This window comes from Leptodactylus fuscus, chromosome 5, assembly GCF_031893055.1.
Source record: "Leptodactylus fuscus isolate aLepFus1 chromosome 5, aLepFus1.hap2, whole genome shotgun sequence".
In the NCBI taxonomy this organism is placed as follows: domain Eukaryota; kingdom Metazoa; phylum Chordata; class Amphibia; order Anura; family Leptodactylidae; genus Leptodactylus; species Leptodactylus fuscus.
The window spans coordinates 150,145,699-150,289,877 of NC_134269.1; the positions used below are offsets into that span (position 1 = coordinate 150,145,699).

At 41.1% G+C, this 144,179-nt stretch overlaps 2 protein-coding genes across 2 annotated transcripts; both read left to right on the forward strand.

Annotated features, from left to right (window-relative positions):
• The first annotated feature begins 38,240 nt into the window (after window positions 1-38,240).
• On the forward strand, window positions 38,241-89,543 carry DCN (decorin). The gene is made up of 8 exons (XM_075274494.1): window positions 38,241-38,484; window positions 40,488-40,721; window positions 50,502-50,614; window positions 59,799-60,012; window positions 63,533-63,646; window positions 77,785-77,878; window positions 86,494-86,632; window positions 88,112-89,543. The coding sequence occupies exons 2-8, from the start codon at window positions 40,526-40,528 to the stop codon at window positions 88,304-88,306; spliced, it is 1,065 nt and encodes a 354-aa protein (XP_075130595.1). The 5' UTR covers window positions 38,241-38,484; window positions 40,488-40,525; the 3' UTR covers window positions 88,307-89,543.
• Window positions 89,544-101,551: 12,008 nt separating this feature from the next.
• Window positions 101,552-107,529, forward strand: LUM (lumican). Its single transcript, XM_075274472.1, has 3 exons — window positions 101,552-101,701; window positions 103,866-104,775; window positions 106,663-107,529. The coding sequence occupies exons 2-3, from the start codon at window positions 103,887-103,889 to the stop codon at window positions 106,812-106,814; spliced, it is 1,041 nt and encodes a 346-aa protein (XP_075130573.1). The 5' UTR covers window positions 101,552-101,701; window positions 103,866-103,886; the 3' UTR covers window positions 106,815-107,529.
• Window positions 107,530-144,179: the final 36,650 nt, after the last annotated feature.

Genomic DNA, 144,179 nt, shown 5'->3' on the forward strand with positions numbered 1-144,179 from the left:
CATCACTGACAAGCGCACCCGTCTGTCAGCTGAGAGTGCCGACCGGCTCACTTTGATAAAAATGAACCACCACTGGGTAGAGCCGTCATTTTTGTGCCCACCTGTGTAAAGCACCCCAACATGAAACTCCATGTCTGTACTCAACCTCTCCAATTCCTCCGCATCCTCATACTCATCCACCATAAGCGTTGCACAATTCTGCTAATACTAGGCTCCCTCCAACATGATTTCCCCCAACTCTGCTGGTTAGAGGCTCCCTCCACCCTGATTTCCACCAACTCTGCTGGTTAGAGGCTCCCTCCACCCTGCTTTCCCACAACTCTGCTGGTTAGAGGCTCCTTCCACCATGAATTTGCCCAAACTGGGCTGTTTAGAGGCTCCCTCCACCATGAATTGGTCCAAACTGGGCTGGTTAGAGGCTCCCTCCACCATTAATTGGTCCAAACTGGGCTGGTTAGAGGCTCCCTCCACCATGAATTTCCCAAAACTTGGCTGTTTAGAGGCTCCCTCCACCATTAATTGGTCCAAACTGGGCTGGTTAGAGGCTCCCTCCACCATTAATTGGTCCAAACTGGGCTGGTTAGAGGCTCCCTCCACCATGAATTTGCCCAAACTGGGCTGTTTAGAGGCTCCCTCCACCATGAATTTGCCCAAACTGGGCTGGTTAGAGGCTCCCTCCACCATGAATTGGTCCAAACGGGTTTTTAGAGGCTCCCTTCACCATGAATTGGTCCAAACTTGGCTGTTTAGAGGCTCCCTCCACCATGAATTGGTCCAAACTGGGGTGGTTAGAGGCTCCCTCCACCATTAATTGGTCCAAACTGGGCTGGTTAGAGGCTCCCTCCACCATTAATTGGTCCAAACTGGGCTGGTTAGAGGCTCCCTCCACCATGAATTTGCCCAAACTGGGCTGGTTAGAGGCTCCCTCCACCATGAATTGGTCCAAACTGGGGTGGTTAGAGGCTCCCTCCACCATTAATTGGTCCAAACTGGGCTGGTTAGAGGCTCCCTCCACCATTAATTGGTCCAAACTGGGCTGGTTAGAGGCTCCCTCCACCATTAATTGGTCCAAACTGGGCTGGTTAGAGGCTCCCTCCACCATGAATTTGCCCAAACTGGGCTGGTTAGAGGCTCCCTCCACCATGAATTTGCCCAAACTGGGCTGTTTAGAGGCTCCCTCCACCATGAATTGGTCCAAACTGGGTTTTTTAGAGGCTCCCTCCACCATGAATTGGTCCAAACTGGGCTGGTTAGAGGCTCCCTCCACCATGAATTTCCCAAAACTTGGCTGTTTAGAGGCTCCCTCCACCATGAATTGGTCCAAACTGGGCTGGTTAGAGGCTCCCTCCACCATTAATTGGTCCAAACTGGGCTGGTTAGAGGCTCCCTCCACCATGAATTTGCCCAAACTGGGCTGTTTAGAGGCTCCCTCCACCATGAATTTGCCCAAACTGGGCTGGTTAGAGGCTCCCTCCACCATGAATTGGTCCAAACGGGTTTTTAGAGGCTCCCTTCACCATGAATTGGTCCAAACTTGGCTGTTTAGAGGCTCCCTCCACCATGAATTGGTCCAAACTGGGGTGGTTAGAGGCTCCCTCCACCATTAATTGGTCCAAACTGGGCTGGTTAGAGGCTCCCTCCACCATTAATTGGTCCAAACTGGGCTGGTTAGAGGCTCCCTCCACCATGAATTGGTCCAAACTGGGGTTTTTAGAGGCTCCCTCCACCATGAATTGGTCCAAACTTGGCTGTTTAGAGGCTCCCTCCACCATTAATTGGTCCAAACTGGGCTGGTTAGAGGCTCCCTCCACCATGAATTGGTCCAAACTGGGTTTTTAGAGGCTCCCTCCACCATGAATTTGCCCAAACTGGGCTGTTTAGAGGCTCCCTCCACCATGAATTGGTCCAAACTGGGTTTTTTAGAGGCTCCCTCCACCATGAATTGGTCCAAACTGGGCTGGTTAGAGGCTCCCTCCACCATGAATTGGTCCAAACTGGGGTGGTTAGAGGCTCCCTCCACCATTAATTGGTCCAAACTGGGCTGGTTAGAGGCTCCCTCCACCATTAATTGGTCCAAACTGGGCTGGTTAGAGGCTCCCTCCACCATGAATTTGCCCAAACTGGGCTGGTTAGAGGCTCCCTCCACCATGAATTGGTCCAAACTGGGGTGGTTAGAGGCTCCCTCCACCATTAATTGGTCCAAACTGGGCTGGTTAGAGGCTCCCTCCACCATTAATTGGTCCAAACTGGGCTGGTTAGAGGCTCCCTCCACCATTAATTGGTCCAAACTGGGCTGGTTAGAGGCTCCCTCCACCATGAATTTGCCCAAACTGGGCTGTTTAGAGGCTCCCTCCACCATGAATTTGCCCAAACTGGGCTGGTTAGAGGCTCCCTCCACCATGAATTGGTCCAAACTGGGGTGGTTAGAGGCTCCCTCCACCATTAATTGGTCCAAACTGGGCTGGTTAGAGGCTCCCTCCACCATTAATTGGTCCAAACTGGGCTGGTTAGAGGCTCCCTCCACCATGAATTTGCCCAAACTGGGCTGTTTAGAGGCTCCCTCCACCATGAATTTGCCCAAACTGGGCTGGTTAGAGGCTCCCTCCACCATGAATTGGTCCAAACTGGGGTTTTTAGAGGCTCCCTCCACCATGAATTGGTCCAAACTGGGGTTTTTAAAGGCTCCCTCCACCATGAATTGGTCCAAACTGGGGTGGTTAGAGGCTCCCTCCACCATTAATTGGTCCAAACTGGGCTGGTTAGAGGCTCCCTCCACCATTAATTGGTCCAAACTGGGCTGGTTAGAGGCTCCCTCCACCATGAATTTGCCCAAACTGGGCTGTTTAGAGGCTCCCTCCACCATGAATTTGCCCAAACTGGACTGGTTAGAGGCTCCCTCCACCATGAATTGGTCCAAACTGGGGTTTTTAGAGGCTCCCTCCACCATGAATTGGTCCAAACTGGGGTGGTTAGAGGCTCCCTCCACCATTAATTGGTCCAAACTGGGCTGGTTAGAGGCTCCCTCCACCATGAATTGGTCCAAACTGGGGTTTTTAGAGGCTCCCTCCACCATGAATTGGTCCAAACTTGGCTGTTTAGAGGCTCCCTCCACCATTAATTGGTCCAAACTGGGCTGGTTAGAGGCTCCCTCCACCATGAATTGGTCCAAACTGGGTTTTTTAGAGGCTCCCTCCACCATGAATTTGCCCAAACTGGGCTGTTTAGAGGCTCCCTCCACCATGAATTGGTCCAAACTGGGTTTTTTAGAGGCTCCCTCCACCATGAATTGGTCCAAACTTGGCTGTTTAGAGGCTCCCTCCACCATTAATTGGTCCAAACTGGGCTGGTTAGAGGCTCCCTCCACCATGAATTGGTCCAAACTGGGTTTTTTAGAGGCTCCCTCCACCATGAATTTGCCCAAACTGGGCTGTTTAGAGGCTCCCTCCACCATGAATTGGTCCAAACTGGGTTTTTTAGAGGCTCCCTCCACCATGAATTGGTCCAAACTGGGCTGGTTAGAGGCTCCCTCCACCATGAATTGGTCCAAACTGGGGTGGTTAGAGGCTCCCTCCACCATTAATTGGTCCAAACTGGGCTGGTTAGAGGCTCCCTCCACCATTAATTGGTCCAAACTGGGCTGGTTAGAGGCTCCCTCCACCATGAATTTGCCCAAACTGGGCTGGTTAGAGGCTCCCTCCACCATGAATTGGTCCAAACTGGGTTTTTTAGAGGCTCCCTCCACCATGAATTTGCCCAAACTGGGCTGGTTAGAGGCTCCCTCCACCATGAATTGGTCCAAACTGGGGTTTTTAGAGGCTCCCTCCACCATGAATTTGCCCAAACTCTGCTGGTTAGAGGCTCAATCCACCCTGATTTTCAAAACAAATGTTGGTGCCAACCTCAACTTACTACAAGGGCCAAATTCACTGCTGGTGACAAGCTCTCCTCACTGCAAGTGCCAAATACACATGTTTCAAGGTGTTTTCCTACTGTCAGAGAGGTGGTATTGAGTGTGTAAAGTGTGTAGTTGTTAGGCTGTGATGTTGGGGTAATAGAGGGTCTTTGGTGTGTTAGATGCCCCCAGACATGCTTCCCCTGCTGTCCCAGTGTCATTCCAGAGGTGTTGGCATCATTTCCTGGGGTGTCATAGTGGACTTGGTGACCCTCCAGACACGGATTTGGGTTTCCCCCTTAACGAGTATCTGTTCCCCATAGACTATAATGGGGTTCGAAACCCGTTCGAACACACGAACATTGAGCGGCTGTTCGAATCGAATTTCGAACCTCGAACATTTTAGTGTTCGCTCATCTCTAATCAAGATGTTAGAAATGAGACAACTGCATTGAAAACATATGGCTCTAGTGCGTAACGTGGTCATGCCCTCTGACCTCCTGAGTTTTCTATATCCAAATGTATCAGTGCTGTTACTTTCAGCTATTGATACAAGTATACTGTCAGGTAGGGTCCGTCCTCTTCATCATTGCTGGGCAGTAGAGAACCGCCCACTTGACAGAACACTTCAGTACTACGTCGATAGCTAGAACAGCATTAGAGAAAAACTATATCACCATTAAGATGATAGGTTTGTGTCAGAACTATACCTAGAATGGATAGCAAACTCATTTTCAACTGACACTTGGGCCTATAGTGACTCAAACTAATCTCTGCCCCATATCAAAATTCCAGTGTCTAGTCTCTGTTCTCTGACATTATTGGGTTCATTATCTGCTAGTTTTCTCCTTCGGTTTATTACGTTTATGCTGTGATTTAACAGCCTTAATTATATCTATACTGTGACATCTCTATGTGCATTACTTCTATACTGTGACATCACTGTGCATTGCTTCTATACTGTGACATCACTATGTGCATTGTTTCTATACTGTGACATCACTATGTGCATTGTTTCTATACTGTGACATCACTATGTGCATTGTTTCTATACTGTGACATCACTATGTGAATTGCTTCTATACTGTGACATCTCTATGTGCATTGCTTCTATACTGTGACATCACTATGTGCATTGCTTCTATACTGTGACATCTCTATGTGCGTTGCTTCTATACTGTGACTACATAATGTACATTATCCTTCATCTATGATCAGTTACTTATTATTATTATTATTATTATTATTTCTGTTTTATCCCATTCTTTTAGATAACTGTGTACATTACTTCTATATCGCTATTTTCTATCTCTGTATTGTGACATTGAAGTATGTACTATACAATATATTTACTGTTAAATCTTTGGCGCAGACTCATGAAAGGGTGTAAAAGAGCACTAGAATATATCAAATCTGTGCAGAGAATACTTGCTAAAGGCAATAAAGCCAGTTTCACTTTTAGACAATTCCCTAAATCCTCCTCATTGTATTATTATTTGTACTGTATTGAGATATTGTATTACTATAAGCATACTCAAGGTTCTAATATTTTATGTGTAAATCTGACAACTGTACAGTAACATTACTGTGACTATTATCTACTAGCAGTTAGCTGACAATGGACAGTTCTTTACTTGATAACAAAGCGTAGTGGTTCCACCTTCATAACTAGAGATGAGCGAACACTAAAATGTTCGAGGTTCGAAATTCGATTCGAACAGCCGCTCACTGTTCGAGTGTTCGAATGGGTTTCGAACCCCATTATAGTCTATGGGGAACATAAACTCGTTAAGGGGGAAACCCAAATTCGTGTCTGGAGGGTCACCAAGTCCACTATGACACCCCAGGAAATGATACCAACACCCTGGAATGACACTGGGACAGCAGGGGAAGCATGTCTGGGGGCATAAAAGTCACTTTATTTCATGGAAATCCCTGTCAGTTTGCGATTTTCGCAAGCTAACTTTTCCCCATAGAAATGCATTGGCCAGTGCTGATTGGCCAGAGTACGGAACTCGACCAATCAGCGCTGGCTCTGCTGGAGGAGGCGGAGTCTAAGATAGCTCCACACCAGTCTCCATTCAGGTCCGACCTTAGACTCCGCCTCCTCCGGCAGAGCCAGCGCTGATTGGCCGAAGGCTGGCCAATGCATTCCTATGCGAATGCAGACTTAGCAGTGCTGAGTCAGTTTTGCTCAACTACACATCTGATGCACACTCGGCACTGCTACATCAGATGTAGCAATCTGATGTAGCAGAGCCGAGGGTGCACTAGAACCCCTGTGCAAACTCAGTTCACGCTAATAGAATGCATTGGCCAGCGCTGATTGGCCAATGCATTCTATTAGCCCGATGAAGTAGAGCTGAATGTGTGTGCTAAGCACACTCATTCAGCACTGCTTCATCACGCCAATACAATGCATTAGCCAGTGCTGATTGGCCAGAGTACGGAATTCGGCCAATCAGCGCTGGCCAATGCATTCTATTAGCCCGATGAAGTAGAGCTGAATGTGTGTGCTAAGCACACACATTCAGCACTGCTTCATCACGCCAATACAATGCATTAGCCAGTGCTGATTGGCCAGAGTACGGAATTCGGCCAATCAGCGCTGGCTCTGCTGGAGGAGGCGGAGTCTAAGGTCGGACCTGAATGGAGACTGGTGTGGAGCGATCTTAGACTCCGCCTCCTCCAGCAGAGCCAGCGCTGATTGGCCGAATTCCGTACTCTGGCCAATCAGCGCTGGCCAATGCATTCTATTAGCCCGATGAAGTAGAGCTGAATGTGTGTGCTAAGCACACACATTCAGCACTGCTTCATCACGCCAATACAATGCATTAGCCAGTGCTGATTGGCCAGAGTACGGAATTCGGCCAATCAGCGCTGGCTCTGCTGGAGGAGGCGGAGTCTAAGGTCGGACCTGAATGGAGACTGGTGTGGAGCGATCTTAGACTCCGCCTCCTCCAGCAGAGCCAGCGCTGATTGGTCGAGTTCCGTACTCTGGCCAATCAGCGCTGGCCAATGTATTCTATTAGCCCGATGAAGTAGAGCTGAATGTGTGTGCTTAGCACACACATTCAGCTCTACTTCATCAGGCTAATAGAATACATTGGCCAATCAGCGCTGGCCAATGCATTCTATTAGCTTGATGAAGCAGAGTGTGCACAAGGGTTCAAGCGCACCCTCGGCTCTGATGTAGCAGAGCTGAGGCTGCACAAGGGTTCAAGCGCACCCTCGGCTCTGATGTAGCAGAGCTGAGGGTGCACAAGGGTTCAAGTGCACCCTCGGCTCTCCTACATCAGAGCCGAGGGTGCGCTTGAACCCTTGTGCAGCCTCAGCTCTGCTACATCAGAGCCGAGGGTGCGCTTGAACCCTTGTGCACACTCTGCTTCATCAAGCTAATAGAATGCATTGGCCAGCGCTGATTGGCCACAGTACGGAATTCGGCCAATCAGCGCTGGCTCTGCTGGAGGAGGCGGAGTCTAAGATCGCTCCACACCAGTCTCCATTCAGGTCCGACCTTAGACTCCGCCTCCTCCAGCAGAGCCAGCGCTGATTCGCCGAATTCCGTACTCTGGCCAATCAGCACTGGCTAATGCATTGTATTGGCGTGATGAAGCAGTGCTGAATGTGTGTGCTTAGCACACACATTCAGCTCTACTTCATCGGGCTAATAGAATGCATTGGCCAATCAGCGCTGGCCAATGCATTCTATTAGCGTGAACTGAGTTTGCACAGGGGTTCTAGTGCACCCTCGGCTCTGCTACATCAGATTGCTACATCTGATGTAGCAGTGCCGAGTGTGCATCAGATGTGTAGTTGAGCAAAACTGACTCAGCACTGCTAAGTCTGCATTCGCATAGGAATGCATTGGCCAGCCTTCGGCCAATCAGCGCTGGCTCTGCCGGAGGAGGCGGAGTCTAAGGTCGGACCTGAATGGAGACTGGTGTGGAGCGATCTTAGACTCCGCCTCCTCCAGCAGAGCCAGCGCTGATTGGTCGAGTTCCGTACTCTGGCCAATCAGCGCTGGCCAATGCATTCTATTAGCCCGATGAAGTAGAGCTGAATGTGTGTGCTTAGCACACACATTCAGCTCTACTTCATCAGGCTAATAGAATACATTGGCCAATCAGCGCTGGCCAATGCATTCTATTAGCTTGATGAAGCAGAGTGTGCACAAGGGTTCAAGTGCACCCTCGGCTCTCCTACATCAGAGCCGAGGGTGCGCTTGAACCCTTGTGCAGCCTCGGCTCTGCTACATCAGAGCCGAGGGTGCGCTTGAACCCTTGTGCACACTCTGCTTCATCAAGCTAATAGAATGCATTGGCCAGCACTGATTGGCCAGAGTACGGAATTCGGCCAATCAGCGCTGGCCAATGCATCCCTATGGGAAAAAGTTTATCTCACAAAAATCACAATTACACACCCGATAGAGCCCCAAAAAGTTATTTTTAATAACATTCCCCCCTAAATAAAGGTTATCCCTAGCTATCCCTGCCTGTACAGCTATCCCTGTCTCATAGTCACAAAGTTCACATTCTCATATGACCCGGATTTGAAATCCACTATTCGTCTAAAATGGAGGTCACCTGATTTCGGCAGCCAATGACTTTTTCCAATTTTTTTCAATGCCCCCGGTGTCGTAGTTCCTGTCCCACCTCCCCTGCGCTGTTATTGGTGCAAAAAAGGCGCCAGGGAAGGTGGGAGGGGAATCAAATTTTGGCGCACTTTACCACGTGGTGTTCGATTCGATTCGAACATGGCGAACACCCTGATATCCGATCGAACATGTGTTCGATAGAACACTGTTCGCTCATCTCTATTCATAACTAGAGGCTCTTATAACTTGCCAGAGACAATGCTGGTCCCAGTTACATTCCATAGGTTTGATGTAGGGCAGGGATGACACTTTCTTCAATAACCTGCCTGACATTACCTTACTTATGAAGCATATATGTCTTTCACATGTATACAAAATGGCCACAATTACTCTGGCACTTTACTGGCTTCCTGCATTTTAAAATACATATTCTTATCTGACTGCTTTAGACTTAGCTGTAGCCAGGGCTCCCTATACTGTAGTGACACAACAAAAGACATTTACTAAGAGGTTACTTATTGAGAAGCATATGTCGCATCTACACTCCGGCACACAAAGGATCAAGACTAACATAGAAAACACTGGGCTGGATAAATTCTTCCCCACAGTGTCATCCCTAAAGCTGCTTACCATGAAGAATATATCCTCAGCTTATCCCAGCTATAGACTCCATTTTAAGAGTGTATTTTAGGATGCTTAAAGCTTTTTTTCCATTAATGACATTTATACCCTTTCTTCAACACTGGGAATAAATGTCTGCTATCTCAGGGTCTGACCACTGGGACTTCCAGCGTCCATGCTAGGGGAATACAAGTTCCTCTGAGCATGAATGAATTGAATGGAGTGTTGGTGGCAGCACCGCAGAGTATATGAATTATTTACAATTTACAAAAAGTCTGTAAGGTCCAAAATGATTCCAAACCAATGACAGTGCCATATAGGGACCTATAATAGTAGCAGAAACATATATCTGTGGCCACAAACTGATGAGGCAATGCACAGATAAACATATGTTTATATATATTGCGAGAGAGTGAAGGGTGTGGTCTGGGAAGACAGGTATGTCCCAGCCAGGCAGCTAAAGGGTGTATGGTAAAGATTCACACCAGGGAGGTCAGCTGACTAATCAGGCCCTAATAACAGTCTGAGTGTGAGGACTAGCAGTGTGGCACCACACAGACAGAGTTGAACTGTCCAAGTGAAAATAGATTTTGCTGCACACACTGTTTTGTGATCAAAGGAATATAGAGATTTATTTTACAATATAGTTAACGCCTTTTGACACAATGCAAAATATTGGCATAGAAAGACAGGCTAGATCAATTGGATATGACGTTTCGGTCCTTAGACCTTCATCAGACGCGATCTAGTGTGGTAGCAGGATCAGTATAAGTGTCAAGGCATGGCATGCCTTAAAATTAATCACTATATTCCTTTGATCATAAAACAGTGTGTGCAGCAAAATCTATTTTCACTAGTATATTTGGGTCGAAGGACCTTTTTTCGCTAGCACCACATATAATTTTAGAGTGTGCGGTACCATTGACTTTTTTGCTACTTGAGAGTTGAACTGTCCAGACCGGACCTCCAAAGCAGGTACTGTTGCCAAGGTAGGAGACTGGTAGCCAGTCTCCTGTATAGTCAGGGAAAAGTTTCCTTACGTTTAAGTTCGTTTTCTCAGCCGAGAAGGATTTTGTTTTGTTTATCCTGTGCCTTTGCAAAAGCAGTGTATGCGCTACATGTGAATAAAGCCTGAACTTGTGTGCAATCCAGTGTCTGTGTCCCTGTTTCCTGCACTGCTACAAGCATCAACCTGAGTGATTCCCCACAATATGCAAATCAGCCTGCAAGTGCACTAATTTGACAGATTTGCCTATAGACAGCTGTAAGTGCTCTTACTCTGGAAACACCGCTCAGTGCTGACTTTTTAGCTATGATTGACATTGTAACCTCTCTTTTAAGAACAGCAGTGTCTGTAGGCAAATCTGCCAAATTAGGCCCCAACCCTGTTACACTCACAAGCTGATTTGCATATCTGTAAAAATGGGATTATCTGTGCATTGCTTCATTGCTTTGTGACCACAAAAATATATGTTTAGATCTATTAAAGTTGCCTACATTGCACTATTATAAGATGTCCTTTATTATATTCCAGGGTATATCTATTAGCATATCTATAGGTTGTGTAAATGTTCAGTAATAGTTAAGGTTCCCTGTTATACTTTTTGAATTGTGGCCCAGGTATTTAAAGTTATGCCTCAGATTGATGTATTTCTATTGTGGGCTTACTTAAAGGAATTCTATCATTAAAATGGAATTTTTTCTGACTAACATGTAGGAATAGCCCTAAGAAAGGCTTCTTTTACCTTTAGATGTTTTCTCTGTGCCACCATTTGGTAGAAATCCCCGTTTTCTTCAGTATGCAAATGAGTTCTCTCGTAGCACTGGGGGCGGGCCCCAGCACTCAAACAGCACTGGGGGCATCCCCAATACTGTGAGAGAAATCTCCAGCACAACCTCCATCTTCATCTGGAATGGCCTCTCTCTGCGTCTTCTTCCCACATACCTGTGGGCATTTTTTTTGTGGCCGAAGGCGTAAGCAGCCACAAAAAAAATAGCCACGCACATGTGCAGTCGGCTCTGCCTAAGGTAGAGCAGACTGCACATGCGTAGAAGTTTGAACAGAGCGCAGGAAGTAGACGCAGAGAGAGGCCGTTCCAGACGAAGATGGAGGCGGCACTGGAGGTTTCTCTCGCAGCATTGGGGCCCGCTCCCAGTGCTGTTTGAGAACTCATTTGCATACCGGAGAAAACCGGGATTTCTGCCGAACGGCGTCGCGGAGAAGACATCTAAAGCTAGGAGAATAGCCTTTCTTAAGACTATTCCTACGTGCTAGTGAGAAAAAAAAATACCATTTTAATGATAGAATCCCTTTAAATAGACAGAAATAGGAGAAAAACATCCTTTTATGGAAGGAAGAGAACAGACCACAATGTTGTGGCAGACTTTGTTTTAGGCATTAGTAATTCCATTTATGGTGGAAAGTTAGGTAAAATAAATGTTGGTTCTACCGTAAATATAATTGAGGTCAAAAACGTAAATATACTAGGAAATATTCTCTGCTGGAAACCAGAAAGGTTGTGTGTGTCATTTGAGTCCATTTTAAATGACATGTTTTTCGTGTTTCCAGCAATTACAAAGACATTGTACAAAACCATGTAACGTCCAGACTTGTGAGTCATGTCTTACACGAGCACCTAAATGTCCGCCGTATGCAGAAGTAATGGCACGATGTTTGAGCTGCCCTCAATGATGTGGTGTCCAGCCTTTTGTGAATGTCTGTGTCTGGCTTGAAGTTTTCATTGTGGAAACACTGAAAACATCGCTCGAAATGCCATGCAGCTCCAAGTGTAGGTCTTCAGCTTTCATTCATTTCAGTTTTTCCAATTAAGAGAACAGTGAAGTCTATAAGGAACCTTATGGTAAGTATTTCCGTAATGGAACACAGAAGCCACAGGAACCTCAAATTGTGATCCATACTGTAGGCTGTAGAGTAAAATCTGCAGGATATGTAATAGACTGCGACATTGCAAACACATTATTAAATTCTCCTGATTTTGCATGGAGTGATTTATTAAGTATTGGATTAATATTAGGATGATTGAAGACGGAAATTCCTCAATACTACCATATATCCATGTATAGACTACAAATCAGAAGAAATGGTTTGGTTCTGGATTTATCGTTCATCATAGAGACATAGAAACATTTCCATGTATCTGTCACTTTACATGGAATTAAACTTTACTTTCCTATTTTTTAGATATTTGCTGGAATTGAGATGTCAGACTCTTCTGTTTTGAGAATGACAGTTCAGCGATCCCTGTATCTTCATTTAGGCAAAAGGAAAAATACTGACTAGAATACTAACATGTGATTGGGGCTCAAACCCAAGTTTAGATAACATTAAAAAAAAAAAAAAAAAAAAAAAAAAAAAACCAAAACATTTTCAGACTGAGGGTAAGTTCACACCAGTTTTTTAGACTGGAACCTGAAGTGGAGGCCACCTCAGGTTCCGGTCCAAAAGCCAGGTAGCCGTGTATTTAAAGCCGATGCGCTGCACTGGCATCCAGCCGCGCACTCCGCTCCGGATAAAGCCCAATGAAGCAAGGCGACTCGGCCTGAAGAATGAGCATCTCGCTTCTTTTTTCCGGGAGCCCGGAGGAAACAGCTCCCGGAAAAAACTCCTGAGCGACTTCCATTGATTTCAATGGGAGCTGTCTTTTTGGTCAGGATTTTGAGGCAAATACTGACCAAAAATCTCTGTGTGACCTTACCCTAAAAGGATTAATGTCACCTTTCTTGATGGTTGAGGCTAGTGAAGGTGTTAAGGGAGATTTCCCATGAAGCAAATAATTCCCATCTCACAGAAAAGCAGCAATTTCTGGTAGCTCAGGGATACAGAGTGTAGTATATACTGCAAGGACCTTGCTGCATATAAAATGAATGGGGGAGGGCTACAGATATACAAAGGATCCCATTGCAAAAAATACATATACTGCATTCTGTCATATGTAATAGCATAGTCTATTATCCCTTATCTTTTTTTTTGTTGTTGTTGAATACCAATGTATATCACCCAAGTGGAAGCCAAAAGGAACCTCTTTTGGTCTTTGTCGGGTGAAAAAATTTCTGATTTTCTGGTATATATGCTAGGTGTACATCACAAATGCAATGTCAAAAGGGTATAACATTATTAAGATTATTACAGTTCTTAGCAATTGGGACACAGGATACAGTTTAGCAGAAGCCTCTTATAAGTTGAACAGTGTTTTTTCAGTATCTGCCGAAGAGCTTCTCTCCAGTAAGCTTCTTGCCTAGAAAACTTTATAACCTTATTACATAGGTATACGCTTTTCCTTTTAGTGTTTAGTTTGTCTTAAAGGGGTATTCCCATGACGCTTGTTCACTAAACTGCAGGCTGTTGTGCTCTCTTCACTTCCTGCTTTTCTCGGCACATAGGTGGATGGGGTTTCACTTGCACGGGATTGCTTGTAAATGAATTACCACAGTGTGAAACTGATGTAACAGAGCTGGATTTGCCCTTATCAGCCAAATTCAATTAAACTGACTGACTCAGAAATCCCAGAGCTCTCACCTCCCCTATCTGTGTCATTTAAGTAGCGGAGCTTCTCAAACAGCTCAGAGCTGCTCCCAGCCCCTCCCTCTCCCCCTGAGAGCAGGCAGCTACATCACTTGACAAATGAGTAGATAATCCCAAGCGCCATAGAAACGGAGTGTAAACAATGAAGTGAATAAATTAAGATAGTGGCCAAACAAAGCAGTTTTGATAAAGCAGTGCATTTAGGAAAAGTCTTAAATCCACATAAACTAGCAGTATAGATAGGATCCTTGTGGTGGGACAACCCCTTTAAGTCAGCCAACACACTATTGGATCAGACTATGCTGTTCATATACATATATCTGGTGATCACAAACTTTGTATTATTTGCTATATCATCTTAAGTACATAGTCTTTCCAGGTTTCAGAACTTCACCAGCAGGAACTGTGATGCCATACTGTGATGCCACTCATGTTGTAACCGCCATGAGTGTATGAAAAAAAACAAACACGTACAAGCACCTTGCCTCAAACAGGTTAATTTCTGGAATGTTTTAACCCCCACATTAAAATTGCAAGAACCCTCCCGAAACTGACACTTTTTTATTGCAGATTTTGAATTTATGGCTGAGATAAATATTATTGGCACATCACTCGAGTGCTTTAAAATGTGCATTTTAACCCTTTTGTAATCTAACACATTTAGCCTTAAACCAGTAACATTTTATCTCTCTCTGCATTCCAGCTTTCACAACTTTTTACGTTTTATTTCAATGCCGTTTTATGACACCTTGTATTTTGTAGGTACATAAGATTTTTGATCAGAATTTATGACTTTTTGTTTTTATGAGGTGTGATTAGAAAACTTCAATTCTGGCATCTGAATTTTAATTATAGCGTTTATCACGTACAATAAATAACATATTGATTTTATTTTAGGGGCACAAAAAGAGTGTGTTTGGCATGACTGTTATTGGTTTTCTTGGACACACACAGTACAGGTTGAACCTATTTGACTCTGAGAATTGTGATTGATTCATGGTTTGGTACAGTTCACACAGTATAAATTGGATTTGAAATGGACTTTGAGAATTTGTGACTGATGCAGCAGCTGCAGCACACCTCAACTTACTACACGCACAGTCTACATCTGCAGTACACTGCTGGTTGCTGTAACAATGTTATACTTGTGTTGAGACACTTTGGAGTTTGGTCAAATACCCTCATCGGGTAAAATTCATAAACCTAATGTGATTAATCAAAGAATAAATGCAAATAATTCACTTTATTTTCATTTCACATCATACTGTTATTATTGAGTAATGCCATTTCTTGTGTAATTGTGGCTTTAAATAGGCATAAAACATGCTGTGATTACAATTATTTACATGGCAGATCTGCATAAAACATTGAATTTGCTGAAAACAAGTTTGGCAAAACACTGCAAAATGTGGATTTGAATAAACATAGTGTCATAGGACAGCACAAACCACACTATATATCACTCATGTTTCATAACCACAATTAAACAAAGAAAATTGATAGCATACATCTGCTTTACTGCTGTGCAACAGTGCTGAGCAGCCAATAAGACAAGGTGAACCACAATAAGAGGAATCTGCAGTGTTATTACAGAAGGATGACTAAAATGAAGTATCATTGAAATGAGAACTGACTATACACCACGCAGTAAACTTGTCATTATCTTTCACATTTTTGTCATACTCTGCTCTTCATGTGAAATATTCAAGAAATTGACAGAAATCAACATTCTACATTGTATGCAAAGAAAATACTTTGCAGGGGCTTATTTGACTATGCATACCCTGCTACGAGTTCTGAGAAAGGCATAAGCAAATAGTTCCTTCTTGGTAGAAAAGTGGAACTTGTGTTGATGTGCAGGACCACTGCAAGAATTGTTGGTAGTAGGGCCATTATTTTGCCAACTGCGAAGAGGTCAAAACTCGCAGCATCTGTGGGAAAGCAGACAACCTTTTAGCAGGCGTCCGCAGAGATGATGGTTAGTTATCGATCTCAGAGAACCTGTGACAACTTCTTTAGGAGTGACTTCTGCTCATATTGTAGCCAAGTTCAGGACCTATAGGACATTTCAAAGACATAGCTGCTAGATATGATGCCTCAAAAACAAGTGTGGCCCCTATGATGCCCCTTCAGTGCTTGTTTGAATAAACCAGTTGTTGGAAACCGGGAAGCTCCTGGTGGGGAGTCTGGAGAGTGTGAGACTGAGGATGATTTTGTACCAGCATCCCATTAGCAACATGGGAAGAAGAAGATGAAACCTAATGAGACAATGAACCTAGAGATGGAGAATGCCATGGTGGACAAAGTCAGGATCAACTAGGTAGACCTGTTATAGATACTATCAAAGATCTTGGGGATGGTGATGGAGGTGGACTTCTGGCCCAAGAGAACATGGTCTCCAGTGATTTGGAAGATTCCTTGGGAGCTTCTACTTCTAGAGGTCTGATGGATGCCAGGTGGAGCAGATGGATATCATCCCCAAAGGCAAGTGGGACAGGGAAGACACATTTGAAGATGTGATGTTCATAAAAGCAGCCTGAAAGGAATCAAAGTCCAGTTTGGAGGAATCAGGCAACATTGAGGACTTTTCTGACTCTGATGACTCAGGTTTGGAGGTGGTTATGTCTCCTGCTATTACAGATTATTAACACAGATTCAAGCAGGAGCTTTGGTAACTTTACAAGACTACATTGAGGCCTACTCTGTAACTATGAGGAACCTAAAGAGCGCTGCAAGGAGAGCTACTTTATTTATATAATTACCGACTTTGAACTTTGATGGGTTTTTTTTCCTGCTGCATGGACTGTTTTATGAGAATCTATAAAAAGACTGGACTTCAGGACCCTTACTGTGGTCAGGGAACTGACAATAAAGCTTCAAGGGTTCAGATTCTCTTTACAAGACATTCATATTGTTTTATGACTATACCGTATATGCTCCTCCAAAAAAACCAAAAAACATTCTGCTCTTTTTACTTATATTTATTTGTTTTTAGGCGGTCCTGCTTCTCTGGTGATGGGGGAGATTTTAACAGTGTAATGCTGGGTAAGGGGAAGGGTGGTGCTCGATGTCCAGAAGGCCTGACAAAACCTCTTGCCAGCTGAAGCATTTTTTAACAGATTTTAAATTTTACAGATACTTGGAGTGTGTTTCATGATATACACATGGGCTATACATGGATGACGCTTCTGTGTCTTTCAGTATTAACTTTTTATTGTACTCTGCAATTGACCTCCAGGCAACCTTGAATGGTTTGATTTTTTATTTATTTATTTATTTTTTTTTTTAGACCTGGTTAGAGATGAGCGAACAGTGTTCTATCGAACACATGTTCGATCGGATATCAGGGTGTTCGCCATGTTCGAATCGAATCGAACACCGCGTGGTAAAGTGCGCCAAAATTCGATTCCCCTCCCACCTTCCCTGGCGCCTTTTTTGCACCAATATCAGCGCAGGGGAGGTGGGACAGGAACTACGACACCGGGGGCATTGAAAAAAATTGGAAAAAAGTCATTGGCTGCCGAAATCAGGTGACCTCCATTTTAGACGAATAGTGGATTTCAAATCCGGGTCATATGAGAATGTGAACTTTGTGACTATGAGACAGGGATAGCTGTACAGGCAGGGATAGCTAGGGATAACCTTTATTTAGGGGGGAATGTTATTAAAAATAACTTTTTGGGGCTCTATCGGGTGTGTAATTGTGATTTTTGTGAGATAAACTTTTTCCCATAGGGATGCATTGGCCAGCGCTGATTGGCCGAATTCCGTACTCTGGCCAATCAGTGCTGGCCAATGCATTCTATTAGCTTGATGAAGCAGAGTGTGCACAAGGGTTCAAGCGCACCCTCGGCTCTGATGTAGCAGAGCTGAGGCTGCACAAGGGTTCAAGCGCACCCTCGGCTCTGATGTAGGAGAGCCGAGGGTGCACTTGAACCCTTGTGCACCCTCGGCTCTGCTACATCAGAGCCGAGGGTGCGCTTGAACCCTTGTGCACACTCTGCTTCATCAAGCTAATAGAATGCATTGGCCAGCGCTGATTGGCCAATGCATTCTATTAGCCCGATGAAGTAGAGCTGAATGTGTGTGCTAAGCACACACATTCAGCACTGCTTCATCACGCCAATACAATGCATTAGCCAGTGCTGATTGGCCAGAGTACGGAATTCGGCCAATCAGCGCTGGCTCTGCTGACGGAGGCGGAGTCTAAGATCGCTCCACACCAGTCTCCATTCAGGTCCGACCTTAGACTCCGCCTCCTCCAGCAGAGCCAGCGCTGATTGGCCGAATTCCGTACTCTGGCCAATCAGCACTGGCTAATGCATTGTATTGGCGTGATGAAGCAGTGCTGAATGTGTGTGCTTAGCACACACATTCAGCTCTACTTCATCGGGCTAATAGAATGCATTGGCCAGCACTGATTGGCCAGAGTACGGAATTCGGCCAATCAGCGCTGGCTCTGCTGGAGGAGGCGGAGTCTAAGATCGCTCCACACCAGTCTCCATTCAGGTCCGACCTTAGACTCCGCCTCCTCCAGCAGAGCCAGCGCTGATTGGCCGAATTCCGTACTCTGGCCAATCAGCACTGGCTAATGCATTGTATTGGCGTGATGAAGCAGTGCTGAATGTGTGTGCTTAGCACACACATTCAGCTCTACTTCATCGGGCTAATAGAATGCATTGGCCAATCAGCGCTGGCCAATGCATTCTATTAGCGTGAACTGAGTTTGCACAGGGGTTCTAGTGCACCCTCGGCTCTGCTACATCAGATTGCTACATCTGATGTAGCAGTGCCGAGTGTGCATCAGATGTGTAGTTGAGCAAAACTGACTCAGCACTGCTAAGTCTCTGCATTCGCATAGGAATGCATTGGCCAGCCTTCGGCCAATCAGCGCTGGCTCTGCCGGAGGAGGCGGAGTCTAAGGTCGGACCTGAATGGAGACTGGTGTGGAGCGATCTTAGACTCCGCCTCCTCCAGCAGAGCCAGCGCTGATTGGTCGAGTTCCGTACTCTGGCCAATCAGCACTGGCCAATGCATTTCTATGGGGAAAAGTTAGCTTGCGAAAATCGCAAACTGACAGGGATTTCCATGAAATAAAGTGACTTTTATGCCCCCAGACATGCTTCCCCTGCTGTCCCAGTGTCATTCCAGGGTGTTGGTATCATTTCCTGGGGTGTCATAGTGGACTTGGTGACCCTCCAGACATGAATTTGGGTTTCCCCCTTAACGAGTTTATGTTCCCCATAGACTATAATGGGGTTCGAAACCCATTCGAACACTCGAACAGTGTGCGGCTGTTCGAATCGAATTTCGAACCTCGAACATTTTAGTGTTCGCTCATCTCTAGACCTGGTCTTTTTGGTCTTGTGTTATCTCCTAAAATGCTCTGGGGAATCAAAAATTGACAGCAGTGCGAAGAGGTGGAATGCATAGATGCTTTTTGTCCAAGTATAAAATATGGAGGACACATAAGGATCCTGGTCAGTCCATGTTAAAGTAGTGGGAAGGCCTTAATCCTATGATAAGTGGCAGTATCTGTCTCTGGCATCCGTTGTAGTAGCATGACAGATGCCGGAGACAGATAGTGCCACCCGTACAAGCGCCGGGGCCGCAGCATCACTCCACTCCTGCTGCTGCAGGAAGCCAGCGGCGGCAGGAGCTTGGCGATGTTGCGATCCCACTCCTCCGCCCACCCTCCCCCGCCAAAACTACCTACCATTACCATATACCTGGCGTATAAGACGACACCCGACTTTTGGGAAGATTTTCAGAGGTTGAAAAGTCGTCTTCTACTCCGGAAAATACGGTAAATAAAAGAAAATGTGGTCTGAAACTTTAAATAGCAAGATTTGCTACAGGTCAGTGACTTCATCTTGCCCTCTTCCAAACCTCTTAAACTGAGAAACACCAGACAGCTCTGAAATTCACTGGTGACAGCAGATCTTAGAGCAAGTTTCAAAGAGTTTTGCCTCCAGCTTTGTATTCATAGTTCTTCAAAATGTTTGTGGTGTGGATATCGTGCTTTTAAACTAAAAATTAGAGAAAATCATCAAACAATACTATTGAAAGTAATATTATTTATTCTGATAATCTTATTGGTTTGTACCCCATATCACAATCGAAGGGAGCCTTCACACAGGGTAAACGCGCGTGTATTTTTGCAAAATACACGTGTAAAAATAAGACTCCCATTGACTTCAACGATATTTTTTACACGTGTAAAAATACGCCTGTAAAATGTCATTGAAGTCAATGGGAGTCTTATTTTTACACGTGTATTTTGCAAAAATACACGCGCGTTTACTCCGTGTGAAGGCTCCCTTGAGGAAACATGTACTGTATCAGTTGTATCCTCTGCCAGTATTTATCCGCAATTGCACCATTTATTATATGTGATTTAGCAATCACTATTAATACTGTGTTCATTTTATTGCAATGGTCATAGTGTTTACAGTGATAACAAATATGGCAACGTTATGTACTTTGTTTTATGATGGTCATGAGTTGTAAAATGGTTTATTGTAATATATTTTTCTATGTTATGATTTTAGTAATAGACATTACTAAAACTTTAAGGCTAAGGCCCCACGTTGCGAGCCACAGCCAAAAAGTGCTGCGGGAAAAGCTGTGGCGGAAATGCATCATGTTTTTTCCTACAGTGCTGTTCACAGAAAGTTCACAGAGGGAAACTCTGTGAACTTTCTGCTTCAATTACACTTATACAGAAAACACCACAATTTTTGCATGTAATAATATGTGGGGCCACTCTGGAGCATATAACAGTTTGGGGGTCACTGTGAAGCATATAATACTGTGTGTAGGCCACTCTGGAGCATATAATACTGTTCACTCACCATATTTTTGATAACCACAGTTGTGGGTACTAAAGCTGTACCCCTTTCAAATATGGGAGATATTGCTGCAGTACTCATAGCCATCATTTTCAAGAATTCACTCTAGGGAGGGGATAGGCGACCCCAGACAAACGTATGCACTGGAGTCCTTTAGTTACACCACTGCTCTGGGGTCTAAATAAACCTCAAAGTATAATTATATTCCTTCTAGTTATATCCAAACAAGTTTGGAACGAACTGAACCAGGGGTTCACTTTGTCCAAACACAGAAAAAAAACAATCTTCTTTACTTCAATTTTTTGCTTATTGTGCCTCCATGTTACTTGTAACTAGAAGAACTTAAGTAAATTCCACCACAAGCATCTCCTGTGCGACTGACACTGTGTCTCTTACATCTTATTTGCACCATCAAGGGCACCCAAAAACACCAACACACTTAAGAGACTCACAAGAAATAGTGCCCTAGAGGAACACACTATCATCACTCAAGTGCAACCCCATCATTGCTGTGAAAGCCCAGGTCCTGTAACTACCATCATGGTCCTCTCTACCAGTGTCATCTCCACCTTGCTTAGCTCCAGGACATTGCAGTAGCATTGAGACCTCATACAATAAAAACTGTGTGTGAGAAAAGATTTGGAATTTTATCTGTAAAATATTCCACAAGTTTGAGGTGTTAATTCTGTCTGGGGAAAGAGAATCAAAGATACTTTTTTACAGTTCCTCTTGAATTCTTGGTTACACCCTGTATGACACATGAACAGCAGAAATGTCAATGTCTTTGCTTTCCATTATTTACTAGTTATATATTTACACAGTGTTTAACCCCTTTTGAGCTGAAGATCTGCATCTGCAATAGCCTTCATATTCGGATCTGTAATAAAGCAATAGTTTCATACCATAGAAATAAGGAGCACAGTGTAAGTTTACTTTCAAATATGTGTTAAAATAATAGTCTGTGGCATTTACTAACAAATGCATTTTTGTCATGTTCTCCATTAGAGATGAGCGAACAGTGTTCTATCGAACACATGTTCGATCGGATATCAGGGTGTTCGCCATGTTCGAATCGAATCGAACACCGCGTGGTAAAGTGCGCCAAAATTCGATTCCCCTCCCACCTTCCCTGGCGCCTTTTTTGCACCAATAACAGCGCAGGGGAGGTGGGACAGGAACTACGACACCGGGGGCATTGAAAAAAATTGGAAAAAGTCATTGGCTGCCGAAATCAGGTGACCTCCATTTTAGACGAATAGTGGATTTCAAATCCGGGTCATATGAGAATGTGAACTTTGTGACTATGAGACAGGGATAGCTGTACAGGCAGGGATAGCTAGGGATAACCTTTATTTAGGGGGGAATGTTATTAAAAATAACTTTTTGGGGCTCTATCGGGTGTGTAATTGTGATTTTTGTGAGATAAACTTTTTCCCATAGGGATGCATTGGCCAGCGCTGATTGGCCGAATTCCGTACTCTGGCCAATCAGTGCTGGCCAATGCATTCTATTAGCTTGATGAAGCCGAGTGTGCACAAGGGTTCAAGCGCACCCTCGGCTCTGATGTAGCAGAGACGAGGCTGCACAAGGGTTCAAGCGCACCCTCGGCTCTGATGTAGGAGAGCCGAGGGTGCACTTGAACCCTTGTGCACCCTCGGCTCTGCTACATCAGAGCCGAGGGTGCGCTTGAACCCTTGTGCACACTCTGCTTCATCAAGCTAATAGAATGCATTGGCCAGCGCTGATTGGCCAATGCATTCTATTAGCCCGATGAAGTAGAGCTGAATGTGTGTGCTAAGCACACACATTCAGCTCTACTTCATCGGGCTAATAGAATGCATTGGCCAGCGCTGATTGGCCAGAGTACGGAATTCGACCAATCAGCGCTGGCTCTGCTGGAGGAGGCGGAGTCTAAGATCGGTCCACACCAGTCTCCATTCAGGTCCGACCTTAGACTCCGCCTCCTCCAGCAGAGCCAGTGCTGATTGGCCGAATTCCGTACTCTGGCCAATCAGCACTGGCTAATGCATTGTATTGGCGTGATGAAGCAGTGCTGAATGTGTGTGCTTAGCACACACATTCAGCTCTACTTCATCGGGCTAATAGAATGCATTGGCCAGCACTGATTGGCCAGAGTACGGAATTCGGCCAATCAGCGCTGGTTCTGCTGGAGGAGGCGGAGTCTAAGGTCGGACCTGAATGGAGACTGGTGTGGAGCGATCTTAGACTCCGCCTCCTCCAGCAGAGCCAGCGCTGATTGGCCGAATTCCGTACTCTGGCCAATCAGCACTGGCTAATGCATTGTATTGGCGTGATGAAGCAGTGCTGAATGTGTGTGTGCTTAGCACACACATTCAGCTCTACTTCATCGGGCTAATAGAATGCATTGGCCAATCAGCGCTGGCCAATGCATTCTATTAGCGTGAACTGAGTTTGCACAGGGGTTCTAGTGCACCCTCGGCTCTGCTACATCAGATTGCTACATCTGATGTAGCAGTGCCGAGTGTGCATCAGATGTGTAGTTGAGCAAAACTGACTCAGCACTGCTAAGTCTCTGCATTCGCATAGGAATGCATTGGCTAGCCTTCGGCCAATCAGCGCTGGCTCTGCCGGAGGAGGCGGAGTCTAAGGTCGGACCTGAATGGAGACTGGTGTGGAGCGATCTTAGACTCCGCCTCCTCCAGCAGAGCCAGATTGGTCGAGTTCCGTACTCTGGCCAATCAGCACTGGCCAATGCATTTCTATGGGGAAAAGTTAGCTTGCGAAAATCGCAAACTGACAGGGATTTCCATGAAATAAAGTGACTTTTATGCCCCCAGACATGCTTCCCCTGCTGTCCCAGTGTCATTCCAGGGTGTTGGTATCATTTCCTGGGGTGTCATAGTGGACTTGGTGACCCTCCAGACACGAATTTGGGTTTCCCCCTTAACGAGTTTATGTTCCCCATAGACTATAATGGGGTTCGAAACCCATTCGAACACTCGAACAGTGAGCGGCTGTTCGAATCGAATTTCGAACCTCGAACATTTTAGTGTTCGCTCATCTCTATTCTCCATCTGTAGTGGCATTTTCTCAAGCTATAGATATATGGACTGTCTAGTGACCCAATAATGCAGAGGACAGGCGGTTAGTTTTAGTTCATACCAATGTAGGTGAAACTATGCTAATCTAGACTAGTTTGGTGCACCAGATTTTTTGTACTAAATTAGCTTTTGTAAGTTATAGAGTGTTAACAAAAACTCCCCTGTTAAAATGAAAACTTTATTACTTTGTTACCTATTTGTCATCCTGCATCAACATGGTCTCTCCCAAAAAGAAATGTTACAGCAGAAAAAGATATCCAGATGTGTTCACTCTTGTGGCACAGAAGAAGGGTGTGTTTACATGGCCAGATTTTCAGATGCTGTTTTTGAAACTAGGAGATTTGGAAAAGAAAGCATTAGAAGCAGCTGTCCTGTATACTTTCCTTTCATTAATGGTCCACACTTGATTTTGGCTTCAAGAGTTCATTAAAATTTCCTTAAAGGGGTTGGCCACTTTCAGACCAATATTGACAAACAAATGTACAATAAAAAGATATACAATTTTCCAATATACTTTCTGTATCAATTCCTCTCGGTTTTCTAGATCTCTGCTTGCTGTCATTCATTCTGTTACTTGTAGAGGATAAAACTCTGACCATGGTCATGTGACTTACGGTCCATGGTCATGTGATGAGGACACAGGTGCCGCTCGTTATAGTCACAGCACAATATTCAGACAGCTGCCTGGTAATCAGCTGTGCACCTGTGTGCTCATCACATGACCATGGACCGTAAGTCACATGACCATGGACTGTAAATCACATGACCATGGTCAGAGTTTTATCTTCTAGAAGTAACAGAATGAATGACAACAAGCAGAGATCTAGAAAACTGTGAGGAATTGATACAGAAAGTATAATGGAACATTTGATATCTTTTTATTGTACATTTGTTTTTCAATATTGGTTTTTTGAGCAAAAGCCAGGAGAGAATTTAGCAGAAATGAGCTGTATTTTCTGCAACGTGTAGTCTCAGACCACTTCACTGTTATGTATAAGCGTCTTTTACCATCTACAGACATTTTGTCGGAAGTGACCTTAACTAAATAGTGACCAGTGTATAAACCTTCGAAGCTGATCACTAATGGGCACTACGTCAGTTGGGTCTGTGGAGAATGTCAGCTTGAGTATCCTCCATTTGGATGGATGACTGTAGCCATTTGAAACATTTTACTTTGTTTAGTACAGAAAGCTCAACCCCCCTTTTCCCGTGGAAGCTATAATGAGATGTGTCTCCTATATTGTGCCTTATCCAATAGCCATGTGCCAGAACAATGTTACAATTTTGCAGCCAATCATGCTGTGCTAATTATAGTAGTGCAACCTGTTCTTTGTCTATACACTGTACTTAAACTACATTTTTCCTGCCATTAAATCAGAACCCACTATATACACACAATAGCAGTGTGTGTGTGTGTGTGTGTGTGTGTGTGTGTGTGTGTGTGTGTGTGTGTTTCGCTAAGCTATCTTATACACCAACTTTATTAATATGGACTTCAACACAGATTGTGCTCACAAGTCCTACACATTCAGACATGGGTGTCCAGCTGCATACACACAGCTGTACACATGCTCCTACAAGATTGCAGGGGTCTGATAATTCCACTTCACATGGCAGCCAGAGGCTTAATATGTATAATCCTATTAGGTCATGCCTTTATTAGATGTTCCACTCATGCAAATGAATAGTCCCAACATCACCTGCAACATAACTGATATCTCAAACACAAGGTCAAGAGGTTGGAGTAAAGGGGTTATCCAGGGACTTTATTTATCTTATTATGCCTCTATGCATGTGTTCAAGCTGGAGCTGGGGGTTCCAGGCTGGCTCCAACCTCGAATCAAGTGATTAGAATAAGTCCCCAATTATCAGGTCGCTGTGTGCCTGCTCCCTCCTCTCCTCTTTTCACACTGTGCTTTAGGGGTTATCAGGCTATATTAAAGCCAAACTCTCAAAGCATAGGCAACTAAGATAACTAGGAAGGAACTGGAAATCTAAACTTCTCCCACTTGGCACACTCCTTCCCCTTTATAGGGCTGACAGTTTTTCTTCCCTCTCTCTAGGCAGGTAGTTTGAAAAGACCCTGACTTTTCTTTCTTCATGTAGTCTTGTCTGCTCCAATGCTGGCACTAAACTAAAAATGACCTCTTTGCCAACTTCCAGTCTCCTCCTTATAGCCCAGGTCAGTAATTGGCTGGAGATTAAATAAATCCTCTAAAACAGTGTATAGCTCTTAAATAATGGGAACAAAACAATAGGGAAAGCTGCAAAACATATAAAATATATAAGAAATACCCATAAAACAATATAAAACTAATATAAACAACACAATCGCACATAAAATCAAAATAAAACAATTTAAGCAGTGCCTACTGGGATTGTGCAATTGCTCCTGTGCCCCATCCCAGGACATATATATTTGGTCAAAATCTTATGCTTCTCAAGGGTTTTAACTGTAAGAACATGCTGCAGTCCCTATGCCTGAATTTTTGATTCTCGAGTCTATCCTATTCACCTTCCTATTCTCCTTTTCTCCTTCATATAGGGGAACTCTAAATATATGCTTAGTTTACACACCTTGCATAGACACAAATCTTAAGGGAGGTGGCTCTGACCTACTTCTATTTGTATTTTCTGGTAGGGTAGTTGTGGTTCCTTCATATATGGACACAGTCCCTTACCCTAGCTAGTCTGGAATACTACCTGTTTTTTTCAGCACTCTAGCTAGTATTGCAGAAACCAACCCTTTTCCCAAATTATCTGCTTTTTCACCATAGACTGGCGATTTAGGTGTGATTCAGTGCTAAGAGTGTAACCTAATACCATGGTCTCCCCAGTATGGTCACCCTGTAGCATTATCCACTTTCCTTACCTCCTCAAGCTGGTGGAAGTTGCTGCCTGGATCTTAAATAATGTCATGGTGTTGGGTGACATCTACACTGACAGTGCCCTCAAAGAAGACCTTTCACGTCCTCATCAATATGTGGTATTATATACTGCTAGAAAAGCAGACAGTGCACTGAATTTAGCGCACTGTTGGCTTTCCCAGTATGCACCCCAATGATAGAGATATTGGTGCCGTTAATTTCAGCACCGATATCTCCCCACTGTCAGAAGGGTGGGCCTTACAGCCTAGTGTCTTCGATGTGATGTGTACAAAAAGAAAAAATCATGGCCCACACATCCCAACCTTATACATTGATCTAGTGCTTCTCAACAAATTTTACAATACCGAACATGAGTTTTTTAGTATACATATTGATCAGTGTGCATAAGCCCACTAGCCACTTCACGGCGACCAATTTTATAGTGGGTCCCTACTCTACTGGGTGCGGTGCTGCACAGTGACCGCCACAACCACAACACAGCGCCCGCAGGGAGAGCGACCCAGTGGTTCGGTAACACCCCTTCCACCAGACCAAGCCCCCAGGCTCTGGGCCGCGCCGCCCCACGGGCACAGCGCCATAGGGGCAGCAGACACCACACAGCACCGCACAGTGTGAACAGATCTCAAAAATTCACCTTACCATATTGCCCCAGTCAGAGGACTGAGAGCTAGTAGGTGGATCCCTTTTTGCAGTCTCCTGCTAATTAAAAACACCTGGGCAAAATAGGGGGAGTGCTGGTACCAAGGCAAAAAAAAAAAAAATGGTGAAGGAAGAAACTTACCATATGTATAGAAAAAGAGAAAAACATGGCCAACACATCCCAACCTTATACATTGATCTAGTGCTTCTCAGCAAATTTTATAATACTGAAGATGAGGTTCTTAGTATACATATTGATCAATGTGCATAAGCCCACTAGCCACTTCATGGCAACCTCTTTATAGTGGGTCCCTACTCTACTGGGAGTGGCGCTGCACCTTACCATATTGCCCCAGTCAATACGGTGGTTGTGACTGGCTCACAACCCTCAAAGATAAGAGGCATTCTTCTACCCACTATTACCTCTGCACTTATCCTTGGGTACTACACTATGTGTCACTCGGTACTTTGTTTTTGTTTTATTTTACCAATTTTTTTTTTTTCATGTTTTAATAACTTTACAAAAATTCTAAATTCTAAATTTTGAAGAAAAAAAAATTATTTGAATCACCATATTCTAACCCCTGTAACTTTTTATATTTCAATGTATGGAGCTGTGTAAGACAATATTGCGAGACAATATGTAGTCTTTATTGGTACCATGATGAGGAATATATGTTGTTTTGATCACTTTTTATTCCATTGTTTTAGGGAGGTAATTTGGCAAAAAACAAAACAAAACACCAAATCAGCCAATTTTTCTTGCTACACCATTTACCGTATGTTTTTATGTTTAATAGTTTGTGCATTTTCTGACTTGGGGATTAGAGATGAGCGAGTACTGTTCGGATCAGCCGATCTGAACAGCACGCTCCATAGAAATGAATGGATGCTCCTGGTACTTCCGCTTTGACGGCGGCCAGCCGCTTAACCCCCCGCGTGCTGGCTACGTCCATTCATTTCTATGCGAGCATGCTGTTCGGATCGGCTGATCCGAATAGTACTCGCTCATCTCTAATGGGGATGCCTAATGTGTTAATGTTTATTTTTATTTATTTATAATTATATGTGATCTAGGGAAAGGGGGCTGATTTAAACATTTAGGTTTTAATTTTTTATATTTTTATAACTTTTTTCTTAAAGCTTTTTTTTGCTCCCCTTGGGATAGATGGCAGTGTTACTATATTGCAGTCTATGGTAGATTTCCTATGTAACTATTGAAGCCTGCTGCCCTGTTTGGGCACATCCCTTTCCAGATAAGTCAGGCTCTTTACTAAATGAGAATCAGAAAGTACCTAAAATTCTTACATTTGCTGTTAAGGATGTGCAACTATTTCTGGCTTAAGCCAAAATAATGGTGCATTGGCTTGGAAAAACTAAATGTGGTACTTTTATCAGATTTGAGAGAATATTCAAGGGAATGGTTGAGCTGTAAATGTAAAGAAGAAAGCATCCCATTTAGTAGGGATTTGATAAGGGGATGTTCATTTTCTTAATAAGTGAGTCAAAAATTGTAGTGAGACTCTTTGCCTGTACACTATGTGCACTATGCTTAGAGGCATAAGGTTTCCATATCATTGTGGAACCATGAAAGTGAAAACCTTTTTACCATTTCACAGCAAATGCACTCACTTCCCAGTGAATTATTTCTATGATTTTAAGGTTTATCAGAGGCTAAAGAAGGTTATCTTGGTCTAATATGTACCACCAGCCAAAAATATACAGAAGATCAAATTCAAAAGAATCTACAGTATATAATGCTCAATAGTAATTCTGGTATATGAATTAGTAAAATTGTTTGAAAATCATTCTTTAACCTATGGCTTTACCATAGGGGTAGTAACAATCTAAGTTGGGTGACAGGGTATATCCAAATGATAAGTCATCAATATTATGTGAAACTTTCAAGAGCGATAGCAAGAAAGCAAATTATTTATACAAGTTTAGGATACATGCATGTGTGGGGTCCATGGTAAAATGACATGGAACGCACATGAGTGATATCCATGTGCCACCCATACTTCCATGGGTCTTTGATTTCCTTCAGTGAGCCAGGACCATAAAACAGACAGGTGTAGGACCTGTTCAGAGTTTTGCCCTAGACTCCCGGCCCCATACATAGATGGACTTGTAATAATACATGGGGGCATAGAGAATAATGACTCAGTGTGCTATCCAAGAAAAATATGGCTAGCACTTTGATAAAGCACTTGTTCATGTGTATGGAACTTTATTGTGAGAGGACCAGAGAAAGCAAGAGGTTTGTTAGGCTTTCCAACTTAGCATCCATGTGATATCCAGGTTAGATTCACTATGAAGTAATATTTCATTGATAATAGGCTGTGTGTAAAGTACTTGTTGGTAGCAATGAACTTTCTTACCTAGGCTACCACCAGACCATTAAAATACATTCCTTACATGCTACAGACTATGCATAATAAATTTATGAGTTTTATACCTGCTATAGAAGTACTTTTGCAGACTGACTTCAATAAAAATTTCAGCACTACAGAAGTGGAAAATCTCCTGAGATGATTCAGAAAAGGAATCTTATGTGAAACGTGGCATGCGCCTAGAAGTATTCCAGGAAAAAAAATTGAAAGTGTCTTTAACAAAGCAATACCACATGAATCAGTCGTAATTATGGGTCCATAGACTTAAATACCCTTACTATATAAAGTCTATGAGGATTTATCTTGGATATAATTAGTAAAAAATACAATTTAGTAAGATGTTAACTATTTCAAGTTTTTATTTGTGCTGGTAATTTTGTATATTTTAGTAAGTTATCAAACAATGTGATGTAACCTTTACAGCCACATGTAAACACAAACTTACTGTAACTGCCTGGCTAGATCCGTTGTAAAATAGGCATGTCTTAAGACTTATGTCCTGGGCTATGTATATCCTTTTACACTGTTAGACGTAGTGAAGGCCAACAGGTAGAAGAGTTGCGCTCCTTCTGCTCAATAGTGAACTGCAAAATCACCCAGGAATCTCCTCCAAATCTTTGTGAAAATTGCAAAACCCAATCCAAGTGATGTACTTTATTTGCGTGAGATGGTCATGTGACCACTGGCCGTATGGGAGTGAATGGAGTTTAGAGCAAATAGCTCTGGGGCTGCATGAATTTTTTTGCAATGTGTGTATGGGATTCGCTAGAGGTCAATCTACTGGGACCAATCAGCAAGTCTCAAGTAGAGGACTCATGATGTCACAGGTAGTGACATTGCAGGTCTGTCGCTGATTGGCCTCAGCAGTTACGTGACCGCTAAAACCAATCCATGGCTTCAGCGGAACTCCAGAAGAGACCTGGGAGAAGCTGCCGGAGCAGAAGAACCAGGAGGACACTGGAGCATCGGAGACAGGCCATTTTTGTCTGGACAACCCCTTTAATGATAGAGTCTGTGGTATTTCTATATTAAAATTCTAAAATGGTAAAAATAAATAAAATCACATTGAAAGAATGAAATTAACTTTGGGGTTGAATGAATGAATGAAAGATATAAAATCAAAATAAACAGGAAAAATAATGTTTTTTCCTTATTTGTTTATGCTCCAATTAAAGCCCCATGCACATGCGGGAATCTAGTCCAGGAACTCCAGTCTGTATATTGTCAGGGTTTCCTGGTCTGAATCTGGTCAGGAGACTGGGATTCTTTACATTATAGTGATCTGCGATACAGGGAGTCTATGTACCGGTCTCCTGTCTGGGTTCAGATCAGGAAATTCAGCCAAAGCATGGATTAGATTTTCTGTCCCTAATTCCCATGTGCATGGGGCTTGAGGATAATTTCACACACAGCATTTCTCTGAAAAATACAGTTTTTTGGTAGGTTTTCAAGCAGTTTTTTGAAAGAAAAACTGAAGTGAATTCAAAAGTAAAAAATATAAAATTAGGACTTATTCTTCCTGCTTGATCCACTTCTGGCTTTGGCTCAAAAGCTGCATAAAGCTATTACAAGAGAATAAACTATCCATCTTTGCCAGTTTTTGGAGTAGATGGATATAAATGTGGCACATAGCCCTTTCTTGCACTAAACATTATTCCTTCTATGGCTCACTTATCACTTTTTACAAAAGTGGGCGGAGCAGTGTGGAGCCCAGACGGGCTGGGATGGGGACGCCTCAGCCTGACAGATTTACTATATCTCATGGCAGAAAACTGGAATTCACTTTAGCTCCTGTGTAGTGTAAATTTCAATTCTGACGCATAGACTTGCAGCTGTATTATGAAGAAAATGATGCGTCTTAATAATTCAGGCATATATCACTGTTGCCGGGAACTTCATTAAGATAAGATAATCCTTTAATAATCCCACCTCAGGGAAATTCAACGTGTTAGGGGGCATTCACAGTACCGTTGGTGTCTGCTCGGCAGTGCCTGTGGCTATTGTCCGTACAAGATTTTAGCAATGGACACTAGCTGGTCAGTTTGCAATTTCTATTCATTTCAATGAGATTTTATCTTGTGTCCTTTAGTGTCCTTTTACAGCCAGGTCCGTTTTTTCAAGCGGACCAAAAAAAAAAAAATATCCTACATGCAGGACTTTTCTGTCCGTTTGAAAAAATGTGCAGCAAGTGTCTGTTTTTTTTTTCTTTTTTTAACATTGAGGTCTATAGGCAATGGACATATAACGGACAATAACTGATAGCCATCAGTTACTGTTCGTATGTGTCCATTATGATAGGTGTCTGTTTTAGATTTTTTTAAACGGACACCATCTGAGCAGAGGGTGAACCCTACCTTACAGCAGTAGACCGGCATATGGATTGCCAGTCTTAATCAATTCTATCTTCTCTGGTGCATAACAGTCAGATTAGTCCGAATTTTGATTAGTTTTAGCTCGGGTCCCTGATTTGTTTCTGGTAGAACAAGTTCGGTACATACCATACCCTAAATTAATTTAAATCATCCTACTAATATTATAAATGTGAAAGTTTGGATATTTGTATGTTTGTTAGTCAATCACACAAAAATGGCTGAACGAATTTGATTGAAATTTGGCACATAGATAGATTGTAACCTCGATTAACACATAAGCTACTTTTTATCCTGGTAAATGACGTGGCTTCATAAATATAGGATAATAGAACTGATTGTTTCAGTTCACTATCACAGTACAGGAAAACGGCAGTTTCTGCCCCTGTATATAGAAACAATATATACCATTAATTACAGATTGTAATTACATAGTTACATAGTTGATGAGGTTGGATAAAGACATTAGTCCATCAAGTCCAACCTATAACCCAACAATCCCTACAGTGTTGATCCAGGGGAAGGCAAAAAACCTCATGAGGCTCATGCCAATTGCCCTATTTCAGGGGAAAATTGGCGTTTGTTATAAGATTATACCATCAGTCTGATCATTTATGTGGGCAGGAAGAAGTGAACAGTACAGTTATATTCACTTCTGAGGAAATGATCTATTGTGAAAATATTTTGAGTCAAACAGAATGGGAGTAACAAATTTTCATTGTGATTCATTACACAGAAATTCATGGAAATAAGCAAGGGGATTTACAGTTACAAACAACAGTTTAATCAGCAAATGAAGTTTGTTCTAAAAAACTTGCTTTTTGTGAACCTGGCCTATTTGTCATATATTGCTATGGACCCCCTCCAGTTTGTCGGGCATTGGGGTGGATGATGCCATTATCCACCTTCTTCACAGAGCTCTCTCTTATCTGGAGAAACAGGGGAACACTGTGAGAATAATGTTCTTTGATTTCTCCAGTGGGTTCAACACCATTCAGCCAGGAATACTGAGGGACAAGCTGGACCTTGTTGGTGTGGACCATCACTTGTCCAACTGGATCCTAGACTACCTCACAAACCGACCTCAGTATGTGAGAGCCCGTGGCTGCGTGTCTGACACTGGGATCTGTAGTACAGGGGCATCACTAGGTACAGTTTTTGCCCCTTTCCTCTTCACACTGTACACTGCTGAATTTAGGTACAACTTATCTAGCTGTTACTTACAAAAGTACTCTGACGACTCTGCAATAGTAGGCCTCATCACTGACGGAGATGACAGGGAGTTCAGAGACATAAAGCGAGATTTGTGGACTGGTGCTAGCGGAACAACGTCAGGATTAATGCTGGGAAGACCAAGGGGATGGTAGTGGACTTCAGTAAGCAGAGAAGTGCTGTGATTCTGGTGAAGATTCAAGGGACAGGCATTGAGATAGTCAAGACCTATAAGTGCCTGGGTGTGCTCCTCAATAATAAACTGGACTGGGCTGATCACCTGGATGTGCTGCATAGAAAGGGTCACATCAGGCTCTACCTGCTCAGGAGGCCTTTGGAGTCCAAGTGGCACTTCTTAGGGCCTTCTTCAACTCTGTGGTTGCTTCAGCCATCTTCTTCCTTCCTCCCTTCCTTCTGAAATTTCCCCACTGTGGGACTACTAAAGGATTATATTATCTTATCTTCTTTGGTTTGGCCTGATTGGGGGAGTAGTATACCAGCCAGGGAAAGAAATAGACTTGACAGGCTGATTAGAAGGGCCAGCTCTGTCCTTGGGAGCCCCCTGGACCCAGTACAGGTGGTGGGTGACAGAAGGATACAGTCTGTGGTGAGCTCCATGCGGGAGAACAAATCCCACCCCATGTATGAGACCATGACGGCACTTGGCAGCACTATAAGTGACCGACTGCTTCACCCCAAGTGTGAGAAGGAGCGCTTTTGGAGGTCCTTCCTCCCAACCACAGTCAGGCTACATAATCTACATCAGGTCAAGCGAAGAGGAGTCCGCACAGAAAACTAAAGATCCTGGAGTCTTCTTTTTCTTTAGCTGCTATGACTCCTACTATTTTTCTCATTCTTGGGTTTTGGGCTAGGGAGAAACACGTAACCATGATGCTCTGTACTAATATTTGGAATAAAGCCCCAATCTACTATAACCACTTTTGTATTTATTTTAGTGTTTAGTCTGTTCCTGGTCCCTGTTGGTTTCTACTTTCTGGAAATCAACTCTCAGTTAATCACTGACTGGCACAATTCACCATACACTTGGTATCGGCATCAAACTCAAAATTCTGCTAATTGTGAAATCTCTCTAAGAGAGACTGTTGAAAAACCATAAAAGAAGAAATCTCTAGATATTGGCTGAATTTTATGCAAATTTTCCAGCAGAACCATACAAAACATACGCGGTGCCTTTCATTTCTTTATAAATTTCGCCACAAACTTTTGGTACCATCATTGGTGTATATTTACAGTGTTGGCCAAAAGTACTGGCACCCCTGCAATTCTGTCAGATAATACTAATTTTCTTCCAGAAAATGATTGCAATCACAAATTCTTTGGTATTATTATCTTCATTTAATTTGTCTTCAATGGAAAACCACAAAAAGAATTGTCAAAAAGCCAAATTGGCTATAATTCAACACCAAACATAAAAAAGGGGACAAAAGTATTGGCACTGTTTGAAAAATCATATGATTACTTACCTGAGGCACCTACCGTGTTTCCCCGAAAGTATGACACCCCCTGAAAGTAAGGCATGTGGGGGTTTCTGTTGAATTGCCTAATATAAGGCATCCCTTGAAAAAAAGGCATGCCCAGCAGTGGTGTGCGGGGTTTTGGGGGCGGGGCTTAGTTGAGGTTTCGGGGGGCGGGGCTTAGCGAGCTCCAGTTCACTGACACAGCAGCCATGCTCTGTGCTCCGTGTGCACAGCAAAGCCGGCTGCTGCCTCTGCTGTTGTAGGATGAGCTCTCCCAGCTCATCCCAGAGGCAGAGACAGCAGCTGCCATACAGAAGAGGCAGCAGCCGGCTTTCCAGTGCACACGGAGCACAGAGCATGGCTGCTGTGTCAGTGAAGTGGAGCTTGCAAAGCTCAGATAAGCCCCGCCCCCAAAGCCTTGCTAAGCCCCACCCCCTAAGCATAGCTAAGCCCTGCCCACCACTTCCAGGAGGAACAGCAGCACCAGCACTGCTAGGAAGAAGGGAAAGGTAAGTATGATAACTTCCCCCCTCCCCTACACTACACTACCTACAACCGGCAGTCATGCTGATGCTCCACTGAGGAAGTGCCGACATGACTGCCGGTTGTAATAAGGCACCCCCCAAAAATAAGACAGGTCCTATATTTAGAGTGACAATTTAATATAAGACATTCTCTTATTTTCGGGGAAACACGGTAACAGGTGGTGGCAATAACTAAATCACACTTGTAGCCAGTTGAAATGGATTAAAGTTGACTCAACCTCTGTCCTGTGTCCTTGTGTGTACCACATTGAGCATGGAGAAAAGAAAGAGGATCAAAGAACTGTCTGAGGACTTGAGAAGCAAAATTGTGAGGAAGCATGAGCAATCTCAAGGCTACAAGTCCATCTCCAAAGACCTGAATGTTCCTGTGTCTACCGTGCACAGTGTCATCAAGAAGTCTAAAGCCCATGGCACTGTGGCTAACCTCCCTAGATGTGGACGGAAAAGAAAAATTGACGAGAGATTTCAATGCAAGATTGTGCGGATGGTGGATAAAGAACCTCGACTAACATCCAAACAAGTTCAAGCTGCCCTGCAGTCCGAGGGTACAACAGTGTCAACCCGTACTGTTCGTCGGCATCTGAATGAAAAGGGACTGTATGGTAGGATACCCAGGAAGACCCCACTTCTTACCCAGAGACATAAAAAAGCCAGGCTGGAGTTTGCCAAAACTTACCTGAGAAAGCCAAAAACGTTTTGGAAGAATATTCTCTGGTCAGATGAGACAAAAGTAGAGCTTTTTGGGAAAAGGCATCAACATAGAGTTTACAGAAAAAAAAAAAGAGGCCTTCAAAGAAAAGAACACGGTCCCTACAGTCAAACATGGCGGAGGTTCCCTGATGTTTTGGGGTTGCTTTGCTGCCTCTGGCACTGGACTGCTTGACCGTGTGCATGGCATTATGAAGTCTTAAGACTACCAACAAATTTTGCAGCATAATGTAGGGCCCAGTGTGAGAAAGCTGGGTCTCCCTCAGAGGTCATGGGTCTTCCAGCTGGACAATGACCCAAAACACACTTCAAAAAGCACTAGAAAATGGTTTGAGAGAAAGCACTGGAGACTTCTAAAGTGGCCAGCAATGAGTCCAGACCTGAATCCCATAGAACACCTGTGGAGAGATCTCAAAATGGCAGTTTGGATAAGGCACCCTTCGAATCTCAGGGACCTGGAGCAGTTTGCCAAAGAAGAATGGTCTAAAATTCCAGCACAACATTGTAAGAAACTCATTGATGGTTACCGGAAGCGGTTGTTTGCAGTTATTATGTCTAAAGGTTGTGCTACCAAGTATTAGGCTGAAGGTGCCAATACTTTTGTCCAGCCCATTTTTGGAGTTTTGTGTAAAATGATCAATGGTTTGACTTTTTTTCATTCTCTTTTGTGTTTTTTTCATTGCAAGCAAAATAAATGAAGATATTAATACCAAAGAGTTTGTGCTTGCAATCATTTTCTGAAAGAAACCGAGTATTATCTGACAGAATTGTAGGGGGGGCCAATACTTTTGGCCAACACTGTATACAAAGAAGGCCCACACTTTTCTGTCTAAATTTCCGACAAAATTTATGGTGCATGGCATTTACAACATATTTATGAACAGATTGCACTAGAAATAACAGAAAAATACGACTGGCTCGACATGTTTGAGAAAGGTGCCCCAGAAGGGCCTGGTTTTAAAAGTGTCTAACTTTATGACACATTTATGAAACAGAAGAGCACAAATATGGCACAGAATTTCTTGTAGAAAATATATCAAATATAAAATGGTATAAATTTAGTTGAAGGTTAAGGTAAGACAGAATTGTATGGCATGGAAATGCAGAAAGATTTTTATGATGCAATGGGAGGATAAGCCAGAATTTTCATGCATAGGAAAGTGAGCCAGAACTATGGTACATTGGAAAATGGGACAGATTTATGAAGGTACAATATAACTAATACTAAGGGGATGGGATTCATAGTTTTAGACAATGCAAAGTTTGATAGTATGGCCAGTAAGCCTATGACGTGGTAGTTTCGAGCCTGAGCCTCCATTCAGTCTCAAGCATGTGTATGAAGCCTTAGGATTAGATAAATCTTATGTTTTTTTTTCATTTACTCAGGATAGATAACACATTGATATAATTGTTGTGAATGGGAAAACTGCTATTTTCCACTTCATAGAGACATGAGTGCACACCTGGTGCTAGCCTTGAGGCAGGCATGGTGGTACATGTTAAGTCTCTGAACTCAAATGAACATATTTTTGCCTTACAGGTATCTTATGCGTTTAAGAGTAAACTTCAAGTCACTGTACACGGAACATATATATATATAGATATATTTTTTTGTGTTATATACATATATAACACAAAAAACATATATGACCGCACCAGTCTAGGCATAGGGTGCTCACCAATGGGAAAAGGATTTTTACCGTTCAATATAACTCCAAAAAAGCAGGCGGCACACCAAAATTGTGAAAAAAATGAAGGAGGTTTATTGCCTCATACTGCGACGTTTCGGCTCCAAGAGCCTGCTTCAAGCTTGGAGTTATATATATATATATATATATATATATATATATATATATATATATATATATATATATATATATATATATATGCAAATTCCACACTTTCTTGTACATTTACAGACATATTTTTCCATAATGTTTAAACATTACAAATAGGAAAAGGAGTCACTCAGGGAAACCTGCACATTACCAAGTGATATATTCTCCAGCTCTGGATTTCTATTTCCAGGCTCTATGCTTACACTGGTTTCATAAAATATGTACAAAAGCTATGTTTACTGGAATCATTAGAGGATGTGGAATAGCAAAGAAGCAGTCCTCGAAACACTTAACCTGCTGTGTGCTGGAGACAATAGAAAATGCTGCTTTATGTGTCATAATATACTAAGAAGTAGAAAAAATATTGTATGGTTTGTAAAAAAGAAAAGTCCAAGACTTTCCTATGACACCTCAGTCTATGCTATTAGACTGTTAAAAAAAAAATCTCCCTAACCCTTCCTTCCTAAAAGTGTCAGTTTAATGACTGAAGGCACCCAAACAATACTATAAAAAGTACACTACTATGTGCAGACTACTATGACTTGTGAAAGAAAAGGCTGATAAAGTTCTGGCTAAAGACGTTGGAGACATATCATTACCATATGATCTAATGTGGGTGTCAGCCTGGATTGTGTTCATTGAAGGAAACTGTATTCTCTAGCATTGCTTGGGAATAGGAGCAGGAGGGTTTTCACAAAGTGACAGTCGCAGAGCACTGGGTCTACCCCCTCCTCCTCTGCACACCTGTAGACTCCTTTTGTCTGGACTGAATATTTAAATTACATCTCTGCTTTGAAAGTTCTTCTTCTTAATCCCAGGACTACCAGGTATGGGTTACATTCACATTAAAGAAAAGGAAAGTTTTTATTAATTCTATTTTCTTTGGATTCTGAAAGTAGAAAGTTTATGTCAGGCAGTGAACTTCTGACAATCCAGCTATTTTCTTCTAGTCTCTAATCTTAAACTTTCTACTAACAGATTTTTCTGTGGCTGTACTGTTGCTGCAATTTTTTGGTTATGTGTTATCCTAAATTGAGATGAAGGTAGCACTGAGTACAGGTCTGTACAGATGTAGTGTATATGGCAGGATACTAATAAAGTGTTGACGTTGCTATGATTTATTGTTGCAAGCAATTGTACTATACTTGCTGAGGATTAGAAACTGTGTCCATGTGTTGTAGAATACTCACATGTGTTGATATGTAATGTCTTACAGACTGTGTAACTGTATGCCATAGTACAAACTAGGGATTCTGCATTGTCAGCTAAGTGGTATGCCTAAATGTAATGACAGGTTATAACTTACTTAATTGTTTAAGTACAATATGTGAAACTTAACCTAAGTGGTGTCATTCTGTATTGCCTGCTGCTTTGTTACTATCTAATTTGTGGCACTATTGTAATGTTCTGAATGACCAAAGAATAAGCAGACAGTCATTGTAAACTGTACCAACAGCCCCTATATACTAACATGTATGATTGAATGAATGGATGCTACAGCTATACTATACAACAGACCCTACTGGAAATGTTTAGCAAAATATTTGTATATGTCTGCCCATGTACATATAACTGGTAAACCTTGTGGCATGCTGAGACTTGTAGTGTAACAATAGCTGTACAGGCACAGATTGTACATTACTTATACTCTTTATGCATGCAAATTAAGATATGTAACTTATTTATGAATTATTTTAGATTGTATGCTATTTTGTGAACTTGAAGTGGAATACTATAGTATAATGGCAGCCAAGTGGAAGCCTTTACCTGTCAGCTACACCCCCACCTACAGACAACATATACAAAACAAAGCTTCTATCAATACCTTAAACATCCATTTCTATTCTATTCTATTCTATTCTATTCTATTCTATTCTATTCTATTGTACTCTACTCTACTCTACTCTACTCTACTCTACTCTATTCTATTCTATTCTATCATATAGTATAATGATAATATTAATATATATGTAAATCCAAACATTATATATATCTAAGAATACTGAAAACAGATTTCAGAGTGGAAATTCTCCATATGTTTGGTGTGGAAAATCCATTTCAGTTTATTTGATGTTTTTATTCTCACATTTTTCCGAGATATAATTATCCTCATACAAAACATATGCATTTAGTGGTCTGTCTTATGAAAGGCAGGTGCTCAGTCTTAAGATGTTTTTTTTTCCAAAGTAACAATCTATTTTTAGGACATTCATACATTTTTTAAGTTATAAAAAAGATCCCATTTCCAATGGAGACAGTTAATAGCAGGTTAGAACATTTTCTACAATTGTTTGCTTGTACATATTCATAGTTTAATGTGCTGCTAATAGATACATTTGGGGCTACAGTGTCTCCATGACATGAAGATTATTGTAAATCAGTTCCTTATATGGCCACAGGCTAATGGATGTTGTTTGATGACTAACTGCCCCAAGGAAAGGAAGTGGTAATTGTACTTCCTGTTTATGTAAGATCAGAAAGCAATACTCGTACATGCTGCTGTCTGACTTCAGTGGATGCCAGATGTGTCTCTTTTGCCCAAGATATATAACTATATAACTATATATATATATTTCTATATCTTGGGTTAGAATGCAATTCACTTTAAATAATGAATACTACATGTCTCCTGTAAGCAATATTCCTTTTCTGGATATCAATGGCATCAACTTTTGGAATAAATAATTAATTAATATTGAACCTTGGTAAATGATAAACCCACTGCACATGTGTTTTTCTACCAAACATAGAACATAGTAATACAACATACATTGTGAATATTCAGTATATCAAAAAATAGTCTTTTCACGCAACTTTTCTTCATTTCTAGGTTTCATTGGTTTGTTCAGTTATAGATGATCTGATACCATGAAAGCAGTTATCATCCTCACCTTGCTTGCCTCAGTATGCTACTCCAAACCCTTCTATCAAAAAGGTCTCTTTGATTTCATGCTAGAAGATGATGGATCTGGTTTAGATACAGTACCAGTAGATGAACCAGTTGGACCTACATGTCCTTTCCGCTGTCAATGTCATCTTCGTGTTGTCCAGTGCTCTGATATTGGTAAGTTCTGCCATGATAAGATAAAACAAGAATAAAAGTTTAAATGCAATCCCTCCATTATAACTTGTTCATGTATCAATAAATACACTATTAATACAATGATAGTATTTTTTATTTATGTAATACCAACATTTTCTGCAGTACTTTACAAGTCAGGAGGTATGGGTATAGATAAAACTAATATATCAATTTAATCAATAGGAGTGAGCGCTATCAAGAGCTTGCAATCTATAGAAAGTTCTTTAGTCTAGTTATTGAGACATACAAATTGCCAAGTTGCGGTTAATAAATTGACCAAATTCTTCTCAAGATATGGTTCCTGCAAATGGCTTAATATAGCCTATTCTCATATTCAGCACAATGGCAGATAGATTCCTGAAGCTCCCTTTCTACATGATCAAGTTCATGCTATAAAGTTTCTGCTGTCTACAATTAATAAGGAACTTGAACACCATTATATACAATTCACAATAGTTTTAGTCCAAACTTTATTGTTATGATGAGACTTTATGGTATAAATACTATACAAATACCAATCAACTCAGAAATCTGACATGTAAAATACTTAAGAAGCTAGAATTTTTTTGAGTGAGTTTGTGCATATTGCAATACATATTGACTCCTACTATGGAAGAATTTATATGAAATAGGAAGTTTCAAATTAAAGGGCTATTCTGTTTTCAGTAGTAAAGCTTATTCATTGTCAAATAAAGTGTTTTAGAAGTTTCTAATATACCTTTTATATCAGTTCTTTATGATTTTGAAGATCAATATTTCCTGCATTGGGTTCAATCCTGGGGATAGAAGGCTGCCCTGATCATGTGACCATCAGACACATGCATGGTTCTTTATAGCTTAGTTATGAGACTAAGAGAAGAATTATATGATACTTTTATACTGTATTTGTATAAGTAACTGAGTATCATATATGGTTTCAATCAATACGTTTCACCTAGTGTGAACATAGGCCAAATACTAATTAATATTGGACTACATCTGAATTTCCAGATGCCTGGCTGGCTGTGTGAGAGGTCTTGATTTGGGTCAGAAGGGGTAATGTCTCTCATTAGAAAGAGATGATAGTACAGGGATTATTAGACCATGCATGCCCTGCTAAGTATTCTTGGTAAGGAATATGCAAATAAGACATTATTGGTGAAAAGGAGGTATTTGGTCTTAGCACCACCTAACTAGTTAGCCACTTAGTTAAAGGCAAAGTATTCTCTTCCATCAATGATATTCCTTCCTTCTGACCCAAATCAAGACCTCTCACACAGCCAGCCAGTTCCCTGAGGCAAAAAATCTTAAAACAACTGAGTGTAAATGGGAATCTCTTCCTTTTGGAGAAGTTATACTGGCTTGGCTATTATTCCCATGTATTAATCTAGCCCCCATACCAAAATCTCTCCATAATGAGAGCCATCACCCTTCTGACCCAAATGAAGACCTCTCACACAACCAGCCAGTTCCCTAATCTGCACTGATGAGAGGCAAAAATCTTGAAACAACTGACTGTAAATGGGAATCTCTTCCTTTTGGAGATGTTATACTGGCTTGGCTTTTATTCCCATGTATTAATCTAGTCCCCATACCACAAAAATGAGAGACATTACCCCTCCTGATTAAGGGCTGTAGTATACATTTCCTCCAGTTTATATTATATGTGCCATTTAACATTTTAAGAAATATGTTACAGATTCCATGAGATTTAAGTTAAAACAAATGTGTCAAACAATTGCTAGCTTCCGATGATAAAAACACGCCTAGTAGTAGCCATCTTGTTGTATAAGTAATTTTGCACATAAATGTGAACTCTTTGGTATTTTCGTTATGATTTTGCTATAACAAAAACTAAACTATTAAAAACTATTTATGAGCTTTTTCCAGTGCTTTTTTTCACTTCACCATTTGGAGTGATCTCATTTTCCCCAAGTATTTCCAGCCACACAAATCATCACGCTGCTTTTATCCAAAATGAATTCCATCCAATGTTAAAGCTGCTTTTTATGTAAACAGACTTGTATTTTAGCTTACAGTTCAATTGGCAGTCATGTTAGATCACTTTCTATGTCTCCACGCATGTTTCTGTAATGAAATTTTATCAATAATCTAATCTGTCACAGACTTGGGACAGACATTGTGGCTATACATCTTGGAATGCTATTGGATAAATCATTGTATAGCTGACAGTTATTCCTCTTAAATCCCCTACACATGACACTTGGCTCAGCTGAGTGGACATGTATTTTCAAAGTGAGAACTTATTTCCTATGAGAAAAAGGACTGTGATGTAGAAATCCTAGTATTATCCTTTTTTTCCAACATCTGCCACAGGAGGAAGTCAGGATATCCCCATACATATTAGATGGTTAATCCAACTCGTGTAATGTGTCTGTAATGGATCTGTAGACAATTTATGTGTATCCTGAATGCCTTCATATAAAATCAATGGCATGTGGAGATATAGTAGGGCCATTGAGCCTGTAGAGATACATAATGGGGTCATCCAATAGCACTGCCAACAGTGAAAATAATGCAAGACCGGGGCCCCATGTAGCATAAATGTGGCATAGCAAATCCCATCCATACAAATCAGTTGCGTTTTTGGATATTACATGATGTCAATTATACCTACAGAAATGTCGGTGGTTTCCCTATAGGTATAATTGAAGTAGAAAATCTGCAGAGGAAAACTCTGAGGATTTTCTGTAAAAATGCTGCTGGAAAAACCACGATGCATTACGACCGCGTTTCTTCCCGCAGCACTTTTTCACCACAGTCCTCTACGTGGGGCCTAAATGCGTCTTTCTTTCGCCATCAACGTATAGCTTAATTTCCTGTTTTACTGTATTTCCTACCTTACTGTATTTTTTTTCTGGGTGTATATGCATTCTATAATTTTACAATGCAGAATTAAGAAGCGTTGTATTTCTATTACAATGTCATTTCTTTTATATATTTTTCCTCTAAATGACTTGTGATCTTCATGTAAGGGTTGTAGTGTCTAAGAGAATATATGTACTGTATAATGTGTAAATAATTTACAACTTAACTTATCACATTTATTTTTTCTTTCAGTGTTCATTTTTTATTGATTACTATATTAAACTTTATTTTTATAACACAAGTGGACTTTTATATTTTGTTTTTTAATATAATTGGAATATCCATATGTTCCAGGGTATTTCTTCCATTCATCGTGTATGCGCAAAATGGACAAGTCTCAGGATAGCTCTGGATAACCCATGACTGTCTCTTAAAACAATAAGCCCCCCTCCCTTGTTGATGTTACAGTCATATTCATCACTGAATCACGAGAGTTAAATTTGCCAATATCAGAGTTTTCTCCAATCCCTGCCATTGCTGGCAATCATGATAGATATATCCGCATAATAAGAGCAATGAAAGACTAAAGTCCCCAGACTAATGTCAGACAAAGCTTACAGACAAAAGTACCTGTATATTCGAAAAAAAGGCAGACTCAATTTATGTTTATAATCTCAGACTAAACCATGAAGTCTTAACATGGAAAGCTCTGGTCTTCATCAAAGTTTTCCTTAACCAGAATCACTTGTCTACAGTTTCCACATTTCAAGCTCGGTAAAATGTATGACATGCTGAAGTGCCTACAGTGGTTTCCTGTTTGGCCAGTTCACTCCATAAAAAAGTAAATGGTATTATTCTCACCACAAATCCTGAAATTCTTCAAAATTGCTGTAAATGTACACAATAAGACTACATAAGGAGAAGCAAAAAACCAACCCACAAAAGAGGAAGAGGAATAGAAGTAGTATGTGTAGGTTCCATAGTGCCACACCCAGGTATTTTGTTGTTAGCATTGGCTGGGGGTAAATTATCAGATGTTTTATAGTAGCGAAGTATAAACTAAGTGTGACGAGTATATACAGTCCTATGAAAAAGTTTGGGCACCCCTATTAATCTTAATCATTTTTAGTTCTAAATATTTTGGTGTTTGCAGCAGTCATTTCAGTTTAATATATCTAATAACTGATGGACACAGTAATATTTCAGAATTGAAATGAGGTTTATTGTACTAACAGAAAATGTGCAATATGCATTAAACCAAAATTTGACCAGTGCAAAAGTATGGGCACCTCAACAGAAAAGTGACATTAATATTTAGTAGATCCTGCTTTTGCAAAGATAACAGCCTCTAGTCGCTTCCTGTAGCTTTTAATCAGTTCCTGGATCCTGGATGAAGGTATTTTGGACCATTCCTCTTTACAAAATAACTCAAGTTCAGTTAAGTCTGATGGTCGCCGAGCATGGACAGCCCGCTCTCAAATGATCTGAAAACAAAGATTGTTCAACATAGTTGTTCAGGGTAAGGATACAAAAAGTTGTCTCAGAGATTTAACCTGTCAGTTTCCACTGTGAGGAACATAGTAAGGAAATGGAAGACCACAGGGACAGTTCTTGTTAAGCCCAGAAGTGGCAGGCCAAGAAAAATATCAGAAAGGCAGAGAAGAAGAATGGTGAGAACAGTCAAGGACAATCCACAGACCACCTCCAAAGAGCTGCAGCATCATCTTGCTGCAGATGGTGTCACTGTGCATCGGTCAACAATACAGCGCACTTTGCACAAGGAGAAGCTGTATGGGAGAGTGATGAGAAAGAAGCCGTTTCTGCAAGCACGCCACATACAGAGTCGCCTGAGGTATGCAAAAGCACATTTGGACAAGCCAGCTTCATTTTGGAAGAAGGTCCTGTGGACTGATGAAACAAAGATTGAGTTGTTTGGTCATACAAAAAGGCGTTATGCATGGTGTCCAAAAAAAACAGCATTCCAAGAAAAACACTTGCTATCCACTGTAAAATTTGGTGGAGGTTCCATCATGCTTTGGGGCTGTGTGGCCAATGCCGGCACCGGGAATCTTGTTAAAGTTGAGGGTCGCATGGATTCCACTCAGTATCAGCAGATTCCTGAGAATAATGTTCAAGAATCAGTGACGAAGTTGAAGTTACGCCCGGGATGGATATTTCAGAAAGACAATGATCCAAAACACCGCTCCAAATCAACTCAGGCATTCATGCAGAGGAACAATTACAATGTTCTGGAATGGCCATCCCAGTCCCCAGACCTGAATATCATTGAATATCTGTGGGATGATTTGATGCTCGGTGACCATCAAACTTAACTGAACTTGAATTGTTTTGTAAAGAGGAATGATCCAAAATACCTTCATCCAGGATCCAGGAACTGATTAAAAGCTACAGGAAGCGACTAGAGGCTGTTATCTGTGCAAAAGGAGGATCTACTAAATATTAATGTCACTTTTCTGTTGAGGTGCCCATACTTTTGCACTGGTCAAATTTTGGTTTAATGCATATTGCACATTTTCTGTTAGTACAATAAACCTCATTTCAATCCAGAAATATTACTGTGTCCATCAGTTATTAGATATATCAAACTGAAATGGCTGCTGCAAACACCAAAATATTTAGAACTAAAAATGATTAAGATTAATAGGGGTGCCCAAACTTTTTCATAGGACTGTAAATTGTATTTAACAGTAACCCAATTATTCCCTATCATCTGTAAAGTTACTATAAGATAAAGTAAAATATATAATGATAGTTCAATAGAGGCTAACTGCTAAACTTTTGCCTTTAGATATTCAGTTTCCATGACTTCATCTGTAGAACATATCAGTTTTTCATAAAACTGTCCCACTGAGAACTTTAATTTAAATTCTCTGATGTTCTTTTGGCATTGAGTGTGAAAATGAGAAATCTGTTCTCCAGAACCCTTGGATTCAAATACCATTTTTAAGCTTAATTTGGAAACACTTTCCATATAAGAGTCATAAAATGGTCAACTCCCACTCTATTCCTTTTAGTCCAAAATGCTGATGCGAACAATTTACTGGAATCGAGCGAGGAAAGCGAGTTCAGAAAAAATATTCTTCTACAGAATTTTATTGTTTGCATTTTAAATTTAGTATAAACTGTAGAATATTACAGAATAGAGATTTACAAAGCAGTAGCATGGAGTATAAAGTCTCTTTATGAACTTCACAAAGTGACTGCAGATATCAAATGTAGAATGTACTAAATAGATGTTGTGGTAATACATTTACTTGAAGAAACGATGATAAAAAAAATCCAGCACGCCCAATAATTGAATATTTTTGTAAATACATTTACTGCCTTTGTTGACTTCTGACTGGCACCCATCTTGTAGTGCAGGTCCCATTTACTGATCTTTCCTTACATACCCTGTTTCTCCAAAAGTAAGCCCAACCCCAAAAATATGCCCTAACTTGATTTTGCAGGGTTTTTGGAATAGACTTAAAATATAAGCCATACTCCAAAAATAAGCCCTAGTTACAGTCAACGCCTCCAGTGCTAGGTTATGTAACTGAGGTTATGGAGACCATGGCTCCCAACCAACCAGGATAAGTGTCCCGCCACCTTCTGCCACGACAGGGCAAAATCTGTTCACTCGCTCCCAAGTACCACTTCCTGATTCCCGAGTGCTGGCTCTGAGGTTCCCCCTCTTGGGCTGCTACTATGTTGTGGGCTTGACTATCTAAATGACCAAATGTCAGGTGCCATCCCTACTTGCTCCCACAGATGCAGCCACTCCACTATGGCACCTCTCCTTTACCATAAGGAGTGGAGATAGAGAGGGCACAGTGCCACTGCCACACAAAGTTTTAGAAAGAGACAGTGCCAGTAAGGGCGGGTTCACATCTGTGCCCGGTCTACGCTTTCAGGTTTCCGTCTTCTGCCAACAGGAGATGGAAACCCAGCAGTCAGTGTCTGCCTGTGAGAATTTGAAAGTCCTTTTAACCAGACACAAAGTCCTGCATGTCCGACTTTGTGTCTGGTTAAAAAAAAAAATGGTTTCGCCGTGGAGACCAGAAGACGCTCATGGGCGTTCACGGGCGGACACTTTGCAAACCCATTCAAGTGATTGGCAGTTTTTGTCTCCAGCCCTGGCAAAAGACGGAAACCTGAAAGTGGAGACCGGGGCACAGATGTGAACCCACCCTAAGTTTATTTAAGACCCACTGACCCTACATCATCAATTGTGAACGCAAGCTAGGGTCACTAACCCTAACCATTTTACAAGATTCATCTGAAGCAAATAAAAAAGATTATGATTTGCTCCAGAGCCTGAAAAATAATCCCTACCCCAAAAATAAGGCCTAGCCCCTTTTTGTAGAAAAAAATAATATAAGACCCTGTCTTATTTTCAGAGAAACACGATATTTATCAACAGACACAACTTGTCTAATGTCAGACCACATAGGCAGATGTTTGACAAACATGTTTACAGCACATTGCTTAGTCCTGGAAAGTCAGCCAAAGTAGCTTTGGGAATGTAAAAATCACAGTGGGAAATGAAAAAAAAAAAAATGTTGGTAATTAAAGGTATAGAATCCAAAACTGACATTAAACAAGAGAGTTGATATTTATGCAATTCTCTCATATAATCTTTAAAGTGGCTAACCTTTGTACTCTGTTACAAAAGACCTTGGCACAGACAATATTGAAGTGTCATAATTCTAGCCAAGGTATTCCTGTGCATAAAAGAGATGTCCATGCCCCATAATTCCCTTGTGGTTTCCTAATGTAGTTGTCAATGGTGAAAAGGATACTAAATGCTAAGAGAGGTTTGCCATTGTCATGAAATAATAAGAAAAATAACTATAGATGCTTCAAGGTCTTTCTTTTGCTGATGTAGTCTATTAACTACTGTACAATGGCCATTGCAGATCAGCTTGTTGGCCTTCCCGCATTAAAGCCAGAAAATCTCTAATTCCTTCAAGCCCTCAAAACATGGTTTAAGCAGCTAAGGCTAGCAATAAGGTTAGCATGTGATCAAGCAGATAAGGTTAATTTTAAAGGGATTCTACCATTAAACTACCTTTTTTTCTAATTACCACGTCAGAATAGCCTTAAGAAAGGCTATTCGTCTCCTACCTTTAGACGTGGTCTCTGCCGCGCCGTTTCGTAGAAATACCGGTTTTAACTGGTATGCAAATGAGCTCTCCGCAGCAATGAGGGCGGGCCCCAGCGCTGAAAGGCCGATGAGCGCATCCCCATTGCTGCCCGAGAGCTCTTTCCTGCGCCGCCTCCTTGTTCTGCAGCCACTCCGCCTCTTCTGGCTTCTCTTGCTCTTGTAGTTGTTTACAGGAGCAAAGAGAGGCCACCCCAAAATGGCCGTTGGCCAGCTCCTGTATTGAATTGCAAGAGCGGCTACCCCAAAATGGCCTTTCAGCGCTGAGGCCCGCCCTCATTGCTGCGGAGAGCTCATTTGCATACTGGTTAAAACCGGTATTTCTACAGAACGGCGCGGCGGAGACTCCTAAAGGTAGGAGACGAATAGCCTTTCTTAAGGCTATTCCGACGTGTTCATTAGAAAAAAAAAGGTAGTTTAATGGTAGAATCCCTTTAAGAATGACAGTGTATTCATTGACAGAACATTCATTGGGGATACAAAGGTTGAGAACAAAGGTATATTAGCAGGTCCATTTTAGTAGTAGGTTAATTCAGAACAGTTAAGAGGAACAAGACAGGTACTAAAGGATGACAGAGGAAACAAGGCAAACGGGAAGCAAAAATAGGAAGTACAGATGGGCAAGGAAATTGGTGACAGAGGCACAAGACAAATAGTCTCCTTTGTCTATCTGCCTTGTTTGGCATAAACAAATAATCCCATCTCAAACTGTTAAAGCCATATCAGCTGCCTGACAGACTAAAGGAAGAATACAGCCACATAAAACTTAAAAAGGACCATTCACATCCTCATAGATGTGCAGTATTATATACTGCTAGAAAATTAACAGGGCGCTGAATTCAGCTTACTGTCATCTTTCCCAGTATGCGCTCCAGTACTGGTGATATTGTTGCTGTTAGTTTTGGCACTGATATCTTCCCATTGTCAGTATATAATGCCGCACATCTACGAACACGTGAAAGATCCTCGATAGATCTATTTTGCATTTGAAAGACCAGAGAAACTTATACTGGTGTAGATGGTGTTAAATGTAATATAAATTACAAACTATTGCCCACATATTCCTAATTTTTTTTGCTATTTTAATACATCTATTAGGTCATTCAGGGGCTTGTCTGTTAGGGAACACCTTTAATGGTCAGTATGAATCTAGCCCATCCTTCCATAGCACAATTGGCCTTTCATGGCCTTTATTGCTTTTTAAAAAATTGTAAATAAAATTGGAATGAATAACTGAAACCTATTTGTTTCCTTCATCTGCTCTTTTAACCTTAGTGCATATCCTATCACAGCACATTAAGTGATTATTACATTTTTACCCTCTTCACAACTAAGTGTAATTTGCTTAGTTGTGGGCTTTAAACTCACATCATTATACATGTACGTCACAAGATTAACCACTTGATAGCCAATGGTATATCTGTACATCATTGATTTGCGAGACCTTATATGATCTAAACAGCTGCGACCCAGGCTGCCACCAATAGTGGCTGTTAATGTGAGTGCGGCATCTAAACAGGGCCTGCGCCATGAGAGCCGCTATATTCGCTACCCCAACCAGCGATCGGTTGCCACGACAACCAGAAACCTATTGAAGGTTACCATAATGGAAAAAAATGTGATGATAATTTTCATGGGGTGAATCTCGACTAAATATGGTTTTGAAACATGATTCATTTATTGTTTACTGCCATTTTAATGGAACCAGTGATACCAAAGTAATACATTGGATTTTTACTAAATTATTGATTAACTATACAAATATAAATTTTAATCAATATTTTTTTCAGGTCTAGAACAAGTGCCCAAGAATATTCCTGCTGACACAACTTTACTCGACTTACAGAACAACAAGATAACCGAAATAAAGGATGATGATTTCAAGAATCTGAAAAACCTTCATGTAAGATACTATGAATTATTTTCAAATTTCCCATAGAAAAAATCTAATGAAAAAAGTTAAATCCCTCATAAGGATGAGTAAAATCACTTCTCCCTTTCTTTGACATGGCCATCATCTTTCATTTAAGACAAGTTTGAAACTTTGCTAGTCTCATACAAACAAGAATATAGTGCTTGAATTATTGAATAATTGAATTATTGCTTGAATGAAGGGGCTGCAGAACTCATTCATCATTCAGTGAATGATCTATAGTCTAGCTCTGTTAGTGATAATAGTTGGAACTGGATGTTTCAGTCTGCATTATTCTAATCTTTATGGCCATTTTAAATAATGTATGGCAGAATCCTATTAGGATTAAAGGCAGTCTAACACTTCCCCAAGCATATACAACTGCTACTACTGGATTTTAGAACACATTACAGTGATAACAACAACTTAGTTATGTATGTCACTTTTGTAAATTTGGAGGAAAAAAACAACTTTGACGTCTTATGCGGATGAGGCAGTTGGTGCGCTGGTGCAGGCCTTCAGCTCCCACAGCACTGCTTTTGCTGCTCAACCTGCAAAGTTGCAGGCATGACACATACAATAAACCAGAATTCTGTGTCCAACAATTGAGAGCAAAGCCAATAACGTAATAAAGAATCCAAAAATAAAAAGGCATGCAATAGATATTTATTATACATCAATTACAAGTAAAAACACATCAAAATTATTAAGGATATATAAAGATAATATGGAAAGAGAAAGTATATTTGGATATACAAAATAAGAAGTATAACCAAAACCCCTCAAAAACTACTCATAAGACATATATCCATCAAATTTAACCAGGAAACAGGAAGGGGCACGCCATACATTTCCATAAGGATCAATGATATTTCCTCTAAAACACACATCTATACTTTTTTTGAAGCTGTCAGCTGTTGCTGCTGTGACTTGCTGCTGGGATAGGCTCTTTCACACTTTCACAGCGGTTTATTGAGCCAAAGCCAAGAATGGCTACAAAAGGAATGTGAAATACAGTATATATTTAGGAAGTACATATACTTCTCCATTCTGCTCAATCCATTCCTGGGTTTGGCTGAAAAAAAACTTTAGCAAAATGTATAACAAAAAAAGTTGTGTTGCTGCAACGTGAGGCCTCAGCCTAATTCTCCCCCCCCCCCCCCCCCTCGTCTTTTCAGAAGATTTTACATGGAATAGCATTTTCCCTTATTTTTTGCATGGGCCATTTATATATTTATATAAGTTTATCATGTCTCCCCTTTAAATGCCTTTTCGCAAGGCTAAACAAATGTAACTCCTTTAATCTCTCCTCATAACTGAGGTCAGCCATTCACCTTATCAGTTCTCTTGCCCTACCTTTTCCAAATCTAGGACGTACATTCTATGAACTGAACTGCATATTCCATGTGGGGCTGCACCAATGATTTATAAACTAGTAATATTACATTCCTGTTCTGCGAGTCCTTACCCCTTCTAATACATGACAATATCATCCTAGCCTTAGAGGTAGCTGATTGACATTGGATGCTGTTATTTAATCTATGATCTACAAGTACACCCAGGTCCTTCTCCACTAGTAACTATCCCAGTTTTACTCCTAGATAGTCCTGCATAACCTTATCCACATTTATCCACATTGAACCTCATTTGCCATGTGGATACCAAAAAACTCAGTTTTTCCAAGTCTGCTTTGTATCCTACATTTGTCCTCCATAGACTGTGCTGGACTCCATAGCTCGGTGTCATCTGTGAAAATAGATACAGTGCTATTAATCTCATCCTCAACCTAGCGCTGAACCTTCAACCACTTATAACAGAGGACCAGTTTGATAACAAGTCATTGAATACAACTCTCAATGTTCCTTTAACCATTTTTCAATCCAATTGCAAACTACATTTTCCAAGCCAATGGAGCTGATTTTACCATTTTTTTGTCTATGAGGGATAGTATCAAACACATTTATAAAGTCCATGAACATTATATCTACAGTCTCCCCTCTGTCCAGACTTCTATTCACCTCTTCATAAAAGCATATCAGGCTAGTCTGATAACTTTTGTCCTTAGTAAAACCATGTTGTCTGTTACTTACAATATTATGTACAGTCACATACTCCAGTATATAGAAGCATAAGAGCCCCTCAAACAGTTTTCACACAATGGATATTAAACTCACTGGTCTATAATTACCTGGGGAACACCTAAAGCTCTTTTTCAAAATGAGCACCGCATCTGCCTGGCACCAGAACCTTGGCACTGCACTAGTCACTAGAGAATCTCTAAAAGAAAAAAAAAAATTCCCTTACAAAATACAGTAAATACAAATATATTTGCATCAGTTGCAACAAGCCTTAATGGTCTATAACTAGAATACATAACCACCCACCATAGTATTACACCTCAATGCGTGTTTCACCAACACCTCGTCTGGAGGAAACATGCAGGCTAGGGGGTTTCCTATTTAGATCCAATCCTGGCTCTCAGAATTAAATACTACCCACCTTTTATCTCCAACATAAATGGTACATGCGGGACGCCAAGCCAAATCAAACATGGCCAGATCTAAATCTCCCAATGTACTATGAGACACAGGAGTGCTATGCATGATGGTATCTTCAAATTTCACGATATTCCAAAAAGGGGGGGGGGGGGAAACTAGTATCAAAATAACATACATCTACCAAGCCAGATAAGCACTATTTCATTTAGCAGCCCAAATACATAGCTAACTAATGGCCCCACATGAGCAAAATACATAATTCACTTTTACAATATAAAAAGGTACATAAGCTTTACGTGGATAAAGTGCTAAGTGCAAATGTACAAAATATCAAGAAAAATGCATCAGTGGTATGGTTAAGTAAACTGAGTAATAATGTGAACAAAAGCAAAGCATAAATTATATTATAGAGATTACAATGGCATGTTTAACAAGGCGTGCTGGAATAGGCTCAGTAGTGCAGTTTATAGACTTATTCTACGTTTTGATCAGGTTCAGAAAAGCAAAAGAGTAAGTATGAGAGGGAAATGGATGAATCCAGTTTAGGGACTGGAAGATAGTTATGGATGTTGTCAGTTTTATGTCTGAACTAGGAGCACTGATATCTGTAATGAGCACATTCACTTTAATATTAAAGACGAAGTAAGAAAGGCCATGGGGTTATTTTGGGTTAGATAATATAGAGAGAACAGAGATGAGATAGGCGTGTTTGGCATGGTGAAGTGCAGAGTTATACAGTAAGTATTGAACATGAACTTGTAGTGTAGAAAATCTGCTGACTTATATGATCTTCACCATAAAATGAGCCAAGGGTCTCGCTGTTTGTGTGGAACAGAGAGGTGAATAAGGAGAAAGTGTTGGTAATAGTGCTGTTAAACACACCCATAAAAGAGTAAGTATTTTCCAAGACTAGGAATGAGGAATCAGGCCACTTTAAGGGAAAATAGTCTGATGGACCTCATAGGAGGAGAATACAAATGGGAGGACATGAGAAAAATGTAAGGTCTAGAGATATTAAAAAGTATAAACTACAATGAATTAAAGCAATAGGGAAGGAAAGATTTTGAAAGGAAAAAATAATGAATAGAGATGAGCGAACAGTGTTCTATCGAACACATGTTCGATCGGATATCAGGGTGTTCCCATGTTCGAATCAAATCGAACACCGCGTGGTAAAGTGCGCCAAAATTCGATTCCCCTCCCACCTTCCCTGGCGCCTTTTTTGCACCAATAACAGTGCAGGGGAGGTGGGACAGGAACTACGACACCGGGGGCATTGAAAAAAATTGGAAAAAGTCATTGGCTGCCGAAATCAGGTGACCTCCATTTTAGACGAATAGTGGATTTCAAATCCGGGTCATATGAGAATGTGAACTTTGTGACTATGAGACAGGGATAGCTGTACAGGCAGGGATAGCTAGGGATAACCTTTATTTAGGGGGGAATGTTATTAAAAATAACTTTTTGGGGCTCTATCGGGTGTGTAATTGTGATTTTTGTGAGATAAACTTTTTCCCATAGGGATGCATTGGCCAGCGCTGATTGGCCAGAGTACGGAATTCGGCCAATCAGCGCTGGCTCTGCTGGAGGAGGCGGAGTCTAAGATTGCTCCACACCAGTCTCCATTCTGGTCCGACCTTAGACTCCGCCTCCTCCAGCCGAGCCAGCGCTGATTGGCCGAATTCCGTACTCTGGCCAATCAGCACTGGCTAATGCATTGTATTGGCGTGATGAAGCAGTGCTGAATGTGTGTGTTTAGCTCAACTACACCGGTGGAGTAGTTGAGCTAAGCACACAGATTCAGCTCTGCTTCAATCAGCGCTGGCCAATGCATTCTATTAGCTTGATGAAGCAGAGTGTGCACAAGGGTTCAAGCACACCATCAACTCTGATGTAGCAGAGCCAAGTGTGCACAAGGGTTCAAGTGCACCCTTGGCTCTGATGTAGCAGAGCCGAGGGTGCACAAGGGTTCAAGTGCACCCTCGGCTCTGCTACATCAGAGCCGAGGGTGCGCTTGAACCCTTGTGCAGCCTCGGCTCTGCTACATCAGAGCCGAGGGTGCGCTTGAACCCTTGTGCACACTCTGCTTCATCAAGCTAATAGAATGCATTGGCCAGCTCTGATTGAAGCAGAGCTGAATCTGTGTGCTTAGCTCAACTACTCCACCGGTGTAGTTGAGCTAAACACACACATTCAGCACTGCTTCATCACGCCAATAGAATGCATTGGCCAGCACTGATTGGCCAGAGTACGGAATTCGGCCAATCAGCGCTGGCTCTGCTGGAGGAGGCGGAGTCTAAGGTCGGACCAGAATGGAGACTGGTGTGGAGCGATCTTAGACTCCGCCTCCTCCAGCAGAGCCAGTGCTGATTGGTCAAGTTCCGTACTCTGGCCAATCAGTGCTGGCCAATGCATTCTATTAGCCCGATGAAGTAGAGCTGAATGTGTGTGCTTAGCACACACATTCAGCTCTACTTCATCGGGCTAATAGAATGCATTGGCCAATCAGCGCTGGCCAATGCATTCTATTAGCGTGAACTGAGTTTGCACAGGGGTTCTAGTGCACCCTCGGCTCTGCTACATCAGATTGCTACATCTGATGTAACAGTGCCGAGTGTGCATCAGATGTGTAGTTGAGCAGAACTGGCTCAGCACTGCTAAGTCTCTGCATTCGCATAGGAATGCATTGGCCAGCCTTCGGCCAATCAGCGCTGGCTCTGCCGGAGGAGGCGGAGTCTAAGGTCGGACCTGAATGGAGACTGGTGTGGAGCGATCTTAGACTCCGCCTCCTCCAGCAGAGCCAGCGCTGATTGGTCGAGTTCCGTACTCTGGCCAATCAGCACTGGCCAATGCATTTCTATGGGGAAAAGTTAGCTTGCGAAAATCGCAAACTGACAGGGATTTCCATGAAATAAAGTGACTTTTATGCCCCCAGACATGCTTCCCCTGCTGTCCCAGTGTCATTCCAGGGTGTTGGTATCATTTCCTGGGGTGTCATAGTGGACTTGGTGACCCTCCAGACACGAATTTGGGTTTCCCCCTTAACGAGTTTATGTTCCCCATAGACTATAATGGGGTTCGAAACCCATTCGAACACTCGAACAGTGAGCGGCTGTTCGAATCGAATTTCGAACCTCGAACATTTTAGTGTTTGCTCATCTCTAATAATGAATAAAAGTGAAATTATTAAAGGCTCTCCAAGACTTGCAGAGTTCACAGACATAGATAATAAAAGTAGGGGAAGTTTCTGTTAGGGATGGTGAGACATACCAGTCAATGACCCATTAAGAATGTTACTTTTGACTTACTTGCCACATGGAGGTTGAAAAAAACCTGACGTGGGGACAAGACCTTGAATGTGCAATTTGAGAAATTCTCAGACTGCACACTGAAAGTCATTTTCCAATCCTGGAAGACAGATCAGAATCAGGCCTGCTCTAGTGTATTTTTTCACAAGGACTAAGGTCCATGTGAAAAAAACTGAAGTATATAAATCTCAATGATCAAATGATCTGTGTGCGGTCTGTCAGTTTCAGACTGCATAATGTGCATCAAAATTGGATGGTATCCAGCTGACTATGGTCTCTAAAAGACAATTGAATGATCAACTAATAAGTAGTGCTTGATATACTATATGTTAGAGCTTGTTATACTATCAGAGTTGATAAGACACAAAAGCAGATTAAGTATTTTGGGCAGCTGCGTGGGACCAATGTCTGCCCAAACTTTTCACCACATTCCATTTAGCCTTTTACAGTTAGAATAGAGTTTGAGTCCTGCATACAAGTTTGCTGAGTCTTGACACAGATGCATGCAGAATCTTACAGTTCAAAGGTCCTCAAGCCTCTGCAGGACTGCAGAGAGAAGATAGAGAACCTGTAGAGGTACATGGCCCCTGCAAGGTACCACTTCTCTTACCCTGCATAAATAGCCCCTGCACAACACAATTATATTGCTTCTTTTACCTTGCATAAATTGGCACTTCACAATACTACTTATCCTATGACTTTTCTACTGCATGTACAGGCACATTTGGGCAATGCACAACACTTTTCTTGTATATGCATTATTAGAGAACTGGTACTATATTGGGTCCATATATGCGAGATTAGAGAAGGGGTGTTGTACTGAGACATACAACACCACTTCTAATCTCGCATATATGGAACCAATATAGTACCAGTTCTCTAACACAGCATATATGGGAAAAGTACTGTATGACTCCTGCAAACATAGGCACTGTACACTACGTCTTCTCTTATCACATACCATGTCTTTATCTTGTCATAGTCACTGCACCATACCATTTCTCTTAGGATGGTTTCACATCACTGTCTTTAAGTTTGTTGTTGTGAGCCATCAGAGGATCAGAACAATGGAAGATTATTAGATGATGAATGCAAATAGAAGTCTTTATTCTTGTAACTATCATCATTGATTTCAGCATTAAACAGAAAGACCCTTTAGCAGTTTTCTGTTTTGATTTTTGAGTTTTTTTGTCTAAACAACAGGAAAGATATCAGAAGGTATCCTCCATTTTTATCTAAGCAGCAACCTTTGTTCTGGTAACCTTATCCAGGCAGGATGTTGCACAAAAATGCAAATAATGTGTCATGAGTTTTAGTGAACAGTTTTATACAATAATGAATATTTAGAGATCTTGGGCGACACTTTTGGAATCATCTGAATCACATTCTACCACCTCTCGCAAGCACATTGCACTGATAAACAACATTTGGAAATTGTTTTGGAAATTGCAATGTGTCCACTGGGAATATTTTTTTGCAAAGTGGGGATGGGATTTGCTAGAATCCCATTCACTTTGCTGTGACTGTAAAACGCCCTGTTTTTTTCCCACCATGGACAAACCGCAGCGTTTAAACCATGTGGGGCCCTGGCATAAAAATGTTTTCCCTCCTTTTTAAGTTATATTTTACCAGTATAAAAAATAACATAAATATAAATCCCCATATATCACCAAAAGATATGGAAAAATTATTTGAATAATCCAAACAAAAAAAAAAATGTTATAGCTCTCAAAAGATGTCATGTACTAAAAATGTATCAGGGCCTGAACCAGGAAAAGGGTTAAATTTTAAGTAAAAAGAAGTGCTCTTTTATTCAAGCCTCATTCCAGACCTCTTGTAGACAATTTCGGATCAAAATTTTGGGGATAGGATGAATCCCATCCACACATTGCAGAAAAATATGCGCAGCAGAAACACAGCTGAAATCACAGCATGCCAATTATACATATGGAAATGCTGGCGGTTTCCTCATAGGTAAAAAGAAGTAGAAAGTTCTGAACTTTCTGTGAAAAGCGCTGTGGGAAAAAACGTGTTGCTGCAGTTTTTCCCGCAGTGCTTTCTTTGCTGCAGCCCGCTAAGTGGGACCTTAGCCTAAATGTTGTAAAATGAACTGAAGTCAATACGGTACTTTGGTTAATATGTGTCTTAGGCTGGGGCCACACATTGCAAAAACGCAGTATCATGTCCATGGCAGAAACGGTGTGGTAAAAACCGCTGCAATTTACATTACCTGCAAAGTGGATGGGATTCTAGCTATTCCCATCCCCTCACTGCAGAAAATATTTCGCAGTGGAAATGTTACGATTTCTAAAATGCTTGTGTTTTTGAAAAATTTAAGCATGTCAATTATAACTATAGAAACGCTGGCATTTTATGCATAGGTATGATAGGAGCAGAAAGTCAGCAGCGGAAAATGTTATGCATTTCCGCTGTGGTCTTTTTTGTAGCATTTTTTGGCTGTGGCTCACTACGTGGGGCCTTAGTGTTAAGATATATTACTTTCAGAGATCATCTTCAAAAGTTGATTCTTAGCCCAGTAATGTTCAAAATACAGGCCAAAAAGGATATTACAAGACTGGCTTTGTTAGTAGTGGTTATAGGAAACATCTGTTAGTCTTCAAAAAAAAAAAAAACTAAGTATAAAAAAATTGTCAGCCAAAAACAGAATATATTGTAACAGCCATGTAATAGTACAGTGCTAGCATAGGACATTTTTTTTGCATTATAGAGTATAATCCAAAATTGTCAGTTATTCAACATTTAGCACATTCAAAAAGTAAAATTTAACTGATGTGGGGTAAAAGTGCTAGAACAGCTAAGCAAATTAAATTAAAAAACAAACTAAATAAATACAGGTACTCAAACCTCAGGGAATAAAGGTGATATTTTTTCCAGAATTCCTGATTAGCAGCCATGTGCAGCTGTCTAGAAGGTTTTTAGCCAAAGGCAAACCATTCTTTATGCTTTGTTTCCAATTTCAGATTTTTTTTTATTCATTTGTGAAATTAAAGCCAGAATGGATTGAAAGAACGAATAAGTAGCAATTTTTCCTTATATGATCTCTGCCTTTACAATCCATACATGGTTTTGGTTTCAAAAATTGCATCAACCAAATCTGAGGTTGGAAACCGAAGTGACTTATGGCCAACAATAAGGATGAAGTTCACCAAGGAAGGGATCACTACAGAATGTTGAGTATCCATCATGGTAAATGGTTGTGAAGTTCTGACTTCTGAAATTTCCCCACTGTGGGACTATTAAAGGATTGTGTTATCTTATCTTTGCTGTAATGCTTTCACATTATAATTATGATAGGACTTGCGTAACACATATTTCTGTAAACTAAACATTATCACATTTTCCTTCTAGGCATTGATCTTGGTTAACAATAAAATTAAGTCCATCAGTACTGGGGCTTTTGCATCTCTCACAAAGTTGGAAAGACTGTACTTATCAAAAAATAACTTGAAGGAACTTCCTACCAATATGCCTAAGTCACTTCAGGAGCTGCGTGTCCATGAAAACATGCTGACCAAAGTGAAGAAGTCTGTGTTTGATGGACTGAATAACATGATTGTTATTGGTAAGTTATATGCTATGGTATATAAACTGTGGCTATCATATCTTTCATTTTCAAGCGTATAAAGAGAACCTGTCAGGTGTTTATTCTGCCATAAACTAGCCCTATCAATGTGCAGGAGGAAATAATGGCCCTTCCATTGTGACTCTCTGTAATCTTACGGCTGCAGCAAAGAAACGCATAAGAAGTGAAATATATAGATGAATTAATCTGTGTGTTACCCATGAACCAGAAGTGAAGCTGTTATAATCTGGAGTCTCTTAAATTTCCAGAGTCTGAAGGCCCAGGGTAGGAGTACGAACCTAATAAACTGTTACATTCACCTTCCCTCACCTGTCCTGGGTGTTCAGCGTTCTCTTTTGGTCCTCTTTTGGCCTCTTAGGTTACGTCACACTCTCTGGGGTCACCACTGAGACCTATTATTGGGCCTCAGTGGTCACATGGGGCGTTCTGAAGTCATGACACTTTACTGCAAGAGTTATTATGTCAATGCACCCCATGTGAGGGCTGAGTCTCAATCACAGACCTCAGTGGTGACCCCAGAGAGTGTGACGTAACCTAGGAGGCCAAAAAAGAACCACAAGTAAATGTCGAACACCCAGCACAGGTAAGGGAAGGTGAATATCGCTGTTTATTACGTTTCCACACCTCCTCTGGGTCTATATTTATTATACTCTGGGGTTTGAAGAAATCACATAGTATAATAGTTTCATTTCCCATTCATGAAAAACGTATTTGTTCCGAAACAAATCTTTGGGATGAACCATCTAGAACCAGAACAAATGTTCAACGGTTCACCCATCTATGAGAATTACCCTAAGGGCTCGTTCACATCTGCGCCCGGCACTCCGTACTTCAGGTTTCTGTTTCCTGCATAAAACAGAGCAGGAGACGGAAACCTGCAGGAGTCTCTCACCCATTCATTTGAATGGGTGAGAAAGATGTCCGGCCGTGAGCGTCGGTGAGCGTTTTATGCTCTCCGCCGCGAAACCGGGTTTTATAATCCGGACACAGAGTCGGACATGCAGTACTCTGTGTCCGGATTTTAAAAAAACGGTTTCGCGGCGGAGAGCATAAAATGCTCACCGCCGCACCCGGTCTGTGGTTTCCATCCTCTGGCATGCAGAAGACGGAAACCACAGGACGGACAGCTGAACACAGGTGTGAACCTAGCGTAAATAGTCACGAGGATGGGGACAGCTTCAGCCTAGTCACACTGTCTCCTTGCTAGTCACCCCTCATGGGCATGATTGACATTTCCCTCATAATGTCAGGCTGGGAGGGACTGTGATGGAGAGGCCAATTCTACCCAGGAGGTGTGATTAACATGGGACAGTGTGACTAGATTGAATCTGTAGACCACTTAATTAATTAATTTGCATATGACTTATTATGCTTCCATTTATAATTTCACTTTGCTGCAATAGATAGATTACAGAGGAGCAGCAATAGGAAAGTCATTACTTCCTCCTGCTGAAGGAGCCAATATACGGTGGAAGAAACACCGGCAGGTGTTTTTACAACCTAAATTTACCTCAGCATGTTCTGCAGCAAGTAATGACATTTTCTGTGGTGCAATATTAAACTTTCTGTTACTGAACCTTCTGCAAATTTACCTTAACTAGTCACGGGAGTGGGAAGCACCTGGTCATGTAGCCATTACACTAAATTGTACCCTGTGCAGCGTGACTGACATATCCCTCACTGTCTGCCATCAGCCTGTCTCAGGGTGCATTCACATGGAGGAAAATGGTGAGGAATTTGGTGTGGAATTTCAGTGCTGAAAAAAAAGCCTCCCATTGAGTTCAATGGGTTCCTTTATCTGCTAGCAGAAAAAGGAATCCATTGTAGTCAATGGGAGGCTTTTTTTTCAGTGCTGAAATTCCACACCAACTTCTTCATCATTTTCCTCTGTGTGAATGGATCCTAACTGTTGGCCTCACAGAGTGTGATTTAGTGCAATGACTACATGACTAGATGAAGCTGCCCCCCTCCCTCTTCAGTAGCAGTCAGTAAGCTTAGTGAGGGGCACTGTAAGAAAGGTCATTACTTGATGGGGTCAGTATAGAGTTGAAAAAAAACCTGACAGGTTTTCTTTAATGAACAGTCTAAAAGAAAAACTAACTTTGTTGCCTATAGCAACCAATCACAGTGTGCCTTTCATTTCTTATAGAGCTCTTGAAAAATAAGAGCTGTGCTGCCATTCCTTTTTCTTCAGACAGTTTCATAATTCAAACCCAATTTTTTAAAAACTAAAAAAATGCCTGAAAAATAAAATTAAAATAATGTTATTGCATATATTAAAATCTATAAATATCTTAAAATATCTAAAATCTATAAATATAAATCTATATTAAAATCTATCAATCTGTTCAATAAATTACTATACCATTAATACCATGGGAAGAATATGCAAATCTGTCTTCCATGATGTAATTAGAAAGTCAGGTGCCTCACTGTTGCAAACCATTACATCATGTAAGACAGATTTGCATATTCTTCCCATGGTCCCTTGCAAAGTGGAGTGCTAAAGGCTTAATAAGTCTCCACACACCTATATGGTGGCCTCTCCCCAAGGAGTGACGATGTCCCCATACCATTAATGTCAATAAAATACCATTAATGTAGTCAGAACATAGCCACAGGATGATATAAAAAGTCAGCCCTGTGTTCACCTAGAAGACATCCCTCTTATTAGCAATATGTTAGCAAAGATCTCTATTCAGTGTTCTCTGTGTATTATGGCTGTTGACTGTACCATCTAACTATGACTTGCTTCCATCATGTTTGTTTACTTTTGTAACAGAAGATGGCGGACTTTATCTTCTGTTACAAAGGTTAACAAACCATTAGTGTCAATGGGAATGGACACAATCAATCTATGACTGTTCTCTGCAACAGTTTAATGTCGTTGTTGGCATCCTATGATGGAAGACAGCAATTGACATTAACAAAGGTAGCTGACATTAACAAACCTTAGCTGATACTACAGACAATGAGGCAGGAGGGTATTGGAAAAATGCCTCCTGGAGTTCTGTATAAGCAACTTACAGTCTGTTTATCTCAGGGGTCCTCAAACTGCAGCCCGCGGGCCACATGTGGCCCGCCAAGCACTTCTGTCTGGCCCAGCCGACAACGCCGGCAGGCGTGCATTTATAATGAAGCTCCTGGGGAGCTGGGGCCAGGCCATGGAGCGCACTTCACTTTACCTATTGGAGGGCACCGCTCCCGATGTCTGTGTGACCTGCTCTGCCTCTGGCCCACTGTTTAAAAAGTTTGAGGACCTCTGGTTTAGATGATTACTACTTTTAAGCTGCTAGGTAGCTGTCTACACAGATAGGCAGCTGAACAGAGGCAATGAACACAAACATACATATAAAAATATATAAATATATACACATTTCATATCATATATATTATATTGTATACTTATATAATTAAGATTATATTTTAATTCAAAATATTTTAAAATGTTGCACATTATTCTGCTTTTTGAGAGCTACACACTATGTTTATTTTACAGAACTGGGCACAAATCCCATTGAAAATTCTGGGATTGAAAAAGGAGCTTTTCAAGGAATGAAGAAACTGTCCTACCTCCGAATTGCAGACACTAATATTACAAGTGTTCCTAAAGGTAAGACATGCATTTTGGTGTGTATTTATTGTTGTCTCCAAGGATGCCAAAGTGGTTGTATAGTATTAAAAAATAAATATCACCGCTGTCTTCAAAACATAGGGCCACAATTGTCTAATGATTGTGTCTTGTACTGCGGCTCGGCAATATTAGATCAGGGCTAAACTATCACTTTTTATATAATTGTTAGTTGACTTTAACTATTGAGTCGTCTGCGGTCCTCTGAACTACACCGAATGGTTAAAAGCAATGAGTAGTCCCACAAAAGGCTACAATGTAAACCTGGTCTTGAAATGGGGCTGAGCTGCAATACAACCTCTAGACTAACCTGTGGACAGGTTTAATGCACTTTTAATGCACTTAGAAAATACAAACATATTTTTGCAGTACAACTTAAAATTCTAATAATAACATTAAGGATACTAAGTTATCACTTATTTAAATGTATGTCTACGTGTAACACAATGTTTTAGAACAATGGTGCAGAGTTTTTCAGGTCTTTGAAACAATGAAAATGCTTGCCATGGTTATCCTGAAGGATAAATGTATTGTAGAATATCGCAAAAAAGTGGTTTTTTTGGGGGGTTTTTTTTCTGTTTTTTTTTTTTTTCATTTATATGAATACAATGAGCAAACAGTTTTTGTTAAATACACATTGATCTATCAGGTTATGATAATTTCATCTAACAATGTCCTAGCCATCATTAAGCTTTACTTCTTAGAAAACTACCATATATATATATATATATATATATATATATATATATATATATATATATATATGCATTGAGTATGAGAAGGAGCTCCATCAATGATGTATTACTGACGTGCATGTACTTTTATTGTCCAGCAGCTCATCCAAATGACAAACTTGTTCCATTTCTCAAGGATTAGTTAATGGAGTCATGTTTAGACTTACTCTTATCCACCATAGTTTAGATTAGATTAGTTTAGATGTTGTTTGGTGTAAACATAGAGAAGGTTTCCATAAACATAGGTAAAAACAATGTAACCAAACAATGCACCATATCTCATGTTGTAAAGAGTGACGTTTTCTTAAGAGAGGCTGTTATTTAAGAAAATATTCCACAAGATATAGAGATCGCTGAATTCCTCTGATTGTGTCTCCTTGGCTCTTATTGACACTGGAAAGCTTCTTTAGTTGTTGAGGACAGGAGATCACAGTTGAATGGGCACAGTGCACAGCTGAATGCTAATTCTACCCCTTCCTTGGACCACCATCAGTCAAAACTTCTAACAAGTCTCTATGGCATGCCAGAGGTTTTCTAAAATGACAATTACACTTTAGGCTCTTGTATATTACTCTTCTATAGTCATCAAACTGTACTTTGGTATCTTGAGAGTCTCAAAACTTTTTCTATAGTATGTGTACTATACTTTTCCTGCATTGTACTCTATTGTTAACTGCACACAGAGATAATAGAGATAATATACAGAGATAACAGAGGGACTGATTAAGAAACTTTCCTAGCTCTTATCAGGGCTCAGCAACTGAAAGCACTATGCAAGGAGAGGGAGAGAAGAGAATATAGTCATCAGCCCAACTTGAGATGAGGTCTGTAACTTAGACAACCAGCTGTAACTACTAAGAAGAGAGAATTGGTTCTGTCACACAAATGGGGCAAGATAGAGCAATGTTTTGGGTAAAACACTTTAGTTACCTTCAGATAGAAGTTTAAAGGGGTATTCCCATGAATATAACTATTTTTAAATTTGTAAATAATTCAAAGTTAACCATTTTTGAAAATATAAGTAATTAAAAATCTTGCAGAATTTTAAAGATTTTTTCTAAATATCTTGTGGTTACAGTCTGTTGTCTTGATCGGTTGCCAGTAGATACAACCATGAATGCAGAAACTTTGGGATATCTTCTCATACATGTAGTTTCCTGGCCTGATAACCCAGCTACAATAAGAAAATCATGGCTGGGTTTTGGACAAGATCCAGACCATTGAAAGTTTCTGTATTTGTGGTCGTATCCAATGGCAAAAAATCTAGACAACAGACTGCCACCACTAAGGTTATTAGAGAAAATCTTTAAAATTCTGCAAAGTTTCTAACTACTTGTACCTGCAAATATGTTTAACTTTTAATTATCTACAGATATATAGATATGAATATGTTTAATACTTGAGATGGGGGAATATATCTTTAAATGCCTTAATCATGTTTAATAAAAAGTCATAAAAAGATTCCCCACATGAGTACAAATATATAGCACAGTATTTTTTTATGGGAGAAAGAGGAGCTTATAGCATTTACAAAAAATGGAGGCAGGGGATATTTCTAGTTTAAATGATAAGGTTATAATAATTTCATCATAAGGCATCACTAAGAATAGTAAAATACTGTACCCACATAGTGCCAAATCTAATGCCTAAATACATTCACAAACCAAACGGTGCCAGTTCATTTCTTTTCCTATATATTCATACAATGCCACTTGTAACGTATTATGCAAAGATAGTGCTGTTTATTACCCACATGTTACCATAAAATTTCAAGCATGTTATAGTTTTTCCAGTCACATTAAATACACATAGAGCCAGATAGTGCCCAGATTACCATAGTTTGCCTACATATCACCATAATATAACCACATAGTAAAACATAAGGCCCCCCCAGGGGTGAACACTTTGAACACATTCACTTAATGCTCACATAGTGCCTTACCTAACAGTGTATGGTGGGGTGCAATACCTTGAAGACTTGCCCATGACGTAAGAAAAAACTCATCTGCACTGTACACACAACTTATACTGCCCTCTGCTGGGAGAAGCTGGAAAGCCAGAGAGTATAGGTAGCTGGGAAGCCTGATAGTAATGGTAAGCCAGATAATATTCTGGGGAAAATTCATCATATGGTTTATGTTAAAAAAAAAAAAAAAAAAATGTAGAGATTTGTAATGAATTTCATTTCATTACTGATTTTGTCGCAGTTTGTGTCATCTCATCTAATTAATATTTGATGAAGTGGAAAGCTAAGTGAATTTTAGACATATTTGATGAATTCACTCTTTTTTTTTACCCTTTCAACTAAACTTTATTGGAAATGTCTTGTGATGGCGCATTTGATGGTGCAGTGTGCTTGTGTCAGAAGTAAAATACTGGACTGAAATTTACTGGATTTGATTGTAGAATAAAAGACAAAGTTTGACGTGCAAAATATTACAGCACTTCAGAACAATGGATGAGCAACACGTCTATATTCATAGGTGAAACTCAAACTTGCATTGACAGACTCAGGATTCCAGCATTCTGTTACACAGCAAGCTGCTTCCTGAAACTGCCACACTCCTGAAAAATAAACAACTTCCCTATATACTGTATACTATACTCACCAAGAAGCCCTGCAACAATGAGGAGCTCTCCTACTCCTACAAGTTGTCCCTCTGTCTCACCCTGAGCTGTCTCCTTCTCCTACAAAGTGCAGGAACAGGCTTAAAACAGGGAGCCTTCTACTGACCTGGGCATCCAGGGCAACTCCTGACTGCACCATGTGAGAGCAGCACGCAAACTATCCCATGATGCAACCCAAATGTGCAACTCAGATCCCATAAAGAATCATAATCTGATCCTGTTCCCAACTGTACCAGAACACCGACTGGCGATGACGTGCACCAATGAAGGCAACATGATTATGTCTAAAGCACATCATTCAGAATATTTCAAGTACATATTGGCACACAATACAACAATCAGTAAGCTGTATTACGCCAAGTTGTGACTCGCCAGCTTGGCTAACACTGCACTCTCACTACACTAACAGGCCCAGTTGGGGCAGAGATCCCTGTACGATAGCTTAGCTGATCAAGGTGTGCATCTGCAGCAGCTTACACGTAAGCACACTCCAGTTACTGTAAAAAGAGCCTGAATTCTAATATTACCAAACTATGGAATTTGTGTATCTGCAACAAACAAAGATACCCAAACAATGATTAAAAAGTTACAGAAATAATTTTTATGAAATAAAACCAAAACATTTAAATGTGATCTGGGATGCTTGAGCAGCTAAGCTTCCAAAAAATCTGACTTTGTGGCAGAAGAATACTTATACATGATGTGACGGTAGAAGTTACAATAAATTCTGATGGTCCTATAGGCCACCCTGGTGCATAAACCTCAATGATGTAATGACATTTCCCTATACTTTATTTCTACTGTTTATATTATGGAGTCAAAGAGGCGGAGCTATGAAACTGTCTAAATGAAAATCTTTTTGTTGTCCAATCACAGGACAACTTTCATTTTTCAAGGTTAGACTATGCAATGAAAGTTGTGATGTGATTGGTTGCCATGGACAACAAATAGGTTTTTCTTTCAGACAGTTTGATAAATCTGCTCCAATATTACTAAAATAAGTTCTTCAGTACACACAGTATTGTATATTGTATATATACATATTGTAGTATTGTATGTAGTAATATAAGACCATACGTGTATACTTTTACTGCTACTCGTACAGACAGGTTTTTAGACATAAAAATGTTATTTATAGTCTAGTGAGACAATCCATCACTTGCTTAATGGTATTTCTAGATGTGAAAGTTTTAGAATACTTCAGTTGTAATTCCATTTTCTCAAGGGCAAGTTAAAACATGAAAGCAGCTTGGTTGGTGTAAGTTAAACTTATTTTTGGGCTATTTTTGCACTGTTTTCTGTAAAGAAGCCACATAATGTTTAATAGAGCACATGCAATCATAAAAATACAATAAAGTATATAGTACTATAAGCCAAAAAGTTACATTTAAAGGAGTATTCCCATGTACATAACATTTTTCAAATTTGTAGATAATTAAAAGTTAAACATCTTTGCAAATAGAAGTAATTAAACATTTTGCAGAATTTGAAAGATTTTCTTTAAATATCTTATGGTCACAGTCTTGTTGTCTTGATCAACCTAGGCAACCAGCTGTAAATAGACTAGTGGATACGACCATGAATCCAGGACCTTTCTAAGGTCATAAAATCAGCCATGATTTCTTTATTGTAGCCGGGATATGTTCTCATGCATGTAATGTCTCTGTCTGATGGCCCTGCTACAATAAGAAAATCATGGCTGGGTTTCTGAGAATTCCCAAGCCATAGAAAATTTTCTTTTGTGGTCGTATCCATTGGCAACCGATCAGGACAACAGACTATCACCACTAATATAGTAGAAAAAAACTTTAAAACTCTGCAGAATTTTTAACTACTTATATTTGCAAAAATGTTTAACTTTTAATTATTAATAAATATAGAGATGATTATGTTCATGGGAATACCCATTTAAACTAATGCTGTTCAACCCCTAAAAGGGTATGCCATTCACCACTATCCAACCACTAGGACCAGGGGCGTAACTACCGTGGTAGCAGCAGTAGCAGCTGACACAGGGCCCGGGCCATTAGGGGGCCCGGTGACAGCCGCTACCGCTGGGTTTTTTTTTTTTTTTTTTTTTAAATAGTCCGTTACGGGCCCCATTCCCTTGCTGATCCTGGCTGGGCTGGGATCGGCAAGTGACACCGCGGGCCCCACAAACACTATCATTATACTCGGGGGTCTTTGCAGACCCCCGAGTATAATGATCAGCGGACCGGGAGACGTAAGGAACATAACAAACAGTGTTACTTACCTCTCCACGATCCTGCCTCCGGCCTCCCTCATTCGTGTCTGACGTCTCTGACGTCACATGACCCGGGTCTGCTTCCCGGGTCATGTGACGTCCGACGTCATTAATGCAGGACAAGAGTGGCAGCCGGTAGCCGACAGCCTAGGAGCTGGGCACAGGTAACCAACTGTTTTTTTTTTAAATGTTTTTATTCCCCCGGGTTTCCGATTATTATACTCTGGGGTCTGAAAAGACCCCAGAGTATAATAATTGTTTATGGATGTCCACAGTGGGACATAATACTGTGTGCAGGGGTCACTATTGGGGTTAATACTGTGTGCAGGGGCCACTATTGGGGTTAATTCTGTGTGCAGGGGACACTATTGGGGTTAATACTATGTGTGCAGGGGCCACTATTGGGGTTAATTCTGTGTGCAGGGGCCACTATTGGGGTTAATGCTGTGTGCAGGGGCCACTATTGGGGTTAATACTGTGTGCAGGGGCCACTATTGGGGTTAATTCTGTGTGCAGGGGCCACTATTGGGGTTAATACTGTGTGCAGGGGCCACTATTGGGGTTAATACTGTGTGCAGGGGACACTATTGGGGATAGTACTGTGTGCAGGGGCCACTATTGGGGTTAATACTGTGTGCAGGGGACACTATTGGGGTTAATACTGTGTGCAGGGGACACTATTGGGGTTAATACTGTGTGCAGGGGCCACTAATGGACATAATACTGTGTGCAGGGGACACTAATGGACATAATACTGTGTGCAGGGCTTACTAAGGGACATAATAGAGTTCTGAGGAGGGGGTCGGTTGAGGTCTTCGGCGTCGGTTTGGGGGGGGGGGGGCATGTCAAAAGTTTGCCACGGGGCCCCGCCATTCCTAGTTACGCCACTGACTAGGACCCCTGGCAATCACCAATACTGGTTTGAATGGAGTAGTAGATCCAGTCATTTCAATGAGACCTATTGGAAATAACAGAGTGCTTTACTTCAGTTAATAATAATTTACTAACTGAACATACAATATTTGACATTACAATATGACAACAAATTAACATCTCAATCAATAGGAGTGAGGGGCCTGACAATCTCTGTAATTAGACCCCTTTTAAATGGAGTGGTGGCGCTCATTTCAGACCTACATCTCCATTTAAAGTAAGGTGCAAAACAGGCCAGTTCTAGTTAATCAGCATGTCACCCCCTATCATTTATTCTAGTGACAAGCCAACTGTTTATGCAGTAACTAGTTGTCACTAGAATAACCATTTAAAGCTAAGGCTCCACCTTGTGGAAATGCACCGTTTTTGTTGTGGATTTTGTTGCAGTTGTTTGAGCCAAATGCTTAGAGAAAAACTTTGTAGACTGTCTTTGAAAAGCGCTGCGTAAAAAAACGCAATGCGTTTCCGCCACCATCTTCTCCGCAGTGCTTTTGGGCTGCAGCTTGGCTTGCTCCTTGGGGCCGTATCCTAAAGGCGTTTCCCTCAAGAAATATTTATGGAATATCCATAGAATGTCTAGTCCAATTCTTGAACCACGACCAATTTGATAAGTGCTTCAGCTATATCTGGACTTTATGGAAACAGCATTGCCCTGAGCTACACTATTAACTTAACTACCATATACTTCTAGGGGAGTTACAGAAATATCATAGCTTCGCTGTTTCTATAAATCCTAACCATAGCTTAACGAGTACACCGTCGAGTAAGTGGTCGAGAAGACAGACTGGGGGGGGGGGGAGGGGGTTATGTTAGAGACAGGTCCTGTGGATATGCCATAGAGGTATTTTATTGGAAAACCCCTTCCCACCTGTGACATTTTTTAATTTCATAAAAGTCATAACTTTTAACATTTTCTTTTCTTGTCATGTTCCAAAGCTCTAAATTTTCTGTGCTGATTCAGCTACTTGAAAACTTGTTTTTTTTTGTGAGTTAAGTTGTATTTTCCAATTACATTATTTAGGAGGATGTTAATTAGTTGTCATTATTTTTTGGGAGTGGGATTGCAAAAAAGACAACTAAGCTGTCTCTGTTTTTTGTGGAATACGTTATAGTTTATTTCAGCACCATTTTAGGGTACCTATAAGTTACTGCAGAAGGGGGATTGCAGCTCCAGGCCCACTAAGTGAAGCCCATCCCGGGGTCACCATAAACACATGCCAGTATTTTAACTATATCGTTGTCTGCATCACCCTGATATAATTAAGATGCATCCTACAACTCTGACTTGTCAGCATAGGCAAGTGAAATTATGTCACTGCATTTCTCCACATGCACTGAGATACACACGTCCTATGCATTGTCCGAGATGTAGGGAGAGGAGGTGACATCTAAGTGGCATCACTTACATAAGGAATCATTAGGAGGCAATATGAATAGAAGAGGTGTTATTTATATAAAAGGTCATTTTGGGGTCAATATGAATAAAAGGGGGAATCATTTATGTCATGGCGGGGCAATATTTATGTCAGTAGACATCAGGGGCATAATATAAGAAGGCAATTAATTTAACTAAGATGGCACTTGGATTTCCGATTAATTTTTTGGATGAATCCTCTTGAGGATCAGTGGACCACCACTGATCAGCTGTATAAAGAGGCAATAGCTTCTGTTTACATTGCACACCATTTTATAGTGGGCGCTGTCATATATACTTTTTATAATGTCTGTGTAATGTAATTACAGCCTTGTTACATACAAAAGTATAGCATGAGGTTGTAGTTACATGGCACAGCTGGTATGAGATGAATGAAACAATGAAAACTATGTGCCCATCGTTCCTTCAAACAGCTTACCATTTGGTGTCCCAGGTGTTGGAACCCCACTGTTTTTTTGTTTTTTTTATTGATGACATGGAAAAACCTCTTTAGACTGAAAACCACATTGTGGAAACTTTTTTGTTGCAGATTTTGCTGTGTTTTTTTTTTTTTTTTTTTTTTAAAAAAGCCAATAATGGCTACAAAAGGAATGGGAAACATGTAGGAAGTACTTACACAAGTGGGCAAAATTGTTGGTACCCCTTGGCCACAGAAACTTTTTGGCAAGGCATATCAGCTCTATGTTTACACATGGAAAAATGAAGCATATCTTGAAAAGAATACTGTCCCTACTGTGAACCATGCAGGAGGCTCTATTACAGTCCTATGAAAAAGTTTGGGCACCCCTATTAATCTTAATCATTTTTAGTTCTAAATATTTTGGTGTTTATAACAGCCATTTCAGTTTGATATATCTAATAACTGATGGACACAGTAATATTTCAGGATTGAAATGAGGTTTATTGTACTAACAGAAAATGTGCAATATGCATTAAACCAAAATTTGACCGGTGCAAAAGTATGGGCACCTCAACAGAAAAGTGACATTAATATTTAGTAGATCCTCCTTTTGCAAAGATAACAGCCTCTAGTCGCTTCCTGTAGCTTTTAATCAGTTCCTGGATCCTGGATAAAGGTATTTTGGACAAACAATTCAAGTTCAGTTAAGTTAGATGGTCGCCGAGCATGGACAGTCCGCTTCAAATCATCCCACAGATGTTCAATGATATTCAGGTCTGGGGACTGGGATGGCCATTCCAGAACATTGTAATTGTTCCTCTGCATGAATGCCTGAGGATTTGGAGCGGTGTTTTGGATCATTGTCTTGCTGAAATATCCATCCCCGGCGTAACTTCAACTTCGTCACTGATTCTTGAACATTATTCTCAAGAATCTGCTGATACTGAGTGGAATCCATGCGACTCTCAACTTTAACAAGATTCCCGATGCCGGCATTGGCCACACAGCCCCAAAGCATGATGGAACCTCCACCAAATTTTACAGTGGGTAGCATGTGTTTTTCTTGGAATGCTGTTTCTTTTTGGACGCCATGCATAACGCCTTTTTTTTTATAACCAAACAACTCAATTTTTGTTTCCAAAATGAAGCTGCCTTGTCCAAATGTGCTTTTTCATACCTCAGGCAACTCTATTTGTGGCGTATGTGCAGAAACAGCTTCTTTCTCATCACTCTCCCATACAGCTTCTATTTGTGCAAAGTGCGCTGTATAGTTGACCGATGCACAGTGACACCATTTGCAGCAAGATGATGCTGCAGCTCTTTGGAGGTGGTCTGTGGATTGTCCTTGACTGTTCTCACCATTCTTCTTCTCTTGCCTTTCTGATATTTTTCTTGGCCTGCCACTTCTGGGCTTAACAAGAACTGTCCCTGTGGTCTTCCATTTCCTTACTATGTTCCTCACAGTGGAAACTGACAGGTTAAATCTCTGAGACAACGTTTTGTATCCTTCCCCTGAACAACTATGTTGAACAATCTTTGTTTTCAGATCATTAGAGAGTGGGCTGTCCATGTTCGGCGACCATCAAACTTAACTGAACTTGAATTGTTTTGTAGAAAGAAATGGTCCAAAATACCTTCACCCAGGATCCAGGAACTGATTAAAAGCTACAGGAAGCGACTAGAGGCTGTTATCTTTGCAAAAGGAGGATGTACTAAATATTAATGTCACTTTTCTGTTGAGGTGCCCATATTTTTGCACCGGTCAAATTTTGGTTTAATGCATATTGCGCATTTTCTGTTAGTACAATAAACCTCATTTCAATCCTGAAATATTACTGTGTCCATCAGTTATTAGATATATCAAACTGAAATGGCTGTTGCAAACACCAAAATATTTAGAACTAAAAATGATTAAGATTAATAGGGGTGCCCAAACTTTTTCATAGGGCTGTATGTTTTGGGGCTGCTTTGCTGCATCTGGCACAGGGTGTCTTGAATCTGTGCAGGGTACAATGAAATCTCAACACTATCACAGAATTCTAGAGATAAACATTCTGCCCAGTGTCAGAAAGCTTGGTCTCAGTCGCAGGTCATGGGTCTTGCAACAGGATAATGACCCATAACACACAGCTAATGACACCCAAGAATGGCTAAGAGGAAAACATTGAACTATTCTGAAGTGGCCTTGGGTGAGCCCTGACCTAAATCCTATTGAGCATCTTTGGAAGGAGCTGAAACATGCCGTCTGGAAAAGGCACCCTTCACACCCGAGACAACTGAAGCAGTTTGCTCATGAGAAGTGGGCCAAAATACCTGCTGAGCGGTTCAGAAGTCTCATTGACAGTTACAGGAATTGTTTGATTGCAGCGATTGCCTCAAAAGGTTGTGCAACAAATATTAAGTTAAGGGAATTATCATTTCTGTCCAGGCCTGTTTCATGAGGGTTTTTTTTTTTTTTTTTAATACTTATATTGAAGTGAAAAGCAATGTCTGACTTACATTTGTTCATTTTCATAGAATTTTTATTATTACTTTTGTCAGATTCAAGTTATTTCTGTGACCATTGAGGGTTTCTCTTTTAATAAGCAATTTTGTCCATGTGTGTATACTGCTACCTTCTGCTCAAGCCACTCCTGGCTTTGGTTCAGAAAACTGCAGCAAAATTTGCAACAAAAAAAAAAATTGGAAACACATGGGGCTTTATTATTAAAGGGCACTATTTAAGGGAATACAAATAGAAATTATTAATTTAAATATGCACTCATGGGTATTACTCGTTCGGGGAGATTATATCATATATTTGGATAGTTTATATAAGTGAGGACATTGTGGGTTGGGCCTGGAAAAGTGAGGAGCCAAAGATGTCTGTGTTGCTAAATTTACAGAGAAAAGTCACTGCTGGGAGAAGTGGTCATGTCAGTCTGAATGGAAGAGAATAGAGGTGTGAAAGATAACAATCAGAGACATTACCTGTAAGTCACTACATGTTTCCTGTGTTGAATTCACCTAAATGCTCTGCATTTCCTGTGTAGTGCAATGCCAGATCAGATAACACGAAGACTCAAGCTGCCTTAGCGGAGATCTTTATAAAGCTATAAAAAAAAATTTAAATTGCAAAAGTAAAAGGAAAGGTTATATGACAGATAATGAATCTATTAACAAAGGGACTTTTCACATTTAGTCATATAAAGATACTGTATTTGTGATGTGAATTGGTTAGAAATGAGTTTAACATGCTTTATATTGGAGACTGAAGATTGAACAATTTTTTGGGAAAGTGGGAAAGGAATCTAGGTAGATTTTTTTTTAAATCAAATGTCGTATTTAGTGACCTGAATATAAATGAAATAATTAATTTCTAAAGGTTGAAACCAAAGGTGAATCCAGTATTTTATGGGAAGAATGTTTACCAGTAATGTAATTCTCCACATGCTAGTTAATTGGAAAATAACCCAATTTTGGAACTATTTAAGCACCTGTAAAGCAAATTTACAAAGACTTGTATTTGTAAATTGTTAAAAGGGTTTTCAAGTTTCCAGTATATAAGTGTTATTGTTTGTAAAAAGTCATAAAATTTTCCAATATATGAATTCCTAGATTTGCTTGCTTTAATTTACTGTTCATAGGGTTCAGCAATCGGGATCAGAAAAGCTTGTATCCTGATCAGCGATCGAGTAAATTTGACGATACGATCGGGTTCCGATCCAGCCTAAAAAAGATCGGGAACAGAATTCCGATCCCGATCGCTCAACTTACCTGCACAGAAGCGCTGCCACTCCCTGTTGTTCTCGCTCCTCTTCTCTCTACTTCACATGCCTGCAGAGCGCCGTGCGTGCCCCTGCCTCCTAGGCTAGTGTTACAGATGCTGGGAGAAGGAGGGCCTTGTGGCTTAGGAGAGCGTGGGCGGGTACTGGGAGGGGAGACGTGAGTGAGGCACTCACGTCTCCCCACCCTGTACTCGCCCACACTCTCCTAAGCTACAGTAAGCCCCATCTACTCCCAGCAGTAGTCTATGGGGAATAAATACTCGTTTAGGGGGAAACCACTATTCGACTCAGGAGGGGGACAGCAGAGGAAGCATGTCTGGGGCATCTAATATGCCCAAGTTACTGTATTACGTCGGGATCCCTGTCAGCTTGCGATATGTGGGAGCTGACTTTTTCCCATAGGAATGCATTGGCCAGCGTTAATTGGCCGAATGCCATACAGAGTAGAGCATTCGGCCAATCAATGCTGGTTCTGCCGGAAGAGGCGGAGTCTAAGATTAGTCCACAGCAGTCCCCATTCTGGTCCGATATTAGACTTTGCCTCCTCACAGATGAGCCTCCAGCAGAACCAGCGTTGATTGGCTGATCGCGCACTTTATGGCATTCAGCCAATCAATGCTGGTCAATGCATTCCTATGGGAAAAAGTCAGATCGCACATATCGCAAGCTGACAGGGATCCCGACCAGACAGAACCCCAAAGAACTGGGTGAGTAACATTCCCCCCTAAATAAAGGTAATCCCTAGCTAACCCTGCCAGTACATCTATCCCTGTCTCACAGTCACATAGTTCACAGTCTCATATGAACCGGATATTAAATCCACTGTTCGTATAAACTGGAGGTCACCTGAATTAGCCAGCCAATTACTTTTTCCGATTTTTTTTCGATGCCTCCGTTGTCATAGTTCCTGTCCCACCTCCCCTGCGCAGTTATTGGTGCCACCTGGTGTTCGACTCGAATCGAACATCTCGAACAGCCTGATATCCGATCGAACTTGTACTCGATCAAACACTCATCTCTAGTGGTGAGCACTGATACATATTGCTGAGATGGTGACCATCTTTCTGTCCCCAATTTAAATTTTTTTTTTTAAATAAATTAAAATTCAAATGATATTGATTTTTAAATCCTCACTGACTGTTGCTGTGCTGAATCTGATATAATATGCCACACTGCCTGCTATGCTGATTGACTTGACTTTTCTCAGTCTCCAACTACCAATTTTTCTTAGTTAAATTTTATTTGATGTTCAGTTGAAAACTAAATGTAAATCAACCTCACTGATTCATCACCAATTGGGTTTGACCTGAATATTTCAAATTATTCGGTTTTAAACTAATCCAAATAAAAGGCGATTAATCTCAAATTCACTAAAACGATTGCCACTACATATATTGTACATTAAAAGTACAGAAGAGACATGTCACATGCCTTATGAATCACTGTGATGTTCTGGCGCCAGCTGAGAGCCTCATAGCCAATAGTCAGTGGTAGGTGGTACAAAACTACTCCTAAAAAGGGATAATTTTTGGAACTCTTGCAAAAGTTATTGCTTCTTCAGATACAACAATGCCTGTGAGTGTGAGTTTATTGATTACGCCAATAGGGAGCCTTCACACGGAGTATACGCTCTGCTCATTCTGAACGTAAACTCGTTTAGAATGAGCGGCGTTAAAAGAGATCCCATTGATTTCTATGGGTGCTGCCATACGTGCGCTACCCATTGAAATCAATGGGAGGCTTTTTTAACTATTGTTTTCAATGTGATACATGCGTATGCCGGCACCCTTAGAAATCTATGGGATCTGTTTTAACGCTGCTCATTCTGAACGAGTTTACGTTCAATATGAGCGGAGCGTATACTCTGTGTGAAGACTCCCATAGATAGATTTTATAAATTTCTGCCTTTCTTTTTCTCCAATTATATTACTACCTTTGGTTGATTTGACCATATGTAACCATTTTCATTTTTCTTTAGGCTTGCCAGCTTCTCTTACTGAGCTTCACCTTGATGGAAACAAAATTGCCAAAGTCGACTCTGACAGTCTAAATGGATTGAACAATCTGGCTAAGTAAGTATTCAAAAGTGTTTGTGCAACTTTCTTACGGTCTTTTATTTTATTTTTTTATGGTGTTCACTGTACAGCCAAAATGACATGTCACCTGTATTCTATGAGTCAGTATGATTCTGGGGATTCCAAATATACATTTTTTTTTTTACATTTTGACCCATTAAAAAATCCATAAGTTTGCAAGGATAAAACCTATGGAGGTGGTCAGGATAGCGGTACCATCAAGTCAGTATTTTAAAATGTATTTTTCTGTGCAAGGCAACAGGAGTTTATATGTAAGTTATCCCATTCAGCAGACAAGAGACTCATATGGACGACCAACTCCCAGAGGGGTTCTTGGGTGCAGCATCCTTGAGGAGAATGCCACAGAGTGCAGATAATGTACGTGGAGTGGTGTCTGAGTGAGAGAGGTCAAACTCCAAATAAGTCATGGAGGAAGAAAGTAGAGGCGGTAGAGAAAATTTACAGAGAAAGGGTTCGTTCCCACAATGTAACACAGTGCTCATTCTGACATGTAAACACTAGAAATGAGCGAACAGTAAAATTTTCTAGGTTCGATATTCATTTCGAGTAGCCCCTCAATATTCGACTACTCGAATCGAATATCGAACCCTAGTAGTCTATGGGGGGAAAACGTTCATTTCAGGGGTAGGTAATGTTCGATCAAATTATACTTACCAAGTCCACAAGTGAGGGTCGGGCTGGATCCTCCATGCAGTCTTGTCCTTGCAGCGTCCCCGCGGTGTCTTCCGGCTCTTCATTCACTCTGCCAGGCATCGGGGATGGGCAGAGCCGACTGCGCATGCCCACACTACAAGCGGACATGTGCAGTCGGCTCTGCCCAGGCCCGATGCCTGGCAGAGTGAATGAAGAGCCGGAAGACGCCGCGGGAAGCTGCACGGAGAAGACTTCTAAAGGTAAGAGAAGAACCAAGCTGATTGGCCGACTGTATAGCATTCGGCCAATCAATGCTGGTTCTGCATCAAACTTTTACATTTGAACAGCGAGTGGTACTCGATTGAGTATGAGTATTTCGAATACCATAGTATTCGATCGAATACCTACTCGATCGAGTACTACTCGCTCATCTCTAGTAAACACATGTCAGAGTCAGCGCTTCAAAACAGAATCCCACTGACTTCAATGGGTTCCGTCTTACGGGCGTAATACATTGAAATCAATGGGTTAAAAAACCTCCCATTGATTTGAATGTGTAGTGCGCATAAGACGGAACCCATTGAAGTCAATGGGATTCTGTTTCGAAGCGCTGACTCTGACACGTGTTTACGTGTCAGAATGAGCGCCGCGTTACATCGTGAGAATGAGCCCAAAGGCAGTTAACTGTCCATATTCTAGCCAGGACAAGTGGAGGTGAGGGTGAGAAATGCGTAACTGCTTCAGAGAGGGAAGAAAAATATATTTATAAGTTTATTTTACTTTTTATTACTTTATATCTATATCTATACATAAAAATCAAAAATAAGGACTGCAGCGGTGAAGGGTTCTGGCTTCCGGATATAGGCAGTGATCCAAATGAGTAAATGCAAAATTTAGGCAGCACTCCAAGATATAAGGTGAATAAATGAGGTTAGTTTATTGCCTCATTCAGCCACGTTTCAGCCCCTGCATCATGAGCCTTTCTCAAGCCAGCTAAATAATGCAAATAATGTTTCTATTAAAACCTACTACATTACAGCAGATGTGGCAGGTTTTAGGCAGATATGAAGTGTTAATAGTTTTTTCTTTTGTCATTTAACAAAATTAGGAGAATAAGAAAAAGAGAAAACTAGATGAAATCAATATTTTGTGTGATCACCCTTTAGAGGAGGTGTCCAGGAAGTGATTATATGGCCCCAGGAGTGAACCTAGCCTCTCTGCTGCCTGAGGCAAACTATAAAATAAAAGCTAAAAAAATGCCCCCCCCCCATCCAAAAAAAAAAAAAGATACCAACCCAACTATCTTTGTTTTCCTGATGGGACCTCCCACAGTAGTACATGCCCCCACATTTGCAGATCAAAAAATCCACTTATTTGTCCCCCACATAGTATAACACTCCCTTTTTTTGGCCCCCACATGATATACAACCCACTTTTTTTGGCCCACAACACAGTACATGTCCTTTTTCTGGCCCCCTCACACGGTATATGACTCTCTTTTTCTGGCCCTCCCCACAGTATATAATCCCTTTTTTTAATGGCCCACACAGTTTATGACCCCCCTCTTAATAGCCCCCAAAGTTTATGACTCCCCTTTTTTATTCCCACATACAATATCTGACCCCTTTTTATGGCACTCACGCAGTTTATGACCCCCTTTTATGCCTCCCACAGTATAACACTCCCTTTTTTTTTTTTTTTTTTTACACACTCCCCACCACCAGTAAGGTTATGACCCCTTTAACACACAGTAGCAGCTGATAATTTTGACTCACCTGTCCATGCTCCTGCCCTGGCTACCCTCTGCTTCTGCCTCTAGTGGCGCTACACTTACATCACAATCTTGAAAAGCGGCAAGATGCTATATACACGGACAGGTGAGTAAAAATTATAGGCAGCTGCTTATTGCAATAACACAAGTAGTTGCCGATAAAAAAAAAAAAAAAAAATGTCGCCCCCAGTTTATTCCATGAAGTGCCACCTGATGCCATAACTTCATATCACCTCATTGAAGGTGGGGGGAAAAAGGTGGTGATATATTGTGGGACCATAAGAAATGGGTCATATACTGTGGAGGTAGCATAAGATAGTGGTCATATATAGTGGGGATCTATTAAAAAAAAGCAGGGATATACTGGGGGAGGCAAAAAAGGGGTCATATACTGTGCAGTAGCACATAAAAGGGGGCAGAAAAAAGAGGATTACATACCATTTGGGGTTCAGATGTTGTTATTATAGCAGATGTTGGTATTATGGCAGATGTTGGGAAAGGGTTAATTTGTGACAGAATTTGGCAGAAATAATTTTGTAATTTTTTTAAAGGCTATATATAGTTTTAGATGTATCATTAATAACATAGTAATTCTCCCCGTCATAATTACCAGCCAAACACAGTACAGCTTAAATTACAGAGAAATTTATGAAAGTAAAGTACTCACTGGTTGCTAATGACAATAAAGCCATTCCTCTATTCAATATATTACGCATGCCATCAGTTACATAGTAAATACAGGATTACAAATTTTTTATAAATGCTAATATTAATTAATTAATCAATGTTACTCACTTCTCCTGCGCTCCGGAGTGACTCCCTGTTCTCTTTGGGGCTTCTGCCTAGCATCAGCTACTGCTGATAGGGACACATGGTAGTTACTGTCATGACTCATAATGACACTGATGTGATCCCTGAGATCCAATCAGCAGTTGCTGATGTCAGGCAGAAGCGCCAAAGAGAACAGGGAGTCATTCTGGAGTGCAGGAGAGGTGAGTAACATTTCTTTAATGTTTTATCACCTCTCCTGGATCTTCACTTATTATATTTTGTGGTCTGAAGAGACCCCATAGTATAATAATAACTCATGAGTGGCAAACCTCAAAAATTTCAGGTTTGGCTGAACCTGTAATTTTTGTCAAATTCTTTGGGATACTATACTGTGTGAAGAGGCTACTATGGGACATTATACCATGTGGAGGGGCCACTATGGGACATTATACTGTGTGGAGGGGCCACTAGTAGGGTTGATCCGATCCCAATGCAAATCAATGGGATTTTTTAAATAATCGGAGATTGGATTTTAAAAACGATCCTATTCACTATACAGCATGTAGTCCAAACATTGTCCGCTTACCTGTACAGCTGCAGCTCCCAGTTCTTCGTCCGGTCCAGTCCTCTGTCCTTCACATGTCTTCAGAGCACCCTGCGCCCCCCTTCCCCCCCGCCTCCCTAGACTAGTGTTGTAGAGATGCAGGGAGTAGGTGGGGCTTGGTGCAGTTGGAGAGTGTGGGCGGGGAGACGTGAGTGCATCTCACACTCTCCTAAGCCCTGCCTTCTCTATAATACTGTCTAGGGAGGCGGGGACAGGGCACAGGGCGCTCTGAAGCCACATGAAGGACAGAGGACCAGACCAGCAGAGGGCAGCCGCAGCACTTCTGAGCAGGTAAGTTGAGCGAAGTTTAAGAGTAGATAGATATTACTGTACATTGACTTGTCTAGTAGATAGACAAGTCAATGTACAATAGTATCTATATACTCGTGAACTTGCCTCGTTGTCCTCACAGCAGCGCAGTGATTTACCGCAGCCTGCCACTCTTCTGCTTCGTCCCTGTTTTACCGTATATTCAGCTGAGTATACAGTAAAACAGGGACGAAGCAGAAGAGTGGAAGGCTGTGGTAAATCCATAGGAATGAATGGACGCAGTCGACACGCAGGGGGTTAAGCGGACGGCCGCTTCCATTCATTTCTGTGGGTGCTAAGCTTTTCCCACAATGATTGGCCAGTAGCCAAGCATTGTGGGAAATAAGCCCCGATCTCGATCCCGCCCGAAAAGATTGGGATCGGAATTCCGATCGCGATCGTGAAATTTCCGATCGGAATCCGATCTTTTCCGATCCCGATCGCTCAACCCTAGCCACTATGGGACAGTTTACTGTGTGGAGGGGCCACTATGGGACATTATACCATGTGGAGGGCCACTATGACACATTATACCACGTGGAGCAGCGACAATGGGACATTATTTTGTATGGCGGTGTGTTTGTGCACAAAAAAGCAGGCAGTTTCCAAAAAACGCACATTGTGAATGCAGCATTACATCGAAGTGAAAGTACCAATGGCCTAGGACTGGATGCAGCTATGGCTGAATCCAGATACAGTATTTCACTGCCCTAGGGTACTGCCACCTGGTGCTCCTGGACACACACATTTACCACTAATGGGCTGCACATGTACTTTTGTTACTTCTAATGGTGTGTCCCAGGAAATAACAGTAAATGCATATGTCCAGAAGCATCTCATAGCAGCACTTCTCTATTGTGGCTTGAGGTATATTGCACAGCACTCCAAATCTTTGATTTTTCATTTAAATCTGTACACCATGCAAAATAGATTGCCTACCCCTAGTCTAGGATTACATGAAGAGATAGAAGGATTTCAGCAAGCCTACACCCACAGATTTCTCCAAGATGTTTGGAGCAATTTACTCACTGAATTCTTTCAAAAAACTGTGTGAAAGTGTACTTAGAAGAATTGATGCTGATGAAGGCAAAGGGTATTATAAACTGTGAGTGTGTGTGTGTGGGGGGGGGGGGGAGAGGGTGGGCATAAGAATGGGTCAAATACTGTGGGGGGGATAAAAAAGGATGTCATAAACTCTGTTGGGGTCATAAAAATGGGTCATATGCTATGTGGGGGCAAAATGGGTCATATACTGTGTGGGGGCAAAAAAGAGGGTCAAATACTATGTGGGAGCCAAGAAAAAGTGGATACTATGTGGTCTTATTTTTATTTAGGGAGGCCTCATCACGCCAAAGATAGCCCAGTTGGATATCTTTTTTTGTCTTTTTTTTTTGAAGGAGGGGGTTCCTTTCTATAGTTTTCTTAAGGCAGCAGAGAGGCTAGATTCACCCCACCTGTTCACCTTCACAGTACACCAACAGCATTCTTCTCCTCTCATAATGTAAAGGAGAAGCATATTAAATTGCTGCAAATATAACATATAGCAAGAAGTAATATAGCAGCACAGATTTCTATTGTGTACACATGCTGCACATTAACGACCCTCCTCTATAATGGACTCTCCCAGCTCAGAGCCAGAATTTCACAGAGCACTTGAAATCTTGTGTGGCTCGGTCTTCTCACTACTGTATGTGAACATATCTTCAGTTGAAGGCCCAGATCTCCAGATCATTAAATTAGAGGAAATTTATTAATTTTCATAATTATATACTTGATACTAGTTTGATATTTGGCCTGTTGACACTATTTGGGCTATTACTCTATGATGTTTCCAAAGTGTGTTGTAAAGGGGTTATATGGGATTAGAGCAATCTGAGGCTTTCATCTGTGATTTCTTTAATGTAGAAATTCAGTAAAATTCAAAAAAGATGCATGTTATAAAGCAAACGAAAGAAAAAATCACCAAAATTGCTTGCAAAAAAAAAAAGCACAGAAAAACCCTTGAAATTAATGTTATTTTATTTATAGGAAATCACTGAAAATATCTGCATTATGGGATACCTAATAGACATTTCCTGTAAAGGCCCCATTATTGTCTTTACTTCAATATGTATATATTATAGAATAATATTCAGGCTATTTCTTCCAAGATGTTTGTTATAATTCTTTTGTCATAAGTCATAATAATACAATTTTTTAAAATATGTTTTTAAATAAGTTTTAAGTTTAAGGGTTCACTGTATTTCCTTATTTTATCTCAATAGCCTTTCATGTCTCCCTTCCCCATATAGATTATTATAATGCTATACTTCATAACATTGCTTTTCAAAAATACCTTAGCCAAGATACTTCTAAGAATTGGATCTGTTATGAACATAAGAAGCGCACTTAATAGAAGATTAACCCATTTGACATCAATTTGAGATGATATTAGAGATTAAAATAGCTATGTTGAAACACGTGCAAACCCTACGGGCAGCAATCCTTGGATAACAAGCACCAACATAAAGTGCACAGTCAAAATGCCTCCTGACTTCTCAAATAACACATTCCAGACTTGCACAAAATTGCGCTGGGTTTTCTCTCTAAGCATAAGAGACACTTAAAATATATTGTATAGCTTGGGGGAGATAAAATGCAAAAAAAAAAAAATTACAGTCTGTAATGATAAAGTCTGCCAAAAATAATGTAAAATATTTAGAAATATTTAGACTTTAGAATGAAATGAAGGTATTGCATACTGTTAGGCGAAACGGCTGTAATGTGGCCACAATATCCGGACTTTCCATTGCTTTAAGGAACAGAACTTCTGAGCAATCTGAGTTTTGTTCAGTAGAACTGTTGAAAATTGTGGTATCGCAGCCATTATAAAAGCCTCAAAATGTGACCGCATTATGGCCATATAAAACCAGTTCTTACTGGCGTCCATTGCCTTCTCTTTTCTTTTATAGGATTAGATTACAGTGGAAGGATAATAAAAGGATCAGATCCTGTCTTGAAATGCAAGAGAGACCTATTCTATTTATATTCTATAATAATAACATATCTTCTGTCAGATATATGTGAGATATCACAACGTGGACCATCTTCCTATATTTGGCACAAAATGTGTGTAGACATAGTATTGTATGTAATATAGTTATTGTAGGCTCCTGAAATACAATGGTAGACAAAAGAATTATATGGAAGAAGTGTTTTGGAAGCAGAATGTATTGTTGAGGCAGCAGTCCATAGAAATAACTTGACATGAGGCTAATGTGTCAAAGAGTTTGGACTCAAGGGATTCTCGCTATGCCAGACCTACAAAACCACTAGTGATTGGGCTCGTTAATCATTAAGTGCCCTGCCCAGTCTTAGGAACAACTGTGTGGCTGGTAAATACTAGGAACAGGATGCTACTGGCACAATATATTCAGTTTCCTGTAAGAGGCTGCAAGGAAATTGCTGGACCCTAAGGAGGTGAGTAAATGGCAAGACACTATAGATGAGAAAACCGGATCAACCTGAAGTTTCCAAATGTTTTGGGCTCGACTCAAACTTGTAACTTTTGGGGTTCATGGGTCACACCATTCCACTGTACAGAAAAGGGTCTGCAATGATATAATAAATGGATATGAGTAGAATTTTAAATGCATGTATATTAGAAAATGGTAGGATTTCCAGACAAATAAATGTAATGAATGAAATCTAGAATACCACTTCAAGGTTTTGTTTCTACATGGCAGGTTTCATGGAAACATTTCTTCAGCTAAAAAACATCTGAACAGTTTTGTTTGTGCAGAATGTGAATGATTTTTTCATATTTAGGTGAATAAAACAGTTACAGAAATGAATGTATTCTAAATATTACAGGTGAGTTCACTGCCAAGCTTGCTGACAGTTTCCACCGACAATCAGAACTATATATACAGCTTTTATTGTGTGTCTTGTGAGAAGGTGACAGGCAAAGTACTGGAGTCCCGCTATATCAGTCCCCAGTTTCTGACCTATGTGGGGTCCAGTGTGGGTTTGGAGTAGGCTTTAGCCCAGGTGTGGGTTATTAGCTCATTACTGGGCTATAAAAGGCTGAAAAGTTTGTACTTCAGGGCAGATCCAGGGAGTGAGAAAGGAGTCTGGGTCTGTCCTGTTAGCCAGAGTCCAGTGAGACTGTGCGTATTGGTTTGTTCATGTGGCTGTTAGTAAGCCACACATATAGTTAGTTTATGATTACTGTTTCGTTAGTTGCTCAGACGAGCAGGATTTTGTTTTGTTTTGCCTGAAGTTAAGGCTGTATTTTATTTTTCAAATTTTTTTCTGCCTGAAATTAAGGTTTATATATTTTCCAGTTTTCTTTCTTTTTTTTTTTTTTTAATAAATAAACCTGTTTCCTGCATATTTTGTGTTCCTGTCTCTGGCTGGTTGGGTTGGCACCACTGCTGCTACCGAGCTACCTTCCCCACAGGCTTCTATGGTGTTTCATTATTTTTCTCTATTTATGGTATATTTTACTTTTAATTTCAACAGGCTAGGGTTAAGTTTCAACAACATAATTAACGTCGAAAATGGATCAGTTGCCAATGTCCCTCATCTAAGGGAGCTGCACTTAGACCATAACAGCCTTACTCAGGTGCCTGCTGGACTCAATGAACACAAGTACATCCAGGTAAAGTACCCATTCTAAACCAAATCATATAAAAACAAAGTAAGCAGCATATCTGTGATAAGAGGCATTAATTGAGTTGTCCGAACTTATTAAGTTTTTTGTGGCCTAACATCAGGATAGGCCATAAATATCCAGTTGGTGTGGGTACAATATAAGTTACTCAGACTCATCAACTGTCCGTTGCCTGTCTTACACACTATATAGAGAGCTCTGTTCCCTGTATAGTGGCCAAACACTTTTACTGCAGCTTACCTCCCTTTGACCTCAATGGGAGCTGAGCTGCAGCTTTCTGCTTCCGGCCCTGCATAGTGTATAGGACTGGTGCCGTAAGCGGCTCCAATAACTGATCGGTCCATTGCCCGGCTGTCACTCCGATCAGGTATTTATAACTTATCCTGAGGATAGGGTATAAAAAGCTTAAAGGGATTCTACCATTAAAAATCTTTTTTCTGTGGCTTTAGAAAGGCTATTCGTCTCTTACCTTTAGATGGGATCTCCGCTGCGCCATTCCTTAGTAATACCAGTTTTTAACGGTATGTAAATTAATTCTTTGGCAGCGATGGGGGCGGGCCCCAGCGCTGAAAATGCGATGAGGGTGTCCCCACCGCTGCCTGAGAACAGGATCCTGCGGAGCCTCTATCTTCTACTGGATTCTCCCCTTCTTTATTCATCTTTCTTCGGTGGATTCACCTATGTCGGCTCTGACACTAGTAGAGCCGACTGCGCATGCATGGCCATAGTTCCGAGGCCGCAATTGCATGCATTCACATTCGGCTCTACTAGTGTCTCAGTGGCAGAGCCAACTGCACAGGCGTCAGAAAAAAGACAAAGAAAGAAGGGGAGGATCCAGTAGAAGATAGAGGCGGAGCAGGATCCTGTTCTCGGGCAGCGGTGGGGACGCCCTCATCACATTTTCAGCGCTGGGGCCCGCCCCCATTGCTGCCAGAGAACTAATTTACATACCGGTAAAAACCGGTATTACTAAGGAACGGCGCGGCAGAGATCCCATCTAAAGGTAAGAGACGAATAGCCTTTCTAAAGGCTATTCTGACGTGTTAGCCACAGAAAAAAAGATTTTTAATGGTAGTCTCCCTTTAAACTGGGACAACCATTTAGAGGAAAACTCTGAAAAAAATTGCACAATTTGTGGATTGCAAATTCTTGAAGATTAAGAAAATATTCCTGTAATAATCTCAATAGCCCATACTCCATAGGCAAAAAAATATTCATAATCAATTCTGGTCTATAGAGTTCTAATTGGAACAGAAGGGAGCTAGATTGCTTCATAGCTGTATGTATGTATCTTTCAATAATCCCATATGCATGTTATACTATACCAGGAACTTGTATTATTTATTTGATGTAGCCATTACAGTAGTAATTAATAGTAGTTGACTATTTTGAGGTTATATGCTAATAACGTCTTCTCAATGTTGTGTACAAATATCTTTACTAACATTGGCTGTAATGGGATTGCAGGTTGTCTATCTCCACAATAACAAAATTGCTGCTGTTTCAACAAATGACTTTTGTCCTATTGGATACAATACAAAGAAGGCATCATATACAGGAATCAGCCTCTTCAGCAATCCTGTCCAGTATTGGGAAATCCAACCAGCCACATTCAGATGTGTTTATGAACGCTCTGCTATTCAGATTGGAAACTACAAGTAAACACGCCAGCTATTATTGTGCCAAATAAAGCCTTTGTTTTTTTATTAATTTTTTTAAGCCCTAGCAACTAGTAAAAATGCAAATACTGGAAACTGTCCCAAAATACACTTTGCGCCTATATTTCATGAAAATATGGTTTCTCAAATCAAAAGAGGGTTGCTGGTGATGTATATCATGTATTATCATGAATATAGTCTACTTTCCATGAAACATGGGGATTGTATTATTTTAATGTATTAGCAGTTTGCTAACTTAGTATGTTATACTGAGGAATGTGTACGTGTTGATAAATCATGAATGAAATTTTTGCTTAAGAAGAACAAATTAAATCGTTTTTTTTTACATTCTTCTTCCATGGAAATAGAAGTGATATGATGATCTGTTAGAACACGTTGGACTTATGAGTGCAAGTGACAAACAGGGAATGAAGACATGAGCCTGACTGTCAGAGCAGGGCGGCAAAGACATGAGCCATGGGATTGCTCTCACTGGACTCATAGGTGGGAGAGGCTGGAATGTAAGCTATTTCCATGCCTACTTAACAGCTTTTAGGAGGCATTTGCACCCACTAGTTCATCATTTGAAAGTATTTGACACATTTAATATATGCACAGAAACTGTCCTGGTGACAAGTTACCTTAAGAAAAGGCTGGAATATTATCTCCCAGCATACTGCTAGTGGCTAAAATGGTCAACCCTTATCAAATGTCTTCATGCCACTCATCTCCTAACCTTTTCTCCTACTGTTTATGTCATATTGATGTTGTATTGTCCTAGTTTTTTAAATCATTATGTAAACTGCAACACAAAACCACTGATATCCTATTCATGCATATATCCATTATGTATCTGTAATATTAAAACCACGCAATTTGTTTATTTTTCAAAGCAGACATTGAAGGTACTTTTCTGTGTACTGAGTGCATAAGCTTGCTATTTGTTGGTCTCACGTAAATACTGTAGTCTAGTAGGCATATATTTGGCTTCTCAATTAAAACTCCAATTGGAGGACGTATGCTTGGACAGGAATTAATAGAAGTCCATACTAAATCCATGGACTGCCTGGATGTTCTACTGGTTTGAAGTGTTTGATGATGTTTTATGAAGTTACAGTTATTAGGTTGCAGATACATCTGTTAGACATGTGAGATACAGTACATACAATATTTTGACTGGAACATGTTTGGTTTAAATCTGGAATTATTTGTAAAGTGCATTAAAATGTCAGAAAGCTGAATTATGTTGAATTTTATGACTCGTATGCCTGATGTCTTATTTCAATACAGTTTATCTGCCATGTTAATTTACAAAATGTATTTCACAGTATATATATATAGCTCATATTATCAGTGTAAATATTATATGTACTGTTTTAAATGGAAGCAATAGTATGAGTGCATACACACACAACACATGCGACTAGTCTTTAGTTAATTCCTACAAGTTAACATTGTTGACACCATTTTTACAGCAAATATAATGTACTTTCTGTGTTTTTTTTTACATATTGTGCACTTATATTTCATAATCTGGCCTTCTGCATGGCTATAATATAACCAGCTCATATTAAACGTAAGCTCTATTCTTGCCTTACCAAGCATTCTTATTTACAAAAGCAAATACAGTATAAGAAGTTGAACAAGACTTGATAGCATGTTCAGTATCAAGGAATGACTCCAAGTGGTCTTAAAGAATATATATGGTCTAAGAAGTGTTACACAGAAGCTGGCAATGCTTGTTGGCAGAGATGGTCATATTCCAAGAAACTCCATGACTTGGCAATTAAAGGTGTTGTGACAATGATAGTAAGGTAAGTAAATTTGAAAAGAAGAAAACCTCACAGAAAGTAATTCAGAAGTAATAGTTTCCACCAATGGTACTGTTTTGTTATATGACATGATATATCATCACTTATTTATTACGGTTATTTTTATAGCGCCATCATATTCCACAACACTTTACAGACATTGACAGTTACTGTCCCATATAGGGCTCACAATCTATATTCCCTATCAGTATGTCTTTGAAGTGTGGGAGGAAACCAGAGTACCCGCAGGAAACCCATGCAAACACGGGGAGAACATACAAACTCCTTGCAGATGTTGTCCTTGGCAGGATTTGAACCCAGGACTCCAGTACTGTAGTGCTAACCACTGAGCCACCGTGCTGCCCCCACTTGTGCAACTGCTAGAACCCTTTCCAATCCTGAGAATAACGGGACATTCTTGTGCCTTAAAAAAACCATCTTTTAGCCACATACTGTACATATCAGCTGTTTGGTTCAACTGGAGAGTGGCTACAACTGCTGGAGCAGCTATATTTTCCTGTGGTCACTGCACATCAGCACCTGTCAATCTTTCTTTTAGAGACAGGCACTGGGCAGCATGGGTTTGGTTCTATGGTGTTATTTGGTGTTAACTTGCTGAAAATGGAGGAATTAGTCACAAAGATCAGGCAAGATCATGAAAAGAAGGGGTGAATTACATGTGTATTTGATGGTTTGTTTTCTATGAATAAGAATACAATAAGTAGATATATTTCACAGCAGATGACTTCCATTTTCCAAGGTGCATCACTTGTTTGTTACAGACACCATCATGAAATAAAGTTACTAAAGTGTAATATGCATGTCTGGAACAAAATAGTTGCCATCAATCTCTAGTGCAATACCATACAATATTTATTACTTGTGAAAGAAAGGTATTCAAAGTTTTCATCACAGTGTACATCAGAAATCATCAGATGAAAATATTCTGCAAACCAGACTAGTCTTGTCTAGTGATACCAGAAAAAAAGGACACATTCCATGGGGTTACCACGGGGATCATGTTCATGATTTCCCGAATATAGAACATTGTGTGTTTCTGCAGTTCTGCCATATTTATGAATCACTTCTATGCAAAAGTCATCATTCACAATTCTACAGCCATATAACAGCTCAATAATTTTGAAATACACTTACTTGCCAACGGTTTTATAGGTTTTTGCAGATATATAGCTGCTTAATGTGGCATAAATGATGCTGGAAATCTATGATAGCTGGTGTAGATTTCTCTCCACGCGTATGGCCCAGCAAAATGTGGAGGCATCTTGTCATAAATGAGGTATACTCTTTTCTAGCTCAGGGTTATGAAGACTGGTGTTATTCTCCCCATTGTGTTCATTCACATGATGGTGACTTACCTACTGACATCTCACTACAGCTTTTCCTGAGTTGTACTTTCAGCTTACAACCTGATTTGTTATTGCCTTTGATTTTCTATTTTTCTGCAATTAACCTGCGCTCCTTCTCTGGTCTTCAGTTTTGGTATATTAGTGGGATATTATATTATATAATTGTTAAAAACAAATTGGGACAAAATTTTGAGGGCACCAGAAAGATGTTGCCACTCATTTCTGGTTTCAGCTTACAAATACTAAAAATAAATGACAAAACTCTGCCCTTTATGAAGGTCCTTTAGGTAATGTCCCCTCATTGTTCTCTGTCAAAATCCTGTCCTATGTCTGATTAACAGAAATGTACAGTAAGGCAGAACTCAAGAACATAATGTACAAAAAATCATAATTTTTTGATGTTCCTCTTTTTGTTGAATATGTGGATGAATTTTGGTAAGGTGTTAGGCCTGTTTCACATCAGCGTTTAGTATTCTGTTTGCGTAGTCCACATGGGACCCCCGAACAGAATACTGAATGCATTGACAAGCAGTGAGCTTATGAAAGCACACAGACCCCATAGACTATCATGGGTCTGTGTGTTTTCTGTGCACTGTCCGCACGAGTCATGTGGAGAGAAAAGTACTTCATGAACTACTTTCCCCTCCGCATGACTCGTGCGGACACTGTGCAGAAAACACACAGACCCGATTATAGTCTATGGGGTCCGTGTGCTTCCAGTGCTCACCGCTTGTTAATGCTTTCTGTATTCCGTTCCAGGGGTCCTCAAGCGGGCTCCTTGGATTGAATACCAAACGCAGATGTGAACCTAGCCTTATACCAATTTAGATTAGGATTTTTATGAAAATCAGCATTTTATTCTTATGCAAATTATCTACAAGAGCTTTGATCTCCACCCCAGATTACGAACTCTAACTGCAGACAAAGTATGGCAAAGTGGGAAATGTCACTGAAGCAATGAGGGGCAGAGCTGGATGATAGTTAAGGGCGATAATCTAGAGTGAACCCAAGCTGGAAAAGGAACAAGCCATTTTAAGCTAATCTGAATGAAGATAAAATCCTGATTTTTATGAAAATGGAGCTGCAATGAAGAATAAGAAAGACATCTTTGGAAAGAGTAGAATCAGCCCTACAAGATACTGTCATAAGTTTGATACTGAATTTCCTGCTGACAGACTCCATTTAATGTAAGGTTGGCAAATGCTGACTTTATTTTTCTTGCATATTACATCTTAAGAGACTTTGATGGGAGAAAAAAGATTTTTGAAATTGTATTTTTTGCATTCTAGGAATAGTGTACTGTAGAAATAATATTTGCATTTGGATAGAACTTCAATAAAAATATTTTAGCTGGCTAGCATTACACTTTCTTAAACAGACAATACATTTTTCCAGCTTTAAGTTTATGTCTTGATGGTTAATTGGCGCTTCATGGAAATGACTTTAAACATGTGCATATCAGATGTCCATACACATTTCAAAGAAATACTACTATGAAATTTCTCTTTTGTTAGAGTACAAACATAGGCTGTCGGGAACAGAAAAAAAAAACATTTGGAAAGAGGATGCATTCTGCATAAAATGGTAAAGGGTCATTTTAAATATATATTTAAAACACATTATTGTAATACATGATATTGTTGCTAAACAACTGAAATTATTTATGGAGAAAAGAACCCATAAGATAATATTAACCATGTATATTATTATTACTTTTATTATTATTATTATTATTATTATTATTAATTTAATTTATTTTTTTAACACTAATATATTCTACAGCACTTGCCAAATCAGTGGATTAATGTACAATGTCAGACATTACAGAGTAAATAACTGACAACTGAAACAAGAGTGAGGGCCTTGGTGACATGAGCATAAAGCTTAGGTAAAGGTGCTTGCATCATACAACGGCCCAACCATCTTTTTATATGACAAAGAGGGTAGTACACATAGAGCTGCCTGAGCCAGTCCTCTGTATGTATACAGATATCGGTGCAAAGAGTATGAGGAACATTGTTGAAGAAAGAATAAACAATGTCATCCGCTTGCCTAAGACTATGTGCTTTTTAGGCACAGTTTAGTGATTTGTCATTCGCAATCAAGCCGTCTCTATATGCCAGCTCTTTTAAGTGAACAACATGAATTGGCTCTTGGCTCTTCTTTTACTACTTTTCTTGCTCTGAGGGCAGCTAACCTCTTTTAACCATACTGTTACTATCTGCAGAGCACAGAAGACTGTTTTAGCCCTGGACCCCATGATTTTGAAACAGCAAAAATGTATCGGCATAGTGGATGGGACTCTGGCTAATCCCATCCACACATTGCAGAAAAATATCCACAGTGAACATGCAATTTCAAAAACTGTTGCATTTTTGTAAATCACAATATGTCAATTATACCTACGGAAACGCTGATGTTTTTCTTATAGGTATAACTGAAGCAGAAAGTCCATAATGGAAAACTCTGCAGAATTTGTGTAAAAAGCACTGAAAGAAAAACTGTGATGGGTTTTGCCATGGGTTTTCCTGCAGGCCCGTTATGTGGGGCCTCAGCCTTAAAGGGGCTCTATCAGCAAAATCATGCTGATAGAGCCCCACATATGCGTGAATAGCCTTTAAAAAGGCTATTCAGGCATCGGTAATGTTATATTAAACTACCTCCCCCCCCCCCGTTTAAAAAAAAATAACCTAAAAAAGAATGTGATCTACTTACGGTTCGTGCACGCTGGGCGGGCATTCAGGGTGTGTCTTCATCTTCCTCCACGCCTCTTCTTCCTCCGATGTCCTCCGGTCCCGTCTTCTTCCAGCGCTCGCTCGCGGACACTGATATGAAAAAATGGCCTGGGCGCATGCGCAGTAGCATGCGGCTTCTACTACGGCTACTGCGCATGCGCCCTGGCTATCACTGTCCGTTCGCGAGCGCTGGAGGAAGACGGGACCAGAGGACATCGGAGGAAGAAGAGGCGGGGATGAAGATGAAGACACACCCTGAATGCCCGCCCAGGGTGCACGTTTGGTAAGTAGAGCACATTCTTTTTTAGGTTATTATTTTAAAACGGGGGGGTAGTTTAATATAACATTTACGGTGCCTGAATAGCCTTTTTAAAGGCTATGCACGCATATATGGGGCTCTAGCAGTATGATTTTGCTGATAGAGCCCCTTTAAATACAGAGCCTTTTGGGAGCCAAAAAAGTTGGCTCTTTTCAGTGAGCAGAACTGAATGATCCAGCTCACTGTAAAGAGCCAAAATTCCCATCACTAGCACAGTTAAAACTGAATTTTGAGAATTAATTTGATTCCCGGAGTAGCACATTCAAGAGAACTGATGTAGACCCAGAAAAGTCTTAGAAATTGGAGTGGTTCACATACCGTTCACATACCGTTGACCTATACTGTAAGTAGGACATCAGTATTTAAGATTCACTTATGATATCAGAAGTCACATATGGTTTCAAACATCTAACGCTACGTTTACACTAGCATTCGGGGACACCAACCCTTTTTTCCTCTTATAATGGAAGTAAACCCGGTGGACCCCGTTGTAGTCTATGGGGTCCACAGGTAACCGCTTTTAAGGTGGATAGGGTTTCTGTTTTTGGGAAACCCAAACGCAAGCATGATCCTGGCATAACTGGGCAATCCTTCATTTCTTCTGTGGTCTTCTGCCTCACAGGGAAACCTAAGACTGTCTGTTTTGTTCTTATAGATTACAGCTGATATCTAAAGGCCTCTGCAGTCAGGCACTCACTTCACTTTTTAGATCTAAAACATATCATCTTTTTGCCTAAAGTCCAATGCAATGGCCAAATTCTTAGTTATAAATAACAATAGATGACAATTCAACTGGATTCTAAACTGCTAGTGAACATTATCTTGATATGAGGTGAGGGCACATATACAAGTATACAGCAAAATAGACAGGGAATACACTGTGGTAGACATGTAGACATATACAGGGACACAAAGGTAGATAGAAGAAATGTAGCAATAGGGAATGCAGTGGTAACAGTTCTCCTGGGCCCTTGTCCTTGAGGAGGCTCCAAACCCACTGCTATATAAATATATATTTGTGGGGATAAATAAATTGTATGGTATATTAGATTGACAACATGGGATTCTGCCCAATAAAAAAATTGTTTTTTTTCATTGTTTGTTATGTTTACTCACCTCTCCTGGGCTCTCTTTAATACTACTCTGGGGTCTGAAGGGTCCAAGAGTGTAATAGCAGTTCTGGTCCAATCTGAAAAAAACAGACGTCATCTCATGATGTTCGCCAAACAAATACTCACCTCCAGCAGACTCCTATGCCCCATCACAGTTATCAACAGATTATGGAGGCTATTACTTGCCGTTAGGCCCCTCTTATAGATTGGGCTTAAGCAACAACTCATTTCGCCTTTATTACAATCCCCCTCTGCTTTAGATAAACCAATAGATGCACAATTTACTTGAAAAAGCTTTTTATTAGAAAAATGCAATGGTGTGTGCTAGAGCCTCACGTTTTCTAACCTGAATACAAAGCCCTTGAAGGCTCTGATATGGGGAATTGAATATCATTTGAATATTTCTAAAATTCCAATTTATAGAAGGATGCGAAGACTTGGATTTTGTAGAGTTGGTAAACAGTCCTCTTTAAGGACCTTAGTGGAGAGGAAAAAGCCACATCACATGACCATATGACAAGACTAAATCTCACAGAAAAATCAAGATTTGGGACAGCCAGTGCATGAAGGAACTGTATTAGTGCTTCTGTATAAGGACACTTCACAGTCATTAGCACTTCCCTTATTCTGTATATGGACACTACACAATAGCACCTCTTATGTTCTGTATATGGACACTGCACTGCCAGTAGCACTTCTTCTGTACTACATATGTCACCTCTCTCAGGGTCAACACAGCAATGATGCCACCCTTTTCAGGGTAAAATTACCGGACAATATGTACAGTGCCAGGCAGATAATCGAATGAAGTCAATGGAACCCCAAAATGTAGTGTCAACATTTACTACTAACGCAGATTATGCATTCCTCCTTCATCTGATCATTATTTTTTATCTATTACAGTTTTTATATATGGACATTGCACAGTTGCACTTCTATTCTGTATATGGACACTGCAGGGTAGCACTTCTTGTACCCTGTGTACAGACATTACTGTGCACAGTATTACTTCTATTCTACATACAGACACTTCTGCACAGTAGCACTTCCATATAGGCACAGCACAGCCATTGGCACGTCTTGTATTGTATAATTTGACACTGCACAGTAGTACTTAATCAATATGGGTTTTGGACAGTAGCACTTCTTTTCCTCTGCATATAGACAAGCACTGTAGCACATATCTTGTATAATACATGCACACTTTTTAATTACACAAGGGCATTAACATAAGATATCAATAGAATAAATATTATTACTATTTCTGTATATATATATATATATATATATATATATATATATATATATATATTAGCCTCTGCCCACGACTTTGTCTGGGGGTTGTTGGAGTTGATGATCTGCCTATATTCAGCAAATTGCTGCCGTCAATGGTTTGCCTGCTCCGGTATTTTGGCAGCTCGCAAGCTATCCTGCTGCTGACCTTGTTCCTCACACCGTGCCTGTGATTGTGCATCTCAGCAGCTCGTTGGGAAGCCATATAATGAGCATATTGTTGGTGTTGATGATCCGCCTGCTGCGGTGTTTCAACAGCTGTCAAGCTGGCCTGCTGCTGAACTCATTCTTCGCGCTGTGCCCATGATTGTTGAAGTATCTCAGCAGCTCGCTGGGACACCATACAATGAGCATGTTGTTGGCATTGATGAACCGCATGCTTCAGCGTTTTGGCAGCTCTCAAGCTGGCCTGAAACTGAACTCATTCCTCGAGCTGTACCCGTGATTGTTCCAGTATCTCAGCAGCTTGCTGGGATGCCATATAATGAGCGTGTTGTTGGTGTCGATGATTCCCCTGAGCTCTGCTTGAGGAGAACTTTGTGACTTCTGGCTTCCTTCATAGCTCTCGTTGTTTGCAACAAATTAGATTTTCTTTTCCCAGGCATGTTGAAAATTGGCAAACTGCCAATTTGGATTAAAAGTGTTTGCCCATGTCAGTTTGTCATCAGTGCCTGAAGCAGATTAGATAATATGCAAGTCTGTGTACACTGAGGGTTAGCGTGTGTTTACACAGAGAGATAACAGCCCTGGCTTTTTCAGAAGCTGAGATAAGAGCAGTCTAATATAGTATATGAATATAAATTCATAACAGTCGTGAAGCCATGTCATTTACTGGGATAAAAAGTAGCCTCTATTTTAATCGAGGTTACAATCTGTCTATGTGCCAAAGTTCATTCAAATCCATTCAGACGTTTTTGCGTGATTGAGGAACAAACATCCAACCACACAAACATCCAAACAAACAAACTTTTGCATTTATAATATTAGTAGGATAGGATATATATATGGCTGAATCTATCTTTTGCTATGGGCATCGTGATTTCCATGTTCTTCTTGCAAGTAAGGCAGTAGGTAAGCCTTCTCATTCTCTCAATATTTCCCAATTTTTCCTACAGTGTGAGAGTAAATGTGTGCCCTCAAAATGTGTAGGACGATTACAGTGGGGAAAATAGTATATTTTTACATTGCTAAATATTTACCAGAATATTTGATATATTAGAGTATATTTCAAAAGACTTTCTACTGTAATGTTCAATAATAACATGAACCACAACTAGTGTAACAGGTATCAACTTACTAGTTAGTGTTTACCCTGAAACCCTCCAGTACAATTCCTTATAGTACACAGCTGTTGTAAGTCAATGGCGACTTCCATACTGGTGATCTCTGAATCAGCTGACAAACTATTTCTCAATCTCAAAAACATTCTAAGTTTGGTCACTGATCTCAGTAGTCAGTATGAATTACAAGGTAAAACAATGTTATGTAGCATGCTTCTGTAATTTGCTATTGATTAGTCTGCTCTTTACTGTCATTCTAACTGATAACCCTGCGCAGATAGTTCTTGTTATTGCCTGTAGGTACAATTTCCCCTCCCATATAGCAGGTGATGTGACACATCATTTTTCACTTATTGGTGTTTAGCACTTGGACCCAACAAAGAATGAAGGGGTCAGAAGCGTTATCTGAGCTGGAATTCATCTACACATCAAAGTGCAGCCTTACATTCTTGAAAAGATTCCATGGAAAGCACTACAGTCAGCACAGAACTGATTGAATTCAGATTTTTGGAAAAAGTAAGAACATTTAAAGATGAGGCACACATGTACAACATACAGCTCAAATGTATGAAGCGCATATAAGAGAGTATCTTAATTCTTAAAGCATAACTAAACTTTCACACTATTCAATTTTCTTGCTGCATTTGTAGAGTTAATCATTTTTACAAATTACATCAATACACAATTTAATAATAAATAATAAATAATAATTTTGCCTCCCTTGAATAAAAAATTATGCCTGAAATGGATTCTCTGGTCATTTTTTCCCATTCTCTATTTGTAGCTCGTTTCTACGGTTAGCAGAGATTTGTACACCGTTTCTATGCACCCATGTTTGAAGTGATTTCCACCTCCCAGGCTCTGCTGTGCTCCTAGTCATCGTCCTTTTAGTTGGACTTACTCTACTCTCATGTAGTAAGGGAAGATGTCTTCCTGTCTTTGCAGTAGCTCCTTGCCCAACACCCACTCTCCTCCATGGATGGAGGAGCAGCTAAACAGCAGTGGTGGTTATGCAAAGCCCTGTGTAATAACTGTGTATTTATAGTTATAACTATTAAAGATTATCAGTATTGCTGACTGGGAACTGTGGAGAAAATCACACAACAACAAAATATGGCACATGTGAATGTGTAATAGTACAGCCTACCTTCTGTAGAATCTGACCCCTGTAAAGACACTAAATAACACACAAAAAATACGCACACAAAAAAAAAATATCATATGACACAAAACATAAGTAAAGGAATGAAATACAATATAGCGAAAAGGGGGGGACATGGTAGACCAATGACCAGAAATACCTGACCACAAGTGGCTATGGATACAAGACCAAAAGGGTAATAGACAAAAATACCAGAGCCTTACATTATGCTACCAGGTCAAAGTGGCAAATATCAATACATAAATATAAGAAGGAAATACCACAGGGAAATTGCTAAAAAGCAAATAATCAATAATATCCTTCCGTCTGATATTACAAAAATGATCCCAAGTATGACCAATAGACACAATAATACCCCCTTTTTAGTAATGTACCATACCGCCTGTGGTGTGAAACGCCCAACACGCGTTTCGTACAAGTAGATGGACTTTGTAAAGACACTGTAAGCTCTTAAATGTACCAGTTTAGCTTCTTCCCCATGATCAAAGGCCCTGCTGTTGCCAGCGGGAGTAAATAGGTGAATAGCACAATCCAACTACTGAATGATACATAATGCTTTGTTCTTCCAACCAATCCATTTTGAATAGGTAAGTTAGTTCACTGAGGAACAGCTGTCTGAATGATGGATGTGGGCCAATCCACGCCTGTAGGACAAAATTGGTGAGGTGTCATCGGGTAAAGACTCTACCTGTGACTAAAAGTATTAGACCGGAATTAAGTTTTTTGAAGAAAAGATGACTGATGAGACTGGACACTGAGATAGACAGAGTCCAGAAGGAAGGAACAGTTTCAAAAACATTAGTGTGTCAGACCACTTGGCATACACACTATGACTGATGCATGAGCCCTTGAGTTCCACAGAACTGCAGGAGCAATGATGCCCTGGGCGAGTGACTCACCAGCTGTAATGGGGGAGACTGAGGGCCCTGATATATATCCATGACTGATGAAGGTCCCTCTTGGACTTTAAATTGTTACTAACGTTTCAGACAACTTAGTCTCGTTTAGTAGAACATTTGATATTGGACCAAAATGCACTTTAGTTAAACTGTTACTAGTTTCTGCCAAAAAAACCTTTCTAAAGAAGCTGCCAGAAGCTGTCTCACTTACAGCTAATTTGCTGTTCACTCCTTGTTACTAGGGAAGTCCTGTTCATAGATACCTTTAAAAAACAGGATGGGTTCTTGGGTGAGTGCAGGAGGGAGGGGCTGGGCTTCCTTCATACATTGAATGGAGAGGGGAGGATTCCACACAGCTTTTCTAGATTTTGTACCTCACAGAAAATACTCACAGTCCAAAGGGAAGGTATTTATTTCTGAACAGATGCTTGTGTTATTGCTGATGGGATATTAGTCATAGATAGTATTTTTTCAATTTTCCTAGGATCTTTTAGCAGCATCATAACCTGTATTTGCAGTCCAGATTCCCTAGATCTCCTATATCATGTTCTCTTGGGCTTTTCTCAGCTTTTTTTTTTTTTTTGCTATTTTACAGTTACTCCTGTCAGAATTATATCTAAATAAACCAGTTACTATCAGTAGTAGTAATAGTTCTGCAGCCATAATGGGGCTACTAGCAGTAGAAAAACAACACCAAGACACCATGTTTGAAGGCTTTTACAGCCAGAGAAAAGGTTGACCTGCAGATATTTCAATTTCAGTGTTCTGCAATTTAGTTTTGCCTCCTTCTGCCTGGGGGATAGGGAGAATATACAAATTCCATGCAATTGTTTCCCACACTTTGATTTGAACCAAGGACCCCAGCCCATCAGCATCAGTACTGGTAATGCTATTGTGCAAGCAGTGCATTAGTTTATAGTATTGTTTAATATAACAGGACTCCGCATGACAGCAGTTCAATAATCTGAAACATAACTGAAAAATCAAATACAAATGTTTGACAAAACTGGCTGCATTCTGGGGCTGGAAATTGTGGTAATAGTCTGTATACGTTCTCCCTTGCAGCATAATCTGATTTCAGCAAATATAAATGATACAAGTTAGAAACTAGTTTTCAATGTTGACTTTTTTCTTTCAAAGTTTCTGCTTCTGGGCTGTGCTTTGATAGTCTTCCACCTGTACTTACTCAGAGAGTAATAATTTCACATGCCACACCACAAGCACACCATGATGACATAAGAGCAGTGTGACTAGTTCTTTTTTTTTTTTTTTTCCTCTTCCCTCTTTTCTTTTTGCAGTTCTGTATTACAGTGGTTCTGGCAGGCAGTTCTCTCCTGACACTGTTTACAGCACATGATACTTGATTCAGTCTCTTTTTTAATCTGTGTGGGGAATTAAAGAGAGCAGCATCAAAGAAAGAGGTAGGTGATGTTCACAGTTCTGAGTATTGTTATGATAGCATTATTCTTTTTAGAGGGTTACTGCCAAAACTAATATAAACAATACTTCAAGTTTCTTTTAACCTTAACAACTTGTTTTACAAAATGTTATAAATCGTTTCTATATACTTTATACAGATACATTATATTCTTTACCCTACACTTATGTATTCTTCTCTGTAACATCTATGTAACAATTAAGAAACACACATGTAACATTTTATGTGTTTGTTATACTGTTTGTTAGTGTATCATGTTAAAGTCTGAGATTTCTTTTGTGCTTGTTTTCCATTTTATTGTTTTTTTCTCAATTTATATCACATTGGACACACAGAGACTGTAAACACCCATTTTGATAACTTTCTTTTGCTTCATTTCTTTTTTTTTTTTAAAGAATGTTTAGCTTATACAATACAATATATCATCTGGAATACATCTAAAATGTATGAAATGAGCAATCATCCTGAATTATTTCACAATGAATGAGTTATTGGAATTTACTTTTAAGAGATGTTTATTGTAGTTTGTGATTTTTTACTGTTATTCAGGCATTGAATGAGAACAGTGAAGAGGGTTTTCTAAGCAATACCTCAGGATTTCATAGGCAGAAGCACAAAGGCATAAATGCAATGCAATGTAGCATTGTATTTCTTAATAACATTCATTCTTTTTTTCCACAAGTACATTTTTGCACAGCATAAAGGAATGAACGACTTTGTAAAGGACTAAAGCTATGAGCACGATAAGTTTGATGAATATAACAGCACAATGCAGTGATTTTTGAATTAAACAGTTAGGTTTACATAGTGCAGTGCAGATTTTGGATATATTTATTCGACAACATCAGGAGGTATGTAGTAGTGTAGAAGTATAAAGGAAAGATTTATTCTTTATAGATTCAATCATTTCCCCAAACCAACACCAAATATATACTGTGTGAACCCATTCAAAAACATGACATGCATGCCATCTGCAACTACATCAGTACACCAACTGCAGAGATCACTGGTATGCCTAATCATTCAAGTGTTTGTATCCAAGAGCATGCATATATAAGTGATATTACAGCCATTAACAACAGTTGCAATGAGATTAAGAATTTGACATCTAGGTTTATTTTAAAGTACTATCATGGAAAAAAAATAATTGCAGGTTTTAAGGAAACCTTAAAACCTATAATGTTAGTTACAGAATATGTGGCTTAAGTACTTTGAGCAGCAAGAACTGCAAATAAATCTACTTATACCATGTTATACCCCGCCTACAAGGTGGGAAGTCTTGGCTTCCTGTTGCTGAAAATACCTGAAATTGTGTTTTTTTTTTTTTTTAACAACATCAATTGAGGTGTGTCCATGAACAGATACTTTAGCTGCTTTATTACACTACTACCAACATTGATGTCAGGAATATTTAATTTATCATTTATTTACCCCATATATGCATATGCTTGTATATATATATATATATATATATATATATATATATATATATATATATATATATATGCTTTATATATATATATATATATATATATATATATATATATATATATATATATATAGCTTTTATTCTGATCCTGGTGTACATTCAGAAACTCGGTGAATAGACATATCACTGTAAATTACATCTATTAGATGTCCTGATAACACACTAATATTAAATAGCCACACAAAAGGTCCAGTAATAGCCTTTAAAGAACTGAATGCCTTACTTACACTATTGACTGAGAGGAAACATGAGATCAGTTCCATAGCACAATTTTATAGTTTTCCTTTGGGGAATGGAAGGGTGCTCAGTTATCACACCCACTGGCTTGGTGTTAGTTCATGGTTGTCCTATTTTTGCAAGATTTGTCTTGGCAATAAGTATATAATAGTATATGATTTCTGTATTTGCATACATTACATTGTTAGCACACTTAAATTGCATAGTATGATATATTATTACATAATAACATGTAAATATTCCCATTGAAATTTCTAATTTGTTTTCTCTAAAGTTCCAAAGAACAATTCTTTATACGGTTTAGTGAAAATGAGTGATCTATATTTTAAGAAGTAGGATTAATGTGATAAAACATCATATGCTTACTTACATGAAAAAGATGGAATAATTCAACTAATCATATTTTTTTTTCCGCATTCAGGTACAACATAAAATTGCAGCGATGCATCTCCAAATAATTCCCTTATTTGTACTGCTAATAATTGGCAGTGTATATCCCCAGTATGATTATGACTATGGTGTACCAGATGATTACCCCTCCAACTTAGAACTTGGACCCTCGTCTCCTAATTGTGCCCCAGAATGTAACTGTCCATATAACTATCCTTCAGCTATGTATTGCGATAACCTTAAATTAAAACAAATCCCATTAATTCCCCCTGGAATTCAGTACTTGTATTTGCAGAACAACCAGATTGAAAGTATAAGTGATGACGCATTCCAAAATGTGACTGATCTGAAATGGCTTATTTTAGACCATAACCACTTAAGCAATGCTAACATTAAGAAAAATGCATTTTCTAAATTGAAAGAGCTTCAGAAATTGTACATAAGTTTTAACAACCTTACTGAGCTTGTGGGCCCACTGCCAAAGACAATGACTGACTTGTATGCAACCAACAATAAAATCTCCAAGATTACCCCCAACATTTTGGAAGGTTTGGAGAACCTTACGGTTGTACATTTGCAGCACAATGCCCTGAAAGGAGATTCAATTTCAGGTGCATTTAAAGGTCTGAAGTCCCTCTTGTACCTTGACCTGAGCTATAATGAGCTGACAAAGCTGCCCATAGGACTTCCACCAAGTATAAGTTTTCTTTATTTTGATAACAATAAGATCGGCAATATTCCAGATGAATATTTTCAAGGTTTCAAAGCTCTTCAATATCTCCGTTTGTCCCACAATGATCTGAAAGATTCTGGGGTACCTGGCAATGCCTTTAACATCTCAACCCTCATTGAGCTGGACCTTTCTTTTAATTCGCTTGAAAAAATTCCAGCTGTGAATGAAGGCCTGGAAAACCTCTACCTGCATGTCAACAAAATCCAAAGTGAGTTGATATTTGTAGATCATATTATAGAAGATGTAGTTGAAGTTTTAAGTGGAAAACATGTAATTTCTGTGATTCAGAAGAAGATTTTCTATATAAATTTTATTTCATAACACAGTTTTATGTCAGGCATCTAAACGTCCTAATATATGTTGTTATGCTAATAATCGGTGGGTAGAGACAACTTTAGGGTTTGAATGTAAGACTATATGTCCATAAAGAATATGCCATCCATACAGGGCAATCAATATGAGAACGCTTACAGGATGTGCATGTAACTAACTTATTCCTTTCCTGTATCAGTAGGCCCTAAGGTTACTATGCATGTACTACATTTTTATATATGAAGTCCCCACATCTAATATACAACTTGAAGATCGCTTTCCTAATAATCGAAATTTACATTACTATCCACATTAGAAAAACAAGATTTCTTGTAATAACAGTTAACATTGTGTGACTGTTGGGTCATAGATTCTGCATGTTTGAACAAGCTGCTAACATAGAGTCTATTAGACAGACAGGATCATTATGTGAACATAACATATAGCCTAAGGTTGAACCACTTATAAGGTATAGTGGAAAACATTGCTTCAGGTAACACCATTGTCTGACTGACAGTTTTATATTCCATTTCTTCAACTTCTCATCTCTAATTGAAGTAAGGAATGGGTACCATTTCAGTTTTCCCCTCAAGCACCTCAGAAGGCTAAAGGCTTGTTTTTGCTGCAAATATTTACCATAATTTGCAAAAGGCTTTTCTACCATTCCTAATACAGACCAAATCCTAATTCCCACAATCACTGCAGAATTACTATAGTTAAAGTGATTTTCCAGCTAATTTAAAATATATTTAAAGCTACTTACACTTCATTAATTCATAAGCTGGGATGGTTCCAACACGTTCCTGGTCCCAGCTGGTGTCTCAACATACAGGAAATTCTGGCTCAGTCAGTCATTGGCTCAGGCAGGTTACCATTGCAGTCACTGATTGGACTATTCGAGAGACACCAGGAAATAGAGACCAGCAGTGACCTGGACACCATGTGAACGGGACTGATGTTGAAATCTGTGTGGGTGTATATTGCTTTTTTACTTTAGTTCCCCCATTCTGAGTCTTTTAATTCACTGATTAACCACATTAAGGCTATCCAATGAAAATGACTGAAAAATGATATCAAATAAGTAGCTAAGTGAAATGTAGAATACAGTATATGTACATTACATAAGCAATATTGAAGAAAAACATCACTGTCATAGGCAATCCCCTTATCTTCCTTACAGATAACTCTACTTACTTACAACTCTATTCAGTAGTGTTGGTAGTTTAGCTAGACTTTTCTTTCACCAGACTCACTGTCTTTTTCATATTACTGCCATTTCATTTTACTGGTAGTATGGAACAGTAAGGTCTCGTTCACATATGCATTGATATTCCATCCGGGGGAGTCCCCATGAGGAACCCTTCGAACGGAATACCAAACGCAACTGTAAGCAGTGTGCCAGTGAAAGCACACTATAACATGCGGAGAGAAAAGTAGTTGACAATCTACATTCTTGTTCGCATGTTCAGTGCGGGCAGTGCGCAGCAAGCACATGGACCCCATTATAGTCTATGGGGTCCGTGTGCTTTTACTGTATTCTTGCAGTTGCGCTTGGTATTCCGTTTGTGGTTTCCTATGTGGACTCCCCGAACGGAATACTGAATGCAGATGTGAACGAAGGGTAACATGTTTATACAGCTATAGATGGTACTCTAAAATTAAGAACTTTTTAACATGATAACATTATAAACAGTACAAAAAGGATGAATTCTCTTAAATTGCTCCTAGATAAATAGTGATAAATATAAATGTTGTACATCTGATTCACTTTCTTACGTTGCAGAATTCGATGTGAGCAGCTTTTGTAAAGTTATCGGACCACTGGAATACTCTCGGATCAGACATCTGCGCTTGGATGGAAACAATATCACCCGAGCTGACTTCCCTCAGGAGCTTCACAACTGTCTTCGTTTGGCTTCAGATATTGAGCTATAAGAAAAAACCTTTTGTCATAGTGGGGGTTGCCAAGCTGATGATTCATTCTCTCTTAAAATTTGTTCAGGTTAAAGAAATGCAATAAAATGTATAAGTAATGAGGAATGAACCTTCAGAAATGTTATCAGGTTAAATGCATGTGATTCAAGTCTAAAGATCTAGGAAATAAGGCAGAAACATAATTTTAGCTGAAGCAATATTTTAATAAATGTATAGCAACACTTGAAAAAAAATAAAAATACTAAAACTAACCCTTGATGGGAGAAAAGGCTGAATATTAAATGTAAATATATATAGCATATTAATGGTGGTCTAGTATGGAACACAAAAAAGTTTCAACACAAAATGTAGTCTAATATATGCAGCAGGCAGCATCTGTTTACACTTGGAACGCGTATTACATCAGAACAACACCTTGTAGAATGGAAAAAGAGGCAGTATAGAAGATATAAGCTATTGATAATATTGTAAGGCTATAGTCTAAGTGATTGCACACAAATGGAATGTAAACCACACTGGGCCTCACATATGAAAATGAATGCAGATAAGAAGCCGTGGGTACGCTTTGCAACCAATCATACTCTTTAAAGGGATTCTATCATTAAAATCACATTTTTTTGTCAATCACGAGTAGGAATAGCCTTAAGAAAGGCTATTTTTCTCTTACCTTTAGATGTCTTCCCTGCGCCACCGTTTGGTAGAAATCCCGGTTTTCATCTGTATGCAAATGAGGTCTCTCGCAGTACTAGGGGTGGGCCCCAGTACTCAAACAGCACTGGGGGCATCCCCAATGCTGCAAGAGAAATCTCCAGCACCGCCTCCATCTTCTTCAGGAATGGCCTCTTTGCGTGTCTTCTTCCGGAGCTGGGTTCAAACTTCTAAGCCTCAAGCCTCAGGCAGAGCTGACTGCGCATGCCCACAGGCCACAAGAAAATGGCCACTTACACAGCTGTAAGCCGAGGCCTAGAAGTTTGAACCTGGCTCTGGAAGAAGACACGCAGAGAGGCCATTCCTTAAGAAGATGGAGGCGGCACTGGAGATTTCTATCGCAGCATCGGGGACGCCCCCAGTGCTGTTTGAGTGCTGGGGCCCGCCCCCAGTGCTGCGAGAAAACTCATTTGCATACAGACGAAAACCAGGATTTCTACCGAACAGCGGTGCAGAGAAGATATCTAAAGGTAGGGGAAGAATAGCCTTTCTTAAGGCTATTCCTACATGTGATCGACAAAAAAAGTGATTTTAATGATAGAATCCCTTTAAACATAAGCGTAGACCTCTATTTGGTTACTCTGGGTACCGCTTCCTCTTCTTATCTGCATGAGTTTTATACAAAAGACCCAGAAGTTCTTAGTATCAGTTCCTCAAGAAATAGGAGACAATATAGACCACCCCCTTTAGACCATTACTGCGTAACAATTCAGCATAGACAAATATGTTGTATTGTAGCACATGTAACAAAGCAGATACTACTAATTTTCTGGGCTGTAATTTCCAACAATATGTATTGTTTTTAATCACTTCTTTTCACTAAATATGTGTAATCTACTTCAACTTCATTGTCATCATAGCCATAGTTCTTTGTCCAACTCATAAGTATACTCAGGTATTGGAGTTCATAAATATAAAGAAAAGTTATATTCAATTAGTTGATGTGATATAAGACTTTTAAGAACTTCTCAAACTGTTTTCAATTAAAATCATCTTGCTAGAAAATCAATGTATATTTTAATCATATATATATAAGAAAAATATTTCTGGGTCCCTTTGGTTAATGTTCTGAATGCCATGTTTTAGATTGTGCATATACATATTTTACATAGTGTGAGTTGCTGGTTATTTTTTACCTGCCTGATAAATTTCTAATTTTTTCTTTGCCAAGTACACAATGTCATGATAGTTGTTAAAGAAAAACCTTGCATAATGGCAAGTAATCTGCTGTGTGGACTACTCCATTTGTTAGCAATAAAACATTTTTTACAATGTTTATGTTTCATAAAAGTCATTCATTTATGATGCACCAGGAAGCTCCTTGATGCCAATGCAAAATCATAGTTGCTATAATTTTAGTTGGTAAAATCTGGCCATTTAATCACCACTCTGCTACTGCCCAAGTCAAAGGAGAAGACTTGAACAAACCCCACCTCTCTACAGACAGGGACAAGACAAATTTGTCATGATTATTTCTGAAAATTCAGCAAAATCCCAGCAACTTCAGGAGAGTTGGCAGGTATGCAAAATCTGTAACTGGAGCCCCAAATATCACACCTTACAAGGAACAGAGAGACTTAATGGGAATCTTCAGGCTGCAGGATCTTCAGGTGACTGCTCTTCCTATAGTTACACCCCTGCTTGAGAGAATTTTACATTCAATTCAATACTATGATTTTTCTGGTTGATGTGCAGCACTTTGTAATGTTGAAGATGTAATTTTTAAGGCAGTTTCCCTGCTTCTCCTTCCTCTGTTAAAATTATTTTCACTCTCAGATTACATGTGCTTATAGAATTCTATGGAGAGGGGAGGGAAAGAGAACAAGAAGTGCAAGAGGTAATAGAGATAAGGCAGACTTAGGGTAAGTTCAGATGGGTTTTTTTGGATTGCAACCTGAGGCGGAGACCGCCTCAGGTTCCGATCCAAAACCAGGTAGCCACGACTGAAAGTTGGTGCCCTGCAACGGCATCCAGCCGCGCACTCTGCTCCGGATTAAGCCCAATGAATGGGCCTAATCAGGAGGAGGGAGTGTCTTCAGGCTGAAGTGGGAGGCGACTTGGCCCAAAGAATGAGCATCTCGCTTCTTTTTTCCGAGAGCTGGAAGAAACGGCTCCCGGAAAAACTCCTGAGCGGCTCCCATTGATTTCAATGGGAGTCGTCTTTTTGGTCAGGATTTTGAGGCAGATACAGCCTCCAAACCCTGACCAAAAATCTCTGTGTGAACTTACCCTTAGCTGCATGCTAGAGCTAAATAGGAGCTTTCTGTCACATCCAAAGTACCTTACTCGCATCAATACATGTAAGTATTTCTCTCCTGTATATATATGTCCTGGTACTGTTTCTGAGTGAAAGTTTATGGGGCAGATTCTCCTGTACTTTCTGTGAGCAGAATATGGCAGGTAGTCTCCATGTTCCAATGTTCCAGCCCAGAGAACAATGCAAACTACAGATAAAGACCGGAAAATTGCTATATATAGCAATAATATAAGTCATCTACTTGTCAGATATAGTGTCACTCCTCATGAACGGTTAGGTATGTTTTAATAAAGCACATAATTCAATCTGGGCACCAGAAAATAAGAAAACTTAATATTTGCTCTAATATAATAAAATCTGCATTGTAGAATACAGGGTATACATACTAAGTTACAAATAGTACTATTAGGGCTAGTTCACACGTGAACTGCCCGCGCGGGTTTTGACACAGAGAGAGATGCGGCGAGCCGCGTCTCTCTCTTGTCAAAACCCGCCCGCCGCGACCATCGCTGTCGCGGCTTAACCCTCTGCTGTCGGCTCAAATGAATGAGCCGACATAGGAGGGAGCTGCCGGGGGCGGAAGCCGCGCGGCTGAGCCTGCGCGGCTTCCGCCTGAAGAAAGGACATGTCCTTTCTTTTCTCCGCTAGCAGCAGCTCGCCGCTAGCGGAGAACAGAAGCCCGGCGGTCTCCATAGACCACCATTATAAGGGGAGGTTTTGGACGCGAAATCCGCTGTCAAAAACCTCCCCTTATACTCACGTGTGAACTAGCCCTTAACATGTAATGCAATGTTGGTATTCTTTTGTTAATGTATAAGTAGGTATATATTGTTTACTAATATAACCATGTTAAGGCCCCATTCATATACTGTTTTTAGCCACATCAGAATACTTGTTTTCTATAGCCAAATAAAAAGCATCAAAATGCATATTGTATTGTAGGTTTCTCCATGTATCATTGGCATACATTCGACAGGTTAATATTTCTATACTGTAGACAGTACTAAAATAAGTGCATGCCCGCTCTTTAAATGCATAAAAATGAAACTTATACATGGCACTGTCACATGATAATGTGAGGAGCACGGCGCCAAAGAACAGCCTATTAGTCACGTCTCACACTATTAGATCAGTATCCTGACCTAGATATTAATACTAGGGTTGAGCGATCAGGATCGGAAAAGATCGGATTCCGATCGGCGATCAAGTAAATTTCACGATCGTGATCGGAATTCCGATCCCGATCTTTTTAGGAGGGATCGAGGTGGGAGGTTATTTCCCACAATGCTTTGCTACTGGCCAAGCATTGTGGGAAAAGCTAACAATGTTAGCTAGGTCTTATAGGAATGAATGGATGCAGCCGGTACACAGCCTGTGCCGGCATCCGGCCGCTTAACCCCCTGCGCGCCGGCTGCGTCCATTCATTCTAATGGTAGACTAGCTAACATCTCTAGTAGCTTAAGGCTTGGTTCACATGTGCTGATGTGTTCCGTCCGTAAGAGTCCACATGAGGACCCCTATGGACGGAACAAAAGCACAACTGCAAGCACCGTGCAGTTCAAGTGCATGGGTCCCATAGACCATAATGGGGTCCGTGTGCTTGAACTGCACAGCGCTTGCAGTTGCGCTTGTGTTCCATCCGTAGGGGTCCTCATGTGGACTCTTACGGATGGAACACATCAGCATATGTGAACCGAGCATAACACTTACCTGCACAGAAGCGCTGTCGCTGGTCTGGTCCCCACACCTGTTGTCGCCTCGCTGCCCCCTCCTCCCAGGTTAGTGTTACAGACCTAGGAAGAAGGTGGGGCTTGTGGCTTAGGAGAGTGTGAGCGGGTACTGGGAGGGGAGCACTCACGTCTCTCTGCCCTGTACCCGCCCACACTCTCCTAAGCCACAAGCCCTGCCTTCTTCCTAGGTCTGTAACAATAACCTGGGAGGCGGGGGCAGTGAGGCGAGAACAGAGGCGGGAACAGGAGCGAGAACAGGAGCGAGAACAGTGGGGACCGGACTAGCGGCAGCGCTTCTGTGCTGTGTGGTAAGTGGACACCAGAGGGGAAATAAGTAGCCAGGGGATTTTTTTTTAATCACTACACAACGTGGAGTCTAACAATTAAAGCACTCAATTTTTAGACTCCAAGCTGTGTAGTGAATAGGATCATTTTTAAAATCCAATCTTCGATTATTAAAAAAATCCTATTGACTTGCATTGGGATCGGAATCAGGATCGGGTTTGAATGGAAAATGATCGGAAATCGGATTTTAAAAATGATCCTGAAATCTTAAGATTGGCTCAACCCTAATTGATACAGATACACAGTCATTAAACATAGCTCCCTTTACTTATATCTGCAGTCTATCCACAGAAGATAATACGGGTGTGATAATACAGTCACTGAAGTCCAAAGCTACTGCATTATGTACTGTCATGAATGGAACAGAAATATGACTTTTAAAGGTTCTGTAGTACCAGGAGGCCATCAGAATCCATCAGGCCCCAGTGACATACACAAACGTGTTTCCTCTGATGTGATTGGAGTCTATAAGGAGTCCTGGGCTCCTCTTACAAGACAGGTAAGACAGAGTTTGTAATATAGTCCCGGTGTGGTTCTAGTTAATAGAGGATGGTATAATATTCCTAGAATTCTAGGAAGGACTCTTCTGTCATGTTTTTTATTAGAATAAAGTGCTATAATGTCTGAGTTCCATATTTGGAATCTCAAATCATGTAGTAAACTGCTACTATCTTTTACATAAAAAAGATAATTTAATTAACACTGTTGGTTTTGTCAATATATTAGGAGCTAAAAAAAATTCAGGTAGCTGAAAAATGAAAAAAGAAGTTTAGCTGGTAGATCACCACTCCTAAGAAGAACTTTCCCGAGGTGCACGATCCACGCTTCTGACTCCCCGAAGCCGTACTTCCAATCACTTTTCCATCACATACAAAAGCATCCGCATCACTTGGGAGTTCGATTAATACATAACTTTTAATCCATCCGAAAAAAGTTAAAAAATGCCATAGACAGCAATTCCAACAATACAAAGACGATACATGGTGAACAGAAAGAAAAGCTTGTAATAAAAAAAACGCAGTGACTGACTGTGTATGAGTACACAGTTACTGCGTTAGGAGATGGTATGAGATGCGCTAGATGGTATGGGTACTCATGCAGTTATTGTTACTGCACTAAGAGACAGTATGGGTACACACACCGTCATTGTTGCTGTGCTAGGAGACAGTATGGGTACATACACCATTGCTATTACTTGGCTAGAAGTCAGTATGGGTACACATGCAGTTATTGCACTCGGAGACACTATGGGTACTATGACAATTTAGGATACTTTAGCATCAAAGGTAGCATTTACTGGATTTAACAGAGGTGTTGGTGGCACTAGGTACCAAATAAATAGAAATTCTACTGAGGTTTCTCCTCAGCAATCTGGCTCACACTGAGCTTAACCCCTTAGCGACCCTTGACGTAACTGTACGTCATGGGTCGCATGGGGATGTATGGAGCGAGCTCACACGCTGAGCTCGCTCCATACACGGCAGATGCCGGCTGTATAATACAGCCAGGACCTGCCACTAACAGCAGCGGTCGGTGCCCGAGCCGATCGCTGCTGTTAACCCTTTACACACTGCGGTCAAACGTGACCGCAGTGTGTAAACGGCGCCGGCGGCATGGGCGCCGCCATGTTTTGCCGATCGCCGCCCTCCTGAACGTCACAAGAGGGCGGTGATCGGTTGCTATGACAGCCGGAAGCCTATTGAAGGCTTCCAGGCTTGTCTCTGCACTAGATCTATTAGACGATGCCAGAGGCATCGTCTAATAGAAGTGCTGCGATTTTCCTATTCACTGCAATACTGTAGTATTGCAGTGAATAGTATGAGCGATCAGACTCCCTAGGTTTCAAGGTACCTAAGGGGTCTGATCATAAATGTAACAGAAGAAAAAAAAAAGTTTTTAAAAGTATTAAAAAAATAAAAAAAATATAAAAGTTCAAATCACCCCCCTTTCCCTAGATCAGCTATAAAAGTAATTAAAGAACATTAAACATAAACATATTAGGTATCCCTGCGCTCCAAAATGCCTGAACTATTAGAATATTAAAACATTTATCCCGTACTGCGAACGGCGTAGCGGCAAAAAAAAAATAAAAACAGCCAAAAAGCGTTTTTTTCAACACTTTGCCTCCTATAAAAAATTGAATAAAAAGTGATCAAACCATCGGATCTTTCCCCAAATGGTATCAATAGAAACGTCATCTTGTCCCGCATAAAAAGACACCACAACCAGCTCCATACATGGAAATATGAAAAAGTTACAGGTGTTAGAACATGATGACACAAATTTTTTTTTCTATTTTGCAAAGTTTATCATTTTTTTAAAAGTATCAAAAAATTTCAAATACTATATAAATTTGGTATCACCGCGTTCGTACTGACACGTAGAACACAGGTAACATGTCATTTGTACCAAACAGTGAATGCTGTAAAAATTAAACCCATAAGAAAATGGCGCAAATGCATTTTTTCTCCAATTGCGCCTCATTCTGAATTTTTTTCCAGCTTCCCAGTACATTGCACAGCATATTGAATGGTGCCATTACAAAGTACAATTTGTCCCGCAAACAATAAGCTATCATGTGACTCTGTGAACTGAAAAATGAAAAAGTTATGGCTCTTGAAATGTGAGGAGGGAAAAACGAAAATGCGAAACCAAAAAATGGCCTGGTCCTTAAGGGGTTAAACTTGGAATCCAGTCCTCTTGGGACAGACCATCTGTTACTATGCAGTTATTGTTATTACGCTAGGAGACAGTATGGGACACATGCAGTTACTGCGCTTGGAGGCAGTATAGGAGGGTATACACACACAATTTCCTGTCACTGCCTTGAATAGGGCAATTCTTATTTCTAGGTCACTGTCCCCCACAGTATCCGGCTCCTCTCACTACCTCACTGCACGGCCCTGAAAAGGACAATTATTACAATTAGCTCAGGCCCTGACTGTCCCATCTCCAGCTGCAGCCTCTCCCTGCCTAGCTTAAAGACTTGGAATAACGACTCAACCTGTGACCCTGTCACATGTCCTACTTGGCCAATCACAGCCTTGCCCATACTGAGCATGTCTGTGATGTCTGTTGGATTAAAGCTGGTTGACTGGCTACTCAGTAGTTAACCACCTAGCTTTAGGGATGAGCTGAACCTGAAGTTCAGTGCTAACTGTGCAGTTCTGTTTCGCTCATCACTAATAAGCGTCCTTACAGAGTGTTAGGATCATTACTCCTACATTATTACGTCTGGATATAATTAACCATTTATCTAACTAACAAGGGTTCTAATTAACTCCCCTGAGATAAATCCAACTATCTTTGGACAACTGATGCATATAAGGGTCCTGATATTTCCATTGCTCTTGGATTCTTTCATTGTAGAGCAGCGTTGTAGTGTCTTCTTTCAAACTGTTTGATTATCTTTTGCAGAAGTTATTAGCAACCCTTGTTCTTATTTTTTGCTTGTATTTCTATGCCCTTTGTATTTTTAAATGTTATTTGTATAGATACATAACAAATAATGAAAAACAACCACCGACCTCTTTAAAAAAAGAAAAAAAGTTTAGAATAAAAAACTAATTTAAATTATTAGGAGACAATTGCTTTCTGATGATAATTTCGCTTGAAAGTGCACATGTTCATAAATATGGGTCTAGTATAATATTATGCAACACATTTTCATTGTTATTTCTACACCAAATATGACATGAAATTTATTTTGATTTCTATTGTGGTCACGTTGCAATAAATTAGGCCACAGCTGCTATTAGTCCACAAAATGTAATATTGTACAGAATTTAGAATAGCAAAGAACAAACCCTTTGCTTATACAGAGCAGGTTTCATACAATACAAATGAAAAAAATATTTTCATGAAATTATCCCTTAGAAGTATTTCCACATGTATCTCGAGAATGGGGGCCCATACACAGCTGCCAACCAATGGAAAGGGGTTGCTCATGCACAAATCCATTGACTTGTATGGCAGCTTCAAAACAGGCAAGGAGGAAGAGTGCATAAGCGTCCATTCAAACCGCGCACTCATTTTGGCAAAATACGCGTGTAAAAAATACACGTGTAAAAATAAGACTCCCATTGACTTCAATTACATCTTTTACACATGTAAAAACGCGCGAAAAAACGCAACACATTTAAAGGGGCTACTATTAGAGATGAGCGAATAGTGAAATATTCAAGATTTGATATTCGTTTTGAGTAGATCCTAAATATTCGACTACTTGATTGAATATCGAATCCCATTGTAGTCTATGGGAAAAAGATGCTTGTTTCAGGGGAAACCACTATTCGACTAAGGGAGAGTCACCAAGTCCATGAATAGCAGGAGGAGAGTGTTTAGGAGGAGCGCTGTGCAGTTAAAGCGCATGGACCCCATTATAGTCTATGGGGTCCGTGCGCTATAACTGCACAGCGCTTGCAGTTGCGCTGATAAAAAGTAAGCTCCCTCGTAACCGCAAGCTGCCAACTCTCCCGATTAGCAAAGACAAGCATGCAGCAAATCAATGCTGGTTCTGCAGCAGGCTCGTCCTTGCTAGTCGGGAGAGCTGGCAGCTTGCTGTTACGAGGGAGTTTACTTTTTCTCATAGAAATGAATTGACCAGCATTGATTGGCCAGTGTACAGCATTCGGCCAATCAACGCTGGTTCTGCCGGAGGCTCGTCTGTGAGGAGGCGGAGTCTAAGATCGGACCACAACAGTCTCCATACAGTGTATAGCATTCGGCAAAACAACGCTGGTTCTGAATTGAATATTTACTACGAATAGCTACTAGTATTTGATCGAGTACGAACATTTCGAATACCGCAGTATTTGATCGAATACCTACTCGATCGAATACTACTCGCTCATCTCTAGTTATTATATATTAAAGTCTATGTCCCATAAACATGAATAGGACACAGGCTGCAGTACTCACAACATTGCTAATAAAAGAATGGCTTGTAAGTGGTGCAGCTTACACACTCACAGGTAAGCAACTGTCTGTGGGTTGCGGAGGTCCTGACAGTCAGATCCCCACCAATCTAAAAGAATTATGAATATATAATTATACTAGAGGGAGGACCCGGCTTCGCACGGGTATATTACATTTTATGTTTGTGTAGTGGCCCCATAAGAAATGTCCAATTTTGCACTGGTGTATTTTGTATGTGGTTTGTGTGTATGTCCATAAGCGTCATGTGATTATGTGTATCTCATTTTGAATAACAGTGAAAAACCTGTGATCAGTTGTTATGGATACCTGGAGTAAAGCTGTATCTAATCCTTCCCCGTGTAGTACTGTGTTTAGACGCAAGTATCTAATCCTTGGTGTGGTACTGTGTGCAGATGCACATATCTAATCCTCCGGCGTGTGGTACTGTGTGCAGATGTGTGTATCTAATCCTTCCCCCATGTGGCATTGTGTGAAGAGGCACGTATCTAATCCTCCGGTAAGTGAAACTGTGTGCAGACGTGCATATCTAATCTTACGACATGTGGTACTATTTGCAGACGCGCGTATCTAATCCTCTGGCGTGTGGTACTGTGTGCAGACAGGTGTATCTAATCCTCTGGCGTGAGGTACTGTGTGCAGATGCACGTATCTAATCCTCCCCCGTGTGGTACTGTGTGCTGAGACTCGTATCTAATTATCTGGCATGTGGTACTGTGTGCAGAGGCATGTATCTAATCCTCCAAAGTGTGGTACTGTGTTCAGACGCACGTATCTAATCCTCCCCTGTGTGGTATTGTGTGAAGAGGCGCGTATCTAATCCTACGGCATGTGGAACTGTGTGTAGACGCACGTATCTAATCCTACAGCATGTGGTACTGTATGCAGACGCGTGTATCTAATCCTATGGCGTGTACAACTGTGTGAAGATGTGCGTATCTAATCGTCTGACATGTGGAACTGTAAGCAGATGCGCGTATCTAATCCTACGGCATGTGGTACTGTGTGCAGGCGTGCTTATCTAATCCTCTGATGTGTGGAACTGTGTGCAGATGCGCGTATCTAATCCTCCCCTGTGTGATACTGTGTGCAGATGCACATATCTAATCCTCTGGCATGTGGTACTGTGTGCAGATGCGCGTATCTAATCCTCCCCTGTGTGGTACTGTGTGCAGATGCACATATCTAATCCTCTGGCATGTGGTACTGTGTGCAGATGCGCATATCTAATCCTCCCCTGTGTGGTACTGTGTGCAGATGCACATATCTAATCCTCTGACATGTGGTACTGTGTGCAGATGCGCGTATCTAATCCTCCCCTGTGTGGTACTGTGTGCTGAGATGTGTATGTAATTCTCTGGCTTGTGGTACTGTGTGCAGAGGCATGTATCTAATCCTCCAAAGTGTGGTACTGTGTGCAGACACACGTATCTAATCCTCCCCTGTGTGGTACTGTGTGAAGAGGTGCGTATCTAATCCTACGGCATGTGGAACTGTGTGTAGATGCGCATATCTAATCCTACAGCATGTGGTACTGTGTGCAGACGCGTGTATCTAATCCTCTCTGTGTGGTACTGTGTGCTGAGACGCATATATAATTCTCTGGCTTGTGGTACTGTGTGCAGAGGCATGTATCTAATCCTCCAAAGTGTGGTACTGTATGCAAACACATGTATCTAATCCTCCCCTGTGTGGTATTGTGTGAAGAGGCATATATCTAATCCTACGGCATGTGGTACTGTGTGCAGACGCACGTATCTAATCCTCTGGTGTGTGGTACTGTGTGCAGATGCACATATCTAATCCTCTGGCATGTGGTACTGTGTGCAGATGCGTGTATCTAATCCTCCCCCGTGTGGTACTGTGTGCTGAGACGTGTATGTAATTCTCTGGCTTGTGGTACTGTGTGCAGAGGCATGTATCTAATCCTCCAAAGTGTGGTACTGTGTGCAGACACACGTATCTAATCCTCCCCTGTGTCATACTGTGTGAAGAGGTGCGTATCTAATCCTACGGCATGTGGAACTGTGTGTAGACGCGCGTATCTAATCCTATGGCATGTGGTACTGTGTGCAGACGCGTGTATCTAATCCTCCCTGTGTGGTACTGTGTGCTGAGACGTGTATGTAATTCTCTGGCTTGTGGTACTGTGTGCAGAGGCATGTATCTAATCCTCCAAAGTGTGGTACTGTGTGCAGACACACGTATCTAATCCTCCCCTGTGTGGTATTGTATGAAGAGGCGCGTATCAAATCCTACGGCATGTGGAACTGTGTGTAGATGCACGTATCTAATCCTACGGCATGTGGTACTGTGTGCAGATGTGCATATCTTATGCTCTGGTGTGTGGAACTGTGTGCAAATGCGTGTATCCAATCCTTTGGCATGTGGTACTGTGTGCAGACGTATGTATCCAATCCCCCGGCGTGTGGTTCTTTGTGCAGACGCGTGTATCTAATCCTTTGGCATGTGGAACTGTGTGCAGAAGCGTGTATTTAATCCTCTGGTTTGTGGGACTGTGTGCAGACGCGTGTATCTAATCCTCTGGCATGTGATACTGTGTGCTGATCTGTGTATCTAATCCTCTGATGCGTGTATCTCAGTTTGGATATCAGTGTTGGGTTGTGTATGTGGAGTGACCATGTGTATTGCAGTTGGAATATGAATGAAAGACTTGCAGGTTTGTATTGGCTAAGGGAGAGCATTGTGTTTGGAATGCTGTATCTCAGCAACGGTACGTCCGAGCGAGTTGGAGTCTCGTCTTAAACCTTCCCGGATACCTGAAGTATCTCTGTGCCAAATTTGGTGAAGATCGGTCCAGTCGTTTGGTTCGCATTAGAGCACAGACAGACAGACAGACGGACAGACAGACAGACAGACAGACAGACAGACAGACAGACAGAAATTCATTTTTATAATATAGGGAGATATTATAGATAGGACCTCCGTTTTAAAAAGCCCCTAGAGGCTACGACTCCAATCAGCGAATCACTGCCAAAAAATGCTGCGGAAAAGACCATAGAAGAAACATTTTTTTCACAGAAAGTCCACACTTGCATGTGAAGTCAGCTCTGCCGAGGCCCGCTGGTAGAGCTGACTTACGTATGCGTTGAATTTTGACCCCCATCCCCCACATGCGCTGGAAGAAGTTGAGTGAAGAGGCCATTACTGAAGAAGATGGAAGCGACGCTGGAGAGAGTTCTCTCGCAGCATTGGGGATGCCCCCAGTGCTGTTTGAGTGCTTGGGCCCACCCCCAGTGTTGCAAGAGAACTCATTTGCATACTGACAAAAAACGGGATTTCAAGCAAACGGCGGCACGGAGAAGACATAGAAAGGTAGGAGAAGAATAGCCTTCCTTAAGGTTATTCTGACGTGATAGTGAGAAAAGAATGAGTTTGAATGATAGGATCCCTTTAACTCCCACAATGACTTTGTTTTACAGTTGTTCTGGTTCGTACTACATAAAATTTCTTTCCTTTTGATGCCAAATACTATCTGAAGTGTGTCAGTACTGCCATGCTGAGTCCAACCGTTCCCTCCTTTGCAAACCTGTTTTTAGGATGGTGGGAACAATGGATTGTATTCTGTGAGGATATGGAGGCTTCGACATCGTTGGTATACCTATGGCTTAACTACATCGATGATGTGCTGGTCTTCAGGTTGGATACTGCAGACAGATTTTGGGAATTTCAGCTCTATATTGAACCGCAAAAACATCAGGATGCGGTATACTGCCACCATTGACTCTACAAATATCACCTCTATTGATCTCCATTGACGGGGAGGGTAGAATTCATACATCAACTTACCATAAGGATATGACTACAAACAGTCTCTTTTTCTGGGATAGTTATCACCGTCTTCTGCTCCTAGGGGTATCCTTAAGGCAAAGTTCTTGAGGTTATGCAGGAACTGCTCAGGGGATAAAATATTTAACCAACAGGCAGAGGATGTTACTGATCGCTTTTGGAGATGAGTTTATCCCTCACAGGTACTTGAACAATGCCACTTTGCACATACACATAATGGGAATGATCTTCTTGTACCAAGAAAACGGGAGACAGAAGGTAATCAAATACGGATTATAGCCAATTATGACCAAAATAACAGAAAGATCGTGAATATTTTGAGATCGTATTGGGGTATCCTTAAGTTGGAACTGGAATTAGAAGGACTGGTTATTGACATTGACTACCCTTCCGTTACTTTTCACAGAGGGAGAAACTTGGGAGATCACCTAGTCCACAACCAATTGGCCCCTCTTACTATATCTGGTATATGACTGGATAGGTCTATTCCTCCAGGAACACAGAAATGTGGCACCTGTAAGGTATGTTAATAACAAAAAGAAGAATTTAAGAGTATTTCAACTGGAAAAATGTATCAGAATTGGGATTTCATAAACTGTCCTATATCCAGAATACCTTATGTGGCAATGTGCCCTTTAAATTATGTTGGCAAAATGAAGAGAGAGTTTAGGAGGCGAGTGTTAGGTCATATTAAGAATATTTCTTACCAGGAGTATCGCCCACTCTCTAAATATATGTGGACCACTAATTGGTCCACTCATTGCGCAACTTTCTATCCTCTACTTCAGGGCAAGCCATTCCTTTCACTCCCTTGGGGTAAGGTGAAATGCTGTCATGCAGTTTTACCGCTAGCGACCCTGGATCACTGAAGCCACATAGTGGAGTAGCTGGTCCACTGTATCCTGCAGCAAGTATTCAGCTGGATGGCTCCCCACCAACTTGAACTGAGGAGTATTGCCAGCAACAAGGCACAAATATTATGGCCACACTGTAGTTGGGTAGAATAACAGAACATCCCTGCATGGCGCTTGCACGTAATATGGTGATGGGTTACTTTATAAACCCATATAATGGCTTAAAGGAAGTACTGATCATGTTCAGAAAATTGTCTGCACTTTTCAGAAAATTTTATGTGTTTAGGACAAAATGAATTGCTCTTGCACTGTCTCATCTGTGACGCTGCTGGAACTTCTGAGCGAGCAGGCAACAGAAGGAAATGAATGATTCTTCCATGCATCAGACCACAGGAATAATGTCTTTGTACCGTGTTAGCCAATGGATATGAAATTTTTTTTTGAGAGAAGTCTTCAGTAATTGATACCTTTATTAATGGCTAACTTATTTTTCAGAACCACAAGAATACTGAAGGCGATTTGCCAAGCAAATCCTCCCGAATTATTTTGCAATTTGCACCAAAAACTGTTTAACATGCACTGTGTCACATTTATCAAGTGTTTTAGAATTTTTTAGACACTTGTACAACTTGCATGAAAATGGCATGGGTTATCTGAAAAGGGGCATGGTCTAAGATGTGTTACTTTGCAATAAAAATGTGCCAAAATTTTAGTATGAGTGATAAGGTATGAGTGATGCCCAAGAATACATTGTGTCTAGTACCTTCTAGCTTCACTCCAATAAATCTATACTCTACCTCTCCCACTGGCTGGGAGGCTCTGAAAACTTTAAAGAGGTTGTCCAGGAAATTTTTTGTTTTATCTTTTTTAAATAAGCTGGGAGAGATTGAAAAAAAAAAATCACACTCACCTGTCCCTGATGCTCCGGTGTCCTCCAAGTGCAGTCCAGTCCAACTGCTCCGGTGTCTTCTTAAAGTGAAACTTCTTGCTGGCTGTGATGTCCCAGATCCCTTCCGCTGAAGCTGCTGATTGTTGTTGTCTTCTGGAACGTGACCGCTAAAGCAAATTATCTGAACCTTTATCTGAAACAAAACAAGTCTTAAGAGCTTCAATAGTCTCTATTGGTGTCATTTATACAACTTTTATTTATTTTTATTATGCAAACATTACCATATACAATGTCCTAAAATGAGATGCCTTGTTATTAGAGATGAGCGAGTAGTGTTCGTTCGAGTAGGTGTTCGATCGAATACTACGGTATTCGAAATACTCGTACTCGATCGAACACTACTAGCTGTTCGAAGTTTAAGGTTCGATGCAGAACCAGTGTTGATTGGCAGAATGCTATACATTCTGCCAATCAACGCTTGTTCTTCTCTTACCTTTCCGAAGTCTTCTCCGCGCTGTGTCCCCGCGTCTTCTTCCGGGTGGAATTCACTCTGCCTAGGCATCCGGCCTAGGCAGAGCCAACTGTGCATGCGTGGGCGTGCACGCGCATACACGTGCATGCGCAGTTGGCTTTGCTCAGGTGTCGGGCCTGGGCAGAGCAGACTGCACATGCACAGTCGGCTCTGCCTAGGCCGGATGCCTAAGCAGAGTGAATTCCACCCGGAAGAAGACGCGGGGACCCTGCGACGGGAGAAGACTTCAAGCAGCATCCAGCCCGACCGTCACTCGTGGACATGGTAAGTATGATTTTATCGAATGTTACCTACCCCTCAAACGAGCATTTCCCCCCATAGACTATAATGGGGTTCGAAATCCGTTGGAACAGTCGAACAGTGTGCGGCTGTTCGAATCGGATTTCGAACCTCGGACATTTTAGTGTTCGCTTATCTCTACTTGTTATGTTTGCCTTTGTTCTGTGCATTCTTCTGTTTAGCTACAATTAGTACAACTGTTTGGTATAACTATCAAGAATATACAAGTTGTGTCGTTTTTTCAACATTAAAACATTCTCCCCTTACAGTTGTGTCTCTCTGTGCCAGATGTTAGAATTTACCTGGAGGTACACTTTATCAAGGGGAAAATACCAGCATATATACCTATGGACAGTAATATGCTATGGCATATTGATGTGTGATGTCTGTAAATCATATTCATCTTCATCAACCAAAAAATATGTCATCTGTAGAGCTTCAGGCCAACATGTAGGCTGCACCTGGTATGTACAATTTGCATCTTGACTTTGCCTTGAGGCCAGGATAAGACAACTAAGCCCAGTGAGGTTTAATGTTAATATGAACAGTGTCATTTAGAGACTTACCTAGATATGTGCATGACTTCACTTAAAAGAAATCACTCCCTTAGTATATACTCAGACAATCGTGCCATGCACTCAGCTGTGAAAAAGAACTTTTCTTTATGACCGAGTGTACACCCAAGGGTAACCTGTTTTCATAGATCCTTTAACTATAAATTTAACTATATTGAAGGATCCTTGAAGTTGTCCAGAGAAACAGTATGTTCTATTTTTTTCGCAGATCGATCTCATGTTAACAGTTAGCACATGGCCATTAAGTCCTGTTGTGTGAATGAGCACTTAGCAAATTGATAATTTGAATTTATACTTATAAGTAAAAATTAACAAATTAATCCCGATGGCAACAAACAGACCTTCACTGTCTGTTCAGTTATTTCTTTCCCTGAAAATATAACGGTGTCTATTTATGTAGGGTTCTTAATACCTGTGCTATTAAGTAGAAAGCATTAAATAAAAGGTTCACCACTTGTGAACCCATCCCATAAAATGAAGTATCTGATTAGATCGCAATCTCCTAATCCAGTGTTATTATTCAAACAGTAGACTTCAGAAGAGCGCTGAACCCAACAGAACACACGTGTTTTTAAACATTTGTTTTTTATTGAAATTTTAAGGGATACATATGGTAAATGTAAATGAAATGCACATATTACAATATTTTATTTAAGAAAAATGCAACAATGATAAAAGAAATACAAGATCAAAGAGAATTACGGCATATATAGGCAGTGTAATAAGGATCAAAGAGGAGGTAGTGGACATTCTATAAAAAATGAAGGCAAGTATTCTATTGTCAGATTCTCAGGACAGCCTTACAAAATCTCTATAGCAATCATTCTGGTGGATTCATGTGGAACAGATTTTGATGCAGGAATATTATTGAATGCAACTTGCTGCAATCCAAGTGCTTGGCACCAAATAATCCAACTCAAATGAGTCCCATTAAGGCTAAGGCCCCATCTTGCAGAAAAGCAGCTATTTTTGTTTCAGACTTTGTTGTGTTTTATTGCGCCAAAGCCAGGAGTGGATAGTGCAAAAGGTAGAAGTATAAGAGTTTCTTATATATTTCCCATTCCTTTTGTAGACATTCTTGGCTCTGGTTAAAAAAAAAAAAAAAAAAAAAACGCAACAAAATCTGAAACAAAAAAAGCTGCGTTTTCAAAAGGAAACATGTGATAGCTTTCTTTAAAGTAATGCTCCACATAGTGAGCTGTGGGAAAGCCACAGCGGAAATGCATCACAACTTTTTCCCCCAGTGCTTTTCACAGAAAATCTGCAGAGTTTTCCTTTCTGCCAACGTTTCCATGGGTATAATTGGCATGCTGTGATTCACAAAAACGCAACGGTTTTTGAAATCGCAACATGTCCACTGAGAATATTTTTATGCAATGTATGTAATGTATGGATGGGAATAGCCAGAATCCCATACACTTTTCAGGTCCGGTAACATTTACGCTTCATGTGGCCCTAGCCTGGGGCTAAGGCCCCATGTAGTGGGCAGTAGCAAAAAAGCGCTGTGGAAAAACCAATAAGGAAACAACCGGTGTGTCCGTAGATATAATTGATATGCTGTGATTTCCAAAACCACAATCGTGGCGTTTATGTCACTTGGGGGCCCAGCTTAAAACTAAGGCCCCACGTTGAGGAAACGTAACTTTTTTTGTTTGCAAAGTACTTTTACATGAAATATGATTATTGTTGTGGGAGTACCCCTTTAAGGGACATACATTTCTTCAACTGTGAATTGTGAATTCACCTTTTGTATCCAACCATTTTCTGGTATCTGTAGCTATCATCTTTAGGCAAATTGCTTAATTGTAAAAACTATGGGAAGAATGGCCAGTGAGGTGACAGAGGGACGCAGGTTGACAAGACAGTCATACAAAACCTATGGGTTCATTCACATGAAGTTTTTGAGGAGGATTTTGGTGAGGAAAAAAAATCTGCTTCAGGAATTAGGAAATTTGCCAATTCCACAGGGATTTTTGCCAATTCCACGTGGATTTTTTGCCTCCCATTGACTGCGTTGGTTTTTGCAAGTGGAATCCACCTGAAGGAAGCTTTTTTCGCAAGCAGAAAAAAAAACTAGCAGAATCCATAGAACTCTATGAGGAGGCTTTTTTTGCACGTGGATTCTGACACAGATTCAGTGCCAAAATCCTCAACAGAAACGCTGTGTGAATGGACCCTAATAGTATAAAACAAGTGTTTTTAGAGTGGAATATCTGCCTATACATTGTAAGTGATGCACAGGCTTATGTTTCCTCTTTCAGAATTCTCTTCCTACATTTGTTAACGTCATATTCACATTAACATTTAGGATGACGAGTCAGTCACATGTGAAATTACCTGAGGTGACAGAAGCATATCATTACTAATGTAAGAAAATATTGAATATCATTTACCTAGACGTTTACATGGCACAGAAATAAGCCAGGGGCTACCCCCATTGACAGGACTGACATAAACTGTTACAGTAAATGTACGTAGAAACAGGTTTCTTCTCACAGGCTAGTGTATATACACTTAGTCTACATTCACATCTATGTTGGGGTTTCTGTTTGGAGAATCATTGTACTTGTATGCCAAAATTGCTGGATGGAAAAGTGATGTTTATCAGACTTTTTCGTCTAGCAGTTTCAGTTTAAAAGAGTGGACCCCTGATAAATTCCATTAAAATGAAAGAGGTGATTGGATTCAGAGGTCACCTGACACAAACAACGCCACTGTTGACATCATCTTGAGGATATGTAGAAAATAGCCATGGCTGGAAATAGAGGACTGGAGAAAGGTGACCACATTTTGTTTGTTTTATTGGCCCCATTTGCAACACCTGTAGATGCTTGGACAACTCCTTTAAAGGGATTCTACCATTAAACTACTTTTTTTTCTAATTACCACGTCGGAATAGCCTTAAGAAAGGCTATTCGTCTCCTACCTTTAGACGTGGTCTCCGCCGCGCCGTTCCGTAGAAATACCGATTTTAACCGGTATGCAAATGAGCTCCCCGCAATGATGAGGGTGGGACCCAGCGCTGAAAGGCCGATAAGCACATCCCCATTGCTGCCCGAGAGCTCTTTCCTGTGCCGCCTCCTTCTTCTGCAGCAACTTCGCCTCTTCTGGCTTCTCTTGCTCTTGTAGTTCTATACAGGAGCATAGTGAGGCCACCCCAAAATTTCCACCGGCAGGCCCCTGTATTGGGTAGCTGCTCTTTCAGTTCAATACAGGAGCCGGCCGGCGGCCATTTTGGGGTGGCCACTCTTGCAGTTCAATACAGGAGCTGGCCGGCGGCCATTTTGGGGTGGCCTCTCTATGCTCCTATAAACAACTACAAGAGCAAAAGAAGCCAGAAGAGGCGGAGTTACTGCAGAACAAGGAGGCGGTGAAGGAAAGAGCAGCAGCAATGGGGAAGCGCTCATTGGCCTTTCAGCGCTGGGGCCCACCCCCTCCTGCTGCGGAGAGCTCATTTGCATACCGGTTAAAACCGGTATTTCTACGGAACGGCACGGCGGATACCACGTCTGAAGGTAGGAGACGAATAGCCTTTCTTAAGGCTATTCCGACGTGTTCATTAGAAAAAAAGGTAGTTTAATGGTAGAATCCCATTAAGTCATCAGAATTCCAACTATGTTTTTGACATATTTTATTCTTACCTACCTACCAACTCATTTCAAAATGAAAAATTACCTTAACCAATCTTATTTAAGCCAACTTTTTTATGTAGATTGTGAGCCCCATATAGGGATCACAATGTACAGTTTTTTTTTTTTTTTTTAATCTATCAGTATGTCTTTGTAGAATGGGAGGAAATCCATGCAAACACTGGGAGGACATATAAACTCCTTGCAGATGTTGTTCCTGGTGGGAATCAAACCCAGGACTCCAGTGCTGCAATGCTAACCACTGAGCCAACGTGTTGCCCCTTTAGCCAACCTTTTAACATAGATTTATTATATTTTTTGAAGTTTAATGTTACAGTGATTCTTAGCATGGCTTCTACAATCTCAACGGATCAAACAGTATAGCTAACAATACTGGTTGCTGGTTATAGTTTCAAAAACAACTAAGTGGTTTCCATGAACACTGTTTAATAGTCACAGTCTTTATTGGAAACACAACTTGGTGGTTCCAAACTATAATGGATACACATTATTATAGCATCTCTGGAGCAAATATCAGACAATGCAGGAAATAGCTGACAAAGAGCAGTAAAACTACCTTTTTCAATCTTATACAGCACTTAAAGATACCAAAAGCCTTCAACAGAGTCTAAGCGCTGAATTTGGGAACCAAGTTATACCCCCAGAAACTGGTGCAAGTACCCATGATACCTTACAAGGCAAATAAGAACTAGGAGGATAAAACAGGAGAGTGAATGTTCAAGCCAAAAGTCAGTCCAAGAGGTAATGTCAGAGCCGCAATCTGGAGACAAGTAGATTTTCAGTAATAAAGCAAAGATCAATATAGAACAGTCTAGCACAAACAATCAGGATATGGAAGCCATGCTAGGTTCAACCAAATAGCAGGCACCTGGCTGAGGAGGAAGAGCATATAAATATGGATCCTCAGCAGCTGATTGGATAGGCCTAGGAGAACTTAGAACACCACAGAAGATTCCTGCCCAGTGGCAACAAAAGGCACACACTATGGCTATTACACTCTTAGGTGAAAAAAACAACAACTTAGTAGTTATAGCTTCTCTAGAGCTCACAGTATTTAATGATTGTATGGTCGCTATGGGCCATATAGGAAACAATGAAGGGGTCTGAAACCAATTGCAAGACACTCTCCCTTAGATAGCCCAAGCACTATAAGTGGTCAACAGACATTCAGCTGTAGCAAATGTTAGCAGGGCCAATCTCCTCTAGCATAATTCTTCTGGATCTTATCTGAAATGACAATCCCTGTGCTATATGTCTTGCCCCTGACATACTCCCTCTACTTTCTCAATTCACACACTCTATTTCATGAGGTATTCCAAAGTATCTCATGATTTAGTCTGATTCCTCCTTAGTAAAAAGCCAGTGTGGCACCATGCTACAGTGTCTACCCTCATGACCATGGACCTGACCAGCCTGACATGCCCTTTATATACAACATAAACATCACTACTTCTTCAATGCTGTTCCTACAGATTAAAAGGTTGTTGAGTAGAGATGAGCGAACACTAAAATGTTCGAGGTTCGAAATTCGATTCGAACAGCCGCTCAATGTTCGTGTGTTCGAACGGGTTTCGAACCCCATTATAGTCTATGGGGAACAGATACTCGTTAAGGGGGAAACCCAAATCCGTGTCTGGAGGGTCACCAAGTCCACTATGACACCCCAGGAAATGATGCCAACACCTCTGGAATGACACTGGGACAGCAGGGGAAGCATGTCTGGGGGCATCTAACACACCAAAGACCCTCTATTACCCCAACATCACAGCCTAACAACTACACACTTTACACACTCAATACCACCTCTCTGACAGTAGGAAAACACCTTGAAACATGTGTATTTGGCACTTGCAGTGAGGAGAGCTTGTCACCAGCAGTGAATTTGGCCCTTGTAGTAAGTTGAGGTTGGCACCAACATTTGTTTTGAAAATCAGGGTGGATTGAGCCTCTAACCAGCAGAGTTTGGGCAAATTCATGGTGGAGGGAGCCTCTAAAAACCCCAGTTTGGACCAATTCATGGTGGAGGGAGCCTCTAACCAGCCCAGTTTGGGCAAATTCATGGTGGAGGGAGCCTCTAAAAAACCCAGTTTGGACCAATTCATGGTGGAGGGAGCCTCTAACCAGCCCAGTTTGGGCAAATTCATGGTGGAGGGAGCCTCTAACCAGCCCAGTTTGGACCAATTAATGGTGGAGGGAGCCTCTAACCAGCCCAGTTTGGACCAATTAATGGTGGAGGGAGCCTCTAACCACCCCAGTTTGGACCAATTCATGGTGCAGGGAGCCTCTAACCAGCCCAGTTTGGACCAATTCATGGTGGAGGGAGCCTCTAAAAAACCCAGTTTGGACCAATTCATGGTGGAGGGAGCCTCTAAACAGCCCAGTTTGGGCAAATTCATGGTGGAGGGAGCCTCTAAAAAACCCAGTTTGGACCAATTCATGGTGGAGGGAGCCTCTAACCAGCCCAGTTTGGACCAATTAATGGTGGAGGGAGCCTCTAAACAGCCAAGTTTGGACCAATTCATGGTGGAGGGAGCCTCTAAAAAACCCAGTTTGGACCAATTCATGGTGGAGGGAGCCTCTAAACAGCCCAGTTTGGGCAAATTCATGGTGGAGGGAGCCTCTAAAAAACCCAGTTTGGACCAATTCATGGTGGAGGGAGCCTCTAACCAGCCCAGTTTGGACCAATTAATGGTGGAGGGAGCCTCTAAACAGCCAAGTTTGGACCAATTCATGGTGGAGGGAGCCTCTAAAAACCCCAGTTTGGACCAATTCATGGTGGAGGGAGCCTCTAACCAGCCCAGTTTGGACCAATTAATGGTGGAGGGAGCCTCTAACCACCCCAGTTTGGACCAATTCATGGTGGAGGGAGCCTCTAAAAACCCCAGTTTGGACCAATTCATGGTGGAGGGAGCCTCTAACCAGCCCAGTTTGGGCAAATTCATGGTGGAGGGAGCCTCTAAACAGCCCAGTTTGGGCAAATTCATGGTGGAGGGAGCCTCTAACCAGCCCAGTTTGGACCAATTAATGGTGGAGGGAGCCTCTAACCAGCCCAGTTTGGACCAATTAATGGTGGAGGGAGCCTCTAACCACCCCAGTTTGGACCAATTCATGGTGGAGGGAGCCTCTAAAAACCCCAGTTTGGACCAATTCATGGTGGAGGGAGCCTCTAAAAACCCCAGTTTGGACCAATTCATGGTGGAGGGAGCCTCTAACCAGCCCAGTTTGGGCAAATTCATGGTGGAGGGAGCCTCTAAACAGCCCAGTTTGGGCAAATTCATGGTGGAGGGAGCCTCTAACCAGCCCAGTTTGGACCAATTAATGGTGGAGGGAGCCTCTAACCAGCCCAGTTTGGACCAATTAATGGTGGAGGGAGCCTCTAACCACCCCAGTTTGGACCAATTCATGGTGGAGGGAGCCTCTAAAAACCCCAGTTTGGACCAATTCATGGTGGAGGGAGCCTCTAACCAGCCCAGTTTGGGCAAATTCATGGTGGAGGGAGCCTCTAAACAGCCCAGTTTGGGCAAATTCATGGTGGAGGGAGCCTCTAACCAGCCCAGTTTGGACCAATTAATGGTGGAGGGAGCCATTAACCAGCCCAGTTTGGACCAATTAATGGTGGAGGGAGCCTCTAACCACCCCAGTTTGGACCAATTCATGGTGGAGGGAGCCTCTAAACAGCCAAGTTTGGACCAATTCATGGTGGAGGGAGCCTCTAAAAACCCCAGTTTGGACCAATTCATGGTGGAGGGAGCCTCTAACCAGCCCAGTTTGGGCAAATTCATGGTGGAGGGAGCCTCTAAACAGCCCAGTTTGGGCAAATTCATGGTGGAGGGAGCCTCTAACCAGCCCAGTTTGGACCAATTAATGGTGGAGGGAGCCTCTAACCAGCCCAGTTTGGACCAATTAATGGTGGAGGGAGCCTCTAACCAGCCCAGTTTGGACCAATTAATGGTGGAGGGAGCCTCTAACCACCCCAGTTTGGACCAATTCATGGTGGAGGGAGCCTCTAAAAAACCCAGTTTGGACCAATTCATGGTGGAGGGAGCCTCTAAACAGCCCAGTTTGGGCAAATTCATGGTGGAGGGAGCCTCTAAACAGCCCAGTTTGGGCAAATTCATGGTGGAGGGAGCCTCTAACCAGCCCAGTTTGGACCAATTAATGGTGGAGGGAGCCTCTAACCAGCCCAGTTTGGACCAATTCATGGTGGAGGGAGCCTCTAAACAGCCCAGTTTGGGCAAATTCATGGTGGAAGGAGCCTCTAACCAGCAGAGTTGTGGGAAAGCAGGGTGGAGGGAGCCTCTAACCAGCAGAATTGGTGGAAATCAGGGTGGAGGGAGCCTCTAACCAGCAGAGTTGGGGGAAATCATGTTGGAGGGAGCCTAGTATTAGCAGAATTGTGCAACGCTTATGGTGGATGAGTATGAGGATGCGGAGGAATTGGAGAGGTTGAGTACAGACATGGAGTTTCATGTTGGGGTGCTTTACACAGGTGGGCACAAAAATGAAGGCTCTATCCAGTGGTGGTTCATTTTTATCAAAGTGAGCCGGTCGGCACTCTCAGCTGACAGACGGGTGCGCTTGTCAGTGATGATGCCACCGGCTGCACTGAACACCCTCTCAGATAGGACGCTGGCGGCAGGACAGGACAGCACCTCCAAGGCATATAGGGCAAGTTCAAGCCACAGGTCCAACTTCGACACCCAATACGTGTAGGGCGCAGAGGGGTCGGAGAGGACAGGGCTGTGGTCGGAAAGGTATTCCCGCAACATGCGCCTATACTTCTCACGCCTGGTGACACTAGGACCCTCCGTGGCGGCACTTTGGCGAGGGGGTGCCATCAAGGTGTCCCAGACCTTAGACAGTGTGCCCCTCGTTTGTGTGGACCGGTGAGAACTTGGTTGCCTACTGGAGGAACTGCCCTCCCTGCCGCCACTGTCACATGCTGGAAACATCTCCATCATATTCTGCACCAATTGCCTGTGGCAAGCATTGATGTGATTGGCCCTCCCCTCTACCGGAATAAAAGACGAGATGTTGTTTTTATACCGGGGGTCAAGGATAGCAAAGATCCAGTACTGGTTGTCCTCCATGATTTTGACAATACGCTTGTCGGTTGTAAAGCACCCCAACATGAACTCAGCCATGTCTGCCACAGTGTTAGTTGGCATGACTCCTCTGGCCCCACCGGAAAGTTCAATCTCCATTTCCTCCTCATCCTCCATGTCTACCCATCCGCGCTGCAACAATGGGACGATTCGAAGTTGCCCGGAAGCCTCCTGTATCACCATCACATCATCGGACAACTCTTCTTCCTCCTCCTCCTCCTCCTCCTCCTCCTCCATTAAACGCAGTGAAGCGGACAGATGTGTGGACCTACTCTCCAGCTGTGACGGATCGGATGCTATCCCTAACTCCTCTGTGTGATCTGAGTTATCCCTGATGTCAATCAGGGATTCTCTCAGAACACACAAGAGCGGGATTGTAAGGCTCACCATCGCATCCTCAGAGCTCACCCTCCTTGTGGACTCCTCAAAGACCCGTAGGATGTCACAAAGGTCTCTCATCCATGGCCACTCATGGATGTGAAACTGAGGCAGCTGACTTTGTGGCACCCTAGGGTTTTGTAGCTGGTATTCCATCAAAGGTCTCTGCTGCTCAACCACTCTATTCAACATCTGAAACGTTGAGTTCCAGCGTGTGGGGACGTCGCACAAAAGCCGGTGTTGTGGCACATGCAGGCGTTGCTGGAGAGATTTTAAGCTAGCAGCGGCTACTGTCGACTTGCGAAAGTGGGCGCACATGCGCCGCACTTTCACCAGTAGCTCTGGAACATTGGGGTAGCTCTTTAGGAAACGTTGCACCACTAGGTTGAAGACGTGGGCCAGGCATGGAACATGTTGGAGTCCGGCAAGCTCCAGAGCTGCTACCAGGTTCCGGCCGTTATCACAAACGACCATGCCTGGGCCCAGGTGCAGCGGCTCAAACCATATTGCCGTCTCATCGAGGAGGGCATCCCTCACCTCGGAGGCAGTGTGCTGTCTGTCCCCCAAGCTGATCAGCTTCAGCACAGCCTGCTGACGTCTACCAACGCCAGTGCTGCAACGTTTCCAACTCGTAGCTGGGGTCAATCTAACAGCGGAGGAGGAGGCGGTGGCGGAGGAGGAGGCGGTGGCGGAGGAGGAGGCGGTAGAGGAGGAGGAGGAGGGGGGTGTTCTTCTCGTGTCCCTGCCAGGAATGTTAGGCGGGGAGACGAGGTACACCGGGCCAGTTTGGGAAGCAGTCCCAGCCTCAACTACATTCACCCAGTGTGCCGTCAGTGAAATGTAGCGTCCCTGTCCGCATGCACTTGTCCACGCGTCGGTGGTCAAGTGGACCTTTGTGCAAAGCGCGGAACTAAGGGCCCGCCTGATGTTGAGTGACACGTGCTGGTGCAAGGCGGGGACGGCACACCGGGAGAAGTAGTGACGGCTAGGGACGGCATAGCGAGGTGCCGCAGTTGCCATCAGGTCCAGGAAGGCGGGAGTTTCAACAAGCCGGAACGCCAACATCTCCTGGGCCAGCAGTTTAGCGATGTTGGCGTTCAAGGCTTGCGCGTGTGGGTGGTTAGCAGTGTATTTCTGCCGCCGCTCCAATGTCTGAGAGATGGTGGGTTGTTGTAAAGAAACGCCTGATGGTGCCTTTGATGGTGCAGGAGAAGGAGATAAGACAGGACCAGGGGAGGATGAGGTAGAAGTCAACAAAGTGGCGGAGGCAGATGAAGTGGTGTCCTGGCTCGTCCTCTGGAGTGCATCGCCAGCACAGTCAGCAGTGGCAGTGGCAGAGGCAGAGGCAGAGGCAGTGGCAGTGGCGTGAACGGCAGGCGGCCTTTGTCCTGCCGTTGCTGCCTGCCACTGATTCCAGTGCTTGGATTCCAAATGACGGCGCATTGAAGTGGTGGACAGGTTGCTCTTCTCAGAGCCCCTAATCAATTTCGAGAGGCAAATTGTGCAGACAACACTATATCTGTCCTCGGCGCATTCCTTGAAAAAACTCCACACCTTCGAGAAACGTGCCCTCGAGGTGGGAGTTTTTCGGGGCTGGGTACGAACTGGAACATCTTGGGAGATTCCGGGTGTGGCCTGGCTTCGCCTAAGCTGCTGACCTCTGCCTCTGCCTCTAGCTACCCTTTTTGGTGCTGCACCTGCCTCAACATCCACACTACTTTCCCCGCTTGACATCCCCCCTGTCCAGGTCGGGTCAGTGTCCTCATCATCCACCACTTCCTCTTCCAACTCCTGTCTCATCTCCTCCTCCCGCACAATGCGCCAGTCAACTGGATGCCCTGACGGCAACTGCGTCACATCATCGTCGATGAGGGTGGGTTGCTGGTCATCCACCACCAAATCGAACGGAGATGGAGGAGACTCTAGTGTTTGAGCATCTGGACACAGATGCTCCTCTGTTAGGTTCGTGGAATCGTGACGTGGAGAGGCAGGTTGAGGGACAATGAAAGGAGCGGAGAACAGCTCTGGGGAGCAGGGACAGTTTGGGTTATTGTTCTGTAAAGCTTCGGAATTTTGGGAGGAAGGAAGACAAGACTGTTGGGTAATAGGAGGAGAGGAGGCAGAGTCTGACTGGCTGCTGGACAATGTGCTGTAAGCGTTCTCTGACAGCCATTGCAAGACCTGTTCCTGGTTCTCGGGCCTACTAAGGTTTGTACCCTGCAGTTTAGTTAATGTGGCAAGCAACCCTGGCACTGTGGAGTGGCGCAATGCTTGCTGCCCCACAGGAGTAGGCACGGGACGCCCTGTGGCTTCACTGCTACCTTGCTCCCCAGAACCATTCCCCCGACCTCGCCCACGGCCTCGTCCACGTCCCTTTCCGGGAGCCTTGCGCATTTTGAATTCCTAGTTAGAAATTGGCACTGTATACCAGTAGTAAAAATTGTGGGTGCACGTAACCCCAATATATTCTTTGAATTCCCAGTCAGACACTGGCACTATATGGCAGTAGCAAGAAATGAGGGTATTTGTATTCCCAATATACTCTTTGAATTCCCAGTCAGACAATGGCACTGTATACCAGTAGTAAAAATTGTGGGTGCACGTAACCCCAATATATTCTTTGAATTCCCAGTCAGACACTGGCACTATATGGCAGTAGCAAGAAATGAGGGTATTTGTATTCCCAATATATTCTTTGAATTCCCAGTCAGACAATGGCACTGTATACCAGTAGTAAAAATTGTGGGTGCACGTAACCCCAATATATTCTTTGAATTCCCAGTCAGACACTGGCACTATATGGCAGTAGCAAGAAATGAGGGTATTTGTATTCCCAATATATTCTTTGAATTCCCAGTCAGACAATGGCACTATATACCAGTAGTAAAAATTGTGGGTGCACGTAACCCCAATATATTCTTTGAATTCCCAGTCAGACACTGGCACTATATGGCAGTAGCAAGAAATGAGGGTATTTGTATTCCCAATATATTCTTTGAATTCCCAGTCAGACAATGGCACTGTATACCAGTAGTAAAAATTGTGGGTGCACGTAACCCCAATATATTCTTTGAATTCCCAGTCAGACACTGGCACTATATGGCAGTAGCAAGAAATGAGGGTATTTGTATTCCCAATATATTCTTTGAATTCCCAGTCAGACAATGGCACTGTATACCAGTAGTAAAAATTGTGGGTGCACGTAACCCCAATATATTCTTTGAATTACCAGTCAGACACTGGCACTATATGGCAGTAGCAAGAAATGAGGGTATTTGTATTCCCAATATATTCTTTGAATTCCCAGTCAGACAATGGCACTGTATACCAGTAGTAAAAATTGTGGGTGCACGTAACCCCAATATATTCTTTGAATTCCCAGTCAGACACTGGCACTATATGGCAGTAGCAAGAAATGAGGGTATTTGTATTCCCAATATATTCTTTGAATTCCCAGTCAGACAATGGCACTGTATACCAGTAGTAAAAATTGTGGGTGCACGTAACCCCAATATATTCTTTGAATTCCCAGTCAGACACTGGCACTATATGGCAGTAGCAAGAAATGAGGGTATTTGTATTCCCAATATATTCTTTGAATTCCCAGTCAGACAATGGCACTGTATACCAGTAGTAAAAATTGTGGGTGCACGTAACCCCAATATATTCTTTGAATTCCCAGTCAGACACTGGCACTATATGGCAGTAGCAAGAAATGAGGGTATTTGTATTCCCAATATATTCTTTGAATTCCCAGTCAGACAATGGCACTGTATACCAGTAGTAAAAATTGTGGGTGCACGTAACCCCAATATATTCTTTGAATTCCCAGTCAGACACTGGCACTATATGGCAGTAGCAAGAAATGAGGGTATTTGTATTCCCAATATATTCTTTGAATTCCCAGTCAGACAATGGCACTGTATACCAGTAGTAAAAATTGTGGGTGCACGTAACCCCAATATATTCTTTGAATTCCCAGTCAGACACTGGCACTATATGGCAGTAGCAAGAAATGAGGGTATTTGTATTCCCAATATATTCTTTGAATTCCCAGTCAGACAATGGCACTGTATACCAGTAGTAAAAATTGTGGGTGCACGTAACCCCAATATATTCTTTGAATTACCAGTCAGACACTGGCACTATATGGCAGTAGCAAGAAATGAGGGTATTTGTATTCCCAATATATTCTTTGAATTCCCAGTCAGACAATGGCACTGTATACCAGTAGTAAAAATTGTGGGTGCACGTAACCCCAATATATTCTTTGAATTCCCAGTCAGACACTGGCACTATATGGCAGTAGCAAGAAATGAGGGTATTTGTATTCCCAATATATTCTTTGAATTCCCAGTCAGACAATGGCACTGTATACCAGTAGTAAAAATTGTGGGTGCACGTAACCCCAATATATTCTTTGAATTCCCAGTCAGACACTGGCACTATATGGCAGTAGCAAGAAATGAGGGTATTTGTATTCCCAATATATTCTTTGAATTCCCAGTCAGACAATGGCACTGTATACCAGTAGTAAAAATTGTGGGTGCACGTAACCCCAATATATTCTTTGAATTCCCAGTCAGACACTGGCACTATATGGCAGTAGCAAGAAATGAGGGTATTTGTATTCCCAATATATTCTTTGAATTCCCAGTCAGACAATGGCACTGTATACCAGTAGTAAAAATTGTGGGTGCACGTAACCCCAATATATTCTTTGAATTACCAGTCAGACACTGGCACTATATGGCAGTAGCAAGAAATGAGGGTATTTGTATTCCCAATATATTCTTTGAATTCCCAGTCAGACAATGGCACTGTATACCAGTAGTAAAAATTGTGGGTGCACGTAACCCCAATATATTCTTTGAATTACCAGTCAGACACTGGCACTATATGGCAGTAGCAAGAAATGAGGGTATTTGTATTCCCAATATATTCTTTGAATTCCCAGTCAGACAATGGCACTGTATACCAGTAGTAAAAATTGTGGGTGCACGTAACCCCAATATATTCTTTGAATTCCCAGTCAGACACTGGCACTATATGGCAGTAGCAAGAAATGAGGGTATTTGTATTCCCAATATATTCTTTGAATTCCCAGTCAGACAATGGCACTGTATACCAGTAGTAAAAATTGTGGGTGCACGTAACCCCAATATATTCTTTGAATTACCAGTCAGACACTGGCACTATATGGCAGTAGCAAGAAATGAGGGTATTTGTATTCCCAATATATTCTTTGAATTCCCAGTCAGACAATGGCACTGTATACCAGTAGTAAAAATTGTGGGTGCACGTAACCCCAATATATTCTTTGAATTACCAGTCAGACACTGGCACTATATGGCAGTAGCAAGAAATGAGGGTATTTGTATTCCCAATATATTCTTTGAATTCCCAGTCAGACAATGGCACTGTATACCAGTAGTAAAAATTGTGGGTGCACGTAACCCCAATATATTCTTTGAATTACCAGTCAGAAACTGGCACTATGTGGCAGTAGCAAGAAATGAGGGTATTTATAACCCCAATATATTCTTTGAATTCCCAGTCAGACAATGGCACTGTATACCAGTAGTAAAAATTGTGGGTGCACGTAACCCCAATATATTCTTTGAATTACCAGTCAGAAACTGGCACTATATGGCAGTAGCAAGAAATGAGGGTATTTATAACCCCAATATATTCTTTGAATTCCCAGTCAGACAATGGCACTGTATACCAGTAGTAAAAATTGTGGGTGCACGTAACCCCAATATATTCTTTGAATTACCAGTCAGAAACTGGCACTATATGGCAGTAGCAAGAAATGAGGGTATTTGTATTCCCAATATACTCTTTGAATTCCCAGTCAGACAATGGCACTGTATACCAGTAGTAAAAATTGTGGGTGCACGTAACCCCAATATATTCTTTGAATTCCCAGTCAGAAACTGGCACTATATGGCAGTAGCAAGAAATGAGGGTATTTGTATTCCCAATATATTCTTTGAATTCCCAGTCAGACAATGGCACTGTATACCAGTAGTAAAAATTGTGGGTGCACGTAACCCCAATATATTCTTTGAATTACCAGTCAGACACTGGCACTATATGGCAGTAGCAAGAAATGAGGGTATTTGTATTCCCAATATATTCTTTGAATTCCCAGTCAGACAATGGCACTGTATACCAGTAGTAAAAATTGTGGGTGCACGTAACCCCAATATATTCTTTGAATTCCCAGTCAGACACTGGCACTATATGGCAGTAGCAAGAAATGAGGGTATTTGTATTCCCAATATATTCTTTGAATTCCCAGTCAGACAATGGCACTGTATACCAGTAGTAAAAATTGTGGGTGCACGTAACCCCAATATATTCTTTGAATTCCCAGTCAGACACTGGCACTATATGGCAGTAGCAAGAAATGAGGGTATTTGTATTCCCAATATATTCTTTGAATTCCCAGTCAGACAATGGCACTGTATACCAGTAGTAAAAATTGTGGGTGCACGTAACCCCAATATATTCTTTGAATTCCCAGTCAGACACTGGCACTATATGGCAGTAGCAAGAAATGAGGGTATTTGTATTCCCAATATATTCTTTGAATTCCCAGTCAGACAATGGCACTGTATACCAGTAGTAAAAATTGTGGGTGCACGTAACCCCAATATATTCTTTGAATTACCAGTCAGACACTGGCACTATATGGCAGTAGCAAGAAATGAGGGTATTTGTATTCCCAATATATTCTTTGAATTCCCAGTCAGACAATGGCACTGTATACCAGTAGTAAAAATTGTGGGTGCACGTAACCCCAATATATTCTTTGAATTACCAGTCAGACACTGGCACTATATGGCAGTAGCAAGAAATGAGGGTATTTGTATTCCCAATATATTCTTTGAATTCCCAGTCAGACAATGGCACTGTATACCAGTAGTAAAAATTGTGGGTGCACGTAACCCCAATATATTCTTTGAATTCCCAGTCAGACACTGGCACTATATGGCAGTAGCAAGAAATGAGGGTATTTGTATTCCCAATATATTCTTTGAATTCCCAGTCAGACAATGGCACTGTATACCAGTAGTAAAAATTGTGGGTGCACGTAACCCCAATATATTCTTTGAATTACCAGTCAGACACTGGCACTATATGGCAGTAGCAAGAAATGAGGGTATTTGTATTCCCAATATATTCTTTGAATTCCCAGTCAGACAATGGCACTGTATACCAGTAGTAAAAATTGTGGGTGCACGTAACCCCAATATATTCTTTGAATTACCAGTCAGACACTGGCACTATATGGCAGTAGCAAGAAATGAGGGTATTTGTATTCCCAATATATTCTTTGAATTCCCAGTCAGACAATGGCACTGTATACCAGTAGTAAAAATTGTGGGTGCACGTAACCCCAATATATTCTTTGAATTACCAGTCAGAAACTGGCACTATATGGCAGTAGCAAGAAATGAGGGTATTTATAACCCCAATATATTCTTTGAATTCCCAGTCAGACAATGGCACTGTATACCAGTAGTAAAAATTGTGGGTGCACGTAACCCCAATATATTCTTTGAATTACCAGTCAGAAACTGGCACTATATGGCAGTAGCAAGAAATGAGGGTATTTATAACCCCAATATATTCTTTGAATTCCCAGTCAGACAATGGCACTGTATACCAGTAGTAAAAATTGTGGGTGCACGTAACCCCAATATATTCTTTGAATTACCAGTCAGAAACTGGCACTATATGGCAGTAGCAAGAAATGAGGGTATTTGTATTCCCAATATACTCTTTGAATTCCCAGTCAGACAATGGCACTGTATACCAGTAGTAAAAATTGTGGGTGCACGTAACCCCAATATATTCTTTGAATTCCCAGTCAGAAACTGGCACTATATGGCAGTAGCAAGAAATGAGGGTATTTGTATTCCCAATATATTCTTTGAATTCCCAGTCAGACAATGGCACTGTATACCAGTAGTAAAAATTGTGGGTGCACGTAACCCCAATATATTCTTTGAATTACCAGTCAGACACTGGCACTATATGGCAGTAGCAAGAAATGAGGGTATTTGTATTCCCAATATATTCTTTGAATTCCCAGTCAGACAATGGCACTGTATACCAGTAGTAAAAATTGTGGGTGCACGTAACCCCAATATATTCTTTGAATTCCCAGTCAGACACTGGCACTATATGGCAGTAGCAAGAAATGAGGGTATTTGTATTCCCAATATATTCTTTGAATTCCCAGTCAGACAATGGCACTGTATACCAGTAGTAAAAATTGTGGGTGCACGTAACCCCAATATATTCTTTGAATTACCAGTCAGACACTGGCACTATATGGCAGTAGCAAGAAATGAGGGTATTTGTATTCCCAATATATTCTTTGAATTCCCAGTCAGACAATGGCACTGTATACCAGTAGTAAAAATTGTGGGTGCACGTAACCCCAATATATTCTTTGAATTACCAGTCAGACACTGGCACTATATGGCAGTAGCAAGAAATGAGGGTATTTGTATTCCCAATATATTCTTTGAATTCCCAGTCAGACAATGGCACTGTATACCAGTAGTAAAAATTGTGGGTGCACGTAACCCCAATATATTCTTTGAATTACCAGTCAGACACTGGCACTATATGGCAGTAGCAAGAAATGAAGGTATTTGTATTCCCAATATATTCTTTGAATTCCCAGTCAGACAATGGCACTGTATACCAGTAGTAAAAATTGTGGGTGCACGTAACCCCAATATATTCTTTGAATTCCCAGTCAGACACTGGCACTATATGGCAGTAGCAAGAAATGAGGGTATTTGTATTCCCAATATATTCTTTGAATTCCCAGTCAGACAATGGCACTGTATACCAGTAGTAAAAATTGTGGGTGCACGTAACCCCAATATATTCTTTGAATTCCCAGTCAGACACTGGCACTATATGGCAGTAGCAAGAAATGAGGGTATTTGTATTCCCAATATATTCTTTGAATTCCCAGTCAGACAATGGCACTGTATACCAGTAGTAAAAATTGTGGGTGCACGTAACCCCAATATATTCTTTGAATTCCCAGTCAGACACTGGCACTATATGGCAGTAGCAAGAAATGAGGGTATTTGTATTCCCAATATATTCTTTGAATTCCCAGTCAGACAATGGCACTGTATACCAGTAGTAAAAATTGTGGGTGCACGTAACCCCAATATATTCTTTGAATTACCAGTCAGAAACTGGCACTATATGGCAGTAGCAAGAAATGAGGGTATTTGTATTCCCAATATATTCTTTGAATTCCCAGTCAGACAATGGCACTGTATACCAGTAGTAAAAATTGTGGGTGTATATAGCCCCAATTCTATTGCTAGGGGACTTGCAGGGTATTTCTGGGGTGAAGGTGGGGGGGCACACCGTTGGAACGGGTATCGGGGTATATATCGGGTATACGGGAATACACTGACAGTGTATTCCATTCAGGATCCTGGGAAAGCTGGGTTGCGGCGATTGAGCCCGTCAGTGCCACGTTACACTGACAAGCTTCTCCCTGGAATTTAGCTCTTACAAGAGCTGTTGGTTGTCTTCTCCTTCCTATCCTAGCCTGTCCCTGCCTACCCAGAATCTAAGCCCTAGCTAGCTGGACGGAAACCTCCGTCCTCGGTGAATTGCAAGCTCAGAATGACGCGAAGCTGGGCGTCGCTGTTCTTTTAAATTAGAGGTCACATGTTTTCGGCAGCCAATGGGTTTTGCCTACTTTTTTCAACGTCACCGGTGTCGTAGTTCCTGTCCCACCTACCCTGCGCTGTTATTGGAGCAAAAAAGGCGCCAGGGAAGGTGGGAGGGGAATCGAGTAATGGCGCACTTTACCACGCGGTGTTCGATTCGATTCGAACATGCCGAACAGCCTAATATCCGATCGAACATGAGTTCGATAGAACACTGTTCGCTCATCTCTATTGTTGAGTAATGGTTGCTGATCAATGTTCTAGTCAGCTTGTTTTGGAGCAACCCTAACTTGCCTCCAGTCAAGAATGAAATTGTTACATTCTTACAGAATCGAAATCACAGTTTTTTCCTCCACATCTGTCAATGGCTATCTCCTGATCTCTTTCCTCAGATTGTTTGATTACATAAACATGAATTCTGTTATATTATACATTCTCCATACCTACCTGCTCCATACAAACTCCTGGCAGATGTTTTTTTGCCCTTGGCAGGATTTGAGCACCAGGACCCAGTGCTGTAAGGCTGCAGTGCTAACCACTGAGCCACCATGCAGCCCAATGACAAAACTTTTTATACTGTGCTTATAACCATCTTTATCATTGTCAGTTCACTATGTGACCTTTTTAAAGTGCTGGATTGTAATTCTTTCATATTCCCATTTTTCTGTGCCTTATTATCACTGGTTCCCTATGAGTATCCTGGTTAGATTTACCATTTACTTGGGTCACCTAACATATTTTTAAAGAAAATCCATGTCCATTGAACCTTTCATTCTTCAAAGTTTGTTTGTTTTATCATATAAACCAGTTTCAGTGACAGCAACCAATATTCATGAGAAAAGGACATATTTATTTTAGAAAGAGCAATAACTACGGTAAACCATAAAAATATACTGGATACATTGTCAATGTGTCATTATACCATTAAGGTGCTTCCTTATTGAATCACTTTAAATATCACATTAGAAAAGAATGACATATTATAACATCTGGTATCTCGGACCTCAGTACTCTATTTTTATTGCTTCATGCTTTTCTCTTAGAGCTCTAAATTATCAGTTTCTTTCAGCTTTTTTAGAAGATTGCTGTCAAGAGGGAGATTGCTGACACAAGAAAATAAAGAAAACCACAGAATCCTGTAATAAAAATGGAATTCAATGTTCAAGTGTACCCGTTCACTATAATACTGGATAATGATCTTAACAGATCCAGTTGAACACTTCAATGTAAGGATACAAAAACTATATAGTGAGAACAATAACTTGTATTTGATTCACTGCACAATAAGTAGTTAGACCATTTATTTTAAAATTGGCGAAATATATAATATTTGTATTCAGAAAATTGTTTAAGGCTAAGGCCCCATGGGACGATACGCAGCGCTAAAGCGCTGCGGGAAAAACCGTGGTGGGAACGCATTGCCTCTTCTCTCTTCAATAACCCTAAACAACTCTTTGGCACTTTTTACTCTGTCCTTAAACTGAAGGTGAGGTACCTGTCCCAGACCACCATGCCATGTACTTCAAAGACAAAATCATCAACCTCTGTCAGGAAATAACCCAATTTCCAAACAGTATTGGCCCCCTTCTC

Bases quoted from the DNA above. Each gene is read 5' to 3' on its own strand.
- DCN (XM_075274494.1), top strand. From the start codon at position 40,526: ATGAAAGCAGTTATCATCCTCACCTTGCTTGCCTCAGTATGCTACTCC. The intron at 60,013-63,532 runs GTAAGTTATATG...TTTATTTTACAG, and splicing joins GAATAACATGATTGTTATTG to AACTGGGCACAAATCCCATT. The intron at 63,647-77,784 runs GTAAGACATGCA...ATTTTTCTTTAG, and splicing joins TATTACAAGTGTTCCTAAAG to GCTTGCCAGCTTCTCTTACT.
- LUM (XM_075274472.1), top strand. From the start codon at position 103,887: ATGCATCTCCAAATAATTCCCTTATTTGTACTGCTAATAATTGGCAGT. The intron at 104,776-106,662 runs GTGAGTTGATAT...CTTACGTTGCAG, and splicing joins GCATGTCAACAAAATCCAAA to AATTCGATGTGAGCAGCTTT.